This window comes from Prosopis cineraria, unplaced genomic scaffold (genome assembly GCF_029017545.1).
Source record: "Prosopis cineraria cultivar Desert tree isolate PC_DT_omini unplaced genomic scaffold, ASM2901754v1 PC2, whole genome shotgun sequence".
NCBI classification, from domain to species: Eukaryota; Viridiplantae; Streptophyta; class Magnoliopsida; order Fabales; family Fabaceae; genus Prosopis; species Prosopis cineraria.
Genome location: NW_026555333.1, coordinates 22,896,384 through 23,040,562, shown reverse-complemented (window position 1 = coordinate 23,040,562; position 144,179 = coordinate 22,896,384). Strand labels below are relative to the sequence as shown.

Genomic DNA, 144,179 nt, shown 5'->3' with positions numbered 1-144,179 from the left:
CCCCAATCTTAGGTAGATGGTCCACAATTTCTCAACATAATGTTTGTTTATTTTGGAACTAGATTCTAACTCCTTTATAACAAATTAAACTAACAAAGACAATCACAAAATGTTTGAATCTATTATAGAATTTAGATTGGAAAGAGAGAGAAAGAAGAGGGAAATAGTGACACAAAAAAGAAAGATAAAGAGACCAAATCTGAATATATAATTCTCATTGAAAACTAAAGTGTGAAATTAGGTATTATACTGTCTTTTATTTATAAGCATTATTATCATATGAATATATATATATATATATATATCCTAATCTATCCAAATCTTACAAATACAATAATAATATAATTAAATATCGAACCCTATCTAAATTCTATTTAAATTATAAATAATATATAAATCTATTTAAACCTAATTAAAACTTAATTATTTTTTATTTATTATAATTACTTAACAATATTTATTATAACTACATAACAATACTCTTCCCCCAAAAGACCCTTTCCCTTAAGGGTCATGTACATAAAAAATTGAACCAAACTAGATCCACAAAGCATCTTAATTAAATTGCCTCTAAACCAAGTCAGAACAAGAACCAGCAGCGGTGGCAAGGAAGAGGTAGAGAAATGTGTAACAGCCTCTTTTAAAAACATTTTTATTAAATTATTAGCATAAAAAAACTTTTCAAGATAAAACATTGGAATACCAAAGATACAAACAAATGACCTAAGACAATCAAAGCTCAAATTATCTTCGTATAATTGCTTAAATGACATAACAAATTATTCAAAAAAGGTTTTGATATTATATAGGGGCTCAATTCACACTTCTACTATTATTCAATTTAAATCATCAAGATAGAATGAAATTAGATATAAATATTTTTAAAAGCATTAATCAAATTACTTAAAATTTATTCAAATCCAAGTAAATATTAAAATCCTCCTAGATCATGGAAAAATAATAACGGACAAATGACTCATGCCAAGCCATCAAACGAAGCCTACAGGCTTAGTTCTACGACTCCTTCCCTTATGCCCAATCAGTACCCTCACTTGAAAAGTGTAAGAAGTAACCTTTAGGAACTAACATCTCAGTAACATATGCGAATTCTGTAACATCCTAAATTTTAATCTAGGGCTTTGTTACTAAGGATAGAGTTAGTAAATATGCAGATTAATTAATTATGTTTTTGGATTGCTACTAGGTGTTTTAAACCATTAGGTAGCTTTAAGGTCAGGCTAGGACCAAGTTTAGATTGGATCAAGACGAGATGACATGAGAAAAGTGAGAATTTTTTTTTCACTATGTCACATGTTGTTACATGTATATGCTGTACTGAAGCACATGGCTATTTACCAGCCTTAATAAGTCATGAATCAACTTTGAAAATAGAAAGGAAAATTTGGTTTTTGAAGAGCATAGGGGAGAAAAGGTAGAGCTGTGCTAGGGTAAGACATGAGGTGATCTTTGTAATGCCCACCTTGACATTATTAAGACATAGAATATAAACACAAAACACTATTATGATAACCAATATTAATTAAATTTTTTATAATAGGTTATCATAATACAAAGGTTTGAAAGAATAGTTTAAAAGATTGGGATTCCAAGAAAAACCCTTTTTAAAATAATGTTTGAGCAAACAATGATTTAAAACAAGTATAAAAGAGTAATGGAAGCATGGAAACACATTAAAGCACATCCAAAAATGAAAAGGCTAAAATGGGCATTCTCCTAAAATGCCCCATCTGCCACATCGTATGTGTAACATCCTATGTTTTCTAATTTGTAAAATTCAGTATTTTTCAAGGATAATTTGGTCAATTTAGATAAATTATTAATTTAACGAGGTTTGTGGGAGATTAATATAGTTTTTAAATCCTTAGGCAGCCTTAAAAAAGGAGCTAGGTTGATGTTTGAGTGGGCTATGGCATGGAAGGGAGTTTAAATTTTGGTGTAGCTTCTTGTGCCATGTGCTGTGATGGGCATGTCAATGTCCTGCGGTGCACATGCAAAATCTGTACTTATCAGATCATGAATTAAACTCGGGCAATGGAGAGAGAGAAAGAAGGAAAAATGAGAGAGCAATGGAGAGGAGCTCCTGGTCTATTAGGGCACGATCTCTAGGCTACTTTAGAAGCATTTGTAGCTAAAATCATCCCTCTTCTCCCTGTTTTATGTGAAAATCTAGATTGGTGGGGCAATGAAGGCTTTGATTTCAGTTTCCTTGTGTTTAGACCGAACCTATTAGTTTATTTAAGGTCTTAGGGAGTTAAATCAAGCCTCTAACCCTAAGTTTATGAGTTTTATGGTGATTGAGAATTTTTGGTAAGGATTTGAACGAACCTAGATACAAATTGAAGATTTTAAGATAATGTGAGATATTAGTTAGTGATTTTGGTATGTGGGGATGTTTAATAGGATGGTTAGGGTGTTTGAAAATGGTTTATGTTATTAGAAAAGAAATTTAGGTATTTTAGACACTTAGAACCTAGTGAATTCAGAGTTATCCGATGATAATTAATCATTGTCACTTGATTATGTAGATTAAGCATTGCTTGAGCTATATCGTGCGTATAAAATGTGTGAAGCTAACTTTGAGCCATGGTACCCTTTGGTGTGATAAAGGGTTAAGGTAACCATATATTTTATTGTATTTATTAACTATTATAATTGTGTAGAAGTAAATACAAAGTGATGAATTTGTTGTTTAAGAATTTTGTGTATGATTTGATATTGAAAAATGATTTTAGCATGGACATTGATTTGTGAAATGGATATCGAAAAATCATTGATTCCAATAGATATGTATATATATATATATATATATGATATGAAAGTAAATGTTGTGGAAATATAGATAAGCAATGATAAGTGTAAAAAGGCATGATCATAGGGGGTGAGAGTTTACCTGAGATATATAGGAATATGTGTTTGTAGAGATATGCGAGTGAAAAATTCATATGGTTGGGCTAGCACCATAGGACATCTAGTACAGCATTATATGGGACTATTACCATGGAACATTTGGGCAGTCTAACAACTCCCTAGTACTCGTTAAGGTGCAGTTAGGAGTCAACAGTGCTTCTATCACAAGTGTGTGAAGAGGAAAAAACCATAGTCTGTAGGTGGAATGTATTACCTTTAGCTGGGTATTTTTACCACTGAAAGTGTGCTCAGGTCAATAAGTGGTTGATCCAAGAGAGCCCATAGTTTCATGTCGAGGAGCATTTGAGGCTCGATGGTTAGATGATCATGTTAGTGCGAAATTGTGTGGAATTGTTGTGAAAAGATGCACTTATCTCATAAATATGATATACTTGATATTACCATAGTTTTGATACTTTATCATGGTTATTTGTGGTAATAAGCATTTGATGAACTAAATTGGTTATTGAGATGTTTATCTCACGCTATGGTTATATTTTACAAGTGAGGGCTCCGATAAGGGGAAGGAAGGAGCATTTGAAGAGGGAAGAGCATAGTTGTATAGCTCTTCCCTTTCCTCTTGTTAAGTACTATAATGAATATTGTTAATATATAATGCCTACTTAGAAACATGACATTATTTTAGATATCGCTTATATGGATTTGTTATAAGTATGCATATTTTGGCCCAAGGTTAATATGGTGAATTATGTGTGTGTTGGGCTAAGTTACAAGTACAAGTGATGAATTTAAAGTGAATTATGTGCCTAAAATGACCAAGTTGATATGTGTGCTAAATATAATCCGACCCCTTTATGTTATTGTCAAATAAGGGTTTGGTGGTCATTTTAAGTGTGATTGCTTATTTTTATGATATGAATGAATTGTCAAGTTGTGTGTGGTTTATTTAAGGTGGTCAAAGTGTCTTTAAGGCTAATGGCATTTGGTATTGTGAGTTGGACACCTTTGTGTGTGTTTTAAGGTAAAAACAAACTATTTTGAGTTTAGGTGTTCATCTTTTAAACAGATAGTTATTTGACTATGAGACTAGTGCCATTAGCTAGAGGGCTTAAACAGCTTCATGTGGATACTTGAATTGCTCAAATTGGACGTCGAATCGCAAAACGATGCACTCTAAAAGTTTAAAGGGCTATCATGACATCAATCTACTGTCATGACACTAGGTGTGCACCACCACGCATGGTTGTTGTGCCGCGGCACAAATGGCCTTTGAGGGACTCGTCCCTTTGTGCCATCTGCTACAGCAGATAGGCCAAATAATTGCAAAATAGCTGTTTCAGTCTGTCTTAAAGTGATTTGATTTCCATGCTTTCGTATTTGCTCTTAATTGATTTTTGACTATAGTTTGAGCTCAAACACTATTTTAAAAATAATTTTTTTAGGATCCTATTCTTTCAACTTATTATCTTTTAAACCCTTGGGTTGTGATAACTCCTTGGAATTTAACTATTCTTAATTATCACAATGGCTTGTAAGAGTATTGTCTTAGTAATGTTAGGACAGACATTATAGTATTTGTCATCCATTGCAGAAGATGGCACAAAAGGATAAGTTTCCTTGCTATGTAGTATGCCGCGGGGCACATGCCTGGCACTGCACACTCTTACTATCATGACAACACTCTAAGACCAACTTCAGGAGTATGTCATTTCGCCATCGAACATCTGATTCAAGTGATTCAAATGTCCACACATAGCCTTTTAAGCTACTTAACTATTAGCACCGGTTCCACAACCAAATGCTTAACCATTTTAAAGTTAGAAACTTGAACACAAAATTGTCTATTTCCTTCCAAAACACACAATGCTGTCCTAACTCACCAACCTAGTGCCAATAACCTTAAAACTACTTAAACTAACTCAATAGACTATAATGCACCTAATTAACTAATCATAAAACAATAATTGCATTTCAAACATAATTTGGCCATCGAAACCTTAAATTCACAGAATTTAAAGGGCTTGAGCAATAACATACTTAACCATCCCACAATCATCCATATATACACAAACATCACAATAACGTCACTTGCATTACTATCTCGGCTTTTAACATCATTTTCTTGAAAAATACATCATTTCAGGCTAAGATACCCACAATTATAAATTCTCATGCAAGTGAATCCAAAAATCAAAGTGTGATCCTAAGTTGGCATAATTATTATAAAATATTTGTTACAATACCAAACGAGTGGGAAAGAGCTATACAACTTTAGCTTTTCAATTCTTAGTAGTCCCTTCCTTCCTTTTTCCCATATTGAAGCCTTCACTTGTAAAAATATAAATATAGGGGTGAGTCGAAGATTTAGTAACCAAATTATCTAATCTAATCTATTCAAAAGTATACAAGAATATTATATGAGTGTGTGAAGGAGCAAGTAAACAAGTTATCGGATATATTTCAAATGCATGATATCATGCATTCATACAATATATGATCAATATTCTCCACCTTATATTCTCCTTATTTCCTTCGACTAAATTTATGGGCTATCAATACAATAGGACCAAGTCCATGTGACTGGACAAGTCTAAGCTCACCAATCATACGAGGCAATCTTAGCTAAATGCGCCTTCACCATTATGGACTATTGATTCCCTCTTTCCTCAAATATCTAAGGTGTTGTATGCTTAATCTATCTCAAATAGTACTATGATTTCCAAACAAGAATAGGACTATGTACCGAGGCCTCTATAGTGCCAGTATACCATATGAATTTATACAAATATTCCTTAATAACTCTACAGTAAAATCCTACCCTCTTATAATGATCATGCTCATACCATTTTAATCATGCATATATCTCATGGATAATCATACAATGTTTACTTAACAATTCATACTTGTATCTAATTCACAATTTATACAAAAATACATAAAAAAAACTTTAGTTCAATATCACTTCTCACAAGTTTTCCAAGCCAATAAATCACACATAATTCAACTTTTCATAATAAAATACTTAATTATAATTTTGCAAGCCCATAACCATTCAAATATTCAAGCAAAAGAACTAGATTATTCGGTTATCTCAATTCTTTTGTCACAAAAAGGGTTATCATGGCAATTTTTCAATTTCACAAATATCTACTAGTTCAACAACAGACGATCAATATTTAATCTATAAAATTAAACACTGGTCAACAATTATAGCTCTAATTAGACCCATTTTTAGTCTAATTTTTAGGTATCCATTATACCTAAAATTCCACTTTAAACCCATAACACTTTCAATACACTCCATTAATTTTATTTAACTCTTAAACACTTAGAGTAACACAAATTTCTACCTTCATTCCTCCCAATATTGCAAATTTCACTTGGGAATCATCCAAACCCTAACAAAAAATTTCAAATCGGTACAAAATCCTCAAACTTAGGTTTAGAAACTTGATCTAACTTCACAAGACCTTAACTAAATCAATGGGTTTGGTCAAAACCCAAGAAAAAATGAAATCAAGCCCTAAAAAAACCTAAATCTATAGAAAACTTGCATAAAGACAAAGGAGAGCATTATGAAGCTTACCCAAGTATGTGGCTAACTCAAATTACTCCCACAGTAAAGCCCTAGTAGACCTCAAGCCCTCCTTCATCGCCTCTCTTATGTTCTTCTATTTTCTCCCTCCTTCTTAGCTTATGCAACTATTTGATTTATGTAGATTTTTGCACATTTGCCACAACATATGACATGTTCGTCACAACGCATGGCATAGCAGAGCCCATAATGGGTTTTAGGCCTCACCTGATGCCCGATTTGCTCAAACTCCAATCATGCCCTCTCTTAAGGCTATTCAAAGGTCTGTTAATTATATTAGTAATCCAAAAACATCATTACCTCATAATTCACTCAATTTTGCCAATCTACCCTTCTTAACACTTAACTTTCACAGTTTAAATTTGAGGACGTTACAATCTTGGAAGTGGATTTAGACCATGTCACACTTTGGTAAGCTTCTCATCACTCTTCTCTACTCCTATGCCTTGGTTTCAAGAAATATGGAGTGAGAAAGTGTTGACATGAGTGAGAAAAGTTAGGAATTCATGTGTTAAGTGTTGCACATGGTTTTAATAGCTTAATCTAGGTTATCATGGAGGCATCACATTAGATATAGATATTTTTAAAAGCATAATCAAATTACTTAAAAGTTTTTCAAAGCCAAGTAAATATTAAAATCTTTCTAGATCATGGCAAAAAAATATCATCTATTACATTAGATTATTTTTAGAAGTTTCAAAAAAAAATTTTGATTATTTTCAAAAGTTAAGTAGCTCATGAAAATAATCAAAAATCTGCTTTTTTTTTCTGGATCCTAATTATTTTTTAAAAGTTTAAATAAACATCATAAAGACTCAAAAAATAGATTTTTTTTTCAAAAAATAAGTATTTTTTATAAAATAAGTTAGAACAAATGGGCACAATTACGAATAAACAACATGTGCCAATCTATCAAATGAAGTTCATAGGCTCAGTTCTATGGCACCTTCCCTTGTGCCCAATCGGTACCCTCACTTGAAAAATGTAAAGAGGTAACATGTGAGACTAAATGTCTCATTAACATATGGGAATTCTATAACATCCTAAATAAAATATTATAGTTTTCTTATATTAAAGGATAAATTTTTATTTGTATTATTCTTAATGATAGTTCTTAGATATTTTTCTTTCCATTTGATTAATATAAAATGCTGTTTTAATTGATAAAGAATAATATAATTATAATTTCTTTCTTAAATTGTGTTACCATGAACAATGAGAATAGTGTTACTCAACAAAAAAAAATGAGAGCATCATCATATATGTTATAAGTAAAAATTATAATTTTGCTCCTCCTTGAATTGTGTTAAAAATAATAAAAATATTCTTTTCACGTCATGTACTCTGTGTATTGCATTAATTTGACATGAAAATAAATATATTAATAAAATAATAGTTAATTAATGATAGGGAGTTCTTATAAACAAAATTAAAAATTTGGAGATTAATTTTAAATGTTTAAGTCTCAAATTTTAGAAAGGTATACATTTTAGCCTTTAAAATTTGTGAAATAATAAATTTGTCCTTAATTTAATTTTAAAATGAAAAGTAATGGTTAAAAAAAAATCAGTGACTACTTTCTTTTCTTGATCCAAGGCTGTGGAAAAAGTGCATAAAGAAATGGAAATCAAGTCATAAGCCTATAAAGTTTTTATAGTGAAGTTAGCGATTTTTTTGTATGGGTTATTGACTAAAATAAAAAAAATTGACAAATTTTTTCCACCATTTATGTTTATCAGTGCAACTACTAAAAATCAAATAAATGTTAGAATTGGGAAATGATTGTTTAGTTTGGGGAAATGTTACAATTGAATAACAAATAACAAGTGGCTCTTTGTAAAAAAAAAAAATTTATTCAAGTCCAACCAAAAAAAAAGTAACCATTTTAGTTGTGTTATTAACTAAAACATAAAAGAAAATGACAAGTTTCTTTCTTCCATTTTTATTTATGAGTCAAGTGTAACCATTAAAAATCATTCGCAGAATATAATTGAGAAATGACTATTTTATTTGGAAAAATGATTATAACTGAATAGTAAATGATGAGTATTTATTTGCAGATTTTAAATTTAAGGCAAATATGTCATTTCACAAAAAATTTAAACGCTAAACAATTTCCTAAAAACTACACAATTTAATATCACATTTCAAGATACTTATTTTGTTATTTGCATATTTCAATATTTTTTTTGTCATGCTCATGGTTATTTACAATTTCTATAGTCTCGTTGCTATTGGAGTAATATGTAGTTGCTTTAATTTTTGTGTAACCGAACTTCTAAGCCCTACTTTTTTAGGCTTCATGAAATCAAGCTCAAGTGAAATGTTATCTCTAAAAAATAAAATATTTTTAATTTTAAAATTAAATTTAGACTTTAAAATATATGTTTATAATTTAAAATTTAATTTCTATTTTTTATTTTTAAACATTATAATTTATATTTTGAAAAAAGAATATGTAATATTATAATGAATAAACTAATTTTTTTAAATTAAAAATTTTAAAAAATAGAAAAGAAAAAGCTTACGAGCCTAACCTTCAATTCATTAAATTAGTGTCAGACTTAAGAAAACAATTACTTTTAGAATAATCAAGCCTATGGGCAAAAGTCCAATAGGGCAAAACCATATTGGTTGAACTTGCTTGTCGACTCTATGTAAGATTTATTGGTTGTTTTAAAAAAATGAAAATTCATCATTTGTATTACTAATTTTTATTTAATTATAATATTTTTATATTTATTTGAATGTAATATTTTCATTGAAAAAAAATGTGATATTTTTCAATAAAAATTATTTTTAAATTATAATTTTACAATAACATATTAACAAAAAATTTAATTTATGTCGTTTTTAAAATTTTCTTTTATTGTAATATGGGTAATATGTTCTATTAAAAATGAGATATTCATATTTCTAGTATGTCCAATGGTAATAAATTGTAAAATGTTAATATGAAGAATAATCTAATCAATATTTTATTTTAATTCCATATATTTATGCTTTCGTTCTTCTTATTTTCAGGGGTTAGGTTAGAAAAAGATAACTCCAAAATTGTTTGAATATAAATTTCAAGATATTTCTTCAATGATAAAAACAAACAAGGAGGGGAAACAAAATAATAGAAGAAATATGGAGAACACTATTTTGAAAAAGATAACCTCTTAAATGATACTTATAAACCTCAAGGGATTAGTCTCGTAATTATCAACTGTGAAGATACCTTAAAAAAACACAAAAAGGAAAGAATAGGAGAGAAAGGTAAAGAGATATATGACTTGTCTGGTTATGTTTTCTGTTTTCATGTTTTTAAAACAATTTTGTAAAGTAGTTTTTTAGAACAAGTTTTGAAAATACAAAACAGAAAAAAATCTCTTTGATCATTATTTTAAAAAACATATATAAAACAGTGAAATAAAAAGAAAGTTAAAGTATTTAAAACTTAAAGTATCCATGGCAAAAAACTTTAAACAAAAAAGAAAGTCTTCTTGTAGGATATCAAAATGGACATGCTGAAAGATAACAAGAGGAATTTATTTCTAATATAGTAAACCTTCAAAAAAGTGAGAGATAGACTATTATTGAGTTGGAAATTTCAAATCCACCAAAGAGCTTATCAAAAACACATGAGGTAAAGTAAACAAAAAAAAATTTCTCGTGCTTGCTTTTGCGTAACAAATCTGATGAGAAATTGAGAGGTTGAGACTTCCAAAAATGGCAATCAAACAAAAAAAAATTGTCATCAATAAGGATATGATTTTTTTCTGCTTTTTTTTGTAGTATTGCAAGATAAAATATAACCAAAAATTTAAAAAAAAATTCTAGTCTTTAATATTTCAGAAGTTAAACTTTTTTATCTACAAAACAGATGAAACACTTTCAAACTACCTTTTTTTAACCTTTTATTTTCTAAAACCAAAAAAAAAAGTTCTAGAAACAGAAAATCAAATAACCCTATAATTTTCTCATTAAACTGGCAAAGCAAGATAAAACTGGAAAAAGAGAAAAATTCTTAATTTTATACGGATAATAACAACCTTATCATTTCTACAACACATTTATGTATAATAAAAATTAATATTTCAACATATTATTTATATAATTTACATTTTACATTACTAATGGAATAAAAATATAATTGCAAATTATTTTACAATACAACCAAATACAATAAGATTGACAGATGCAAGGATGGGAAATCTAAAAATGTTTGAGGATAAATTTGGAAGTAGTGTTTTCTCACCAAAATATCTCCTTTTTTTTTTGAGAGACAAGTTGAAAAAAAATTCTAACTCAATTTTTTCTTTAGCCACATGGGAAAAAATATAGTTTTCTCCCCACTTTTTTCTCCCCCCAATCTCAAGTAGTTGGTCGACAATATTGTCAACCTAATGTTTGTTTATTTTGGAACTAGATTCTAACTCCCATGCAACAAATTAAACTAACAAAACCAATCACAGAACGTTTGAATCCACCATTGCATAAGGTTTCAAAACCAACACAGCACAAAGGTTACTAAGAAAATGTTAAATGCAAACAAAAAAATCTAATATTACAAAAGGTATAACATCAACCAAGATGCATACAAGCCCTCAGTGGTCTTCCCTTAATTTCGTGGACAGTCACTTTGTATCCTTAAAAGCCCCATCCATGGATTCACAAATACACAACAATGAAGAAACAAAAGAATTAACATAAGGTAGGGAGCACGAAGATAAAAGGACAACGTTATGATCATTTTTGCTTGATAATATATAACATATTAAAACAACATATCTCAAGCTTGTGACGGAAACCAAGTTTTGCTTGATAATATATAACATAAAAATAGATAACGAGTAAAAAGATAAAAGGAATACGTTATGATATTTCAAGATAATTGCCTTTTTAATCAAAAAAAATTAGACATATATAATTCTTTATATACTCCCTATAGATCTCAGGATAATATATTGGTAACTAGTTTATGGATATTTATAAAAAAAGATTAATTGAAAACTCAATCTCTAAAGAAAATTTTATATATTTTTAATTATACTCTAATTTAACACTTTATATAAATATTTTGATAATGACAATTAAAATTTATCATTTTTTAAAAATTCAAAAATAAAGTATAATTAAAAAATAATTATAAAAATTATTCAGTATATTATATTTTGAACAATAAAAGCTTCTCCACGATGTCCTGTTATACTTACCTCTCATCATGAATATGGTTGAATTATTTTCCTTTCACATTTTGATCATTTTGTTTTTATCTTTATTTCTTTATTTCTTTATTCTATTTCATTTCTATCCTTTCCTAAAACCATACAAGCCATTAAGCTATATGCAAAGCATCTAATGCAATTAATATATCGATACATAGTCAATGTGGGAGAGCCAAAAATACAAATGACTTGTGAAAAAAAGCCGATGAATGTTGTTCTAATATTAACAATCCTTCTGCATTGTATCACTCCTCTATGTGTCATATATGATTCATTTTTTGCAGAGTTTCTAGCTAAAAGCATATATTCAATTAGCTTTCCAAAGTGGAGGAATATAATAAAGAGGTACATGGAGGAATATAATGATAATTCATAAAGTAGGAAGAAGAAAACCAAGTGACATATGAATGTAAATTCAAAGAAATCATTACTATGTAATGAAAAAGTACATGGAGAAGAAAACAGAGTAAATGAATAATTTTTTATGGACAACAACTCTTTTGTACCATCTATGTACCAATCTATGTGGTTATGTAACTGATAAGATTTATATGGGAGCTAAAACAATGAGATCTCACCTATGAGATGGAGGTAGGACATGAGTTTTGTTATTGTAGTTATCATTTAGTATATAGGGACCTGTATATAAGCCTATACTTTGTCAGTCCACAAAGTTCAAGATCTTTCAAATTCTTGACTTGCTAAGAGCTTTGATCTTGAAACCATATGAATCTTCTTGACTCACCAAAAGTCGTATCTAACTTTAAAACCCATCGACACTGGGCAAAAAATAATATAATGTTAATGCACAACAACTTATACAATTACACTTTTTCCATCCAAGAACTTAGGTACCTGATTTAGTTCCCGAGGAAGAACAAAAAATGGAATATAACCATTGAACCCATAAAAAAATAAAAGGCATAAATTCACAGCAAGTCATGCAATCAATTTGTAGCCATTCAAGAACTTTGGCAAATGATATAGTTCCAAAGGTAGAACAAAGAAAGAAATGTAACCTTTAATGCAATATCACCAAGTTGAGTCAAGATATAGTTTATCATATCCAGCCATGAAATGCTTCAAGTTTGTTATGAAGAGTGTTCAACAGTAAATTTTCCAAAAGAAACGAATATCCTCATATATGGTCCAGAATAACCCTAACCTAATGATGAATGTTCAAAGTATTCACTTTATTCACAATCTTGAACAATTTACAATACAAACGCGAAGAAATGGTGTGAACTTGTTTCAAAGGTAGCATCATGTCTTGTTATTAAGGGAAGAAAAATCAAGAGACAGATAACGAAATGGCAATTGAAATTTGAAATTTAAAATTTAAACTTGAAAGCCAAAGCAAAAGAAATGCCTAAAACAGAACCAAAAGCCACATGAAGCTTGTAAAGCAATGAGAAGGTTTAGTACAGGGAGCATAAAAAACCAAGTTTAGAGCATTCAAGACATATAATTACCGGATAAATAAAGCAACCTCCCAATCTGCAAAGTGAGCCATGACACTAACATAAGCCATCAATGTTCATTGCTACTGTGTTCCAAGTCTAAAGCTGACTCTGTAAATGGCTCAACTAGAAGAGTTTTAGAGGATACAACCCCACAAAAAATGTTCATAGAGGGGGGGGGGGATCAAACAGGGTCAATCAGTACACCAAACTATGCCAACCACTCATTCAACTTAAACTGTTGCAGAGAAAGCAAAAGGCATTTGACCCACATGGCCATAACAATTAATCAAGATGCTTAGACTAATGAAAGATGGCGCAAATCCCTTTGTCTCCGCTAGTGCAAAAAGGGAGATAACAGTTCGATGATGTTTCAACTTTGCAACAGATCCTAAAATGTTATTAATTTGTACTATAGAGGGACGGGATGCCTATGAAGCAAGGCGTGGAAAGTAGTGACAGACTCTTCAATGTTGCGAGGATTTAAACCATAGAAACGAAAGCTGAAGTTGGTAGCAAGGGCAAAAGGGAGAGAAAACAGGAAGGAAGATGCAGACGATGTTAAAAGCAAAGGAAATTTGCAAAAGACATACCGTGACAACATCTGTGACAATTAAGTGTGGCCGTCGCAGCTTTTGCCTACAGAAGAGTCGCTGTGCAGCATGTGCTTTCGCTGCTGGTAGGGTGAGGTACTTGCGTAATGTGCGTCGCAGATTCAAGAATGGCTTCAGGGAGGGTTCTCTCAGAATTATGGTTTTTGAGGTTTTTATCATGGGGAAAGCACTTGGACAATTGTTACGGGGGAAAACAAAAAAACTACCATGAAATCATGATAACTGTAGAACAGTCATAGGACTTGCTTGGCATTTTTTTTCATTTGTGAAATAATATATTTGCCCTTAATTTTATCTTAAAATGAAAAATAATGGTTAAAAAATCAGTGACAACCTTTTTTTTAATAGAAAGCCAATGGAAAAGCCTTGCAAAGAAATAGAAATCAAATCATGTATAAAATTATAAAATTTTTATAATTAAATTGGTGGCTATTTTGTTTCGGTTATTGATTAAAATAAAAAAAAAAGACAAATTTTTCCTATCATTTATGTTGCAACTACTAAAAATCAAATACTAGTTATAATTGGTAAATGATTATTTTGTTTGGAGAAATGTTTACAAGTGAATAACAAATAAGAAGTGTCTCTGCAAAATTTTTGTTAATCAAGTTCAACCAAAAAAGAAATACTGGTTACAATTGATAATTGTAAAATAGTACTAGAACTTGCTTGACATTTTATTTTTTTTTCAAATTTGTGAAATAATATATTTTCTCTTCATTTAAATTTGAAATGAAAAATATTGGTAAAAAAATCAGTTTCTATTTTCTTTTTTAATAGAAGGCCATGTAAAAATTGTACTCCTTCCATTAAAAAATTAAAGACATTTTTTAAGAAGTTAAATATTAAAAATTAAATGGATGTTTAGTCTTTTAAGGTATAATCATTACCTTTTTTTCAAAAGTGCCCCTATTAATAAATGACTTTATATTTATTATAAGGTGTTTAATATGGGTAAATATAAAAAGATATGGTTAGTTTAAAAGTAGACAACTACTTATTGGGGAATGAAATTTAGTTAAAAATATCTTACATTTTTAAATAGAGGAAGTTTAAAGAAATAGAAATCAAGTCATATATAAAATATAAATTTTTTATAATTAAGTGGGTGGCTATTTTATTTGGATTATTGACTAAAATGAAAAAAAATAACAATTTTTTTCTACCATTTATGTTGCAACTACTAAAAATCAAATACTAGTTACAATTGGCAAATGATCGTTTTGTTTGGAGAAATGTTTACAATTGAATAAGCAAAAAAAAAAAAAATTTAGTCAAGTCCAAATAATGTAACTACTTTAACTGTGCTATTAACTAAAACAAAAGAAAATGACAAATTTCTTTCTTTCATTTTTATTTATGAGTCAAGTGTAATTATTAAAGATCATTTACTAATTATAATTGACAAGTGACTATTTTTTTTGAATAAATGATTATAACAGATAATAAATAAAAAGTATTTCTTTGCAAATTTTATATTGAAAGCAAATATGTCATTTCATAAAAATAACGCAATTTTCTAAAAACTACACAAATTAGTATAACATTTCAAGATTCTTGTTTTGTTATTTGCACATTTCAGAACTTTTTTATCATGCTTCTCATTATTTACAATTTCTATGGCCTCCTTGTTGCTATTAGAGTAATATGTAGTTACTTTAATTTAAATAAGAAGATATTATGATAAGAATTAAGAATGCAGGTCAAACTTTATAAGCCAGTTGTTTAAATTTGTGTTTTTAAGGTCAGTGAAATTTTTGTATATCTGGACTTCTAAACCTACTCTTTTAAGCCTTGAAAAAAGGAGCTCAAATGGCACATTGACACTCATTTTTTTATCCCTAAAAAATAAAATATTTTTATTTTAAAATTATATTTAAATTTTAAAATATATATTTATAATTTAAAATTAAAATTTACATCATTTATTTTTAAATTTTTGAAAATCATAATTTATATTTTAGAAAAAGAATATGTAATATTACAATAAAATAAATTTTTTAAAATAAAAAATAAAAATAAGGCTTATGAGCCTAGATTTAAACTCATTAAATTAATGTTGGATTGAAGAAAATGATTAATATTGGGATAACGTGGAGTCCAATACCACAAGGCCCATTTAGGCTCGATTTATCTTACCTTGCAAATAAAGTTATCAAACTCAGGAGTTTAATAAACTCATGATAAGAATGTAAATTTAAATTGTAAACTCATAAGATTTTACTTTTATTAATAAATAACCATTAAAAGTATACAATTAAATAATTAAAGTATAAAATATGATTATAATTTGATTTCAATATATTTTAAATATAAATAATTGAAATTAAATTTATCTATATTGGTATGTTATTATACTCAACATAAAAATTTTAAAATAAGGCAACTTATTTTTCTTGTTTTCTTTTATTTATTAATATTAATTTTCTTTAAGTTTTGTTTTTCTTTCAACCTTGTCCTACCATTTTTATAAAATGAGTTCTACACATTATATACTTAACTTGTTCAATTCAATTAAAAATTAACAAATTTAGCAAATTTAATCAATTGTATTTATTTTATGTTTATGAGTAAATTGACACATTTTTTTGTGTAAAATACATAAAAATGATAAATATGGAGAGTTAACTAGTGATTTTAACTGAATTTAATCTAATCTAATTTTATGATGAATTAATATGATTTTATAAGCTAAAATATAAAAAAGATAAGCTTAAAAAATTAACTTGAGAGTTTGACAACTGTGTTTGTAAGATTTATTGGTAGTTCAAAATAATATAAAAATTCAAAATTCTATCATTTTTATAACTAATTTTATTTAATTGTAAGAATTTTTTTCATATATTTGAATGTAATATTTTCTTGGAAAAAAAAGAATGTAAGATTTTCCATTAAAAATTATCTTAAAATTATGTTTTTATAATATTTTATTAACAAATTTTAATTTACATAGTTTTTAAAATTTTCTTTTATTTTAATATAGGTAATATGTTCTGTTGCAAATAAGATATTCATATTTTTAGTATGTCCAATGGTAATAAATTGTAAAATTTTAATATGAAGAATAATCTAATCAATATTTTATTTTAATTCCATCTGTTTATGCTTTTGTTCGTGTTATTTCCAGAGGGTAGGGTAGAAAAAGATAACTCTAAAATTGTTTTAATATAAATTCCAACACAGTGCTTCAATGATAAGAGAAAATAAGGAGAAGACAAAATAGTAAGAAAGATATGGAGAGCATTGCTTGGGAAATGATAGCCCTTTAAATGGCATCTAGATTCTTCAAGAAATTAATCTCATGGTTATCGGCTATGAGGATGGTTTGGAAAAAAGAAAAAGAAAATAATAGGAGAGAAAAATAAATAAATATATGACTTGTTTGATTATGTTTTATGTTTTATGATTTTAAAAAAATTTTGTAAAATAATAATTTAGACCAAATTTTGTAAATACAAGATGAAAAAAAAATCTGCTTGAAACATTATTTTGAAACACATATTTAAAATAGTGAAATAAAGAATGAAAGAATTATTTTTTGAAAAAATGATAATAAAATCCTCCTAGTTTATATAAATGATAATCTAGTATCTCAAAATGCCATAATTCCATTGAAGTCTATAGGAATTTCTCTATCAATAAATTTTAAATTGAAAAATTTATTTTACCTTTATGGATAAATTGTGATTTCTTATTTAATTCTTGTAATTTTTTAAATAAAATTTATTATTCCTTAAATAAAAATTGTGATTGAAACTTGCTATTTTAAGAACTTATTTTTCAATAACAAAAATTATAATTGACAAGTGATTTTTTGTTCAACTCTTACTATTCCAAAACAAAGTTCTTATTTCTTAAACAAAAGTTGTGATTGAAATTTTTTTTAAATAACAAAAATTAAACTTGATAAGTTGTGATTTCTTATTCAACTCTTATAATTTATAGAACAAAAGTTGTAATTGAAGCTTATTATTTTCAATAAAAATAAAATAATCTTTTCACTTTAAAATTTATTGATGCAAAAGTCTCTAGAAATCTCAGTAAAATTATAGTATTTTTAAAAATTAGATTGTTATTTATATAATTCGGAAGAATTTTATCATCATGTTCCCTTATTTTTTTTAAGTAAAGCAATATATATCAATAAAGTAGAAAGTCTCAAAAGCTAAAGTATTATTGAGCAACCATGGCAAAAACATTATAAACACAATAGAAAGTCTTCTCATTGGACATCAAAATGGACATGCTAAAAGATTGCAAGCAAAGTAAAAATGTCACTGTAAATGGCAACGAAGTGATTCTTATAAAGTAATCCTTCTAAGAGGAGCTAGCATGCAACCATGCTATGTACAAGGACATAAAATTTTAAAAATAATATAAATAAATAATGAGATTTACTTAATATTCATAAGGAGTTATCTGGTAAACAATATGTGAAAACAATTTAAAGATATTGGTACTTTTGTTTATAATGCTAAAATTGATTTGACTCAGAAACTACTTGGCCAAATTTCAAAGAAAATGGTGGGCACAATTGTAACAGCATAAATGAAAATATTTGATAATACATGAGAACAATCATTCCCTATCTCCTAGAATTGAACAGGCCGCATAAAAACATGAATTAAAGAGGTCTAGGAATTCAGTCAGTTGTTTAAGTAGTTTTTTAATACAAAGTAGATTGTATTTAATTAATATTATGGTCTTTTAATGATTCCTTCCAATTATAGATTTATTGTTGATAAATAGTAAAAACATACAAGACAATACAAAACAACAAAGCCCATCTAATAAGCATGCCTGAAAGTAGCAACATGAAAAATGAGAAGAATGAAATGCAACATAGAGAGTACATGCTAGTGGAATACTTGATTATGGAACAAAATGTGCACAATATATAAAACTTGATAACTTATTAAAACTTGAAAACTCACATGCTTTCAAGATAGACATAAAAGAACAATGATAAAAAATCCCTTCTCAATAAAGGATAACTTTCAAACCTATTTCCAGTAAGAGATGAAAAAATTTTTCAAATCTCGTGAGACAACTGAGAAATTTTAAATATAAGATGGATTTACAAAAATAAACATAGGGAGGGCTGATTGTGATGTTACCAAAAACTTATAGTAATGCAAAAGACACGTGTTGGTGAAGAAAAATAAGAATCAAGGCATGATCAATGCATGAAACTTATCCACAAATGAAATGTAGAGAATTGAAATAATCATACACCTGTTTACCAACAATAAATCTGTAATGGGAAGGAATCATTAGAAAAAGAATCAAAACATAACATAAGAGAAATACCACTTGAGAGAAAAAATAGAAAAGAAGGGAAAATTGTTAGACACCGCACGGGAAAAAGAAAAAGAGAAGAAAGAGGAAGGAACGTTACAGATAATATCATGTAGGGAGATACCACACCCCATTTTTTTTAACTGTAATTGAGATTGTGACTTTATGGGAGAGCAGTTTTGTATTCTAGGATGTGGTCTTTGACAATTTAAAAAAGATAATGGGGTAATCTCTAACAATCTTAAAAGTAAATATTTTAAATTTGAAATTAAATTATGAATTAAGTTAATGGGGAGATGTTTTAAGATGTGACATTTTTATATTTCATATATTTAAAAAACAAGAGTGGACACATGGCATCAATGGACATCTACTTGTGATTCTTGCCATTTTAAAATAGTGATTTTTTAAATTTAAAAATTGAAATTATAAATACATTATTGGAAAGTTGGGATAATTGAGAGATATATTGGGGATATGGTAGTTTTATATTTTATATATTTTAAAAAATACACATGGCATCACCAAACATCTGCTTATAATTCTTATTATTTTAAAAATAATTATTTTTTAATTAAAAATTGAAATTATGAAAAATTAATGGAAAGTTGGAATAATGGAGATATTTGAGAATATGAAAGTTTTATATTTCATAAATTTTAAAAATAGAATGGACGCTTGGCATCACCAAACATTTACTTGTGATTCTAACATTTTTAAATGTAATTACTTTGAAATTTAGAATTTGAAATTATGAATAAGTTAATGAGAAGTTGGAAAGATTGAGAGATATATAAAGATGTGATAGTTTTGTAAATTATATATTTAAAAATAGAGTAGACATGTGGCATCACCATACACCTACTCGCAGTTCTACTTTTATATAGGTATAGATTTCTTTATGCAGTAAACCTCTAAACATGTGAGAAATAGGCCATTATTGTGTTGAAAGTGGTGAAACAAATGAGAGATAGACTAGCATTGAATTGGAAGTTGTAAATCCACCAAAGATCTTATCAAAGACAAATGAGGGAAAAAAATTTTCTTGTGCTTCCTTTTCCATAACAAAAGTAATGAAAAATTGAGACATCTAACATATAGATATCAAACAAAAAAATTGTCATTAATAAAAATATAATTTTTTGCTTTTTATTTAATATTGCTGATAAGGCACATTATTTACACAATTTATGCATTCATTTAAGACCCATTTTACATGTTATATTCTTCATTTTGGTGCATTCATGGACTTAAAAGCAAAAAAAAAAAAAAAAAATCACCCAAGGAGTAGAATTGTGCACTAAGGGTATTTTGGTCCAAAAATGTAATTTTTATGAAAATTTGAATTAATGTTGGATTCAATGTGTTTTATGCCTAGGGGAATGAATATGAAATTAGATTTTTAAAATTTAATTTAGTTTGAGAAATATTAATTAAAAATACAAATTAGAGTTGTTGACTTTATTGATCTAATTAAGGTTTAGTGTATGTGTATACGCATGGTGTTTTCACGTGTGGCAACCCTTGATTTGAATTTTATTATTTTTACTGATATAAATAATTAAGTCAATATGTTAAGATATAAATTATTATGTCACATACATTTATTTGATTAAATTTTGTTTATGATGTAATATGTGACACATGTGCACTTGAACTTACATCAATTGGTCAAGGGAATGCAAGTGGACTTAGGAGATCATATGTGCCATGATGAAAGGCTGAATGGTTGGATAGATCTAATTTTCTTAGTGTAAAGCATGTGATTATTCATATTAACATAGGAATTATCATCCAACCAATTAGAAGATGCTACCTAAGGACATGTGTGTTAAGTATGAAGCTCTTTCAGGCTTTTGAATTTCATTTTAAATTATTTTAGGAGCCACATCTGATTTCCTAACATAAATTTCGTTCACTTCACATAAGGAATCTGACTCAACTCATTCACAATCATCTTCATTTCATATTTTATTTTCTCTCTCTAATTCTTACGGTTCTTCATTTTCTCCTCCTTCTCTCTAGAATTCTCCCATTCCATCTTTGCATCTAGCCATTGGATCCTCACAAAATCATCACCATTCTTCTCCTATCATCATTCTCTACACATTCCTATCATTTCATCTTCTATCAGAAGCCTTAACCTTTACTTGAAATCATGGAGCGTTTTGATCAAAGCAAGAACTTGAGGTAGAGCTTGAAGGGTAAGGTTTCCTTGGTGTCTAGATGAGGATGAAGACTTGATAAACCATTTTGATTTTCAATTTGTGTAACATTTTCCTTTATCTTAGTCTTTCTCCATTTACCTAATATTGTAAGACTATAATCTTAAATTATGATATTATTGGCTTGCAACCATGATCTTAAATTCATCTATTAGTATGGAGATTCATTTATTGATGGATTGGTTTAGATATGTGGTTTGTGTATTTTGGCTATTGATGAGAACTGCAAAATCTCGTACTTTTATTGATGTTTATGTAACATCCTAAGTTTTTTCATTAGTAATTATCAGTGTTTTCAAAGGGTAATTTTGTCAATTTAGATTAATTATTATTTAGTGAGATTTATGGAAACTAATATGGTTTTTGAATCCTTGGACAGTCTTAAAAGAGAGCTAGGTCAAGGTTCAAGCGGGCCATGGCACGAAAGGAATTTTAAAATTTCATAGGGCTTTCTGTGCCATGCATTGTGGTGGCCATGACGACATGCTGCAGCACACATGCAAAATCTGCACTTATCAAACGCAAAAAACATAACAAAAATAGAAGAGAAAAAGAGAGATACTAAAAGAGAGATGAAGAAAAGCTTTTGGTTTGCTAGGGCACGATCCCTAGGCTACTTTGAGGGCATTTGGACCTTGAATCACCATTGGGTAAGTTGTCACTACTACAAAAATCTAAATATAAGACGCCATAAAAAATGATGGTTAAATAAAAACATGTCATATGTGAGAGAGGCGAGTAATGGTCAGAATATAAATGATGGATGTTTAAACACTCGTCCTTTATTGTCAAACTTTAAAAAACCTTTCAATTTCTTAATCTAAAAAAATAAATAAGAAAAAACATTTTAAATGAAGGGTTTTTTAAACACCCGTCATTTAAAGTCTGACAATAAAGGACGGGTGTTTAAACACCCGTCATTTATTATAACCTAACATTTCATTTTTCAAAAGAAAAAAAAAATAAGCTTTGGGTCTTATCTGAAAAATTATTAAAAATAAGCCTTGGGTTTTATTATAACCTACTCTATTTAAAATACCTGTCATTTAAAGTGTAGGTAGACACCTCTATTATTATTTGAAAAATTAGAAACTTTGGGTCTTCACCCCCTTCTCTCTCTATTAAAATGGCCTCTACTTTCACCCCCATCTGCCCTGCCGTTATCTAAGCTTATGCCAGCTCCAGCCATTGTAGGCTCGACCAAGATCACTGGAAAGGTTCATCCTCCAGCTAGTGGACTCCGATCTTCAGCTAGTCTTTTGAGCTAGACTACATTTATTCCAACAACAATAAAAATGCAGATCTCCAGGAAAGATTTGAGCCCGCTGCCTATTCAAAATCGAAACTTGGGAAACCACGATTCACTAGTTGCTTCATAGAAGACAAGGTGAGGTAGCTCTGATTGATGACCATGGAGACCTTTCACGACACCATGTATCGCTCGACGATTGCTTCTCAACTCGCCTCTGACTTCAAGACTCCCTCCGATCCGTAAACTCTTTAGCTTTGGCATTCTAATGTTGCATATCCTAGTAGCTAAATTTTCCTTCCTTTTTTTATTTTTATTTTGTGTGTCAAATTTTAGTCTATGATGGCATTGTTGATGATGAATGATAAATAATTTGGATGATTATGTAATATGTATATAAAACACAGTTAGTAAGTGATCTGATCTCCTTCTTGTTTTTTTCAAAATTCAAACGGAATGACAATGGATTTGATCGCAGAACCATTAATGATTTATTATACTTTAAATGACGGGTGAATAAGTTACCCGTCATTTATTGTGGCTTTAAATAACGGATAACTTATTTACCCATTATTTATATTCTCATTTGGTTTGAGCTTTTGTAAAAGTTTTATTTCAAATGAAGGTTTTATAACCATCATTTATTGGGGGACTTTAAATGTCAGCCACATAAATGACACATATTAACTGTCATTTATAGACTAAAATGACCATCATTTATTCCTTTTTTTGTAGTAGTGTGTACATTCCCTCTTCTCCCTCTTTTATGCAAAAATTACAATATTTGGGGTAATGAGAGCTTTGATTTCAGTTCCCCTGGGTTTAAACTGAACCCATTGGTTTATTTAAGACCTTGAGGAGTTAAATCAAGCTTCTAACCTTAAGTTTATGAGTTTTGTGGTGATTGAGAATTTTTGGTAAGGGTTTAGACAAACCCTAAGTATAATTTGATAATTTTAAGATAATATGGGACATTAATTAGTGAAGTTAGTGCGTTGAAATATTTAATAGGATGGTTAGAGTGTGTGGGAATGGTTGGTATTGTTAGAAAATAAATTTAAGTATTTTAAGCACCTAGAACCTAGTAAATTCAGAGTTACCCGGAGTGATAATTGACGATTGTCACTTATTGGTGTAGATTAAGCATTGCTCGAGCCATATCGTACATATAGAACATGTGGAGCTAATGTTGAGCTACAGTAATCCTTTTTGTGTAACAAAGGAGTTAAAGTAATCATATAGTTTATTGTGTTTATTAACTATTATAACTGTATAGAAGTAATTGCAAATGATAAAGTGTGGTTTTGAAGAGTTTTGTGCATAATATGACAAAATGATTTTAACATGAAAAATTTGATTTGTAAAGGTTATCAATTTTAGTTGATATACATACTATGTATATAAGATTGTGATATGGGAATATGACAAAAAGTGATAGAATTTGTGAAAGAGCATGATCATAAAGGGTGGGAGTTCACCCGAGATATGTGGAAATATGAGTGTATGGAGATATGTGAGTGAAAAATTTATATGGTCGGGCTGACACCATGGGATATCCAATGCAGCATTATATGGGATTGTTACGATAGGACATTCGGACAATCTGGCAACTCCTTAATACTCGTTAAGGTGTGGCTAGGAGTCAATGACGCCTTTATCACAAGTGTGTAAAGAGGAAAAAATCATAGTTTGTAGGCAGGTTAAATTACCTTTGGTTGGGTATTTCTACCAATGAAAAATTGTGCTCAGGTCAATAAATGGTTGAACTAGGAGAGCCTATGGTTTTATGTCGGGGAGCATTGGAGATTCAATGGTTAGATGATCATGCCAGTGTAAAACTATGTGTTTTGTTGAGAAGAGATACATTTATCTCATAATTATGGTATGCTTGTTATTTCTATGGTTTTGATACTTTTTCATGGTTATTTGTGGTAATAAACATTTGATGAACTATATTGATTATTAAAATGTTTATCTCACCCTGTGGTTATAGTTTACAGGTGAAGGCTCCTGTAGGGGCAAGGGGAAGGAAGGAGCGTCTGAAGATTGAAGAGCATTGTAGTATAGCTCTTCCCTTTCTCCTTTTTAATTTTGTAATGAATATTATCACTAAATATTGCCAACTTAGGAACATGACATTATTTGAATATTACTTGTGTGAATCTTGTGATAAGTATGTAAATCTTAGACCAAGATTGTTGTTATGGATTAAGTGTGTGCTTGGCCAATTTACATTTACAAGTGATATATATATATATATATATATATTTCAAGTGTTTTGAGTATCAAAATAACCAATTGATTGATGTGTTAAATTTTATCCACCCCGTTGTGTTATTGTCCAATGGGGGTTTGGTGGTCATTTTGAGTGTGAGTACTCAATTGTGTGTTATGATTGAACTATTGCGTGGTGTATGATTCATTTGTGGTGGTCAAGTTGTCTCTAAGGCTAATGGCATTGTGTATTGTGAATTGGACACCATAATATGTGTTTTGTTATGAAAACAAACCATTTTGAGTTCGGTTGTTCATCTTTTAAATGGATAATTATTTGAGTCTAAGACCAGTGCCATTAGCTAGAGAGCTCAAGGAGTTTTGTGTGGACACTTGACTGCTTAAATTGGATATCAGATGGTGAAACAATGCTCTCTGAAAATTTGAAGAAAAGTCATGACAGCAATCTACTGTCATAATAGTAGGTGCATGTCACGGCGCATGATTGTTGTGCCATAGCGTAAGAGGCCTGCGAGGGATTCATTCCTCTATGCCATCCACTATGGCGGGCATGGCTTGCGCCATGGCGAATGGACCAGATAAAGGCAAAATGACTTGTTTTAGTCTGTTTTGAAGTGAATTGATTTCCATGCTTTCATATTTGCTCTTAATTAATTTTTAACCATGATTTGAGCTCAAACAATATTTTAAAAAGGGTTTTCTTGGGATCCCAATATTTTAACTAATTTTTTTACAAACCCTTGAGTTGTGTTAGCTTTGGTAAGGGGTTTTATTAAATCCTAATTATCACAATGATGTGTGAGTGTTGTCCTGGTAATGTCAAGGCAGAGATTACAATTTGTACCTTCCATATGCCTTATCATAATCTTGGGAGGTGTGTGCTAGGTTTACTTGTGGTCAACCATAATCTTAAGGGTTACATGGGCTTTTGACCAAATCATTTAGCCATTCTAATTACTAAGCACCTAACCAATACTTAACACTAACTTAAGTAATTGAATCAAGCATTAAAGTCTTAGGCTTAAGGATATTAATTAAGGAGATAGAGTTGCTAGAGATAGTCTTCCTAGTAGCTATTGAATTTAATAAGAAAGGGAAGGAGAATTACAGCACAGTTACTTGTACATTGGTCATGATTTAAATCCCAGTCTAATTCTAGGTACCTACTTCAATAAAAAGTTCATCACACACTTTATGTTAGGTTTCAAGTTTAATTTATTATTTAATTAGTTAACAACTCCAATCATTTACTTAATTTATTCATCTAGTTTACTTGCCTAACAAGCTTAGATCACCTTCTTGTGAGAAGACCTTGGATTAGCCTAAAGATTACATTTAGGTTAGTTCTACAATTAGTTTGAGGGGTAAGTGGCAAGTCCCATCAATTGCATAATAAAAGGTAACAAAGCACTAAAAAATATATATTGTAGTTTCTTTCATTTTTCAAAACTTTAAGTATTTTATCTACAGAATAAATGACAAAAAAAATATACTTTCAAAGTGTTCGGAAAACAAATAATAAGGAAATCCTATAATTTTCTCATTAAGCTGGCAAAGCAAGATAAAACTAGGAGAAAGGAAAAATTCAATTTCATACTGATAATAACAACCTTACTACTTGTAAAAAATATTTATATATAATAAAAATCAATGTTTTAACATATTATTTATATAATTTACAATATATATTACTAAAGGAATGAAAATATAATTGCAAATTATTTTATCTCGTTTTAAATTTTATTTCTAGAATTATTAAAAATACAATAATATAAATTTTAAACTACAACAGAGTACAACAAAATTGATAGGTGAAAGTGTGGGAAGTATAAGAATGTTTAAGCATAATTTTGGAAGTAGCACTTTCCCTCCAAGATCTCCCTATTTTGTCAGAGAAAAGTTCAAAAAAAAAAAAACAAACAAACAAACAAACGTGGACTTCAAAATTAGTTTGGAAGTAGATGGTTAACAATATTGCACCAGTTTGGATAAGCTCAGATAATCAATTATATCAACCCAAACCATGATTTTGACAAAAAATATCCAAACACTCCTTTTTTGAAAAATCAATTTTGATCCAAAAACTCTGTTTAGACATAAGTTAATTTGACTTGCTTTCAATTTTTAATTCTAGTTGTTGAACCTTTATTATTTGGTTAGAAATGTGAAATTATCAAATATATCCCCTAGCGGGGAACTAAACTAAACTTATCTTGCGTCACTTAAAAAACCTTCCTTGCATAGAACATAGAGGCGCCGCATCTTTTGCCCCTATTATATAAGTATATATAAATATATATAATATTATTTGTTAAATAAAATTTAAGATATTTAATAATATTATACATAAATTTATCAATATTTATATTATAAAAGAAAATGCTTCTTATAAAGGGTTTATGTATTCTACTTCAACAGATGGGAAATAAATAATAATAGTAAAGTAGATTCTTAGACTAAAAATTAATAATATTATATTAAGTAAACATATTTTAATAAATTTAATGTTATATACCTGAAATTAATATTTAAATTTTAAAAAAACAATACCTTTTGTGGTAATTTATATATTTAAAATTAATTTTAACTAAATCATCCAAACATCTTTAATTATGTAAAAATTAATTTTAAAAAAATAATATCCAAACATTATCACGTTATAACATAATCAAATTATAATAAAAATCAATCATGTTAATTAATTTTTTTATAATTAATTATACCCAACTAAAATTTAAACAGGCCCATTGTCAATTTAATGTTTGCTTACTTTGGAACTAGGTTCTAACTCTCGTGCAACAAATTAAATGAACAAAAACAATCAAAGAATGTCTGAATCCACCATATGGTTTCAAAAACATAACTGTTTCTGATCAAGCACAATAGACTGAAACTAAAATAGACTTAACTAATTTTATCAAATTTTCGGTGAATAATACCTATATGGCAATTGAAGTACTGTTGAGGCTTGATGCAAAACTGGTCTTTTTTTTTCCCCATGTGCTTTGGTATTGCATTAAATTGGTAGCAGTAATTCCTCTAACTTCTGGCAGGACAAAAATTTAACTTCATAGTAGTATAACTTAAAACATGAATTACAACCTTTTGCTAAATATTCATGCACCGAGCAACACCATTAATCTTTGCAGGCAGTAACATATAGTAACATCATTTGTTTAATAGGCATTCTCTAAGATTTATGGTTCAAAAATGATTAAATGAACTGAACTATAAGCTCTCTTGGATCAAAAGGAAAACCCACATTATTCAAGTTGATTTTATAGTCAATATCTATTATACTTTAGTACTCAAATAGTTTATTGCTATTGGAAAGGATTATAATCGAATGAAATAAAGAAATAAAGACAAATAAACTAAATTACACTCCCCAATTTGGTAAGTATGATAAAATCCAATATTACATACAACAAAGGTAAGAATCACCACACCCTCCACAAATTTTATAAATAATAGCTCCAAATCTCATAAACTAAATTACTCCTCTCCTCATGAACATGATTGACTCATTTTCTCTTCACATTTTGATTATTTTATTTTTATTTTTATTTTTATTTCTTTATTCTATTTCATTCCTATCCTTTCCCGCAATCAGACAAGCCCTTAAACTGTAAGCAAAGCATTGCATTAATACATTGATACATAGTCAATGTGGGAGAGCCAAAAATACGGATGAAATGTGAAAAGAAGCTGATGAATGTTGTTCTAATATTAACAATCCTTCTGCATTGTATCACTCATCAACATGCCATGTATGATTCATTTACAGAGTTTACCAATTAAAAGCATATGTTCAATTAGCATTCCAAAGTGGAAAACTGCTAAGAGAAGTTGTATGGAGTAATATGATGACAATTCGTAGAGTAGCAAGAGGAAAACAAAGTGATATGTGAAAGTAACTTCAAAGAAATCGGTTCCTATGTAATTAAAAGGTACTTTGGAGAAGGAAAAAGTAAATCAATAATTCTTTATGGACAACAACTTTTTTGTCCCATCTGTCTACCAATCTGTGTGCTTTTGTAACTAAAAGGATTCATATGGGAACTAAAACAATGAGATCTCACCTTCGAGATAGAGGTAGCGGATGAGTTTTGTTATTGTAGTTATCATTTAGTATACACGGATATATGGGAACTAAAACAATGCACAACAACAACATGCAATCACATTTTTGCCATCCAAGAACTTAGATACCTGATTTAGTTCCCGAGGAAGCACAAAACATGGAATCTAACCATTAAACTGATAAAAAAAATAAGTTATAAATTCACAGCAAGTCATGCAATAAATTTTTAACCATTCAAGAACTTTGAACAAAGAAAGGAATATAACCTTTAGTGCAATATCACCAAGTTGACTCAAGATATAGTTTGCCGTCTTATCCAACCATAGAATGCTTCAAGTTTGTCATGAACTTTATTCAGCAGGAAATTTTCCAAAAGAAATGAATGTCCTCATATATGGTCCACAATAACCCTTGTCTAATGATGAATGTTGAAGCATTCAATTTATTTACAATCTTGAACAATTTACAATACACACAACTTTTTTGAAGCATGGTAGGACTGTCATGACACTAACATGAGCCATCAATGTTCATTGCCACCGTGTTCCAACTCTAGAGTTGACTCTAAAAACAACTTAGCTGGAGGAGTTTTATGGGATATATTGATACAAAGCTCACAAAAAAATGTGCATAGAGAAAAGAAATTATCAAACATGGTCAACCAGTGCACCAAATCAGGCCGACCACTCATTCAAATTAAACAAACACCCTAAAAGAAAATAACAATGACAAGAAAAGGGGGAGGAATGCAGTCAAATTTTCTACTAATTAAATATTACCCTGAAAAGCAAAAAAGAGATATACTTCAGATTTTCTTGAAAATATCAAATAAAATGCCGTTTTATAATAGGTGAAAAATTTGAGAGAAATTATAAGTAATGAGAGCAATACGTTCTGAAGGCATTGTGCATAACAATCTAACAAATAGGAAGACAATTACTTTCCTCCAAGAAGACTCATACTAGAAAAAGGCATGTAAAATTTTGGAGACTATCAACATGATAACTTGCACAAAAACACAAACCCATGCCCAATATAATAGCACCTATCTTCTGAAATCTCACATTGTGCACCATATTGATAAACAGAATGACTTAAAGCATTCACATGAAATAGCTCAAAGTTCTAGATGCATCAACTACAGCCCACAAGAATTGAGGATGAAGCTCAAGCAAACAGGTGTCAAAGAAGTTACACCTCTATGATTTAGTGGTATACCTATTCTATCTGACAAGAAAATTATATTACCCCTAATTTAGATGAGTAACATGAGAAAAACTAGTGAAGAGAAGAAAAATACCCAGCAGGCAGCTACTAACTAGAAAACCACAACTAGTAAGCAAATTCAGGCTATTTTCATAAATGACTAAAGAGAAGGCAATGAAAAATATGTGTTTTTTTTTTTTGCCAATAGCCTTACGTTTGCATTCAAGTAAACTTGGATATATTAATATCGTGATGAAAACTGAAAAGGATGCAGTCTTAGGGAGATCGATGTAGTTGCTTTCAAATCTCAACTTTGACTCCCTAAAAATGAATGTTAAAATCTGGGGGGAATATCAAGCAAAGACAACATAATAAAATTGTTCCTTAATGATGATCCACAAGCTTTCTCATAACAAGCTCGTCCACAGTTTTCTGTTGAAAAAATAAATAATATGGCCAATGAAAATAACTATTGTTTAGACTTCAATTTAAATATTAGACTTAAATCATCAACATTTACAGGAAGAAAAATGAAAACTTCCTAGAAGTTACAATTCAACAATTCTGAACCTCCTTGTAGCCCATAGATAATCATTTGCCAAATGCTGCTTTTATGTACTCCACAAAGTTTACTTAAGAGAAACAAATTTGTTAAATATTACAACAAATATCACCACAAAAGTGACTGCCAATAAAAAAAAATCTAGAGCAATGTATCTAACCCTAACCTCCAGTGAACATTTCATGCAAAAGATCTTTCACCTCATCATTCTCACCCTTTTCCAAAAGAGGTCTAATTATCATATCAAAGGTTACAAAATCAAGTGGGGCACTCATTCTCTTTCATTTTATAAAGCAATGCCTTTGCCTCATCAAACAATCCCTTTCTACAGAGTCCATGGATCATTTCATTATATGCTTGGACATCCAAAGGATGGCCATTGACTAAAAGATATTGAAAAATCTACCACGCTTTATTTAATCTACTACCTTTACACAAACCATTGAGAAGTATGGTATAAGTGCATGAATCAAGCTGAATTCTTTGGTCAACCATTCACTTAAATAATGCAACTGCCTAATTGAGATGATGACTTTTGCACAATCCATTTAACAAGATATTATAAAATATTATATCTAGGGTATGACCACTAGTGTGCATTTCATTAATAATATTCTGCACAAATGACATTTTCCTTGATTTGCACAAACCGTCAACAAGAGAGCTATAGGTGACAATATCAGGAAACAAATTTTTGCGCTTCATTTCTTTAAAGAGATCAAAGGCATCATCTACCGTCTTGATTTTACAAAATCCATTAATTAAAATACTATAACAAATAATATTAGGAGCCAAGCCACTCTTGACCATCTTATTGAACAATTCACTTAACTCACTAACATTATTAATCAAACAGTACCAATTCATTAAAGAGTTGTAAGTGACTTCATCAGGTTTCACACCACTCTTCATCATCATGCCAACAATAGCTTTAGCTTTGGTGACACGCCCTTCCTTACAAAATGCACCGACCAGTATATTAAAACTATGAATGTTAGGGTTGATGCCTTCAAGTATCATTTGATTAAACAATTTTATAGCTTTTAGCCACTTATCCATAGAACAAAAACCATGTACTAGAGAGTTGTAGGTCACAATATCAGGAGACATTTCCTTGCAAAAACCATCAATAATTTTATTCTACATAACCAAATCAGGCTTAACCTATCCCCTAGCCATCTTTTGGAGCAATTTAACTGGACATCTTGTTTTCCCTATTTTGCAAAGCCCATTGACGAGTATGCCATAACTAACTACGTCTAACTGAAACCCTTTTGCTACAAGATCATCATGAAAATCTAAGGCCTTCACAACATCATTATTGATGCAAAGGCCCTTCATCAGTGTATTCAAAGTAATCGTATCTGGTTGACAGCCCACCTTAAGAATCTTGCCTAGGGCAGAGAAAGTTAAAGTCATTTGACCCACATGATAGAAACAATTAATCAAGATGTTCAGTGCAACCAAACATGGCATGAATCCCTTGGATTCAGCTTGTGCGAAAAGGGAGATAGCAGTAGGAAAATATTTTATCCGTGTAATAGATCCTAAAATCTTACTAATTTGGATTGTAGAGGGACGAGGATGCCTATGAAGCAAGGCGTGGAAAGTAGTGACAGACTTTTCAATGTTGCGAGGATTTGAGCCATAGGAATGAAACCTGAAGTTGATAGAAAGGGCAAAAGGAAGGGAAAGCAAGAAGAAAGATGCAGACGATGTCGAAAGCAAAGGAAATTTGCAGAAGACATACTGTGACAACATCGGTGAGAATTAAGTGTGGCCATCGCAGCTTTCACCTATAAAAGAGTCACTGTGTGGCACGTGCTTTCGCTGCTGATCAGAAGAGGATATACAAAGCAATCTGCAAAAAGACCACACAAATTGGTAGGATGAGGTACTTGTGTAATGTGCCTTGCAAATTCAAGAATGGCTTCAGGGAGTGTTCTCTGTGAGAATTATGGTTTTTGAGGTTTTTACTATGGGGGAAGCACTTGGACAATTGTTACGGGACAAAAACAAAATAAAACTACCATGAAATCGTGACAATTTATAGCCCTAGGACTTGATAGGCATTTTTTTAAAATTTGTGAAATAATATATTGGCCCTTAATTTTATCTTAAAATGGAAAATAATGGTTAAAAAAAAATCAATGACTGCCTTTTTTTTTAATATAAGGCCAATAGAAAAGCTGTATAAAGAAATAGAAATAAAATCATGTAGAAAACTGCAACGTTTTCATATAATTAAATCACTGGCTATTTTGTTTGTGTTATTAAATAAAACAAAAAAATGATAAATTTTTCTTCCATTTGTGTTTATCAGTGCAACTACTAAAAATCAAATACTAATTACAATTGGAAAATGATTATTTTGCTTTGGGGAAATGTTTACAACTGAATAACAAATAACAAATGCCTTTATGCAAAAAAAAAAAAAAATTAGTCAAGTCCCAAAAAACAAAAAGAGTAACTACTTTAGTTATGCTATTAACTAAAACAGAAAAGAAAATGATAATTTTCTTTCTTTCTTTTTTATTTATAAGTCAAGTGTGTCTGTTAAAAATCATTTACTAATTATAATTGAGAAATGACTACTTTATTTAGGGAAATGATTATAATTTAATAGTAAATGACAAGTATTTCTTTGCAAATTTTAAATTGAAGGCAAATGTGTCATTTCACAAAAAATTTAAATGCTAGACAACTTCCTAAAAACTACACAATTTAGTATCACATTTCAAGATACTTGTTTTGTTATTTGCATATTTCAGATTTTTTTTTTGTCATGATCCTAATTATTTACAATTTCTATGGCCTCCTTGTTGATATTGAAGTAATATATAATTTCTTTAATTTAAACAAAAAGATTGTATGATTAGAGTTAAAAATACGAGTTAAATTTGATGAGCTAATCATTTAAACTTGCTTTTTAAGGTTTGTGTTTGAAAAATTGAGAAATTTTTGCCCAATCAAACTTCTAAGCTCCGCCCCTTTGGGCCTCGCAAAAACAAGCTTGAGTGGCACATTGAATCTCATTTTTATTTTATCCCTGAAAAATAAAATATTTTTAATTTTAAAATTAAATTTAGACTTTTGAATATATGTTTATAATTTAAAATTAAAATTTATATTATTTATTTTAAACCTTTAATGTTATAATTTATATTTTAAAAATATATAATATCATAATGTAAGAATTAATTTTGAAAATAAAAAATAAAAAATAAAAAAGGCTTACTAGCCTTATTCTAAACTCATTAAATTAGTGTCGGATTTAAGAAAACAATCGATTTTGGGATAACTTCATATATGGGTGGGAGTCTGATAGGGCAAAGCCCATATAGGCACAACTTAACTGTTTTCCAACTTTATGCAAGATTTATTGGTTGTTCAAAAAAAAAAAATACAAAAATTCAAAATTCTATCATTTTCATTACTAATTTTTTATTATAACATTTTTACACATATTTGAATGTAATATTTTCTTGGAAAAGAAGAATGTAATATTTTCCAATAAAAATTATTTTAAAATTATATTTTTATAATATTATATTAACAAAAATTTTAATTTATGTAGTTTAAAATTTTCCTTTTTATTTTAATGTAGGTAATATGTTTTGGTTAAAAATAAGATATTCATATTTTTAGTATGTTCAATGGTAATAAATTGTAAAATGTAAATTTGAAGAATAATGTCATCAATATTTTATTTTAATTCCATATATTTATGCTTTTACTCCTCTTACTTTCAGGGGGTAGGGTAGAAAAAGGGAACTCCAAAATTGTTTTAATATAAATCTCAAAACATTGTTTCAATGATAAAAGACATTAGGGAGAAGAAAAAATAATAGGAGAAATATGGAGAGCATTCTTTAGGAGAGAATAACCCCTTAAATGATGCTAAAATTTCTTAAAGATTTAGTCTCATAGCTGTCAGCTGTGAAAATACTTTGGAAAATGAAAAAAAAATATATGAGAGAAAAATAAGGAGATATATGGCTTGTTTGATTATATTTTCTGTTTTCATGTTTTCAAAACAATTTTGTAAAGTAATTTTTTAGAACAAGTTTTGGAAATGTGTAATGAGAGAAAAAAAAAAGTTATCTGTTTGAATCATTATTTTAAAAACATATCTAAAATAGTGAAATAAAGGATGAAAGAACCATTAGTTTTTGAAGCAAATCAAAGCAATAAATAAAAAACTTAAAAGCTAAAGTATTATTGAGCAACCATGGCCGAAAAACTATAAACACAAAAGAAAGTCTTTTTATAGGACGTCAAAATGAACATGCTAAAAGATAGCAAGCAAAGCAAAAATGTTAATGTCAACAGCATTGAAGTGATTCTTTCAGAGTAATCCTTTCAAGAGGAATTTTTTTATGATGTAGTAAACTTTCAAACAAGTGAGAGAGAGATCATTATTAAGTTAGAAGTTGTGAATCTACCAAAGAACCAATGAGGTAGAAAGAGTTTCTTGTGCTTGCTTTTGCATAACAAAACTGATGAGAAATTGAGACTTCCAACAAATATCAATCAAACAAGAAAATTGCCATTGATAAAAATATATTTGTTTCTTTTTTTATTATTGCAAAATAAAAAGTAGCAAGACTACAAAAATTCTAGTTTCTTTAATTTTCAGAACTTTAACTTTTTTATCAACAGAATAGATGACAAAAAAGCACTCTCAAATAACTTTCTTTTATTTTCGAAAAAACACACTGTAACCCTATAATTTTCTCATTAAGCTGGCAAAGCAAGATAAAACTAGGAGAAGGAAAAAATTCTTAATTTCATATGAATAATAACAACCTTATTATTTAAAAAAATATTTATATATATAATAAAAATTAGGATTTCAATATATTATTTAGTATATAATTTACATTATATTTTACTAATGGAATAAAAATATAATTTCAAATTATTTTATCTCATTTTAAATTTTATTTCTCAAATTATTAGAAATACAATAATCAAAATTTTAAACTACAACCAAAAACAGTAAAATTGATAGAAAATATTTGAGGATAAATTCAGAACTAGTGTTTTTTGTTCAAAATCTCCCTATTTTTTGAAAAAAAAAATTGGAGAAAAAACATGTTCACTCCAACTTTCCCGCTCTCCCATTTTTTCCCTTTAGCCTCATGGAGAAAAATGCAGTTTTCTCTCCACTTTTCTCTTCCCCGCAATCTCAAGTAGATAGTCAACAATATTGTCAACTTAATGTTTGTTCATTTTGGAACTATATTCTAACTCCCATGTAACAAATTAAACTAATAAAAACAATCATAGAATGTTTGAATCCACCATTGCATATGGGTTCAAAACCAACAAAGTACAAAGGTTACCAAGAAAATGTCAAATGCAAACAAACAACATCTATTGTTATAGAAGGTATAACATCAACCAAGCTGCATATAAGCCCTTAGTGGTCTTCCTTTTATTTCTTGGACAATCACTTTGTATCCTTAAAATATGCATCTATGGATGCACAAAATACACGACAATGTAGAAACAAAAGAATTAACCTAAAAGTCAGTTGTTGGGTATAACCGTCAGTATCCTCATCCATTGGATTAGGAATTAGTGTAACATAATTGTTTCTGATCAAGCACAATAGAATGAAACAAAATTAGAGTCAAATTTTGGGTAATTAATATCTATATGACAATTGAAGTACTGTTGAGTCTTGATGCAAAACTTTTTTTTTTTGGTTATGTGCTTTGGTGCATGTTGTATGAAACTGGTAGCAATAATTCCTCTTAACTTCTGGCAGGACTAAAATTTAACTGCATAGTAGTGTAACTTAAAACATGAACAAGACCATTTAAACAGATATCCTTTAAAAATCTTTACAGGCACTAACATACAGCAACATCTTTGCTTTAATAGGCGATCTCTAGGATTTATGGTTCTAAAATGACTAAGTGAACAAAAGGAGGACTATATCAGTTTAAATAAACTAAACTATAAGCTCACTTCGGTCAAAAGGAAAACCCACAGTATTCAAGTCGATTTGTAGTCAATGCCTATCATACTTCAGCACTCAAATAATTTAGGACCTATTTGGTTGTTGGAAAGGATTATAATATAATAGAATGAAATAAAGAAATAAAGACAAATAAACCAAATTACACATCCTAATGAATAAAGAAATAAAGACAAATGAACCAAATTACACATCCTAATATGTTAATTATGATAGAACCTAATAATATCATTATCATTATATATATAAAAGTTGGGTTAAATGCTATGAGAAAATACCACATATCTAATTTTAGGTTTGCTGTAATTATATGCTTCGGGATGCCTTTCCTACTATTTTGTGCTTCGGAGTCAAATTTGGGATTAGATTTCAAATGGTTTATTATTATTATTATATATATATATAATATATAATATATTATTCAGGTTTGGAGTTAGATGAAGGATGAATTATTAATTTTTAGATGTATAAAATTTTTTTTACCAATTTAAAATTTAAATTTGATAATATTTTAATTTAAATTAATCTATTTAAAGTTTCCATCCACCCTAAATATACCAAAAGTCATTATTTTATATTTTTTCATACAAGTCTAAAATTATATTTCATTAAAAGTCATTTGCCATGTGTGTGGTGGTTATTTTCTGAAAATAACTATCTATTTCAATTCAAATTAATATATATATATATATATAGAAAAAAGAATCAGATTTTAAATGGTTTTATCTATCCCAATAATTTCCTAAAATTAAGCTTCAAATATGCATATTATTTTCAAAATCTTCCTTAAAATCTATTTGACATTTATTTTTCTTTAGCTAGATTTATCTGTTTCGATTGCAAATATGTTAAAAAGAAATAGCATTAAAAAAATATTGAAGATAAACATCTTATGCATTCAGTTAAATTATTCCTGTTAAATAAAATTCTTTAATTTAAAAATTTTGTTTAGAAAAATTAATATCTATTTTATAATAAATTATAAATGTATTAGTTAGAATTAAAGATTTTGGGTCTGTTTATTTGAAATTCAAATAAACATTTTTATATATTTAATATTAAACATTTTAATCAAAAATTAAGGTGGACAAAAAATAAAGCTAATGAATTTTAAGAATGGTATATTAGCTCTAGAAATGTTTTCTTTACGTTATTTTTTGGTATAATTTCCATTTTTAGTTCTTTGAATTTTTTTCTCTATTTTTTTTACTGTAGAAAATTATTTTAATATTAAATATTTTTATAGAAAATTAAGGAGTGAAAAAAAAAAGTAAGATGACCAAATTTTAAAAACGACTTCTTAGCTCTTGATATGTTTTTCTTCTATTATTTTTTTGGTAATAATATATTTTTTTGAAGTATATAATCTAAACAAAAATATATTTTCAATCATATTATTCTATCATTATATAATTAGATAATAGATAATGAAAAATCTACTTATTTAAAAAGGAAACTATTATAAAATATATTTAAATTTATATTTAAATTTAAATTATATTGAGATTATAAATTGATGGATTAAATTTCAATTTTAATTTATATACATTAATATTAATGATTATCCTTGTTTCTGTTGTTTGTTAGTTATTTTGTTTGGATTTTAATTTAATTTGAATTTTATTTGATTGAAAGTTCAAATTCAAAATTCTTTCTAACACTAGCCTAGATACTAATTATAAATAGAATCAATTAGATACATATTCATTCATCAATTCTAGTTTTTGTTGCTGTATTTCATTTATTTTAAGGCTACTGTATATTTAAATGCCTTATCATTATTTTTTGTCTCTTCAATAATTTATATAAGAATTAATTATTTCTTATTTTGTTAGTTTGGGTTATTCATTTCGTTGATGTTTGTTTCATTTTATTGCAAGAATAATTTATATATTCATATAAGGTGTGACTAGCATATTATGATTTGAGTAATTCATCTTTGAATTATGAACCTCATCAAACAATCCAACTTGTAAAATTTTTTTAACTATTTGTATAGAATTCATCATCACGCCTACTCATCTTTCAGAATGCTCACATCTTTTCATTGGTAGGCCTCTTCATTTTTTTCAATTTCTTTGATATGTCTAATTCCATTCCATGGTGATAATCAGGCAGAGCAACTGATAAGCAACTATGGTATTGTTTGCCTTTTCTACTTTTTGCTATTGAATTTCACTTTCAGGGAGATGAATTTATAATTTTTTTTATTTACATCATTGTATTTAACTTTAATAAATTATTCACTTTTTATTTCTAAATAGAAAAATAATATTTTTTTCATTAAATTATATGGTTTTAAAATATAATAATATGAAAATATATTTTTAATCAATATTTTTATTACAAATTTTTTGTAGAAGAAATTAATTTTAATATAATTTGTTTCTTCAATTTTTTATAAAGGAAATTATATGAAATATAATATATTTTGACATGAGGATATTGTAATCATTATAATATTTTTTTATTTTCTTTTCAATTTCTCTTCTTTTCATTTTCTTTTATCTCTCTTTCCTCTCAACTTTTTTTTTTTCTCATTCAAACAAAGGGTAAATTTTATCTACCCATCATATTGGTGTACAAAATGAATGATAAATTACAGTAAGTTGATAAGGGTATAACGTGAATTAGGAAATTAATGAAAAATAACAAATAAAAAAGAAAAGACTATAAGAAATTATGATATATTTTATTTAGATATATTTTTAAAATTTTTTTTTGATCCATGATTCTATGCTTTGAGTGCCCTTTTTTTAATTATGTGCTTTGGAAGTTAGGTTTGTAGGTAAGTTTTGAACTTTCTTTAATTATTTATTTATGTAAACTAAAGAAGTATGGTTAGTGATATAATTTGAATATGTAACATTCAAATTCGCTCACTTGAATATTATTATAAGCTCCTAATCAAACATCACGCGTGCTGTCAACTTATTTTTATATCATTGTGAAATATTGTGATTTAAATTTTAAGTGTTTAAATTTGGATGAAGTTTGATAAGATCCTATATATTTAATTATTTTTCTAAATATAATCAAATTTTAATATTTATGTGTTCTATTTCCAAATTTAAAATTGATAGCTTATTAACTCCAAAACCATAAAATCAAAAAAAATATTTAGAATAATTTTTAATGAATGATATAATCTTCAAACCAATTTAAAACTGATTAATTTTTTTATTTTGTGAGCCCTACCTAATTATTCAAAAAATTTTATTTAGCACATATGGATTGAGATATCTAATTTTTTTTCAAAAAAAGTAGCATAAAATTCAATTAGTCAAAAGAAAGGAGCATGAATTTCCATATATTACTAATTATACTTTTCTATTTTAAAAAAAAAGACATTTCTTTATTCACTATATAAAATTTGAAAAATAACATAATAAATTATCTATGACATTAATGGTATAAATTGTTATACATTCTTATTACGTGTATTTTATATGTTTTTGTTTATTGGTGTCCTTCTATTAGAGGCAATCTTATTCGAGGTATGGTGGTCAAATACCATTGAGCAATTCTATTTGAACTCTAATTTATTTTATGATGTCAAATTATTTTTATATAATTATGAAATATTGTGATTTGAATTTGAATTGTTTTGATTTGGATGAATTTCTGTAAAATAAAATATTTCATAATTAAAAGGAAGCATATTGATTATTGTGAAAAGATCAATGGAGGAGTTTGAGAGAAAATGATAAAGATGATGTAAGATTGGGCTTTGAAAATTTAAATTTACATGAAATTAAAATATTAATTGAGTTTGTACATAAGTTACTTCAATTAGGAATTTGGTTTGAATTTGCTACTCAAATTATAGAAATCTTGATTAATTGGTTGTTTCTAATATAGTAATTCAATTGAGATAAAAAGTGATATAACAATTCAATAAATATCAATATACTATTGACTATTTAAATATCTAAACCATGCAATTAATTAGTGGGTGGCGATTTTGAAATTTTATTCCAATGTCTAAGGAATAAAATAATAAAAAAGAAATTATGTTATTATTCAAGGAAAAGTATTTAAGTTTAAATTCTATAAATGTCTGATAATTAAATTAGATTGGCATATAAATTCAAAATTTTCTCCAATATAGGCTATCACTTCATTTCATGAGTATGGCTTTTATTAACTCTATCATTCACGAGTTTATTGTGCAGATAGGTTTATCATAATTATATTTCAATTCTATCATGTATTTATATTGCTAGTGTTTATTTAGTCTTTCATTTGTTCACATCAAGTCTACCTCAATGTTTCTTCTTCTATTGATTTTTATTTTGCAAAGAAAAAAGAAAGATTCATTATCAAATAATAATCATAATTGTGTAATATTTTGAACTCCCACTAGGAGTAGTGCCTACATTTAGTGCACAACCATAACTCAAATAGGATTGCCTTCAATAAAAGAATATCTATAAACAATCAAAAAATATTTAATAACATTTAATATATTTATCATACCCATTATGTAGTGGTTTATTTGAGACATTAATAATTCAATGAAGAAAAGTTATTGGTGAGTATTTTGCTATTCTTACTAATTAAATGTTGAATATATCCTAAATTATGATCAGTTAGTTTCAAACCATATTTAAAAGTTGTTTTTAATAATATCGAATAATTATTGGAAGACTCTTGCTTCCAATGTGATCCTACTCATGTTGATTCATGAATAATAGGTAATTGTATAAAAAATAATTAAATGAAAAAAAATTGTTAGCAAGAGTTCTGTTATTCTTATCAAATAAAAAATTATTTTTCTGCTTAAATGTTGAATATAAATGAAATTACAACCAATTAATTTCAAATCATATTAAAAATTTATTTATTTGAAAATAGATTTCTATCAAAATATTGTAATACTAATATTCAAATTGATAAAAAAAATAACTCCAATCATTTTAAACACAAGACAAATATGAATAAAAATAGTTTTTATCAAAAATTTTAAAACTTATTGTAATTTAAGAATAATATAAATAATAAAAAATTAAAAGATAAGCATTTACTATATATTAGGGGTGTAATATCAACCTAATAACTAACAAGTTTAGTCTTATCTAGGAGATTGGATCAAACTAGACATTAGGTTGAGCTCAAACCTGGTCTTACCCAACCCATGATATGTATGTAGGTATATGTGTGTATTATTTTAAATTTTTATCAATATTAATTGAATTATAAGATTATTTTTCTTAATGAACTATACTTATTATAAATTATTTTGTTATTATCATCAAAATAATTAAAAAATCAATATATTATTTTAATTCAACATTTAAACTGTTTTTTAAAAATATATATAATTATGGGGTCTCTATAATTTTAAAAACATTATTTTTCAAGACAAAAATATTTTAGATGGAGATAATTTAGTGTATAAATTTTATTTGTGATTTTTAAATTTATTTGATAATTCTTCCAAAAGAACACCAAGCATAGACTTTATATTAGGTTGGATTGATCCCAATCTTGACGCATAAGGATTAGACACCAAGTTGATAGCTAACCTAATCTTGCCAATAAAGGACCTAAAAATTTTAGAATATGGGGGTAGTATACATATATACATACATGCTTAAAACACACACCCATTCAAGAAAATGACAAATAAATCCCTTGAAATTAGGTAAATGACAAAACAGTACCACAAAATGGAGCAATTACATTTTTGGTCCTCTATAAAAATTATAGACAATGTAGTTGTTAAAACCTAAACCAAAAGTGTTAATGAAAAAGGTAAACTTGTTAATAAAATAATAACATATTTTTATTGCACGATTAGATTGAAGTTATGACAAACTATATTGTTAATGCTTAAACTAAAGTTATTAATTACTAAATTGAAGTTGTTAATATAGGATAAGGATCTCCTGGTACACAAGTTTTATATTGAAGCTATTGACAGATGCTTAAAGAATATTTTAAAGTTAAGCAACCCTTTAGCTAGCAATCTTCCCTTAAGAGGAAAAGTTGTTATGTTTGCTGAGACTTTAAGCAAATCTTTCCTGTTATTCTAGGTAGGTGGTGAGAGACATTTTTTTCCCATCATTAAATCTTGTATACTGGGATAATTGTCAACTTTTTACACTAGCAATAAACATTAGACTTCTAGCAACAAATACTAGGGTATCTATTAGTTCTCTTTAGGATTTTGCTTTTTGAATAATCAATTGTGATGAAACTGCTACTGAGGTTAATAAAGGATCTGTGAATATTAAAATTCCAACTAAATTTGTTACTAAATGATTCAGATAACCTAATAAAGTCCATTGTTATTTTGAATTTCTCAGACTTCCTTAAAAATATTTATAGTTCTTCATATTTTAGAGATATGGCTATATTATATTCCTACATTGGTTGTGGTTGAAAGAGTAAACAAGTATATATTGTCCCCACTCCTGGTAAAGAATGTATACTTAAGCTTAGATAGTGTATTAAAAGATAATGGGAAACATTTATTTATTTGAAGACATGTACTCTATAGATTTTCTAAATTTAATTTCAAGTTAGCCCCCTGAATTATGAATAAGACTAAAAGTGGGTAATTCTAATTATTTTAATGTAGAATATGATAAATCTATGCAATCATGCAATGGTAAACATGTTATATATATACTAATTAGAAAATATATTATTGAGGCTTGAGAAATGTCTAGATCAAATGTAGGGATGAAAGTATATATATCATGTATTGCTATATGTCCATCTAAATTTAGGTTGCCATGTATTATGATAAAGAGTCAATCTCCTATTACGTTGGCCTTTGCTATGATAATTAATAAGAGCGAGGGACAAAACTAATGTCATGTTGTTTCTTACTTTCTTTGTCATGTTCTTATCCATGTCCATAATTATATGTTTTTTGTTCTTATGTTTGAAGGAAGGAGGTTTTAAAAACATTGATTCTTGATGAGGATGGTTGCTTCACACATAGATCTTATAATGTACTTTATATGGAAGTCTTTGATAATATAATTTAAATAATTATGAATTTTTTCCAATCTACTTCCTATCACATCCATTTACACTATATACATTTAGTTTTTACCATTTGCTTTACTCTATATGCATATATGATATTAATGACAATAATTACACAACTCTATTGCATATATGATGATACAGAAATGCGTCTATTACATGTTATTATTCTTTCAAGAAAGATCTTTTTCACAAAATTAACACTTATTTATAAAAATTATAGTATAAAAAAACCATGCATCATATGGGTACTTTACTAGTTACATATTATCTCAGTACCAAATTACAAGACATTTTTAGATAAAATTTTACATACCAATAAAATTCATAAATACACTTTATTACCTTATTTTTTTCAAAACAAAATGTAAATTTTTAAAAATGTCCTTCATTTAATACTCCATTGATAAGAGAATATTGAAGAGAGAAAATATATGAAAGGTAATATTAGAAAAGCATCATTAATGAAACTTTATTTTAATCAAATATTTTTATATTTTGGAATGTTAAATTTTTTTTAAAAATGTCTTATATTTAGGATAGAGGGGTATAATAAATGTAGGAATTATCACACCTTTCACAAAATTTTATAAACTATTGCTTCAAATCTTATGAACTCAGTTATCCTCTCTTCTCAAGAATAGTGTTGACTTATTTCTCTTTTATATATTGATCATTTTATTTTTATCTTTATTTTTTTATTTCCATTTTATTTCTATCCTTGCCCGCAACCATACGAGGCCTTAAACTACATGCAAAGCATCTAATGCAATTAATATATTGATACATAGTTAACATGGGAGAGCCAAAAATAATATGGCATGTGAAAAGAAGCCGCCGAATGTTGTTCAAATATTAGCAATCCTTCTACCTCTTTTTTGCCTCAAATGGTTATTGTATTCTACCTCTTTTTTAATATATTTGTTATAGTAATTTTAAAATTATTTATAGTAGATAGAAATAAAATATTATAAGGCATGATGATAAGGTGGGTATGGGACCCACAACGAAAAAATGAATGATGAATTTGGAACCAATACTTAAAAAATATTTATTTTCAGATTATAATATAAGACATTTTTTAAAAATCTTAGTTGATCTCAAATGTAGGGTAGGTATGAATAATTTTTTTAAATTATATAAATAAGTGTGCTTTAAAATTTGTAAGAATTTTATGTACTTATCTTCTTATCATTTTATCTATATTAAAAATTTAATCTTCTATTGATTTTTTACAATTGAATTCATTACAATCTTCTCTCCTCTCTATTCCTTTATATAACAACTAAAAGTTGATGCATGAGCATAAAATCTAGTTGAATAACAAAATAACAAGTGCATCTATGCAAAAAAAAAAAAAACGGGTCAAGTCCAAAAAAGTAGTAACTACTTTAGTTAGTTTATTAACTACAGAGGCAAAGAAAATGATAAGTTTCTATCTTCCGTTTTTATTTGAATCAAGTTTAACTATAAGCAATCTTTTTACCAGTTACAACAGAGAAATGACCATTTTGTTTGGGAAAATAATTTTTTATAATAGAAAAATTTAAGTGAATTAGGTTCAGGCTCACTAAGAGCATTGCATGCCTTCAGGTTCATAAAGTGCTTATAGAAGTATTTATAGATTGTTTACCACAAAGTTTTCACATTGACCGTGATATTTCATCCCATAACCTTTTGATTATAGGTCAAATCTTTACCAACTAGATCAATATTTATTAATTTTGAAAAAATAATTACAGCTAAATGGCAAGTGCTTTTTTTCCTGCAAATTTTAAATTGAAAGCAAATATGTAATTTTACAAAAAATTAAAATTCTAAACAACTTCCTAAAATCTACACAATAATTATCACATTTCAAGATATTTTTTTGTTATTTCCATATTTCAAGATTGTTTTTTGTCTTTCTCCCTATTATTTACCAATTTCTAAGGCCTCCTTGCTTCTGTCACTTTTTGTCTAGAGTAATATGTAGTTGCTTTAATTTAAATGAGTAGATCATATGACCAGAGATGATAATACGAGTCAAACTTGACAAGCCATCCATTTAATCTTTTTTTAAAGTCCCAAGTTTAAAAAATTTAAAAATTTTTGTGTAACCAAACATTTAAACCCGATCTTTCTGTGTAAAAAAGAGCTCGAGTGACACGTTTATGCCTTGTTCATTTTACCCTAAAAAATTTTTTAATTTTAAAATTAAATTTAGACTTTAGAATATATATTTATAATTTAAATTTAAAATTTATATTACTTATTTTAATTTTTTAAAAAATTATATTTTTATTTTAGAAAAATAAATATAATGTTATAATGTAAAATTATTTTTTAAAAAATTTAAAAAATAAAAAAAGGCCTAAAAACCTAGTGCTAAATCTATTAAATTAAGGTAGGACTTACGAAAATGGTCAATTTTAAAATAAACAAGTTTACGGGAGTAAGCCCAATAGGACAGGTCCGTATAAGCCCAACCTACTTATTTCCTAACTTTATATTAGACTTATTGGCTGTTCCAAAAATTTGAAAATTCAAAATTCTATCATTTTTATTACTAAGTTTTATTTAATTATAATATTTTTACAATATTTGAACGCGATATTTTCCATTAAAATTTGTTTAATAAAACATACCTCACACTATGAACAATGGAAAAAAATTATTTATATTATAATTTTATAATATTATATTAACATAATTTTTAAATTTTGTAGTTTTAAAATTTTTATTTTACTTTAATATAGGTAATATGTTCCTTTAATTCCATATATTTATGCTTCCGCTTAGGGTTATGGAGAAAAAAATAACTCCAAAATTGTTTTAATATAAATTCCAGCATAGTGCTTCAATGGTAAGAGAAGGAGAAGAAAAAATAATAGGAGAGAAAAATAAAGAAATAATCCCTACATTAAAAATATAAAGTATTTTTTTAAAAGTTAAATGTTTAAAAATATAAAAAGTGCCCTTAATGAATAAATTATTTTATAATAAAATACCTTATTAAATATGGATAAATATGAAAATATAGCATTAATTTGAAAAGAAAAAAACTACTTTATTAGGAATGAGATTCAGTTAAAAATACCTTATATTTTTTAACAGAGAAAGTACATAGGTTTTTTATTCTCATTTGTGTTTTCTACTTTTTTTTATAACAATACTGTAAAGTAATTTTTTTACAAAAATTTGAAAATAAAAAAGAAAAAAATCTGTTTCAATTATTGTTTTGAAAAAAAATTTTAAATTGTAAAAAAATGATAAAAAATTTTATTTATAAAAATAATTTTTATGAATGAAAACATGATTTTTTTTCCTTTTCTTTAATATTTCCAAAAATAAAATAAGTTTCTTTATTTTTCTGAATTTTAACTTTTTATTTGCAGAACAAATGACACAAAACACATTTTCAAATAATTGTTTTTTGTTTTCCAAAAAAAAATAATCGTTTCGAAAGTAAGTAATCAAATAACCCCCTAATTTTCTATCATTATGCTGGCTAAGCAAGATAAAAATGTAAGAAAGAAAAAAATTCTTAATTTCATACCGATAATAATATCCTTATTATTTGGAAAAAATATTTACTATAATAAATTAATTTTTAACATATTATTGATACAATTCCTATTATATATTACTAATGGAATAAAAATATAATTTAAAATTATTTTATCTCATTTTAAATTTCATTTCTAGAATTATTAGAAATACAATAATATAAAAATTTTAAACTACAACCAAATATGATAAAATTGATAGATGCATGAGGATGGGAAATAGAAAAATATTTGACAATAAATTTGGAGGCAGTGTTTTCTCTCCAAAATCTCCATATTTTTAAGAAAAATTTATGACAAAAAGATGTGGACTCCATTATTCTCTCTCCCTTTTTTTTTCGTTTAATCACGTGAGAGAAAATGCACTTTTCTCCCACTTTTCTCTTCTTCCAATCTAAATAGATGGTCGACAATATTGTCCACATAATGTTTGTTTATTTTGGAACTAGATTCTAACTCCTGTGCAACAAATTAATCTAACTAAAACAATCACAGAATGTTTGAATTGTTATAGAATTTAGATTGGAAAGAGAGAGAAACAAAAGGGAAATAGAGAAAAAAACAAAGAGATAAAGATAGCAAATATGAATATATAATTCTCATTGAAAATTAAAGTCTGCAATTAGGTATTCAAGTGCCTTTTCTTTATAAGAATTATTATCATATGAATATGCGTATATATAATATATATATCCAAATCTATTCAAAACTGACTAATACCAATAATAATATAATTAAATATCAATTCCTACCCAAACCCTATTTAAATCATAAATTATATATAAATCTATTTAAGTAATATAATTCTATTTAAACCCTAACTAAATCTTAATTATTTTTTATTTATTATAGTTACATAACATACCCCTCTCCAAAAAGACACTTGCCCTTAAGGGTCAAGTACATAAAAAATTGTACCAAACTTGATCCCCAAAGCATCTTAATTAAGTTAGCACCAGCAGCAAGGAAGAGACGGAGATATGTGTAACACCCTCTTTTAAAAATATTTTTCTTAAATCATTGGCATCTTCAATTAGACTCTTTTTTTTTAAAAAAATATAAGTATAGAACTTGGTCTAGCAAAGATTGAGTTTTGTACTGAAATATAATAAAAAATTACTTGGTTTGATATGAACTGGGTTCTAAATTGTAGTATGTAAGAAAATATTTTTAAAAGTGTAGTATTTAGATAAATAATTTTTTTTTAGTATAGAAGTCAATTTACCTAATTATGATTGAATAGTAAATGCAAAGTATTTCTTTGCAGATTTTAAATTCAAGGCAAATATGTCATTTCACAAAAAAATTTAAATGCTAAACAATTTTCAAAAAAAACTGCACAATTTTAGTATCACATTTGAAGGTACTTATTTTGTTATTTGCGCATTTCATGATTATTTTTGTCATGCTCATGATTATTTACAATTTCTATGGCCCCCTTTTAGCTATTAGAGTATTATGTAGTTGCTTTAATTTTTGTGTAACCAAACTTCTAAGCCTTGCTTTTTTAGGCTTTATGAAAACAAACTCAAGCGGCACGTTAAAACATGTTTTTGGTTTATCTCTGAAAAATAAAATATTTTAATTTTAAAATTAAATTTAGAATTTAAAATATATATTTATAATTTAAAATTATAAATTATAAACATGATGGGCTAGCCATTAAAACTATTTTTTAATGTCCATGTTTGAAAAATTGAGATGAGAAATTTTTGTATAACTGAACTTCTAAGCTCTGCTTTTTTAGGCTTTATGAAAAAACCTCGAGCGATGCGTTGAAACAAGTTTTTGGTGTCTTTAAAAAATAAAATATTTTAATTTTAAAATTAAATTTAAACTCAAAAATACATGTTTATAATTTTAAAATTAAATTTTTATTTTTTTTTTTAAAAATTATGATTTATTTTTAGAAAAGAATATGTAAATTATAATAAAAATTAATTTTTTAAAAATAAATATTTTTAAAAAAAATAAAAAAGGCTTACAAGACTAGCCTTAAACTCATTAAATTAGTGTGTACTTAATAAAAAAATTAATTTTAGAATAATCAAGCCTATGTGCAAAAGTCCAATAAGACAAGGCCATTATAAGTCCAACTTACTTGTCGACATTTGTAAGATTTATTGGTTGCTCGAAAAAATATAAAAATTCATCATTTTATTACTAATTTTTACTTAATTATAATATTTTTACATTTATTTGAATGTAATATTTTCATTGCCAAAAGTAAAAAGAATGTGATATTTTTAAATTATAATTTTATAATCATATATTAACAAAAAATTTAACTTATGTAGTTTTATTGTAATATAGGTAATATGTTCTGTTAAAAAATGAGAGATTCATATTTTTAGCATGTCCAATGATAATAAATTGTAAAATGTTAATATGAAGAATAATCTAAACAATATTTTATTTTAGTTCCATATATTATGTTTTTGCTCCTCTTATTTTTAGGGGGAAGGGTAGAAAAAGAAAATAACTTCAAAATTGTTTTAATATAAATTTCAACATATTGCTTCAATGACAAGAGCAAAACAAGGAGGGGAAACAAAATATGGAGAACATCGCTTCAAAAAAAAAAAAAAAAAACAAAACAAACGAAATAACCCTTAAATGACATTCACAAACCTCAAGGGATTAGTCTAATACTTATCAACTGTAAAGATACCTTAAAAAACACAAAAAAGAAAAGAAAAAAAAAGAATATGAGAGAAAAGTAAGGAGATAGATGACTTGTTTGATTATGTTTTCTATTTTCAAATTTGTAAAACAACTTTGTAAAGTAATTTTTTAAAAAAGTATGAGAGAAAAGTAAGGAGATAGATGACTTGTTTGATTATGTTTTCTATTTTCAATTTGTAAAACAACTTTGTAAAGTAATTTTTTAAAAAAGTTTTGAAAATATAAAATGAAAAAAAAATCTATTTGATCGTTCTTTTGAAAAACATACATAAAACAGTGAAATAAAGGATGAAAGAATTTTTTTTAAAGTAAAGCAATATATATATATATATAGTAGTCTAATTATAATAAATAAAAGACATAAAAGCTAAAGTATCCATGACATAAAAGAAATATATATATATATATATATAGGTTCTAACTCCCATGCAATGTTTAAAGACCCAAACTGACTCGGATGGTCGGACCAGTTGGACCATCGCTCATTGAAGAAAGCGGGCTGGGTCAACCAATTAACCCGTATTAGCTATTGATTCGGGTTGGATCGTCTGGAATCAAATAGGTTTTATAAACTCAGAAAAGAACCAAAACCCGGAGTGGGTTTGTATGGGTCAATAGTGGGTCAAAAAGAGGGATAAGATTGGTATTTTAAAAGTTAAAAAAACCCTTATCGAGTTCTCACACGGACCACCCAGATCCATTCCAGTCATTAACGCTCGCAAGTTGCAGCTTAGACTTAGAAAGAAATCAGCATCTCAGTCTCAGTTAATCTCGACATCTCACTTCTCTTCTCTGTTCTCTCTTTGTCTTGCATAGTGGGTTCTAGTTAGTCATTGCCCCCTCAAATCTCAGCGGTCTAGGTTCCATTTCTATGGGTCATTGCCATTCAACCAGTCATCCATCTAGGTTCTTTCTTCATCTTCTTCACCATTCAGCCATCTTGAAGTCTTGTGTCTCACCTTCCAAGCCATTTGGGTTTTGCTTTCGGCTTCTTAGTTGATCTTGCCCAGGCATGTAGCTATCAGAGACATCGAGATAGTCAAACAGTGTTAAGCTTAACATCCTTCATCCTTCATCTTCTTCATCGATCGCTGATCGCTCTCTCTCTCTCTCTCTTTCAATCCTGATGAGATTTTCTATCTCCCTCATCTATCTCTTTACCCAATCTAATATAATGCCCATGGTTCTGAATAGCAAATTAACAATGAATGAATACTGATAGATGAACTTTTTTCATTGTCTGAGCTATTTATTGCAAGACAAAGGATTGCTGAATGGATGAAAAGGAATTTGTTTTTTATTGTCTAAGAGTTGTTTATGACAAATAGAGGTTTTATTTTTTTCTAGTGATTATGCCTAAATTCTGATCCATTTGAGAGTCTTCCACTGTGCTGTCTGCTCTGTAATTTATTCATGGACATGGTTATAATTATATTCATATTATCCTGATCCATTTGAGACTCGAGAGTTGTTTATTGACAAAATAGGAAGGCTATATTCATATTTTCTGTCTACTTTTGATTTGTTAATTTACTTGTTTAGGTGTAGAAAATGTCATCATCTAAACATGTATCTATTGTTGCATCTACTCAATCTATTAGAGCTAAATCAGATCCTACATGAGAGCATTGCACTCAAATATAAATAAAAAAAAGTAAGGTGGCAAACCTCGCTTAAAATGCTTGTATTGTGCAAAAAAATTTGCTAGTGGGGGAATTAATAGAATGAAATAGCACCTTGCTAGGAAAAGAGGAGATGCCATTAGTTGTAAAAATGTGCCTCATGATGTTCACTTTCAATTAGAGGAAAATTTGAAAGAGATTGAGGGAAAGAGAACCAAAAAAAAAAAGATAAACCAACAGAAACAGAGGATAGTCTATTTGGGAGGAATGATTCAAATATAGAAGAAATGACTCCTCAAGAAAGGGTGATTGAAGCAAATATTTCAAGTTCTTCTCAATCAAGAAAAAGGAAGGCATCTGAATCTGTAGAGAAGTTCTTTGCCCTAAGGACAACCCCGAGTGCACAACCAGGAATAAGAAGTGTATTTGCAGGTAAAGAAGCTTTGCATAAAGCTGATTTAGCTATTGGTAGGTGGTCATATGATTGTTATATTCCAATAAATGCTGTGAATTCCATTTACTACCAACCTATAGTAGATGCTATTGCTGCTATTGGTCCTAATTATAAAGCCCCAAATTACCATGCCATGAGAAGTAAAAATATTACAAGACATAAAGAAGGAAGTTTAGTTACTCGTTGATGAATGCAGAAGTTTTTGGGTTGAAACTGGTTGTACTATAATGGCGAATGGTTTGCAAGATTAAAGAAATAGGCAGTTAATTAATTTTCTTATTTATTGTCCTAGAGAAATTGTTTTTATCAAATCTGTTGATACCTCAGATATAGTTAAGGATGCTCAAAATCTTTGCAATTTATTCATAGACATGGTTGCATTTGCTAGGGCAAATAATGTTGTTCATCTAGTAATTGATAATGCAGCTAATTATAAAGCTGCTGGGAGATTATTAAATGATAAGCTTCCTTCTATTTTCTAGTCTTCTTATGCTGCCCATTGCTTAAATTTGATTTTTACAGACATAAGTAAGATGGAGATTGTTATTAGTTTAGCAGCACATGCATCTATGTTTCAAAATTCATATATAACCATGCATTTTTATTAGCTTGGTTGAGGAAAAGAGAGGGTTGGGTAGAAATCATTCACCTAAGGGCCACATGATTTGCCATTACTTTCATTACTTTAAAGAGTATCTATAAGCACAAGTATGATATACAAGCCTTGATAACTAGTAAGGCATTTATAAACTCTAGATACTCTAAGGATCGAATGGCTAAGGATGTGATAATGATTGTGTTGGACAATAAATTTTGGAGTGATTGTAAAATTGTTGTTGAAATTGTAAAACTACTCATCCGATTGTTGATAATTGTTGATTTTGATGATAGCCCATCACTTGGGTATGTATATGATGGTATGTAGAGGGCAAGGAAAGCTATGAAGAATACTTTTTTGAAGAAAAAATATTTGTACAAGCCTTACACAAGGATTATTAAGAGAAGGTAGGATTCTCAGCTCTGACAAATTCTTCATATAGCTACTTATGTCTTCAATCTTGCTTTTTTTATGATAAAGAAAACTTTTCTCAAAAGCTAGAGGTTATGTAAGAATATCTTACTGTTATAAATAAAAAAGTCCCTTCTAATAAGACCAAGTTCTTGTAAGAAGGCACACAATATTAGAAAAAGAGTGGTAGCTTTAGTCATCCATTGGCTATTGAATCTATAAAATCAATGCGACCTGGTAAAGTAAATATTTATATATTTATCTTTCATATTTATTATCTCGTAACTTTATTTGTAAAATCTCTTTTAATAACTTTATCTTTAATACAGCAGATGAATGATGGCAATATTTTAGGAGTAGTTGTTTGAATGTTAAAAACTTAGCTATTAAATTGTTAAGTCAAATTGCATCTTTATCAGGTTATAAAAGGAATTGAAGTATCTTTGAAAGAATACATTCCAAGAAAAGGAATAGATTGAAGCATCAATGGTTGAATGATCTTGCATATGTTCATTACAATTTTGGCTTAAAGAATAAGTATATTATTTAAAGCTTTATGTTAATTTGCATTCATAAAGATTGGATAAATGAGTTCATATAGTTTGCTATTGTCATGTGTATCTTAGAGTTGCTAACAAGAGAAAAGCAATTGATCCTATTGATTTTGAAAGTATTGATAAAATTGAGTATTGGGTAATAGAAGAAGATGATCCTTCTTTACTTCATGCTGATGAGATAGAAGGAGATCTCCTTTATGATGAGTAAACACTACCAAAAACTATTATTTTGCAGCAAGAAGAGGAAGGTTTGAATTTTTGAATCTTTTGAGCTTTATTACATGCTATCACTTTTATTATATTGCTCTCAATAATGCTTTAATCTAGTTTGATCACTTTGTTGCATTTGTTTATAAAGATGATCAACAAAGAGTGAATGTAATAGAGCGTGAAGGGATTGATTTAAGATCATTTGGTCAGTAAGATGATGATAGTTACAACACAGATGCTGATACTTTTGAGCCTAATCATGCTTGAATTAATCAAGTGGATTAATAAAGATATGCCAATATCTTTGACAAGTGATGAAATTTTTAGTTATCTTATAATGTTAAGCTTGTGGATTGTAGATTGTTGTACTTATGAATTTGTTGCATTATGTTAATGATTTGACTAGAACATATTATAGTGTTTTTGTTGTGTTAATGACTTGGGTGTTTTGAAAGACTTGTGTGGTGGTGTATTTTTGCTAGCTTGTTATATTAAAGACTTGAGTGGTGCTTTAAATATGTGTGTGTGTGTGTGTGTGTTATTTTTTATTTAATTATTAGGTTACCGGTCCTACCGGTTGAACTCTGAGACCTATGACTTGTTGACATTTTTGGTTCGCTGTTTGATTTGGGTTTTAAAACATTGCTCCTATGCAATAAATTAAACTACCAAAACCAATCACAGAACGTTTGAATCCACCATTGCATGAGGTTTCAAAACTAACACAGCACAAAGGTTACTAAGAAAATGTTAAATGCAAACTAAAAACATCTACTGTTACAGAAGGTATAACATCAACCAAGATGCATACAAGCCCTCAGTGGTCTTCCGTTAATTTTGTGGACAATCACTTTGTATCCTTAAAAGCCCCATCCATGGATTCATAAATACACAACAATTTAGAAACAAAAGAATTAACATAAGGTAGCAAGTATGAAGATAAAAGGACAACATTATGATCATTTTTGCTTGATCATATATAACATATTAAAACAACATATCTCAAGCTTGTGACGGAAACCAATTTTTGCTTGATAATATATAACATAAAAATAGATAACAAGTACAAAGATAAAAGGACTACGTTATGATATTTCAAGATAATTTTCTTTTTAATAAATAAAAAATTAGACATATATAATTCTTTATATACTCCCTATAGATCTCAGGATAATATATTGGTAACTAGTTTATGGATATTTAAAAAAATTAATTGAAAACTCAATCTCTTAAGAAAATTTTATATATTTCTAATTATACTCTAATTTAACACTTTATATAAATGTTTTGATAATGACAATTAAAACTTATCATTTTTAAAAAATTCATAAATAAAGTATAATTAAAAAATAATTATAAAAATTATTCAATATCTTATATTTTGAATGATAAAAGCTTCTACAAGATGTCCTGTTATACTTACCTCTCATCATGAATATGGTTGAATTATTTCCCTTTCACATTTTGATCATTTTGTTTTTATCTTTATTTCTTTATTCTGTTTCATTCCTATCCTTTCTTGCAACCACACAAGCCAGTAAGCTACATGCAAAGCATCTAATGCAATTAATATATTGATAAACAGTCAACGTGGGAGAGTCAAAAATACAGATGACATGTGAAAAGAAGCTAATATATGAATGCTATTCTAATATTAACAATCCTTCTACATTGTATCACTCATCAATGTGTCATGTATGATTCATTTTCTACATAGAGTTTCTAGCTAAAAGCATATATTCGATTAGCCTTCCAAAGTGGAGGAATATAATGAAAAGGTACATGGATGAATATAATGACAATTCATAAAGTAGGAAGAACAAAACAAAGTGATATATGAAAGTAAATTCAAAGAAATCAGTTACTATGTAATGAAAAAGTACATGGAGAAGGAAAACAGAGTAAATGAATAATTCTTTATGGGCAACAACTCTTTGGTACCATCTATCTACTAAACTGTGTGGTTATGTAACTGATAAGATTCATATCGGAGCTAAAACAATGAGATCTCACCTATGAGATGAAGGTAGGACATGAGTTTTGTTATTGTAGTTATCATTTAATATACACAGACCTGTATATAAGCCCTATACTTTGTCAGTCCATAAAGTTCAAGATCTCTCAAATTCTTGACTTGCTAAGAGCTTTGATCTTGAAACCATATGAACCTTCTTGACTCACCAATAGCCGTATCTAACTTTAAAACCCATCGACACTGGCAAAAAATAATATAATGTTAATGCATAACAACTCATGCAATCACAGTTTTGCCATCCAAGAACTTAGGTACTTGATTTAGTTCCCAAGGAAGAACAAAAAATGGAATATAACCATTGAACTCATGAAAAAATAAAAAGTATAAATTCACAGCAATCAATTTATAGCCATTTAAGAACTCTAGCAAATGATATAGTTCCAAAGGTAGAATAAAGAAAGGAATGTAGCCTTTAATGTAATATCACCAGGTTGAGTCAAGATATAGTTTATCACATCCAGCCATAGAATGCTTCAAGTTTGTTATGAACAGTGTTCAGCAGTAAATTTTCAAAAGAAACGAATATCCTCATATATGGTCCAGAATAACCCTAACTTAATGATGAATGTTCAAAGTATTTACTTTATTCACAATCTCAAACAATTTACAATACAAACGTGAAGAAATGGTGTAAACTTGTTTCAAAGCCAGCATCATGTCTGTAACCCTCGTTATTGAGGGAAGAAAAATCAAGAGACAGATAACGAAATGGAAATTGAAATTTGAAATTTAAAATTTGAACTTGAAAGCCAAAACAAAAGAAATGCCCAAAACAGAACCAAAACTCACGTGAAGCCTGTAAAGCAATGAGAAGGTTTAGTATAGGGAGCATAAAAAACCATGTTCAGAGCACTCAAGACATATAATCATCGGATAAATAAAGCAAACTCCCAAGCTGTAAAGCAAGCCATGACACTAACATAAGCGATCAATGTTCATTACTACTGTGTTCCAAGCCTAAACTTAACTTTGTAAATGGCTCAGATGGAGGAGTTTTAGGGGATACAAGCCACAAAAAATGTGTATAGAGGGGGAAAAAATCAAACAGGGTCAATCAATACACCAAACTAGGCCAACCACTCATTTAAATTAAACAACACCTTGAAAGAAAATAACAACGAAAAGAAAAAGGGACAAAAGAAACAGGGCCAAATTTTCTACTAATTAAAAACACCTTGAAAAGCAAAAAGAAAAAAAGAAAAAAGAAAGAGACAAGAAGACCAATATACTTTAGATTTTCTTGAAAATATCAAATAAAGTGCTATTTCATACATGGGCAAAAAATTTAAGAGAGAAATTATGAGTCATGAGAGCATTATGTCCTCAAAGCGTTGAGCATAACAATCTCACATACAAAGACAATTACTTCACTCCAAGAAGACTCCTACAAGAAAAAGAAATGTAGAATTTTGGAGACCATCAGCATGATAGCTTGCACAAAAACACAAACCCATGTCCAATATAATAGCACCGTTCTTCTAAAATCTCACATTATGCACCATATTGATAAATAGAATGACTTAAAGCATTCACATGGAATAGCTCAAAGTTCTAGATACATCAACTATAGCGCATAAGAATTGAGGATGAAACTCAAGCAAACAAATGTCCAAGAAGTTACACCTATATGATTTAGTGGTATACCTGTTCTATCTGACAAGAAAACTATATTACCCCTAATTTAGATGAGTACACATGAGAAAAAACTAGTGAAGAGAAGAAAAATACCCAGCAGGCAACTACTAACTACAAGACCATAAATGGTAAGCAAATTTAGACTATGTCTGTAAATGATTAAAGAGAAGACAATGAAAAACATGATTTTGTCCACAAGGGTGGAAGCTTCCATAACTTGGCTAAACAATTTAAAGGCATATTACAGAAGCACATAAAATTAAATAGATTAAAGTCTTGTCATTACTTACTTATGATAGCAAAATAAGCTAATGGATACACTAAAGGTTTGTTGTCAAGTTCTTTAAGTATTTCAACAATGCTCATACTCCCGTGTTCCTAGGAAGTTCAGTCATTCTTCATCTAATTTAGAAAAATGTCATTGTCATATTTCTAAAAGAATAATAATTTCAGATGACAACATTTAAAGAAACATCACCTTAGCTATAGTTAACATTAATAAAAAAACAAAGGCATGAGTGACAACAATTGAGATACACTAAAAAGTTGTTAAATCAAATTAGTAATTAATAGTAAAGGAAGAAGGAAAAAAGTCATGTAAAGCCAAAGAAAAACTGACGACTAGAAGCCACAAACAATCAAAATTATATATATATATATATATATATCAAACATAAGATTTAAACAAAACATGGGCAATTGAAGTCAACCATTATATAGGCCACAAAATTTACAACAAATTTGTTAAATATTACAATAAATTTCATCATGAATATGAATATCAACTATCAACAATTAAATAGCTGTGGAGAAAACTTGCTAACCTTCTTTTATTGCTATAGGAGACCTTTAGTGAGCATTTTATCCAGAAGATCCTTTGCTTTATCAATCTCACCCTTTCCTAAAAGGTGGTCTAATAATTGCATCAAAGGTTATAAAATTAGGCGGGCATTCATTCTCTTTTATGTTATAAAGTAAGGCCTTTGCCTCATTAAACAAACCTGCTTTACAAAGTCCACTGATCATTGTAGCATATGCTTGGACATCCAAAGGATGGCTATTAACCAAAAGATATTGAAAAATCTACTATGCTTCCTTTAATCTACTACCCTTGCACAAACCATCAAGAAGTATGGTATACGTGCATGTATCAGAATGAATTCTTTAGTCAACCATTTTCTTAAATAACGTAATTACTTAATTGAGATGATGACTTTTGCACAATCCATCTAACAAGATATTACAAAATATTATATCTAGAACATGACTATTAGCTTGCATTTCATAAATAATATTCTGCACAAATAACATTTTCCCTGATTTGCACAAACTGTCAACAAGAGAGTTATAGGTGACAATATTGGGAAACAAATTATTGCGCTTCATTTCTTTAAAGAGATTAAAGGCATAATTTACCTTCTTGATTTTACAAAATACATTAATAAAAATATTATAACTAATAATATAAGGAACGAAGCCACTCTTGACCACCCTATTGAACAATTCACTTGACTACCAACATTATGAATCAAATAGTACCCATCCATTAAAGAGCCGTAAGTAACTTCATCAAGTTTCGCACCCTTCTTTATCATCATGCCAACAATAGCTTTAGCTTTGGTGAGGCATCTTCCCTTACAAAATGCCCCAACCAATATATTAAAAGTATGAATATTAGGGTTGATGCCTTTAAGTTTCATTTGCTTAAACAACTTTGCAACCTTTAGCCAGTTATCTATGGAACAAAAACCATGTATTAGACAACAGTTGTAGGTCACAGCATTTAGAGACATTCCCAAATTAATCATTTCATGAAATAAATCACGAGCTTCTGTTATGAACCTTTCCTTGCAAAAACCACAATAATTGTATTACACATAACTAAATTAAGCTTAACTTGCCCTTTTGCCATCTTTTAGAGTAATTTGATCGCGCACCTTGTTTTCCTTGTTTTGCATAGCTTGTTGATGAGTGTACCATAACTAACTCTGTCTAACTGAAACCCTTTTTCTATAAGATCATCATGAAAATCTAAGGCCTTCCCAACGTCATTATTAATGCAAAGGCCCTTCAAGAGTGTATTCAAAGTAATCGTATCAGGCTGACACCCTACCTTAAGAATCTTCCCTAGGGCAAAGAAAGATAAAGTCATTCGACCTACATGACAGTAACAATTAATCAAGATGGTTAGTATAATCAAACATGGCATGAATCCCTTATATTCGGCTTGTGCGAAAAGGGAGATAGCAGTAGGAAAATGTTTCATCCATGTAATAGATCTTAAAATCTTATTAATTTGGACTATAGAGGGACGGGGATTCCTATGAAGAAAAGCATGGAAAGAAGCGACAAACTCTTCAGTGTTGCGAGGATTTGAGCTATAGGAACCAAAGCTGAAGTTAGTAGCAAGGGCAAAAGGGAGGGAATGCAGGAATGAAAATGTAGACGATGTCAAAAGCAAAGGAAATTTACAGAAGGCATACCATGAAGCAGGTCTGCACAACATCTATGAGAATTAGGTGTTATCATTATAGCTTTCACCGATAGAAGAGTTGTTGTACGGCATGTGCTTTCGCTATTGATCGGAAGAGTATATACAAGACAACTCGCAAAAAGACCACACAAATTGGTAAGATGAGGTACTTGCATAATGTGCCTCGCAAATTCAAGAATGGCTTCGGGAGGGTTTTCTGTGAGAAGTATCGTTTTTTTAGGTTTTTACCGTGGGGGAAGTGCTTTGACAATTGGTACGGGAGCAAAACCAAAAAAATACCATGAAATCATGATAATTGTAGTATAGTCCATCCTTGGACTTGCTTGGCATTTTATTTTATTGTTTAATTTGTGAAATAATATATTTACCCTTAATTTTATCTTAAAATGAAAAATAATGCTTTCACAAAAAAGTGAAAAATAATGGTTAAAATATTTAGTAATTACCTTTTTTTAATACAAGTCCAATAGAAAAGCCATGCAAAGAAATAAAAATCAAATTATGTATAAAAATATAAAGTTTTTATAATTAGGTTGGTGACTATTTTGTTTGTGTTATTAAATAAAACAAAAGAAAATGACAAATTTTCGCTACCATTTATGTTTATCAATGCAACTACTAAAAATCAAATACTAATTACAATTGAAAATGATTTTTTTGCTTTGGGAAAATGTTTACAATTGAATAAAAAATAACAAAGAGAGAATGACAAAAAAATTTCAAAATGACCAATTAATTCATGTTAAGTCTCAAGTACCAAACTCTAGAAATTTACAATTCAGTCTCTCAATTTTGCAACTTCATTGTAATGAATTTGTAACTTGTTTTTCAAATTTTAACATAGTTAAAGAATAAAAAAAATTATTTTCTATGCTAAAATTTCAAATACAAGTTATAAATTCATTATAACAAAATTATAAAATTGAGAGATTGAGTTGAAAATTCTTAAAATTTAACACTTGAAATCCAACCTGAATTAATTGATCCTTTTAAGACTTTTCTATCATTCTCCCAATAACAAATGCCTTTGTGCAAAAAAAATTTTTGTCAAGTCCAATAAAAAAAAAGTAACTACTTTAGTTATTCTATTAACTAAAATAGAAAAAAATGACAAGTTTCTTTCTTTTATTTTTGTTTATGAGTCAAGTATGTAAATGCCCCAAGAGGGGGGTAAATTAGGCTAATTAAAAATAATAAAAGTTTGTAGTAACAATCAAAGTAATGAAGGAACGAAATCACCAATTATAAAGAGGTAAAAAAGCAGAGGTTGACACGAGTGATTTATCTTGATTCGACTCCTACCACTTGAGTCAAGAACCTCTTGAGATTTTTAACCATACTACCAAGATTAATCTAGGCTCTTGATTGTCTCAGGACATCAACAGACTTCACAATAAGTTTGAAACTATCACCCTTACAAAGGTAATAATAAATTCCCTTAAACTCCCTGAGCTTAAGTTCCTTTGTTTTGAAGATGAAAAATAAGGGTAAATAGAGTAAGTTCAAGAATGAACTACTCTTGCTTTAAACTTTCTCTAAGAGTAGATATATAATTAATAAAGCTCTCAAATAATAAATGACACACAAAAAGTGGGCAAACTTTAATGCTTAAGTAACCACAGAATTTTTCTCGTTAGCTCATGTTGTTTTTCTTTCTTTTTTTTTTAGATTTCATAAATGAGTCTCTTTATAATTGAGAATCATAAATGATCTATTATACTCATAAATTTTTTCATTGAAGGTTGATTGTAATCTGTTTCCTTCTTTCCTTTGTGTTTTCCTTCTTCTCTAGTGGATGAGGCAATGCAACAGTACTTTACTACAGAGAGTTCCTCTTTTGCACAGTAACAACTACTAACATTTAATGCTTTTGTCAAAAGTGGATAAAGCTTATACATTATAGTATAACAATAAACAAACACAGTGAATTAAGGAAAGGTAAGTAAAATGAATCACTTCAAGGAAACAACTGTGTTTAAATATCATTTAGGAAGGATTTAGTGACAGCACAATTAGTTACAAATGAAAAGATAGATTGAGAGAGGAGTTTCAGTGAGATTAAAAAAAATGTCATGAAAAATAGAGCATGAAAAAGCAATATAGTACCGATGTTATAGAGTCCCAACACTGGTGCTAATGTAATGAAAGAGGTTTGATAGACAAGCTTAGCACCAGTGTTACTCAAATAGCATTGGTGTTGTTGATCATCTTAAAAGGCAAAAATTTTTAACAATATTGATTGAATAAAGGATATTTTTGAAAAAGATAACTTAGCACCAGTGTTAAAATAAAATAACATCGAAGCTACATGTTCAAATAGAAGTCCTCATAATAGAATAGAAGAGGCAGTACCGGTGCTTTACAATTAGTACCGGTCTTACATATAATGCTCTCAATTTAGTATAGGTGCTATTAAAAAACACAAGTGTTGTCTTAACTTAAACAAGACAGATATTATATAAACAGTACGAGTGCAAAGAATAATGTTCAAAGGATAGAGAATCAATTGCACAGGTTTAAAGGGATAACATCAGTGTTAGAACAAGTAGGATTGATGTTATATGGAGCATGAACAAAGAGAAAAGTAGAAACAATTCAAGTACTACTAGTGCTAAGGCTTCAGTACTAGTGCTAAGGACACTTAGAAACAATTTTAGAACAAGATTACGTTAAGCACATAGAAAATAGTTAAGTCAAATACTTAACTAATAAAGAGATAATAGGACATAAGAACTTCTGTTACACGAATAAGTTGACACTTAGTTTAGATTAGTGTTAAGCCAATCAACTTTGGTTAAAATTAAATAACCTATAGCACACAAAACTTCTCTTTATTTTTGCAATCATCAAAACTAGAGTTCAACAAAGTATGTCTATTAAAAATCATTTTATATTTATAATTGAGAAATGACTACTTTTTTTGCGAAAATGTTTATAATTTAATAGTAAATAACAAGTATTTCTTTGCAAATTTTAAATTGAAGGCAAATGTGTCATTTCACAAAAAATTTAAATGCTAGACAACTTCCTAAAAACTACACAATTTATTGTCACATTTCAAGATGTTCTATTATTTGTGTATTTCAAGATTATTTTGTCATGATCCTAATTATTTACAATTTCTATGGCTTCCTTGTCGCTATTGGAGTAATGTATAGTTACTTTAATTTAAACAAGACTGTATGATTAGAGTCAAGAATGTGAATCAAACTTGATGAGCTAGCCATTTAAAGTCATTTTTTTAAGGTTCGTGTATGAAAAATCAAGAAATTTTTGTCCAATCAAACTTCTAAGCTCTACCTTTTTAGGCCTTGCAAAAACAAGTTTGAGTGGCACATTGAAACTCGTTTTTGTTTTATCACTATAAAATAAAATATTTTTAATTTTAAAATTAAATTTAGACTTTTGAATGTATGTTTATAATTTAAAATTAAAATTTATATTATTTATTTTTAATTTTTTGACATTGTAATTTATATTTAAAAAATGCGTAATATTATAATGTAAGAATTAATTAGTGTCAGACTTAAAAAAAAAAACAATCAATTTTGAGATAACCTCACATATGGGCAAGAGTCCAATAGGGCAAGGCCCATATAGGCTCAACTTATCTATTTCCCAACTCTATGGATGATTTATTGGTTGTTCAAAAAATATGAAAATTCAAAATTCCATCATTTTTATTACTAATTTTTATTTAATTATAATATTTTTACATATATTTGAATGTAATATTTTCCAATAAAAATTATTTTTATAATATTATATTAACATAAAATTTTAACTTATGGAGAAATAGAGAGAGCATTGTTTAGGAGAAAATAACCCCTTAAATGTGAAAGGAAGCCGCTGAATGTTGTTCTAATATTAGGAATCCTTCTACCAATTTTTTGCGTTGACTGTATTCTTCCTCTTTTTTAATATATTTTTATACTAAATTTTAAAATTATTATATAATAGATAGAAATAAAAAGATTATAAGGCATAATGATATGGTGGGTATGGGACCCACAATGAAAAAAAGAATGATTAATTTGGAACAAATACTACAAAATATTTTTTAAACCATAATATAAAACCTTTTTTAAAAAGTCTTAGTTGATTTAAAATGGAGGGTATTGAATAAGTTTTATAATTATATAGATAAGTTTGCTTTAAAAATTGTAAGAAATTTTATTACTTATCTTTGCATTTATCTATATTAAAAATTGTAGTCTTCTACTCATTTTTATAATTGAACTCGTTAAAATCTTCTCTCCTCTCTATTCCTTTATATAACAACTAAAAGTTGATGGATGGGCGTAAAATCTAGTTGAATAACAAAATAACAAGTGCCTCTATGTAAAAATTTTTTTAGTCAATTCCAACAAAAAAGTAGTAACTACTTTAGTTAGGTTATTAACTACAATAGAAAAGAAGATGATAAGTTTTTGTCTTTCATTTTTATTTGAATCAAGTGTAACTATTAAAAATCATTTACTAGTTGCAACTGAGAAATGATTATTTTCTTAGGACAAATAATTTTTATAACAAAAAGTTTAGGTAAGTTAGGTTCAGGGGCTCACTAAGGGCACTGTGTAATATCCTGAGTTTTCAACTTAATAAATTTGAGTGTTTAAGAAGGACATATGAGTCAAAAATAGTGATTTAGGAATTAATAATGTTTTGGGACTCTAACAAGATTTTTGGACCTTTGGATAGCTTTGGAAATAAGGTAAGATGCTGTATGGATCAATCGAGCTCAAGAGGGTGGCCAAAATAGCATATGGTATTTGTTGTGCCATGTGCCGTGGTGCATGCATCATGCACCATGGCACACAACCAGTTCTTGAAAAAAATCAAAAGCGAGCTACGTCTGATTTCTGAGGAAGAAAAGAAGAGAAACAATGGAGACGATAGAGGGAGAGCTCGTGGGTCTTAGGGTTAGATCTTGGGAGCTATTTGGAGGCATTTTAAGCAAGATTCATCTTTGGGTAAGCTTTCTCTCCCTTTTTCTCTTCTCATTTTGGCAAAATTTTTAAGTTTTGGGCAAACTAGGATTAATTTCATGTTTTCCTTGGGTTTTGATCAAACCTATTGGCTTAGTTAAGGTCTTAGGGAGTTAAATCAAGCTTTTAAATCTAGAATTATGGGTTTTATAGTGATTTAAAATTTTTAGTTAGGGTTTGGATGAACTCTAAGTAAAATTTAGGAGTTTTGAAACAATGTGGATAAAGGATTGGTGTTATTAGTATGTTTGCATATTAAATAGAATTAATAAAATGTATTGGAAGTGTTGAAGGTGCTAAAATAGAATTTGGTTATAGTAGGTACCCAAAATTGAATAATTTAGGGGTTTAATTAGAGTGACAATTGACAATTATCACTTAATTGTGTAGATTATATATATTGCTCAAGTGTTGTTACATGAGTAGACCTTATGGAGTAAATATTAGACTATGGTAACCTTGTTTGTGACAAAAGGGTTGAGGTAACTAAATAATTCACTCTATTTAATTAAGTGCCTAACCATTTATGAGTAAATATATAACCTTGCATATTTGTGTTTTAAAAGTGTTGCATATTGCTAAGTATTTTCATTGTGCATGAGAAATGATTGTTAAAATGATGAATTTATGAAAGTTTCCTTATATGAGTAATTTATAGGTTGGGTGTAAATATGGAATTTATAAGAAGAGTGAGTATGATCATGATAGAAGGTAGGAGTTCACTCGTAGGAAGAAGTCATAGAAGACTATATGGCATTTATTTTCTTAATGCCTAATAAGGTGCGGTGTTGGAAATTATCTCCTTTGTGCCCAGGTGGGATATAGTGTTGGAGATTTACACTCCTTAGCATTAGTATGATACAGTGTTGGAGTAAAGACATCCTGATTGTGTGTGATAGGGAAAAACCATGGTCTAAAAGTGGGCAGAATGCCTTTAGTAGGGTGATTCTATCATTGAAGGTGCGCTCAAGGCTAATATGTGTGATGTCTGGTCTAATAAAGCCTTTAGTTTCAATTGGGGTGATATAGAGGCTTGAATGGTAGAATGATCATACTAGAGTATGGAAGTGACAAACATTTATGGAAATACTTTTATTTGGAGGTGTAATGTATCTTTGCATATATAAGCATTACTTGTTTATAATTGTACATATTAATTGATAGTTGTGAATTATTCTATTATTGAGATGTTTATCTCATTCTGTGGTTATATTTTGTTAGTGAGGGCTTCATTAAGAGCAATGAAAAGGAAGGGACTATTAAGGATTGAAAAGCTTTAGTTTGTATAGCTTTTACCCTTTTTATTTTGGTATTGTAACAAATAACTTATACAACTCATGCCAACTTAGGATCATGTATTGTTTTGAGGTCACTTGCATGAGAATTGTTGTGTAAAAGTAGGTATCTTAACCTAGAGTGTTGTATCTGTGATGAAATAGTTGTGAGAGGTTGAGATGCCAGTATAAGTAATGTTTTTTTGTTGGAATGGCCATGGAAATGCTTAAATGTAATATGTCATTGACCCTTAAATGCATTGTAAAATTAGGGTTTTAGTGGCCAATTTATGAATGGACTGTTATTGTTATGATATGATTGTTTTATTAGATTGTATACAGTCTATTTGAGTTAGTTCAAGTGGTTTCAAGGCAAATAGTACTAATTGTGGATTTTGGATATTCTTGTATGTGTTTTGAATTGAACATGGACCAAATTGTGTCTGGATGTTCAACTTTTAAATAGTTAAGTATTTGGTTATGAGACTGGTGCCAATAGTTAGAGTGCTCGAAGAGCTACATGTGGATATTTGAATAACTTAAATTAAATGTCAAATGGCAAAATAGTACACTCCAAAAGTTAGCCAAAAGAGCTATCATAACAGTAAAATTGTGATGACAACAAGAGTGTGGCGTGGCACACCTACCTTACACCATGGTGTACTATATAAAGAGGGACATAGTCCCTTTATGCTATCCGCTGGATGGGGCATTTTTTTAAAAAAATTCCAGAATTCCCATTTATTGCTAAGTATGGCAATTGATTTCTATGTTTTTACTATCTTGTTTAACTTGTTTTAAATCATGGTTTGAGCTCAGACATTCTTTCAAAAGGGGTTTTCAATAGAGGAGATTAATCAAACTCATCTTGTGCTTATTCCTAATAATGATTACCTTGAGACTTTGAAAGACTTAGACCAATATCCCTTTGTAATGTTAACTACAAGATTATCTCTAAAGTAATTGTGAATAGGTTAAAACCCGTCATGAACAAAGTAGTGGGGCCTTATTAATGCAATTTTATCCCAGGATTCCAAAGTAGTGATAATATAATTGTTTCCCAAGAAGTGATTCATTCAATGAAAAATATGTGAAAGAAGAGAGGGTGTATAGTGATAAAAGTTAATTTAAAGAAAGCATATGACAGGGTGGAATAGTCTTTTGTTAAAGACACATTATGAAACTTAGGTATTAAAGGTGAGTTGTGTCGAGTTATTCTCTCATGTATATATAGTCTCCTTACTTTTGGATATTGTGGAATGAAGAAGCTATTGAATCGTTCAAATCCTCTTGTGTTTTGTGGTAAGGTAATCCTATGTCACCTTACTTGTTTACCTTATGAATGGAAAGGTTAAATCACCTAATGATTGATGCTGTTGGTGAGGGGAGATCGTAACCAATTAGATTAAACAAAGGAAGACTGAAGCTCTCACATCTTTTCTTTAGTAATGACCTAATATTATTTTCAGAAGCTTCTTCATATTAGATTGAGGTAATTAGTGAATGCATGGATACTTTTTGTCTACATTCAGGTCAGAAAATGAACAAATATAAAACTAAGATGTGTTGCTCAAGAAATGTTCATTTCAATCATGCCCTTGAATTAAGCAAGAAACTTCAAGTAGGGTGCACAGGAGACTTAGGGAAATATCTAAGAATTCCATTGATTCACAACAAGGCTTCTTAAAGTTTATTTTCTTGATTCTTGACAAAGTAAGGAATAGAATGTTAGGCTAGAAGAAAAATTTCCTTAATTTAGCTGGTAGATCTATGCTTGTTAATTTGTGATCACTATTTTACCAAGCTATTATATGTATACTATGTTGTTGCCTAAGAAACTCTTGGGGGAATTGGAGAAGTCTTGTTAAAGATTCCTGTAGGGTTCTAGTAAAGATAAATAGAACCTACATCTTTTGTCTTAGGATGTGGTGATGAAGGATAAGAAAAATGAGGGATTGGGACTTAAATATCTAGAGAAATAGAACAAAGCCTTTATTTTCAAGTTATGTTGGAAAATGCTGAACAATGAAGATTCTTTATGGATTAAAGTTTTGAAATCAAAATACAAGTATGGAATTGGTGTGGTGCCAACTATTAGTAGGAAAAAAAAAATCATCCTTGACTAGGAAGAGCATTGTGAAATCTTAGGATAAATTTTTAGAAGGAGTTGGAAGACGAGTTTGAAATGGACATAGTACAAATTTTTGGTTCGACAACTAGGCTTCTTGTGGAGCCCCATTAGCAAAGTGTGTACTAATATCTCCTTTAATGTTAACAAGAATGTTATGGACTTCATTGACCCTAGGGGTTATTGGGATATTTTAATGAAGAGATGGCTGTTGATCGCTCTCGCAAGTGTACAAAATCATAGTAATAAATTATCTAGAGTATTTCAAGTGTCAAACCCACAGGAAAGTTACACTTTTACTAATTTAAATAATTAATAGTTCAAGAAAATAGATAAAATGGATAATTTTAATGAAAATATAAATAATAAAAATAAATTAAGAAAATGATGATGGTGAAAACGTAATCACTTGAAGCGTTGGGGATTAAGATTCACCGTATAGGTTGCTAGTTTTTACCTTTTGAGTTGACTCTAATCAATTACAATGACAACTATTCTTAAAGTGTCCAAATGTTCTCTCAAATTATTAGTCCCTTTTTAATTAATATTGAATTTGTTTTTAGGATACTTAAGCAAATAATTAAACAGTGAAGCAATAGTTCAAGTCATCATAAATTTTTAAAACTATCTCTAGCCTAGTTATTTATATTTATTTCTTTAGCTTTAAGTTCTCTCTTCACCTTCCAGTCCATTAAAATTACACATAGATTTGTTTAAATGGTGGCTAGTCATTAAATCAATATAAAGAACAAAAGAAATAAATATAATTGGCAAAAGCAAAAATATTCATAAATATAAATATAAAGAGTCAAAATAAAGAAAAAAAACTTGCTTCCCAGTTGAGCTACATCTCTATCATAACTGGGTAATTTAGAAATATATAATAAAATCAAATAACACTATTTTAAAATTCTCAATCATAAAAAATGATTACAGAGAAAATTAAGGAGTAGAAAAGAAATAATTGTGATTTGTAAAACTCCTCAACGATCTTACTTTTAGCCTTCAAAATGCTTCTATGAGCTCCAAATATCTTAGAGAGAATTCTTGATGTACTCAAATAAGTGATTGGATGCCTCCCCTTTTAATGAAGGAGACTATTTATAATTACATTGAAAGCTTCTTCTCTTATTTCTTCTTGATGTGTGACTTTAATGTTTGGGTGTAATTCAATCACGTGCAATATATCTCCTTGAATCTTTTACCTCTCTTTCCACACACATACATGTGAGATTTGCTTCCTTGAATGTGCGTGAGATTTTACAACCACTGTTCCTTCTCTCTCTCTCCCCACACACACACACACACACACACATATCTTTTCAATCTTCCCTTTAATTTGTTTTATTATTTTTTTCCTGCAAAATATAAAAAGAAAAATATGAATATATTTTGTATTAAAATTCCTTTTTATCTTATAATTAAACGATGAGAGGAAAATATATAAATATCAATTGAATAGATATGAAATCTTGATAAATATAATCAAATCTAAACCAAAATTTATGCCTATTTAATTATAAAATATACACTTATCTCATTATCCCACACTTAGCTTGTTGCTTGTCCTTAAGCAAATACTTCTGCATTTAGTCTCATTCCTTCTATAAGCGTATCAAATGTAGGACCTTTGCTCAAAACACTATTAAAACTTAACTGTATAAGCAACCTACTGAGCTTCAATGTGAGAGAGAAAGCCAATAATTTTGCCAGTACCAGCACAAGGATTGAATTTAGTTTTGATTGAGTACTTACTTGTAAAATGAATTTGTCTATACCCTTGGACCTTGCTTGTTTCTTTTTTTTTTTTGAGTTAGTGTAATGGGGTCACCATTCTTTGCTATTCATGAATTACTTTTCTTCCTCAGATAATTCTTAGGTTCTTTTGACGTGAACCCTCATATTGGTGATATAAGGGCTCGGTTACTCAAACTTTAGGGAACTTTGTTAGCACACTGTTGACATTTACTAAGTTGTTTGATGCGAAGGTTGACATTGGTGATGAAGGTCCTCAATTACTAGGCTTAGTTGGCATCAATGAAGTGGATACTCGGCAACTTTATGTTTTTTTTCATTTTTTATAAGACCATTCTCCTTTTTAACTACTTTGCAAAGTGTTAACTTTTCAAGCATAGACAAGAATAAATATGACAGATATTTCGTGCATTAAGTATATTTTTGATAAACTCCCATGGGATATTAGTAGCCTTAAATTCTTTCTCAAATACATAGTTGCCCTCAATAGTTATACAACTAAATAAAATAGTGCAAAGAAAAAGCAAAAATTCCAACAAATTTCAAAATTTTTGGGAATAAGACCAATTACGGCATGTAAATTACTAAAGAAATTGCAACAGCATAAAAAATTAAAACTTATCATGATATACCCTCCCTTACACTTAAATTCCACATTGTCTTCAATGTTTGTAGAAAAGAAAATAGATAAAGGAACTAAAACTCCCTTGATTTAATTTGCTTTGATGTGATTTTAATAACCTTTAAGACCTTTTCAGTATTATGATCCTACAATTCATCTTATAAAGGGTCTTAGTGATCAAATAAAATTTTATGAGAATAATAGATGGTAAAAATAATAAAAAAATTAAAATAACAAAGAAAAGGAAATAAAAACAAAATTAGTTTGACTCCCAACAAGCGCTACATTTAGTGTCTATAGCTAGACATTGTTGCAAAATCAAGAGATGCCTTCTGAGTATGGTATGAATCCTTGTTCTTCTGAATTCAAAGATGCCTTCCTATCCTAATTAACATTCATTCTCCCCTTAGAGAGTGTTTTTGCTAATGAATAAGGGACTTTCTAATTTGGCTCCAATATATGATTACAAAAACTTTTGCAAGGACTAGTAGGCAGATCATTAGGATGCCTTTGTAGCTCCCTTCCTTCTTCATTACTAATTTCCTCCTCTTTTTTTTCTAAAGAATATAAGGGAGGGTCCTTTGGATGTTTAAAGAATCTAAGGGAGGGTCCTTTAAATGTTTCTTCTCTTCCTATGTCACTGGTATACTGCATAAAGATTTCTCAAAAATAAGGAGGTTAGTAGATTTAGTAAATTTAAATATCTCTTTGTCCTCACCTACTTTGAATATTAATTTTCCCTTAGGCACATTAATTAAGGCACCCTCAATGGCTAAAGATGGTATTCCTAATATAAATGAGACATTCCAATGATCGTTAATGTCTAAAATAATAAAATTTGCAAGAATATAAAATTTACCAACTTTTACTATGACACCTTCAATTACACTATGTGGATATCTGAGTGATCTATCTACGAGTTGAAGAGTCACATTGATCGACTTGATATTTATTATACTAGGTTTACTGCATAAAGAATAAGGTATTAAGTTAACACTCGCACCCAAATACATAAACAATTTTCAATAATATTAAATCTAATATCACAAAGAATAGTAAAACTCCCTGGATCTTTCAATTTGGGTGGTAGCTTTTTTTTGTATAATCGCACTACACTCTTCTATAAGTGTAACTATGCCATATTCTTCTAACCTTTTCTTGTTTGAAACCAACTCCTTAATGTATTTGGCATAAGCAGGCATTTTTTCCAATGCCTTTATAAAGGGAATATTAATTTGCATTTTCTTGAACATCTTAATGAATTTTTGGAAGCCTAAATTTGGATCTTTTTTCTGAAGGCACTTAGGGTATGGAACAGGGGGCATATAAGGTTTGACTTTAGAGGGAAAATGGCCACTTTAAGTTGCACTATTAACCTTAGGTGCCTCGATTACCTCATCATCTTTATCATTTTTTATTCTCTTATTGTTTTAGATATCTGTTTAGCCCCACTATTAACCTCTTGAAGTTCTTTATCATTCTGTAAGGTGACTGCCATGACTTGCTTTTGTGGATTGACTTCAGTATTGCTTGGAAGTTTATTTTGACTCTTTCCAGTAATTAAGCTAGCTAAATTACTTAGTTTAGTCTCCATATTCCTTAAAGAATTACCTATTTAAGATTCCATATTCTTCACAAAAGCTTGAGTTGAAGCAACTACTTCTTTAAGTTAGTCAATCTCTTGATTAATGCTCTTCATGCTATTCACTTGGTAAGTTTTCATTTGAGCCAAAGATTCCTCTAACTTTATTGTATGATCCTCAATTGTGTTTCTTTGTTGTTGGAAGCCTGGCTGTGCTTGTGACCCTTGAGCAGAAGAATTCGTCCAAGAGAAATTTGGATGATTTCCCCATCTAGGGTTATATGTGTTGGAGTATAGGTTATTCCTAGGGTTAACTCAATCAGTACTAGCTACCATATAATTAACCTCATCTACATAGTCACCATTATAACCTGTATGAAGAGAACTATTAGTAGAAGAAGAATAGGAATTAACAGAACTAAAATTTTTCAATAGTAAATTTAAACTCTTTGTTAAATCCCGTAGTTCATGCAAGACAGTTGATGTAAAAACTTCATTAGCCATTGCACTCCTTCCTCGAACTACCTTCTGCCTTGAATTTGATGCTAGCATTTTATAAATCTCCTCCCTTTCTTCAGCAGTCATATTACTTGGATCACCGTGAGTTGCATTATTAACTTTTTATTGATATTTAGAATTGAGCCCATTATAAAAAAAATCCATCAAAAGTATATGTGAAAATTGGTAATGGGGACATTGGCTTATGAGAAGATCATAACATTCCCAAGACTCATGGAGCAATTCACCATTTTGTTGTATGAAGAAGTGAGTTCCCAGGCCTTATGGAACAATTCACCATTTTGTTGTATGAAGAAGTAAATCTTGTCCTTTAATTTTGAAGTCTTCTGAGGAGAATAATATTTCAATATAAATTGCTCATACATCTCTGTATAAGAGCTTATGAAAGCTTCTAGTAAGCATAAAAGCCATTGACAAGCTTTTTCCTTTAAACAGTAAGGGAAACAATGCAACTTTAAATCATCATTTGATAGATTTATTAGTGGTAATGTATCAATAATCACATAAAATTCCCATAAAAAATCCAAGCAGTTCAATGCCTATTGAAATTAGATAGCACATTTAAGTGAATATTTTTAAATTCATAATTATGTGCTCTAGCACTCAGTTGGATGCATAACGGATCATATGTGATAAATAGGTGTTGAATATCTCTAAATGTAATGGATGGCTCTAGAATAGTTTTGTCATCAATCATTCTTCTTCTTTGAGATTTATTTTTCTTGCATAATTGTTCAATTTCTAAATTAATAGGAATCAAATTTAAGTTACCAAATCTTCTCAGTTGCATAAAAAATAAAAAAACACAAGGAAAAAATTAAAATGAAATAAAACTTTAATAGTTAGTAAACTCGTGACTTCCTCGGCAATGCCACAAAAAACTTGATTGCTTTTACAAGTATATGAGATCATAGTAATAAATTACCTAGAGTATTTCAGGTGTCGAACCTATAGAGAAGTTACATTTTGACTAATTTAAATAATTAATAGTTCAAGAAAAATAGATAAAATGGATAATTTTGATGAAAATATAAATAATAAAAATAAATTAAGAAAATAATGATGATGAAAACACAATCACTTGAAGCATTGGAGATTAGGATTCACCATATAGGTTGCTAGTTTCTACCTTTTTAGTTGACTCTAATCAACTATAATGACAACTGTTCCTAAAGTGTTTTAATATTCTATCAAATTATTAGTCTCTCTTTAATTAGCGTTGAATTTGTTCCTACAATACCCAAGCAACTAATTAAATCATGAAATTATAGTTCAAGTCACCACAAATTTTTAGAACTATCCCTAGCCTATTGATTTATGTTTATTTCTCTAGATATAGGTCCTCTCTTTATGTCCAAGTCCATCAGGATTACCTATAGATTTGATTAAATGGTGGCCAGTTATTAAATCAATATAAAAAACAAGTGAAATTAATATAATTGGAAAAAACAAAAATATTCATAAATATAAATGCAAAGAGTCAAAATAAAGAAAATAGAAAACTAACAGTTGGGCTACATCTCTACCCCAATTGGGTAATTTTAATCATGAAAAATGATCATAGAGGAAATTAAGAAGTATAAAAGAAATGATTATGATTTGTAAAACTCCTCAATGATTTCACTTTTAGCCTTCAGAATGCTTCTATGAGCTCCAAAGATCTCAAAGAGAATTTTTGAAGTACTCAGATAAGTAATTGGATGCCTCCTCTCTTAATAGAGGAAAGTATTTATAGTTAAAGTAGAGGCTCCTTCTCTTATTCCTTCTTGATGTGAGACTTTAATATATATGTGTATGTGTGTAAATAAATCATATGCAATATATCTCCTTGAATCTTTTGCCTCTCTTTCCACATACATACACATGAGATTTTCTTCCTTGAATATGCATGAGATTTTGTAGCCACTGTTCCTTCTCTCCACACACACACACACACACATTTATATATTTATCTTTTCATTCTTTCCTTTAATTTGTTTTATTCTTTTTTCCTACAAAATATAAAAAAAGTTATGAATAGATTTTGTATTAAGATTTCTTTTTATCTTATAATTAAGTGATGAGGAAAAAATATATAAATATCAATTAAATATATATAAAATTTTAATAAATATAATCAAATCCAAACCAAAATCTATACCTATTTAATTATATAATATGCACTTATCATTTGCCTAGCCATGTTGTTTCTCAAATTGCTCACACTCCAATTTCGAGAAATGAGAGAGGAGAGGATAGTTTTATTTAGAGATCATCAAATGATGGCTCCTTTAACATTCATTCTACATATGATTTCCTTTTTGTAGGTGATGAGCGAAGTGATGATATCATCCGGAGCAAAATATAGCAATGGAAAGGAAAAAAAATTAAAGTATTTTTATGGCTTTTTACAAATCAAAGAGTCCACATAGTAGAACTATGAGCACAATAAGGCCTAATCAACTCAAACATATGCTTGCTTGGCTATAATAAAGTGGAGGATGAAATACACGTGTTTTGGGACTGTCCGTATATTGAAAGAGGTTGGAAAGAGTTGGTTAGATCAGATAGGTGGCAACACTTCAAAGGCTTGAGTAGAGTAGACTAGATCCCTTGGAAGTTTAGGAAATATGCTAGAAAGAGTTTTACAAAAATAGGTACCCTAGGATATACTTTAGATATGTTTGTTGGGATATATGGTGTGATAAGTGTCAAAAGGCTTTTAATAGTGAGAATATAAGGAGACTAGGAACAAGCCTTGCGGTCTTACACAAAACGATATATGAGTTACAGCTAGCTAGGCAATCTTATACTTTTGAGAAACAAGCGAGATTTAGCAATGACCGTTAGTAAAAACCTAATGTCAAGTACGTGAGACTAGATTTGTATGGCTCAGTGGCAAATGGAATGGGGAAATGTAATGGTGTCATTCGTGATTGTAATGCAGATTGGGTTAGTGGCTTTAATGTTTGTGTAGGCAATTACCTAGTTGTTGTGAAAAGATGCTTGGCATTACCTATAGCCTTCAATTATGTTGGGATATAGGGTTAAGGAAGATTAAAGTATTCACTGATTGTGTAGAGGTGCTAAATCTCATACATAAGCATAACCTAGAATTTCACCCATATGTGGATGTCATCACACAGGCTCAGTCCCTCCTTTATAGAGATTGGGATGTTTCTTCAAATCTTATGTTTAGGAAGGCTAATTATTACACTCCTTTTTTTGGCTAAGTTTGTTCTAGATAGAGTAGGTAAGTTTCAATCTTTTGATCAACTCTTACCTTTTTTTTGGAAGGTGGTGGATGATGATTAGGGGCCTCTTAAGTGAGTGATTTTGTCTCTCTTTTCCTCTTTGTAATTCCTAAAAAAATTTAAACTATTTATTTTCTAAACCCTTATGTTATGATAACCTTATAGGAGGAATTTAATTAATTGTGGTTATCACGACGGTGTTGTTAAAGTGCAACTTTGACAAGTTTCAAAATCATCATATAATAATCCAGAAATTGCAATAGAAAAGAAAAAGGGAGGTTTGTGATGATTTTGAAATCTTTTATACTAGATAATCTAGTATCCTTATGCATGAAAATAATTAATTCGGTCGTTGTGGTCGGACTCTATTATGGATTTCTAACCACATTCTCCATAGGGGCCTCTTATCTCTTCCTTCTCCGAGCTCAGGTTATGGAAGAAGGAACCGAGAAGAAAGTATCAGCAAGAACTGGTTTTAAAAAGAGTACAGGTATTACTGGCATAATATCTACAATTGGATTCAAAAAAGCATAGGCTTCAGGTAATTTCGTGAAGAAAAAACTACTTGAATAAAGAGCAGAATTAATACAAATACAGACCAAACTAAAGATATTAAGCATAACAAACATTTTGTTCTTTAAGATAATTGTATTTTTTTTTTTGTGAATTAAATTAATAAAAATTAAGTTAATATTATTATTAATATATTCTATTATTAGATATTAGAATTCTATTCTGAATTTTCTAATACTAATAAATGCCAAAGTAGACATTACAATTTGATATGAGTTTCATGTGTTCTGAGACTGGCATACTATGATTAATGTGTTTGATTATGTTGTATATTGTGTTTATGTGTAGAAGTTGGCATATAAATTCATTACACTTACCTTCACCCTTGTATAGTGTCTAACTAGTCACTCACTCTTTATATAGTTACTTTTGTCTTTATGAGGGGAGAGAGGATGGCAAGAAGACGATCTGTAAGAACTACTAGAGATAATCTAGCCAATATGGATGTTGTGTCGGAAATCAATGAGTTGCCATCCGAGAACCATGTTCCTATTGGTCAAAATTTAGAGCAATTAAGGAATGAGCTGTAGGACAATAAGGCTCTACTATTTGAGATGAGAGAATTGATTAGGGAAATTTGCAACATCGTCAAGCGACAAGGTACACCAAGAAATGAAAGGGCAAGAGGTGATAGTAGGACTATTGAAATGAAGAAGAAATGTATGAAGGAAAGGAGAAAGCATGTGAAAAGAGATAATAATGCAACAAATGAAGGAAATTTGGAGAAGGCGTACCATGACGCAACTCTACAAAAGGACATCTTTGGTTAGATTCAAAAATTCATTAACTGAGAGCCAAGAATAAAGAGCTCTTCCAACTTGAGACACACCAAACTTTTTCTTTGAATAGGTACTTCTATATGAAAATTTTGAATTAACTTTATATGATTTTTTTAATTTTTATATATTTCCTTTTATTTTAATGAAATTGGTTCTTATTTAAACAAATATGAAAATTCAGAATTCTATCTTTGTATGATTTTTTTAATTTTTTATATATTTCCTTTTATTTTAATGAAATTGATTCTTATTTAAACAAATATAAAAATTTAGAATGCTGTTTTTATTTATTAATTATATATAATATTTATTTGTGTGCCTCCTCGCAAAGCTAGCAATTAGGGTTAGTCTGACTCTAAAATATTAGCCCATGAATGATCAAGGCCTAAACATGCAGCTTTATTAAACCCAATTACATGTTAGGGCTCAATTTCACAAATCCTAACCGTGACCTTAGGTTGAAGGTAGACCCTTATTTTTTTATTTAAAACCTAAAAAAACACATTTATAATCTCAAAAAAAGTTATTATATATGAAATAAACTTGAGGAAAATAAATTTAAGTAAATTCACATTGCAACAATCAACAAATATGTAAAATTTAAACATTTAAATCTAATATTAAATAACAACATCAAAATTCTATCATAATCAACAAAATCTGCAAGATTATCATCATCATTATCATTATTATCAACATTGATATAATTGATCCTTCATTTTGTAAAACCTCCTTCGTGGCTAAAATATTAAACTTTTAGTTGGCCTTTTATTTTTTTAAACTGAATTTTTAAAAAAATAATAAGCTTTAAAAGGGCCCACGTTTTATTTTTAGGCCCCATTAAGGTCAAGTCTGTTAAGTTTGAATCATCATTTCTTATTCTAAAATAGCAATTGAGCCTTTACTATTTTTACACTTAAAAGGGCCGGCTTGATGGATTCAGCTTACTTGTCGGCTTACTCCTCTCATTCGTCTTTGAGAGTATTTGTGTGCTCCATTATGTTTACATTATTACTAAATATATTCATGGAGATTAAAAAAATAATATCCTTTATGCCAATAAATTTCAAGGTGAATACAAATATCATAGATCACAAAAATAAAAGTGGAACTTTGCCTAAATTACAGTTGAAGCCTTGAATCCATTTCCTAGATGCATACGTATTAACTCCACCAAATGAACCAGATCCATCTTGTAAAGATCCATCTGTTTCCAATCTGGTACAACGTAATCAAATTAAGATGCAATATTGTTTTTAAGGTGCATGATGCTTAATATATTTGATACTTCTGATTAAAGTATATTTTTGTTCTTAAAAGTTTATTTTGAAGCATGAATCACTTTAAATTTAATTAGGCGATGCAATATTATCTATGAAGTGTAAAATTAGAGTAGCATTGTCCTTCTGTCAAATTTTTGTGAATTTAAAAGTTACAGGATAAGAAAAATCAAAATGATTAAATGACAAATTTGTCTTAAAAAATTTTGTTCAGGCGCAATTAATATCCTTGAAAAATAATTAAAAAGATATCATCCTTGAAAAATAATAAAAAAGAGATCATCATATTACCATTGCTGATAGCATTGACGATAAATAATTAAAAATATTATTTTTTTTATACATCGGAAAATATTTTTCCTTATAGTAATAGTTTAATTGTAAATTTAATTATTGAGAAGTTGTAAATTTTGGGGAAGATTTATATAAGTTATACACTGTTTTAGTTTATGATTCAATTAATGTAAAAACATATTTACTTATAACTTTTGATTACATTAGTTGAATTGTAAATTCATGAAGGACAATTTACAAAGTTTTCGATGACTTATAAATTATCTAATGTAAATGCGATATTTATCTTATAAATATCAAATATAATAGTTGCTATTTGTTAGAATATTTAATTTTAAATTTTACCCATTTGCTAACATTTAGGGCCCATGTGTTTAATATTATAAAAAAAGTTATGTTTAGATAGTTTAAAAGTTTTATAAAAAAGATTATTTTGTAGAGATTTTATAAAAAAATAAATATTATTTTATGTTTGATTATAATAATAAAAAGTGATTAATTATTAGTTAATTATTTTTAAATTTTTATCAATTTTATTTTATTTTTGTTTTACAAAATATTTTTTTTTAATTATTTTAAATTTTATGATATTTTCACATAATATCCCAAATTTTAATGGGTAAATCAGTAAATAACAAATAATTATGTTTATATAGTTTCTAGGGTATTAATGGGTTAATTAGACTTTTGGACAATTCACGATTTGGGCTAGGTGTGGTTTTGGTCTAACTGAGCTCAAATGGAGGCCATTTGGGTAGAGAGGCATGTTGTGCCATCTGTCATGATGTAAGCACAATGTGTGATGGCGGATGTGCAAAATTTTAATTAAATTAAATGTCTTTATGTCCAAATAGAAGGGAGGAGAAGCGGAAACCGAAAGGGGCATCCAAGTTATTGGACATAATGACTTATGACATTATGTTTAATTTAAGTTTTGAAGATGACAAATATAGAAAAGTTACTTATGCCTAATTATTTTCACACACACACACACATAAAATAGTAATAATGATAATGATAATAATGATAATAATAAAAAACTATGACTATGAAACAAGAGCTTTAAAGTATTTTTACTTTTATTGTTTCATATTATATGATATTTGAAAAAATAATTTATATGCATAAAGGTTATTTTATATTATTATATTTCTTCTTATCTTAAACTAACTTTATATTCAAAGGCATTCAAAATATTATATTTTTATATTGGATATAAAGCTTTTCATATGCATAGTATCATAATCTTCATACCTATTCTTATATGTATATTGATACTTGGACTAATCATTTTGTTCATGATATAATCTTTAAGGTTATCCAAAGTAAAGATGAGAGTGAACATGAAGAAAAAGAAATTGAATTTATCATTAGCATGCATGCCACACTCAAGATGAGAAAATATAAAGAAAAGAATGATCCAAGAAGAGTTTAAGAAGAATGAAAACACTCATACAATCTTAGATGCACTTTAAAAGCTTTAGACTTGATAGATATAATATCATTAGGCTAGAAGTCTTTATGTCAAATTCATTGATTTAGATATGCAATATTATTTCAAGCTATTTTAAATCAAAACATATATATTAGCTCTTATACTATAAAAAATACATTTAGAAGCGCTTATTTTTGACTTAAGGGAGCGCTTTTAAAGCGCTTCTGTTGCTAGCGCTCCCATATAGGAGCACTTTATTTGAAACACTCGTATGAACATCTTGTAAAGAACACTTTTAGGAAGGTCTATGTGGGTACTTTTTGAAGAAGTGCTCCTATGGGCCTATGTACAAGAGCACTTTTTATTAGTCTATGTATAGGAGTGCTTCTTCAAAAAGCACTCCCATATTAAGACTTATGAGAGCGCTTTTACATAGAAGCGCTCTTGTAGGTCTATGTACAGGAGCACTTTTTGTCGGTCTATGTACAGGAGGGCTTCTTCAAAAAGCACTCTTGTACAAAGACCTATGAGAGTGCTTTTAGGTAGAAGCGCTCTAGTAGCCTCAATTTTTTTTAAAAAAAAGACTTTCTTTCAATGCTACATGCTGCATAAATTTATGTAGAATATTCTAAAATGTCGCCATAACATTTAAAATAAATAAACAATATTTTATAAGTTTGGTAGCTATAATCTCAATCAATTGCTAACCATAAAATTAGTGCAAATATTTTTAATCTAATCTAATCTTATCTAAAAATTACATTATAAGAATAAAAATATTATCTAAAATGAAAAAAATTGTCTTCTACAATAATGTTGACCTGCAAAAAATATACAAAAAAAAATAATATAATTCTATAAAGAACACAAATCTGTAGAAGAATAAATGAAAACACTTACTAGTTGGCTGAAACAACCTTGATTCACCATATAATGTTATAAATATGAAAGATTTTGTCCCCTAACACTAGAGAAAACAAAACCATTTTGCAACATATAGAACAATAAGATTTGATGCTTATATACTAAGAACTAGAGAATAAAGTTACTCACAAAGTAAGACGTATAAAAACCCTGAACAATATTATAGAGACAGAACTCAAAAAGTACCACTAGAAAATAAAAAATTATTTGATCTCCATTAATTTGCTTCATTCCTGGTTAAGAGAGACATTTGCATTTAATGAAGATTATGTTTTGAAATATTAGAATTATTTAAGGGCGTTTTATAATTACATGTGTAAGTTAACATTCGCTTCTTCAAAAACAATGACCTAGCTCCAATACGCATTTACTCACATGGATTTTCCCCTCATGATTTCCATGCTAATCTAGTTTAAAGTTTAGCTTAATTTTCATGCAAATCTCAGTTTTATCCTTTTTCTAACCTTTTTATATCAATGACAAATTCACCTATCAATATCAAGAATTTGACTGAAAGAAAAGTTAGTCATAACCTATGTGAGAATGATAATGGCAATGAACGGTCTTACATCTTGGAAATATGAAGAACTACACAGATTGAATGTCAAATGCCTTAATACCAGATTAGCAGCATTACTCAAAATAAAACAAATAATTGGTCGTCATTGATCAACTTGAGTCTTGATAAGAATCAGGATTTAGATTTGTTCATAATGGACTGGAATGTGAAAGCAACAGGGGAATGACTCAGATTAAGTTTTCCATTTGATCAAAGTTTGCAATGAAAGTAATTGTTTAGATTTAGACAGAGGAGATTCAAAGTAATGAAGGCATACCAACTGATTCAGAGGAGCCAAGCTTTAAAGACACCAAAGCTTCTAAATTTCTCACAGAACAATTTAGTTTAGATTAATGATAACTATATATTGTTGGCTAAGAGCAACATGTTGAAATTATAGAATAAGGCTACAAACTTATTTATAAGTGCAAAATTAAACTCAACAGGAACTAATGAGAAAAGCAATAGGACAGTGATTTAGACGATCCTAATTCATTACCGGTAAAGATTAAAAATAAAAATTACATCATATTCAGAGAATCTCAATTTTAAAAAAATCAAAATAGAAAAAAAAGATGAGATATTAAACAAGAATACCTACAATTGCAACTTTGTAAGCTCATCCACAAATTCACGAGGAAATAGATCTGACCTTGTTGATGATAACTGTCCAAGTTTGATGAAAATTCATAGAAAACCATGTTCAAGGGGCTTTTAATAGATAATAATTAAAAATCAACATACAGCATTGAAACTTCTTAAAAAACCTACTTGCTTTTCATTTGTGATAGTAGCTAACAGCAACTGTAATACTTGCCCCGAACATTATCTAAAAATCACATAATTCAAATATACTAGGTGTGATTAAGGAGTTGATCCTAAAACCAACTTAGAAAATAAATTATTTAAATCACTAAACAAATACACCATTGCAAAATAAACATTTAAAACCGTTTAAAAAAATTATAGGTTTTACCTATAGCATACAAAAGCAAGCTAGGTGAAAGTAGGGTAAAAAGATGCTGTCATGACAACATTAAATTGCTACCATGATAGCCCTCCCAAGCTAACTTCTGAGAGGTGTCATTATGTCGTTTGACCTCCAATCAAAGTGATTTCAAATCTTATTACTAGTAGTGTACCAAATTTCAAAAATATCTAACGGTCGGATTAGAATTTAGACACTATAAGATTGGACAAAATTGCTGTTGTGATAGCACTTCTGGACTAATTTTTAGAGTGCACAATTTCATTATTTGACCTCCGATCAGAGCAATTCCAAAGCTCACATGTCAAATTCAAAGATTATTACAAATGTATCAGATTTTAAAAAGATCTAAAGGTTGAATCAAAATATATGCATGTCCCAACCTCAGCAAGGGTTGCTGTCATGGTAAGCATTATATTGCTGTCATGACAGCATCTTTGGACAAAATACCAGAACACGCCGTTTTTCTATTCAACTTTCGATCAAGGTAATTCCAAAGCTCACATAAAGATTATAAAAATTTTTACTTGTACCTAAATTTCATGAAAATCTAACAATCGGATTGAAATTTGGACACGTGGATGCAAAAGTACAGCTTTTTGGTAAAAACTATTTTCAAAATTGTCCAAATCTCATTCTAATAGTCACAAACTTGTGGGAATACTTCAGACATGTCAAATAGGACTAGGAGTACTTGATAGAACATTTAAATAATAGGAAAACCTCTTATCTCAAAATTTGAACACCTAAGTGTCATTTCCCAAAATGGACCTTAAGATCCCAAAATTTACAAATCACACAAGAGTGGCCAAACACTATTCCAAACACCATATATACATATGAATACACATGCTAAATATTTTTACTTGGCTCAAAGATCTTTATGGAGCCCACACACCTACTCTCTCTATCCAAGGTGTATGTTTGGCTATAGCACATTATTTGCAATGCAACCACTTTGCATTTACTTGTAGAATCACTTATATGCCAAAATAAAGATTTTCTTGTAGTGAAAACTTGGTTTACTAAATAAATCCATCAAAATCACACACCATAACCAAGTTTTCTAGTTATAAGTCTACAAGCAGATAAAAACTCATGCAAAGCCATACAATCCACACGTTCACACACACATATATAATCACATTCTATTAGCACCCTAATCCTAAATACATTACAATAGATTTTTTCAAAAGAAAGGGGTTACAATTCTTTACAATCCATAAACAATCCCTAGCTCTGCTCCTTTCCCTGTCCACCACTGAATCCTTCACCTGGACCTAAAAATGTTGAAAAGAAAGGGGTGAGATAACTATAGTCTCAGTAATAGAGAAATCTATATTTATTATTACAAAGTAAGCTATAGCCAAATAAATGAATAATAGATTAAACATAACATATAATTTAACAATTTCAAATGCATGAATGCATGACATAAGCCTGTATAACCTTTCCTAACTAACAGAATGCCCCTTGGTACTCTTTAGCTCATAAGTAAACATTATATCTGCTTATAGCTCTACAGGCATAAAACATAATCTAAGGCATGATCGAATCCACCTAACTGCATATGTTCCTTCAAAGTAAATCCTAAGCAGTCGAAGCTAACTCTTTCCCAGAGCTAGCTTGACTTACTCTCCATGTGAGGGCTACCTTGGCCTAGGCACTCAACCTCACACTTCACATGTTGGATTCCTTTCCCTACTGAGAGGAGTCAAACACTCAATCCACTAACCACTTTAGTACATTAAGCCCACAATAGGAAAGGCAACACTAAATATTAATAGTGTGCCATAAAATATCATAAGTCTACACCTCCTTATTAGTGAATGCTCATTGAGATCATGCGTTTCACTCTTATCTACCTTTCTCGAGTATTGACCATTTCAACACTTTAAGGTAGTGTAACAAATATCACTCCACTTTTAAGTGGTTCCTTAGCCTATTTAAGGTACTAAGCTTAATTACACTTCCTTAAGTGCAACTTTCATTCTTTATAATTACAATGCATGCCAACAACCTCATTTCTATAAAAATATTATTGTTAAACAAATAGAAAACATATATACACTATTATCCAAGTAGTACCCCATAAGGCTTTATAAAACACAATTAATTGGATTTAATCATTTAAAACATGTAATGCATGATAGTTAGTAATATTTATTCAAATAATAAAAAATATAAATTTCCCTATTACTTCAACCCTTTTATACCAAAAGGATTTTCCTTGTATAAAATGAAAATTGGCTCGTTCTTCCATTTAAGTTCCACTAATAATTTCCTATAATATGTAAGTGATCCATATCACTTTTTATAAAACAATAGCATTAATGAAGACTATAATTCATATCACACAACTTATGTTAATGAGCCATAATCTATCTTAATGGTCCATATATTAAACCAACCATTTACATAGTATCACTTAAATATCAAAACTATTTGTTAGCCACCACTAGGCCAATTTCCAATTTATATAATTTTTAATCAATTAAAAAACTAAAAAACTTCACTTAGTGTCACCAACTTTCACAGTTAGCCCTTATAATGAAAACCAAAGCTTAATTTAAATCTTATTGAATTCAAATAGTACAATTATAACTAAATCAATAGGCTTAAACCATTGAAGAGTGAAATCCAATCTCTCAGGGTTTTATTTTTTTCCCTAAAACTCTCTTTTTCATCTAATTGTCCCCTCAAAATATTAGAGCACCATATAGAAACTAAAAACAACCTCCATAAGACCCAAGGAAATTAAAGCTTACAAAAACAAAGTCATTGGGATCAAAATCAAGAATTTTTCTCTTCTAAAAACTCAAGAAAACTAAGAGGGAAGAAAGAGGATTGAAGTAGAAAGTTTACCTATCATGTAGGCGAGCTCACAATGGTCACAAAGCCTCTTAGATTCGAGCCTAACTCCCTCTCTTTCTTCTCTCTTCTTCCTCTCACTTTCTCATTTTCTTGCTCTTTGTTTCTTTGCCTTCTTTGTTATATTTTTATGTGAAATTGCTTTTAAAAAACTGATCCAAACACTTTGGGAAAAATTACAAGGAAAGGCCTAACATTTTTTTATTATGGCACAAAAGCCCGAGTCAACTTTAGTAATTTTTATCATAGTTAAAAATAAAATAAAACTAAACTTTTACTTAGAAAAATTTTAACTTTGGACCTCTATCAAATTATTCTTAATTTTAATTCAATTATAAATATTTTATTTTAAATTAAATTTAGGTCTTAAAATTTTTAGGATGTTATAGTAACAAGTCCTCAAGTTTTGAGAAAAGATCTTCCTAACAAGAGAGTATCAAGAGGTGCAATAAAATGCTAAAAATATGACCATATTTTAGAGTCCATTGGAAAAGAATGAGAATAAAAAACTTAAAGCATAAAAGACTTGTTTAATCATCACTACTCTCTCATTCATTATTTAATTCCACTTGTTTAGACTCACTGTTTACTATTATTTCGGCTTGTCAACTAGTGGAAACAATTAAACCATCAAAGGCTTTCTTATCAACAAGATAAGACACCATCCAGATATGAAAACTAGTTACCTCCAAGCACCCAAACATTTATAGGTTTGATGTTTGTTCACAAAAAGAGGTGCCCTGCATCTCAGTACACTAATTATTTTCAAGTAAAGGGGGAAAATCCTACTTGATTCTAGTCATTTTCGTAACAAAGAAATAAACTCAACTATGGTGGTCAGTTTTTGCCTAAATAAGTGAAATCAGTCTTTATAAGGAAACATGTAAAAGGGAATGAGTCATTACACAATGTTATCTTCATATTCTAAATTTCTAATGACATCAACACACAAACCCATAATTTCTTGACAAAGTTCATATTCTAAAATAGATTGGAGAATCCTATTAATTCATGAAGCATACAAGTTTATTTTATTTATTTTTGAACAGTACAAAGGAAAGTTCTAATAGATTTCAATTCACATAAGTAAACCCTTAGATCTTATCATATCTTCCATATCAAACTAAAAGGTGCTTTTCTTATGCATGTATTTTCCCTCATCTTCAATATTTAATAATAAATGTTATAAAACTCTCAAGCTTTGTTTCCTGGGTAGATAATTTTTATGAACTTGGGAATTACATACAAACAAGGGAAAATAATAAGTAAGAGATAAATGATTGACCAACATGACTACCTATAATTGGGGAACCACTATAAACTCTTAACATGATTCTCAAGCTATAAGTTTGGCCTATTTCACCACAAACTCTCTCTTTTCAATAGCATACTCACTTTACTAAAACAGAGGAAACTCAAAATGCAAATAAATAAATAATATTAAAGTCATAGCTCATTGATAATTATAGGAATGGAAGAAATATTTTATATAGAGCCAGACATAGTCTACTTTTTAGAAACTGCATCTACTTCGTGAAACTAAATATACATTTGAAAAGAGATGAATTGTTTAATGTCATTTTAAAGAGTTTTGAAGCTATTTTGTCTTTAATGTGACCATTGCTTCCTACTTAAAAAAACAGTACTTGGTAATATTTTTTTCCTTATGTATATAAACTTTTACTAGTACAAAATATGAAATTTATAGAGTACTTTTTTATATTAGTTGGAAGGTAAACTGTGTAAAAAGTTAAGGCAATGACATTTTTGTAATTATGGTGAAGTATTCTACAATTTTTACATCAGGTAGAACTCATCCTGTGTAGAAAATACATTTTCTACATCAGGTAGCATTAACCCAATATAAAATATACATTTTCTACAGTGGGTGACCCTTATAAAATTCAAAAAAATTAACCATGATCAGTTAACCCAATATTTTTGAGTAATGAGTTAATGAGGCTGGTAGCCAGAGGGGCTTAACTTGGTATAATTATGGTAATTTCAGCCCCAAAAGTAGGTTTAGATTGATGGCAGGCCATCCGATCAAGGAAAGAGGAAGAAAAACTAAAGATTTATTCTTTGTGCCATATACCGCGGTGTGTGATCAGTCTGCCACAGCACACAGAGATAAATTTGAAAGTAATGGGCTCCTCTGTGTCATGCATCGTAGCGGAGGGCATTGTGCATTACAGTGCATGGGCAAAATTTTTGATAAATTAGTTTGCATCTGTGTGAGAAAACATAAGAGAGAAGAGGAAGAAAACAAAGAGATCGTTGGAGCTCTACTAGGGCACGCATATTGGCTTCTATTGTTAATGTTTTGAAACTCCTAAACACTCAAGGTAGGTAATCTAAGCCTTCTTCTTCATTTCTCTCCCTCATTTATAATGATTTATGGTAAGATTTAAGTTAGAAGGTTGAAATTCGGTCCATAGGGGTATCGATCCAATTTCATTAGTTGAAAAGAGTATAATGGGAGTTTTTTAAGGTATTAAAATACCATATTGATGATTTTAGCAATGGTTGGTCCATAGGAGTATTTAATATCCAAAAATTGACATAAATATAGTAGTTGGGAGATGTTTTTGTGCAATAAATGATGGTTTGAAGTGTTATCAATCATAATGTACATTAATGAAACATAAAGAGCCCATTAGGTATGGATGGGTAGTAATTTGTGGGTTGATTAAGTATAGTGTGTGGAGATTTAGGTTGGTAGAACATAAAAAATGAGATAATAATGGCATTGATTGCTTATAATTGTATGCGAATTATTTGGCATTGTTTAAGCTTGGAATAAGCTTGGAAGTTGATATTATGAGGGGAAAACCTAATTTTTATAGTTGAATGTTAATTGTGTTTGTGAAATGTGATTTATGATTTTAATTTATGATGCATATTGGCAATGTTTTTGACTTGTGAAATGGTTTTGGAAAGAAAAATCTCGATTATGCCACCTTTTATGATTTGTGAACTTGATTTTAGTTTGTTATGGTGGGTGGATAATTGTGATGAGAAATGTGTTGAGTTTGTGGAGCATTTAAGCTTATGTAAGTTTATGTGCTATGAATTGATTGTTTAAAATACATATTATATGAGAAATGTGTATAGCATGATTATTGGCAGGAGTTTATCTAGAGAGAAGAGTAGATTGGTTTAAATCCACATAGTACTAGTAATGACCGTTGGAATTGGAAACTTGCCTTAGCACTAACCGTGAAAATCAGGAGGTAGTCTTTGTCCCATAGTTAATTTGGGACTGTTCTACTTATTTTTCGAGGGACTTGAACCCAACTAGTCTCTACTAATTCATGAAGAGGCTAGATTAGAGGTATGACACCCCATGGTTATTAATATTAGGGGAAATTGGATTACATAAGTAAATGAGTTCACCTTAGCCTAGTAGTTCCTTACAGTGTAAGGTTGGGTTAGTCCATGAAGGATATAGCCATGTGTTTCATGTCAAAGGTAATAGGAGGATATAAGATTGGCATATAATCATGCTTATAAGTCTGGCCATATGGTTGTTAGTTCTATGGTCCAGCAAGTGTTAAGAGCCTATGGTTGTTATTTTTATGACCCCATGTTGTACTTTGTGAAATATCATGATAAAGTGTTTTGTGGTAAGCCTGGTCATATGGTTGTTAGTTTTGTGGTCCGGCATGTGTTAAGGGCGCATAGTTGTTATTTTTATGACCCCGTGTTATGCTTTGTTAAATATCATGATAAAGTATGTTGTGATAAGCTCGGTCACATGATTGTTAGTTTTGTGAATTGTGGCTGAGTGTTTATTCATGATATTTGTGCTTATTTGCCTATTTACATCTACTTATAATTGATATGCAACTATATGGGTTAGGTGAGACTTGGTTACTGAGTAATTGTAATCACCCCTCAATTCTCAATATTTTTAGGACCTAGCTTATCAAATTCAAGTTATGAAAAACACATGGAGGCCTAGGATTATAGAGTAATCCTCTTTATGCCTTTTTTTATTGTTTCATGTGTATTTGTTAATGTAATTGCCAACTAAGAGTATTTGACATTATTTTTGCACTAGCATTATTTTGTGTATAACTTGTGCATTTTGTGCCTAAGTTAGTGAGTTTTGATTGTAAACATATGGATAGGGCCAAAATACTTATACAAATAGGAACACATGTTATTGAATGAATTGGAATGAAACTGACAAAATTGCACAACTTTTTCTCCCTTTTGTGTTTTGTGAAAATTGGGGTTGAGTAGTGACTTTATTATAAGTGTTTTTTTATTATGTGTGGTGCATTACACGAGTCTGTTAGAGTCTATTGAGTATGGTCAGATGATCGGTGTGAGCTATTGGCACGTGTGGTGGAGTTGAGACACCTTATTTGTGAAATTTTGAGAAAAAATGATTAAAATGGGTTTTGGTGTCCAATTTTTTATAGAAAATGAGTTTGAGTAGGAAATCTATGCCATTAGCTAGAGTTAGGAGAAAGCTCTGTGTAGACACTGCAAATACCTCAATCAGACGTCGAACGGAGATTTAGGTTGCGTCGGAAGTTTACTCCTTGTGCTGTCAAATGACAACACTAATGCTATCAAATTCATGTTATGCGCCATAGCACATGACATCTTACAGTATGGCATATGGCATAAAGAAGACAAGCTGAGATGCATATATTGTAAGCCGCTACGCACATGTCATTTTCTGCACAAAAATCTATTTTGAGTCTTAAAACTCATTGTTTTAGGTCCGAATTGATTCTTAAACTTCTGCATTACTTTCAAAACTTTGATTTAAGCTTATTAAATAATTTTTGTGATTCAAAACATTGAATTTGGAATTCCTTTCAAAAAAAGGATTTGAGAAATTTTCTTTTTAAAATTTTTCAATTTGATAATCATTTGAGGGTTAAACCCTAGATTGTCATGATTTAGAGTTATATGTGATTTAATAAGGGAGACCTTACAACCTTCGCCTAGTGTAGAAAATTTTTTAAAATTACCCACCTATTTTGCTCCCACATAAACTTGTATTCTCTCTTTCCCCTTCATTTTCCTTTTGCTCTACTTCAACCCCCCTCCCTTGCTTATTTCCTCCTTCATTTTCTTCTTGCTCCCTTGCATCATTCTCCACCACCGATGACCCCCTCCCCTTCCCCTTCCCTCTTGGCGCTCCCCCTCCTAGGGTTATGCAAAGATCGATCTAGACTAGGTTTGTGCCTAACCCAAGGTCTTATCTAAAATATTTTTGAGCTAGACATTTTAGTCTGTGGTCTAGTCCAACCCGTAATAACCCAAGACCAGACTTGGTCCACCGAACTAAAAAACCAATTTACCTGACTAGGTGTTTTTTCCTTAAAAAAAGGAGTAAAGAAGAAAAGCTACAAAAGATCTTAACCAAAAAACATATCTAAAAAGATTAAAGAGAATCAGTAGCCAAATTTAAAAAATCTCCTAAGAAACTTCCATAATGGATCTTTCCATGAGAGAAGGAAACTAATAAATAAATACAATTTCCTTACCTATAATTTCATTCTTTAACAAAATTTCATCTTAAAAAAATATAATTCCAGGCTAGAAATGAAACAAACACAAATCATGCCTTTATAATCCCATATCTACTCTTTCAGATGTAGAACTTGTACAAAGACAAAAAAACATCGAAAGAGACAGTTTTTAATAAAAAATTTGAAGCCAAAAAGCCAACAGCAAGAAGCAAGTAGATTTAGATTTCAATGTTGAGAACAATCACGAATAAGTTATAGGCTTTAATGGCAAGCGCCCAGGGAAGGAAAAGCAATATATAAGATGAGATTGTTTCATGAAAATGAAGCAAAGCCACGAAGATGGAGAATGTTGAGGGAGAAGCTAAACAAAGATGAGGGTGAGAGAGAACAAAGCTATAGGCATAAAGTAGAGGAGGCCAAAGGGAATGGTGAAGGTAGAGAGAGAAGATTGAGGAAGGGGAGGATGAATTGATAAAGGTAGAGACAAAATTGAATATTTGAAGAGGAAAGTGAAAATGTCAACGAATAGGAGAAGGGAATATCGAGGCATAAAGAGTAAAGATTTATTTCATTATATATATATTTTTTAAAAATAAATATAAGTACTTAGATCGGGTTAGACTATATGGTCTGAACCATCAGTCCTGACCTCAGTTTGACCCGATGGTTTAGTTTAACTTGATTGGTTTTGTCCTTTTTTTAGGTTGCTTTATTTAGGATCAAGTCAGACCGAGTCTTATCAGGTTGGATCGAGCAATAGGTTTTAGATTTTTATGCACAGCCCTACCCCCTTCCCCTCGCCCTTACTGACCTAGCCCCCTTCTTGCCCCCTTCCTCGACCTAGCTCCTGTCCCCCTCCCCCCTCCTTGACCTAGCCCCCTTCCCTCTCAAAGATCCCCCTCCCCATCCCCCTCAGCCCCTGTCCTCCTCCCCTTCCTCAATGCCTCACCAGTGCCTTTGCCCATCTATCTACCGCCAGTCCTTCTTCCCTCCTCACTCAGTGCCTCTCCTCCTTTGCTGTTGCTACCACCATCTAAGTATGTCTCTTATTTTTTTTTGAATACAAATTTTTATTTGATTGTATTTTTTTGTTAATTCTTCTAATTTGTTAGGCTAATACTATTTGGGAGTGTTAGTGGCTACCTATAATGCTTAAACTTAATTTTTAATGATATTGCTTATTGCTGGGAGTACTGTTAATGGCTTCATAAGGCCTTAGATTGTTGCATGTGATCATTTATTTAGTTTAAAATTGTCAATTTTCTCTTGTAAAATTTTCTAAAAGTCTTGGGAGGTCCAATTTTTAGAGGAGACTCTGTCAAAATTTTTTTTTAAAATTCATTCTTTCCTCTAAATTATTAAATTTAGTTTTTAATAATATTAATTATTGATGGGAGTGCTGTTAATGGCTTTATAAGGCCTCAGGTTATTGTATGTGATCATTTATTTGGTTTAAAATTATCAATTTTCTCTTGTAAATTTTTTAAAAGTCTTAGGAGGTTTAATTTTTAGGGGAGACTCTGCTGAAATTTTTTCAAATCTTAAGTTAATTAGGAATTTATATTTTTAAAATAATTTGAAGGCAATAACATTTGTTTTATTCTTTAGGAGGTGACACATAGATCATAGTTAGATGAATGCTAGACAAACGAGTGATGAGTATGATAATGAGGTGAAAGAATTTTTAGAATTTGCTAAGAAAAACATTATTGACAGTAGTGAAAGATTCTATTATCCTTGTGTTAATTGCTTGAATGAAAGGAGACTAGGTGATGCCGAAATAAGAGAGTACTTGGTTTGTGATGGGATTTACAATAATTATACGGTATGGATTTGGCATGGTAAGTGATTGAAAAATTATAGTAACACATCTCAATATGTGAAAGTTGATAATCTTGATGAGAAAGTGGATATTAATAAAGATCGATTAAAGGACATGATCTGTGATATTAGGGAAGAGGCTTTTGAACAAGCACATGTGTATGATAACTTGTGCATTAACACGAAGAAGCCTCTATACCTAAGGTGCACTAATTTTAGTTTGTTATCTGGAGTGTTAAAATTAGTTACCATAAAGGCAAGAGTTGGGTGGAGTGAGCAAAGTTTCATATGGTTACTAGAGTTACTTCAAATAATGTTTTCAAAAGGAAATGCACTACCAAATCATTATTATAATGCTAAGAAGATCTTGTGTCCAATAGGTATGAAGTATAAAAAAATACATGCATACCTTAATGATTGTGTGTTGTACAAAGGAGCTTGAAAGGGAGGAGAAGTGTCCGAAATATGAGGCACCATGATACAAAGAGATAGGGGCTCCTACAAAGGTCTTATGGTATCTTTCAATTTTCCCAAGGTTCAAGTTTTTGTTTGTAAATACTAATGATGCGAAGAACTTGATGTGGCATATAAATGAGAGGATATTTGATGAAAACTACCACATCCAGTCGATTCTCCTCAATGAAAAAAAATTAATCAATTATTTCCTAAATTTGGCAATGAGCCAAGAAACTTGAGGCTTAGACTTTCTACTGATAGAATGAGTCCTTATAGTAGTCTTAGTAGTATACATAGTTCATGGCCTATTTTTTTGGTGATTTACAACCTATCACCTAGGTTGTGCATGAAATGGAAGTACATGATACTATCTATGTTGATTTTAGGACCAAAATAACCTGAAAATGATATTGATATTTACGTAAGACCTCTGATTGAAAATTTGAAAGTGTTATAGGAGGTAATGTGGATGTGTTTGATGCGAATCGAAAGGAGAATTTTAAATTACGTGCTATGATCTTTTGTATATAAATTATTTTCCTGCATATAAGAATTTGTCTGGTTATAGTGTGAAAGGTCATAAAGCTTGTCCAATTTGTGAAGAAAGCACAAACTACCATCAACTTCAACATGGAAGGAAGACAGTCTACCTTGCCCATTGGAGGTTTCTTAGACGAGATCACCTATATCGTAAATTGAAGAAGGCTTTTCATAATCACCAAGAGCATAATGATGCTCTGGATGCTTTGACTAGGAATTAAGCGTATGAACAGGTGAAAAACATCAATATTGTTTTCAATAAGACTAAAAAGAATATTGGTGCAAAAAGCATATAGAAAAAAGGTCTATCTTTTTTGACCTCCCATATTAGTGTAATCTTGAAGTGAGGCATTGTATTGGTGTTATGCATATAGAGAAAAATGGGTATGATAGTATTATTAGAATGCTTCTGAACATACTAGGTAAGACCAATGATAGCATGAATGCAAGATTAGATTTGAAAGAAATGGGAATACAGGAAGACTTACACCCGAGACTAGAAGGTAAACGAACTTATTGTCTCCCAGCCTCTTATACATTATGCAAATCTGAGAAAACAATCTTTTGTGAGTGTTTACATGGAATCAAAGTTCCTTCAGGGTATTCTTCAAATATTATGAAGCTTGCATCTGTGAAAGAGTTGAAACTAGTAGGCTTAAAATCTCATGATTGCCATGTCTTGATGCAACAGCTCTTACCTTTGGCTATTCGAGGCATATTGAAAGAAGATTTAAGATTATGATAACTAGACTTTGTTTCTTTTTCAATGCTATATGCAGTAAAGTTATTGATCCTAGTAAACTTAAAGAGTTAGAACAAGAAGCTTGTACTATCTTTTGCCAACTTGAGATGCACTTCTTCCTACATTTTTTAACATTATGGTTCACTTAATAGTACGTCTAGTAAGGGAGGTAAAATTGTGTGGTCTTGTTTATTTATGATGGATATACCCAGTTGAGAGATACATGAAAATACTGAAAGGGTATGTCAATAATCCATATCGACCCGAAGCATCAATAGTTGAGAAATATGTTGCTAAGAAGCTATGGAGTTTTGTTCTGATTACTTATTAAGTACAAAATTATTGGACTTCCTAAATCTCATTATGAGAAAAGGCCATATGGTCAAGGCACATGTGAAGTATCAGTGAAGAGTATGAATCATGATGAATTATAAGTAGTACATTTATATATCTTAAATAATATTGATGAAGTTAAAGATTGCATATCTTCTCATAAAGAACTTCTAAAGGCAGAAAATTATTGAATAAGAATGACTGAACAAAAGTTGTTAAAAGAGCACAATAGAACTTTTATAGATTGGTTCAAGCAAAAAATTTTGAATGAAAGTAGTATTTTTGATACAGTTATATGGTTGGCTGGAGGTCATAACTTTGATGTTATATGTTGAAGTGCCTATAATATTAATGGGTATTCCTTTTATACAAAGTCCTTGGATGAGAAGAGTACGGTGAAAAATAGTAGAGTTATGATAGTGGCTGAAGCTGTTCACTTCTCTAGTTCAAAAGATAAGAAACTTAAACTAGCATTTAGGACTTATTTTGGGATTATTGAAGAGATTTGGGAAGTTAATTACACAAAATTTAGAGTTCTTATTTTCAAATGCAAGTAGATTAACATCAACAGTGTTCGTGATGATAAGTTAGGATTTACAATAGTTGATCTTAAAAAACTAACTTATAGAGATGAGCTATGTATTATGGCAGACCAAGCTAAACAAGTTTTCTATGTCATGGATCTAGCAAATAAAAATTGGCAAATAGCACTTGAAGGAAAAAGGGTGATTGATAGTAATGACAATCATGAATCAAATTTTGATATTTCTAATCAAGATCCAAGGCATACCCCTACCTTCTCATTAAGGCTACCAATTTAGGATGTGGTAGATGAATTAGATGACAAACATGCTACAAGAAGTAATCACCATGAAGGGATATGGGAGAATATCCCTATATGAATTTAGTTTTGAAATTAAAGTATGTTTTATTAGTTTAATTAAATTTATATTATGGGATTATTTTTCCTAATTATCTTATCATTGATTACTTTTTTAATTAATTTCATTTATTTGAATTAATAAGAATATGGAGAATCAGGGTGATAACACTCAAAGCCAGCCCACTATAAGCCAGTCAATTGGTAATGTTGCTCCTAGTAAGGAGTTGAGTTAGGGCACCCCTAGTAAGGAGCTCAGTCAAAGCTAGTCTGTAAGGAGGGATAGATGTGGCATACGATTGAGAGATCTGACTTTAAGTAAGAGTGATGGGCATAGGTCATGAATTCAATTTGATTAGAGATGGAATCTGATAGGGCCACATAAAGCTAAGTTTGTTAGTTTTCTTGGCCTCCTATCATGTACCAAGCCTCTTGTTGTGTTTGAGGACTGGCCTAGTATGCCAGAATGTGTAAAGAACAGATTTAGGAAAGTATTTAGTTAAATAATAAAAAATTAAAATTTTTATGGTTATATATTATTGGGCAATTACTAATTATTATCTTATATCTTTATTATAGCTTACATATAATGTTCCATCTAATTAAGATTGTCGACACAAGTTGATTTCTTACTGTGGAATATGTTGGAGAAATTTTAAGACTGATCTTACTAGGAGATATATCTTTGTTGAGGTGCCAAAGGGCAGGCTCGTCCCAATCTTCTCGATACATATCAGTTCCTTGATGAAGATAATTAGGAAGAATTTATCAGGATTCAGACTTCTAAAAAAGCTTTGGTTTGTTGATTTTTAATTGATTTAAGTTTTAATTATATTTACTTCAACTATAAAATCTAAAATTCAATTTATTAACAAAAAAATGAGCTAAATGACAAGAAATTATTCAGCAAAATCAAAGCCCCACACCCTATCTCATGGACGTTATGCTAGAGCTAATGATATATTGATGACAAAGAAATAGAAGAGAGAAGAAGAAGCTAAGTTTGATCCTTATATACTCCTTTCTCCACCATTACTTATCTCCCGAGAGGAGAAATGGAGACATGGACATCAATACAAAAAAAGAGGCTATATAAGTAAGACAGCACGTGAGATTGTTGAAAGGATTGTAAGTACAATTATTATTCCTTGTCCCTTTACATTTCTATAAAATTGTATACATTATTAATTAATATTGTTATTTTTTTGTTATAGGATGCTTTAAGGAGCAACAAGCCTAAGGAAGATTCATTCCAGAGGGTAGAAATGATATCTTAGCAGTTGCTACAAGCAAACCAGAGCATCCGAGTTGTGTGAGGGGCGATGTCGATGGACATGGTGTAGGCATTAAAGACTACTTTGGAGCACCTGCATGTCCCAATTCAAGAGGTGTAGTGACTAGAAAAGAGCTTGATACAGTGATATCCACTGTGAGCCAGTAGATTAAGGATGAGTATGAAGCTTCATTTATAGCCTAACTTCTATAAATGAAAGAGCAAATAAAGGAGGAGATAATGAGCATGATGAGCTTATGACAGGAGACAACTGTTGAACCAATTCATACATCTCCTGGATTTCATAGTATAAAAGTAAGTAATGTTCTTGAGCATGTGTCAAAGGGTCCTTCTGGTCAACAGGAGACAACTGCTGAAGCAATTCATACATCTTATAGATTTTACAGTACAAAAGGGAATAATGTTCTTGAGCATATGTCAGAAGGTCCTTCTGGTGACAACATTAGTGAACTGTGTGAGATATTTTTAAAAGATCCTAATAGATGCTTGGTTGTTATTGGCAGCATCTATAGCTTGGGGTCAACCATCCACCACAAGAAAATTCAAGATGATCAAGTGAGAGTGGTGGTTACAGATCTAAAAGTGCCAGACGCGTTGGTTCTATTCCTTACTAATGAGGTGAATACTGTGGTTGAAACTATTGGCAATTTTATCCTATGGCCCAAGAGACTTGTGAATATGGTTTAAGTTGTGGTACAAAATCTTATGAATTTTTATTATGTAGCAGCTTTCCTAATATATGATTTTTATTAGCTATTTCTTGCCTTTTTATTATGTAGAAGCTTTCCTCACCGAATCTCTCAAAACTTCCAAAACCTTCATTGACTCCACATCAATGAATGATCTTAATGGTCTATAATTCATCATTTAACTTCAAGAATTTAGAAATGGATTTAAAGGTTGTGGGTGAAAAAGACATGATAGTGACAATCGAATGGGAAGATTTGGTTTGATTTTTGTCGAATAGTCAGCTTACCAACCACAAATTAAACAATTTATGTTGTAAGTATGCTTTTCTTAAATATTATCGCATTTTGTAGGTAAACTAATATAATTGCATTATTGTAGGTAAACTTAATCATCAAGTTTAGTAATAAACTAATATAATTGTATTGTTATAGGTACCTTCATCATTTATGCATTACATCGGGCAAAGGTGATAAGTTTGGATTCCTTTGCCCTCATCACATGATAGAGAAAGGTAATACTCTAGAGTTAAGGACCACGTACCTCTAATAGAGAATATGTGAAGTCAAGAAGGATGTTTTTATTGCTTCATATGTGCACTCGTAAGGATTAATTTATAATTAATAGTTTTTTCTAACATGGATTTACTTTAACTTGTATCATATTTAGCAAGAAACATTGGCAGTTATTTGTTCTTTCAATAAAGAGCAATACTATTATCTTTTTATGCTCCCTCCATTACAAACTTAGGAAAGAAATGAAGAAGATGATAGACTCGTAAGAATACTTCTGTTAAACTATTTAATTTAATTTTTTCTAAATATATTATTTACTAACTTGGTGATCTTGATCATAGGGTAATGAAAACATATCAAAATATAGTCTTACAAAAGTATGGACATGAGCTCAAGGATCCCATGTGGATCGAGCCAAAGGTAATGCTATACTTTATTAATATGTTCAATTACTAAGATTTCTTACTAATTTCTTTTGATTTGTTCTTATACAGAGTCATAAATAATTGGTGAAGATGAACTTGTGTGGTCTATATATCATAAGACACATGCTCAACATCATCATGTTGGGTAGGACCGAATTTACAAAAGAAGTAAGTATATTTTTAAAAGTTTTATTTTATTATGTTATTTAAGATTGATTAATAAGCCTATTTTGTGAATCATATTTTAGATGTTTTACAATTTAGATGCATTTCCTGAAGCTGAAATTGAAGACATCCGTATACATTAGGAAACTTATTTTGGCAAGAATTTGTGAGGTTTATAAAATGTTGCATATAATTTATTCAGTTTGTTAGTTTTAGACAAATTTTAATTTTGATAGTTGACATAATTTAGACAATTGATAGTTTTTTAATAGTTAAATAGTTTTGTATAGTTGATAAATATTTGATAGACAATTGTAAATAAATTGAGCTGTCTAATTTGGCTTTGGTAATTTCTATGCACAGGAATGGGTAAAATCGATACAATAAATATGGTATATAAAAAAATTAAATAACTTTTACATCAGTTATTACCTCAACTGCTGTAGAATATAATATTTTGTTGTATTAGCTATGGTAATAAATGATGTAAAATAATGAATTTTTACATTGGCTGGAAGGAAGCCCAACCAATGTAAAAAGTTTTAGGTAAACTTTTTTTAATTTTTTATGAGAATGATGACACTATGACTCACAAAGAGGTGCCTTAACGGTGGAGAATCGATACAGTGGTGATGGCTTGTAGTGGAGGAGGTGCTAGTAGCACCGTAGCAACTCAAATATGCACAGATCAAGTTGCAACGAAGCAAGTCTAAAGCAACACAGATTGATCTAAAGTGACAGAAGAAGGCAGAAGCTTTGAAGCAACACAAATGGATCTAAAGTGACCTAGGCTAGCGGATGACGCACAGCAATGACGGTGAAAAGTAAAGATTAAAGGTGTGCAAAGAGAGAGAGAGAGAAGAAAACTAAAGTTTGAAGTGATGTTCAATTTAGTGAAATGGCTGATTTGAAAATATAAAAAAGAAAAAACCATTCGGTGCGTTTCTTAAGGAAGAGCTCCCTTATAGGAGTCCTAATGTAGCGCTCCATCAACAAGTACTCTAATATCTTTTACAATTTTTCAATTAAGTGTAATAAAGTACTATCACAAAAATGCTCCGATAAATGTTACTTGTATTTTTTAAAATTTTTTAAAAGTAATGATATCAAAGAACTTTTAAAAAAGCTCTCCAATAGATCAAATGCACAAGAGCACTTTCTAAAAAAGCACTCCTATAAGTTTCTTTTTTCAAAAAAATCAGTCTTTTAATTTATCATATCGCTCCCATATGTTTCCTATTCCAGAGTGCTTTTAAGTAAAAGCACTTTGATATATTTTTCCTCTATTTTTTGGAGCACTTTTTTATATAAGCACTCCAAAATAGGCACTCTTATAGAGGTTTTTTGTAGTAGTAGACAAAATGAGATATATTTTTCTACAATCATATTTTTCATTTTTAATCATATATATCTCATAAGATTTGCAATATTTTAATTACTAACTTCATAAAGTTTTTAAAATTGTTCTATTTACTCAAAAAGAAGTTATGTTGTAAAGATTATGAACAGTTGAAGTCTAAGTTTTGAAATGAGAATTATGCAAAAAATTAGATTTGACCTTTGGTTATGTTTTTAGTCATATCTCTCACTACACAAATCATTTTAATATAAAATATATATCACTAGAAAATAGACTCCAACATCCTTTTAATGATATTTTATTTATTAAAATGAAGTTTTATTGAAAAAGATATGAATTTTAAAAGTTAAGTATTGAGATATTGATTCTGCACAGTATTAAGAGTTGACCTTCGATAACGCTTTTGATCATATCTCAAAATGTACATTGAATTTAAATATAAAAATTTTTTTATTGAAAATTAGAATTCAAGAAATTTCTAAAAATATGTAACTTGTAAGATTTGGAGTTATATCGAGTGAGTTATAGCCCTATAAAATTTTATACAGTGAAGTCTTCCAATACACACATGAATGAAACTGGTACACACACATGAAACATCCTTAGAACATTTTAGTGTCCAATTCAAGCATGAATCCTCATTGGATCCATGCATGAATCAGCCTCCAAAAGTCTTGTTTTCACTCAATAGCTTTTGTGATCTAATTCAAGCCTGAATCACTTTTTATCCACGCATGAAATGACCTCTAGAGCTTTATTTTTCACTGAGTAACTTATATAATCCAATTCAAGCTTGAAAGCATATTGTATCCACACTTGAATTGTCACATATATGAAGCTTGGAGCTTATACTTGCCATTTCACACTTGAGATAGGAACATTCAAGCTTGATTTGTCATTCTGAATATATTAGAGTTTCTGCCAGCCATTTCAAGCTTGAGAGTAATGAGCATTCAAGCTTGATTTGTCACTTGAGCATGACATTTCAAACTTAAGTCAAAAATAATCCATGCATGATTTTTCACTTAGGCATAGTACATGACACTTTAATCTTGAGTCAGAAATGATCCATGCTTGATTTATCGCCTATGCATGTGAAATGTCTATTTTGCACGTGAAAAGAGTTTTGTTCCACACTTGAAATGTCACCAACAACTATAATCACTGTATAATGGCTATAAACTTCTATCTTATGTCTCCAACACCTATTTCACATCATGATCTATAAATATAACACTCCAAACTTATCTTAACAAGGGATTATGATCAAAAATCATTGAGTTATGAGATTTTCATTTTTTATACTCTTATTATACAAAAATAATTATTCTTCAGCTAATATCATTTACATCTTCATCATTTGAGTGTTAGAGCTTTATTGTACTCAACATTGCTCTTAGAGAGTTTCAACTGAGTGATTTATATACTTAAAATCCTTGTAAAGGTAAGGAAGAATTTTTCTTCTAATTAAGAGAGGTTGTTCTCTTGGGAAAAGAAACTCACTAGTAAAGTGAGTTGCCATAAAGGCTCACAAGTGTCCAAACTAAACTTGTGATTATATTGTGATGGCAAGCACTAACTTAAGCTTTTGTTATAGTGGAGAATCTCAAGTAGTTGCTTAAAAACTAGATGAAGGCTCAAGTGTGGAGTTGAACTAGGATAAATCACAATTTGCACTATCTCTTTTCTTAACTCTTTATATTTTTAGCATCCTTAGTTTATACTATATTTTAGAGTACAAAATTAAATTTGACATATCTATATGCTCTTACTTAAACTTGCATTTAGAAATTGATTTTACAATACTGAGTTTGTGAAAATTACTTTAAGATTCTTGCAACCAAAGTTTAAAACTTGAATTTACTCAAACTTTGCCTTACACGCAATTTTTTTAAAAAAGTTTTAAGAGAATTGAAAATTTCATAAACACCTAATTCATTCACTCTTGGGTGTGTTGCCGTATCCAATAGAAGTGACATTTTAAGGTTGCTACTTGCTAGGGCTTGCTTGGGAAGTTCCTCTAAGGTGTTTTAAGCTAGTTTAACATTTGTGTAAGCTTCATAACCACTCCTTCTCTCCTCTATGCCAATTTTTTTTTTTATGTTTGGGTGTTAGGAGATGATGATTTCATCTATTAGGTTGCTAAACCCAAACCTATTGGGTTTTTTTGGGATTAATGGGAGTTAATCTAAGTTTTTATACCTAGGTTTAATGATTTTATGATGTTTTGGGATTAGGCTCTAAGGTTTTGACGAATTCCCTAGGTTAAATTAGGAATTTAAGAGCAATGTGAGGCATAATCTAGTGTTATTTGAGTTTATGAAAGTTGAAAAATGTTAATGGAACATTGTCAGAGCATTAGATTAATTAACGATAAAGGTTTAAGGCTATAGGTAGCTAGATTGGGCTAGATAATGATTATGATAGAACCCTTAATTAATTATTAGTATTTAATTGTGTAGATTATAGTTTTTTGGAGCCTTTTTAACCTTGTGGAGACTTTAAAATCCTTGGTGTTCCACAAGTGACCCTTTTTAGTAAAAAAGACAGAGGTAATTGGATAACCTACTCTATTTTTTAGCTTGTTGATTCATAAATGAGTTTTATGAAATTTACACCACACACACACGCGCGCGCGCATCTATTTATACATGTAGGTGTGTGAGTTGATTTTAGAAAATATATGAAGTGGAAAACTAGTTTTTGGAAACTTTAGTTTAATTCTATTATGCCTGCATATGATTAAAATCAAAGCCATGATCTTATTCTGGGATATATGCAGATATGAATATGATTGTTGAAATGTGAATATGGAATATAATTGTGATTCATAATTGTATGCATGTGAGGGTGGGAGGTTCACCCTAAGTATGGAGTAGTATAAAAATCATATGGCATTCACTAACATTGTGAGCCGCTATAGTGTTTAGTCTTATCTGTTTAGAAGTCCTAGCTTATTACATGTGGTGGTAGTTAAGCATACAACACTCTAAGTAATAAATAAGGGAATCTGTAGTCTGGAAGTGGAATGTAACCTTGGGTAGGTTGCCTTCCCTATTTGATGTGCTCAGGTTTGTCTAATCATATAGACTTGACATGTGAACATGGTAGCAGTTTACAAAACTATTAGGACATGTGAAATTTCAAAAAGTCTACCAACATTAGTAGTGGTTCAAGTAACAGTTTCACAACTACTATGGCATTTGAAAATTTAAATTTTTTATAGCATCATTTATATATGTGTGCATGCGTGCTTGGATATGAGCTTTAATGGTATTTTACAACATTGTTCCCGCTTTACATACTTGTTTATGTTTCAGCTAGCTAATAGATACCATAGTTTATTTAGTTACTATGACTTTGTCTTACTTCATGTTACATTTTACAGGTGACAGCACTAATAAGGGTAAAGAAGGAAGCGAGCAGGGCAAAGAGTAGATTGGAGGTTTACTTTTGTAATGCCTTATACTATTGATTTTAGAATGTGCAAATGTATGTGTATATGTGTGTGTGCCAATTAGGACACATGATTATTTTGTGCATTTGCGTGGATTACTTATATGATTATGTTGTAATTTTTCCCAGAATAATGGTGATTTAATGTTATATATGATGGTGTAGTTGGCCAAATTATTAGTACAAGTATATATTTTTGACATATTAAACTTGATGTGATCATTTGTTAAATGATTTATTTGGCCAAGGGATCAGTTTGGTAAAAGTCCCCTTTTGTATTTAATATTAAGGTTTGAGTAGTTGAATATTGCTTGATATGTGCTATTATGTTTGTAATAGCTCTATTAGGCGTATATCAACCTATTAGACTTAATTCAGGCCTTAGAAAAGGCTATTGGCATTTAATTTGGATTTTGTGCATTTGGATGCCAAAAGTGATGTGAAATGATCATTTCACATCCAGGTGTCCAAGTTTCAAATGGGTGATCCTTTTAAGGTGCTATCATTAGCTAGATCTATGAATAAGCTTCGTGTAGTATTTAAACCACTTTAATTGGACTTTGTATGGCAAGATGGTGCATGCTAGACATTAGACTTTTAAAATTGTCATAACTGCATCATGCACCATGGTGTATGACCTAAAGAGGGGTTTTCCTCTCTGTATTATTCAGCAGGGTGGATGATACTCGCATTATGATAGACAATCTAGAATTTTGGAAAAAATTGTTGTTTTGCCGTAATTCTAGTTTATTGCTTTTACACTAGTCCTTCTACTTTTGACTTGTATTTAACTCTAATTTTAATCGAATGCTAAGTTCAACCATTGCTTTAAAAGTTTTTCTTGGGATCCTAATTCTTTTAAAATGTTTTTCATCTATAGTTTCCATAATTGAGTTGGATTTGTGGACTTATTTTGGTAATGTCATGGTGGATATTGTAAATCTCGCACTTTCAAAACATTCTCTTACATTTACCGTGTTAGATTATTTTCAAAAGCTATGCAAAGTAGCTTCTTAAAATAATAAATATTTTTTATTCTGATTGTTTTCAAAAGTTTAAACAAATATAACTAAAATACACAAAATACTTTAAAAAAAAAAGAATATAAGTGATCTTTTATAAAATAAGTTGAAACAAATGGGTCTTTAAATTTATGAAAGTTTAACGAGAAGACAATATTATTCTAATTTCAATATTTAAGTGACTCCATTGCATCACTTTATTTCGAATTTAGTTATAACCATTGCTCTTATAAAAATACTTCAAGAACAAAAATATATTTTGATTCTAATAATTATTTAGACAGTGAAATACTCTAATTTTTCCTAAAAAAATAAATATAGTGATGATTCAGATACTTGGGAATGGTTGGCATGATGCTTTGTTATCCTTTGAGGGTAGTTCAAGATTCAAATATAGTTAATAACTTGTCAAAGTGTGAAATTGGTTAGAAGTGGCCCTAGGTGTCCAAAGTCTTCACATGATATCAAATTGAGTTAAAACCAAAGCCATTAATTACTTTATGAAAAGTGCTTTTGAGAGCATTTGAGTTACTTTAATCAAACATTAGAGCAGAAAGTTGTGCATGCTAGAAGTTTGCTCTAATTTGTTGTTATAACAACTTCTTGCTATCATGAACGTATCATACCCCATGACACATTTTGCCTTGGCCACAACATATGCCATAAAGAAGGCATGCCATGGTGCACAGCATGTTGGCTACAACAAATCATCTTCGTACCACATATTGTGGTTGATGTGCACTTAGTCACAGTAGATGTGCTTGTTTGGATGCTTTTACCCCTCTAATCCTATTTTGACTTGTTTCCAACTATGCTTCCCAAATATAAATTACTATAATTTTGAAGTATCTAAACACTCTTTTACATTGATTTGGATATTATTTGATTTTAGGATCCCATATTTACAATGGCTTTATGCTTATTATATTACTTGAAAAATTTTCAACCATATAGTAGACATCTAAGCATGATTTAATTTGTTTTCCTTTTCTTCTATGTTTGACTTATTTTAATTACGGTTAAACCTTTTCTAGTTTAGTAAAACTTTATTACGATTAGTTGCATTTTAATTACCATAATAATATAGTTAATTATGGTTAAATATAGATTAATAAGGAGAGTATTACACATTTTGCAGGGTAATTTAACTGGTATTTTTTATTCAATTTAACACTACTATTACACAAGTATAAAAACCAACTATCCCCTATCAAAAGGATTACAGATCTCGTTATGCACGATTGAATTGTTTCTTTCATATTTTCAAGCTGATTATTGTAATCTATAATCCTAGAATCATTAACAACCCATCTTTAGGGTGTTGGAATCTTTTATTATTTGAATGGACTTGATCCTTTTGTTCTTTGCAAGACTTTGACATCGACCTTGCAATTTAAAACGAAAAAAAAAAAAGGAAAGCATCACACCACAAAAAAACACTTGCACGCTACTATATTTATTTGTTATAAATTATTGGTGTACATTTAAAGCTAAATTCAACCTTTTAGTTTCGGTTTTTTATGTACTAACGTTTATATATAAGCTTTTGACTTATAGTAGGGAGAAAAAAAACCAAAATAATATTGAAAAAGACTTAGATTTGAATTTTTTTTCAAAAGTCCATCTCAGAAGTCACGAAATATCGAGGCTTTGTTAGGTTTTCACTTTCACATTTTAAAAAATCTTTTTAAAATGGAAGAATATTGAGATGTTGTTTGGATTTGAACAATTTTTCAAAAGTCCATCTTAGAAATCCATTTTAAAATATTCCAAATGTGCTTTTTGTTGAAGTAAAAATTAAGAGAATTTTTTAAATTGGCTTTAGAACAAAAATATTTAAAAATAAATTTCATTATAATAATTAAATTTTATCAAATTAACTTTTATTAAATTTTTTTTTTGATAAATAGACTATTTGCAAATAGAAAACCAAACCGTAGTTCAATATGGGACGTTTTCTTTTCTTTTTCTACAATCCCACAATAAATTAAAGGTGCTTTAGTAAATTCGGCCAACCTTATATAACTAAATAAAACTAATAACCCACCTTTTTCTAAATTAAGAGAATGGCCTTTTCCTAATTTTCCTTTGATATAAAAGACAAAATTACCCCAATGCCTTCGATAAAAAAAAAACCCCACTACCCTGATTCCTTTTTTCAAACTGAAGATCTGGACATTTGGCCTACACTTGCTTTCACTCGCCTTACCCCACACAAAAGACGACGATGCGCTCTCGGTCAGACGCAGAAGAACCTGACAGCAACCATCGGAAAAGCTTGCACACAGACAATAAATTGACTTATAGTTTTGGAAAAGAAGACCACATGAACGTGAGAAGAGGCAAACCGAAGCTCTACATATTCATCTACTAACAAAGCCAAACGCGAGGCAGGCAGACTCGCTGCTACAAATTCAAGGTCAAAAATTATGAATGCGAGGTGAGGAAGTCCAGAACTGCATCTTCTACACAAAGCCACGTTAGAGCTACAGATTGAGGGTAGGTTGTCGGTCATACTCTGTTACTGAAGGTAGAGTTCAAGTGAGGCTTTCAAGTCTTTTGTCAATGCCGCCAAAGAGGAAGAATCGTCCCACTTCACTAGGTTTTTTCTCTATGTCACTGATATATTTTATCAAATCAAACCGATCTAAGAAGCTAACTAGCCAGTTATTATGAGGTCTTTCTTGGGTCTCTATTGATAAATCTGCTTACCGGTCCTTGGTAAAAGAGAAAGATGTTAATAATAAAAAGGTGACCTATCCTCTCCCTCCCGATCCCTGGTAAAAAAGGAAAAAAAAAGATTATAGTCACTGATATGTGGAATATGATATGGTGATCAATCGCGTGCAAGTATATTCATTATGCTCAGGGTCATAGAAAGAAATAGAGTTCGGAAATTTTGAGGGGATAATGTATGGTTCTAAAGCAATTAGTGTCAAGGGAGCTCTGTATTAGATGTGGTATAAGATGGATGAAGAAAATTATGATAGTTATGATCTTGCATTGATAGTTTTGTTTGATATGGAAATGACAGTGTTTACAGTAATACCAGTACTTGTTTCAAGATTTAATAACAATTATGAACTCTCTCTGTTTGATAACAAAGATGAGGAAGAACAAAGAGGAAAAGTAACTTTTTTTGGCAAGAGAAAAAGTGACTTTTATTAATATAAAAGATTTAAGCACAATACTTGAACTTTACCAGGGATTTTACTTGGTTTTAAAGTATGTCATCAAAACATGCAGTCTCTACATAATGGCTTTAGATTTCTAGGATTTCTACAAAAATAGGAAGCTTTGAAGTGTGTCCCGAAACTTACAGATTCTTAGAGATATTGATTGAAAATGTGATGAAACTCATTATTAATATTAATTAAATTTATCATGCAACGTTGTCCTCCTTGTGAAGTTTAGCTGAATAAAAAATTAGACTGTTATGCTGATTAGTTGCAAAATTGTTGGGCTCATTTTATGTACTTTCACCTACCAATATGGATTAGATCGAACCAAATTCCCTTTCTTTCAGTAATCTCATTTCCTAATTATCTAATCTGTCTACAGGAGACACAGATGTATGGTGATAGAAAATATTGGCAAAACATGAGTTCAATAAACAATTCAATAATAAAAGCTATGCTTATCCTGTAACTTAATTCAAATTGAGCTACTGGCATTTTTCCTCTAAGTTAAACCAGCCTACTTGTTTAACACCACTTGTGAGTTAGGCTAGGAATTTCTAGATCGATTTAACTATTAGGCAAACCTATCTCAGTGCTTCAATCCATAATGTTTGGATTGGGATAGCATATTTGAATAGCTATAGGCTTAATATTATTAATATTATTGTGGGTGGCTTCTGTTGCTCCTTATTATTTCGTTGCATGGTTGGGATAGTTATTTTCCTATTTAATTGAATTATGTTAAACCATTTGTTAAATAAGCTTGCATAAGAGTTAGTAAGTTTCCTTTTTATTTTTCTCATTTTAAAGATAATTGTGTTAAGATTAAAAGAGTAGATAGAGCTTATCTTTCTTTAGTTATAATTTATAAAATACATCTTCCCTATGACATCCTTTTTCTTCTTTCAGTTTTGTTCTTTTTCATCTAATCAAATAATCCTCCTTACTATAATTCTGTTTAAGAAATATATATATATATATATGTATATATCAATGATATACCATTAGAACATCAATGATATATGTACCTATATCAAAGACATACCATTGTGAAGTGTATTTTTTTCATTGCTTTTATATTTGATTCATCAATGCTAGTACTTAAATATATTAACACTTTTCTAAAATATCAGGGGCAACAACTTCAAGGGCTGTTCATAGAAAAGATAAAGAGGCAATAGAGAATATAAGTCAAGACTAAAGAAGCACAAGAGAATATATAGTCTATAAGGAACTCTAGAATCCTCACCAGAGAATTTTACATAGTAGCAAGATTGAAGTTGTTGAAATAATAAACTAAAAACTAAATGAGGAGTAGCTTGAAACATTCAAAGAAGGATGTCTAGGACACCTATTAGACATAAAAATGTGTACTTTTCTAGGGCAATTAGTGCATTGGTTAGTTCGAAGCCAATGCCCTGGCGAAAGGGATGACAAGTTATACTTTTTGATTAAAGGAGTTTGCAATTGTTACTGGCCTAAATTGTAATCCTTTACCTACTATGGACTTTAGTGAAAAACCCATCCTAGCCTTTATAAATAAATTCTTTCAAGTCAAGAACACGTTGCCTAAAAGAAAGGATGTTTTCTCTATCTTTAGAGGCAACATCCTAAATAATGATGCTGATTTTGTCAAGTTAGCAAAACTTAATTGTTTGGAGAACATGCTCTTGTCAAGGCAAGATCATAATGCCATTGATCACAAGTTTTACAAGTTGCTTGAAGATAATAACTTGTTTGAAAAATATCTATGGGGAAGGGTGTGTTACAACATGACTGTGGAATCCTTCAATGATGTAATTAATAAATTTAATGTCAATTATTAGATTGGAGGATTCCCATATGCCATTGTTGCTTAAGCGTGTGAAATGATACCGGCATTGAAAAAGCATAAATATGCTGAAAAAATAGGAGACACACTCCCAAGGATATTGAACTAGACAACGAATGATTATTATGAGTAGTCACAACTTGAAAAGAATGTGATTAATGTAAAGAATGTAAGTATGTTCATAATTTTATATTTACCTTATATTTAAGTATGTTCAATGCAAAGAATGCAGAGAATGTGATCATGTTTACTTTTTGTAAATCATTTAATATTTAATAGTTTTTGTAACTATATGTCAATCATATACAGATGGGTGCAATTGATATGCATTATTGGAAAATAAAAAATGTAAGGTTCACTGTCTTGTATAACAGTGCTATATAACGGTATATCAGTGGTATATACTTATATATCATTGATATATGATTTTTATATCTAATATATATTGAAAAATTGCTAGCTATTACTTGCATCTGACATTAATTAGAAGCTGTAACTCATCATGTATCATTTTATTTTGGATCTTACATTTGGAAATACAAGAGTTGGTCATCACAAATCAAGAATGGCAAAAGGATTATATGCACATTTTTGCAAGAGAGAAGAGCATGACTCAAGCTGCAGTAGGAACATCTACTGTGTCACCTCTAAGTGTTGAAGATACTGACAATGATGACCTAGAAGCAAGCATGCGAGGCTCACTTTCTAGATCAAAAAGTGAGAGAATATACAAAAAGCTTGAGATAATTGAGAAGCGATAGCTAAAGATTGAAGAAAGACAAATTGAGATCACAAAAAGTCAAATAGAAATGCGATCAGTGATAGAAAAAATGTTTGACATCCTTGTCAAACAATAAGAAAATAGTGGGGATAAAGATAAGAGTGTTAATAATGTTGATGATATCTTCCACTCTATCAGTGCTTAGGTTGTCGAGAGTAGGGATAATCTTCGTGAAAAAGAGGAAAACAATCAAGTGAGTTAAGATTTACTTTGTTTCCTATAATTTGATGTTATAATTCCATCTATATTAAACTGTTACTTGTTTTAATTTTTTCATATTGCTTTTGACTTGATTAGGGACCAATGTCAGTGATGCCTTCAAATATTGGCAGGGTCAATAAATAAGAAGGTTGCCACCTGAATGAATCAACAAATACCAATCAACAATTGGAGGAAAAGAAGCAAGTACAAATTATACTTCATATGGGAAACTAAATCAAATTATCATTTGTTGATGATGTGATTCATATTCATTGTTAAAGATTATATAGAAAAAGTATATCTTATTAATGTATATCAGTGCTGTACTGTTGGATATCAATGATATATTTAGTCATATTTTGATTGTTATAGTTCATGGGACTGAATATGAATGACATACATTACAATAAAGGACAAGTGCTATATTGTTTCAGTATACTTTTATAGCATACATTTGCTATTGACTCTTTGTTTGTTTTTCTAGGCTGATAAAATGGTTGAACCTCCAAAGGACCAACAAAAAAAGGTACGAATCAAGAAAATTGCTAATAGGATAAAAGTTGAAAGGCCCAAGACGTCAAGAAAGACACCTGCTGTACTTCAGTCTCCTTTCACCGCAAATTACAGATCAACAGATGAGGGTAAAGCTCAAAAAAAGGGCAAAAAAGAGGATGATCAATATGACGGTCCTAGTTATGAGTTACTAACTCAACCAACTATAGAAAAGTTAAAGCACTAATAAAGTTGATGCACCTTTAGCCTTTTGTATTTTGGTTAATTTTAGTCTTTTGTTCCCTTTAGTAGATGATCAATATGAATTGCGCTCTTAATCACTGACATATTTCTGTTTATTATTGATATATATCTAGTTGAATTGACCAAAGAAAATAGACTTTTAATTTCAAGGTGATAAAATATGAATATTTTATGGTTACTTCTATATTGATCATTCTTTTGTTTCCTCCATTGGGTGTTTTAAGTTGCATATTGCATACGTGCTACCATGTTCGCATGTACTACCATGTGCCTTTAAAGGCTTTTATACACAATTCTAAAAATTGCTTTTATTCTTATAAACAGGAACTAAAGTACTTCCCTTTAATTCTTATAATTTTTTAAACTATCTCCAAAGACGGTTTACAAAAGATTAAAAGAAAAAATATTATGGCTATATGTGTACAACAAAAAAATCACTGTTCATTAGCAATGTACTATAACGCAAAACATATGAATAACCAAAAACAAATTCAAATTCATTAAGTTTCACTTATGGAAAGACTGAAATAAATCTGAAATGTCCAAAAAAAATTTAAATTTGACTAGGAGATCCAACTATGGTCTTTTGCTTCTTTGGGATGCTAAATCCAATAGGTATATAGTTCTTGTAAGTAGCTCTGTTATGTCCAAATTGCCCGCAATGACTACATCTAATAGTTCTCTTAAACTCACCAATTGATGGAATTCATGTCTTCTAAGGCCTACCGATACCTCTTCTTGTCTCTGGTGGCATCAGATTTTTTTCAAGCACTTCATTAGGAATTTCCCAATCACAAGATTGCCTAACAAATGAATTGTTGCCTCATATGTGCAACCATATGAATACTTTGTGTAGTATCTAGAAACAAAAGTATATGCACAAAGTCGTTGCTTTCTAATTACTGCACAAGCATGAGAGCAAGGAATTTCTTCAAAATCCCACTTCCTACAACTACAGTGTCTAGTCTCTAAGTAAACAATAAAACTAGATTTGCCATGAACTACAGTGAATTCATTTACATCATTTGGTTGAACCTACAATAAAAATGCAATACAATATGACAATGATAATTTTCATTGTCATTATATCAATGATATACAACAGTATATCGATTAAGATAGGTTCAGTTGTTACCTCCATGTGTCTACCAAGCTCTATTTGCTCAGACAGCTATTTTTTAGCCTATGGTGTTAGATGAGAAGATATAGAATTAGCATGCATGTTTTGTGTATAAGACCAATCCTAGAGCTTGTTCCAAATAAACTCATTCAATGGTATAATCGGTAGGTCCCTTGCATCATCTAAAGTAGAGTTTATATTTTCTGATATATTAGAAGTCATAATATCATACCGTTTCCTCATAGAATAACAACGTGACCACTTTTCATAACCCATATCTAGAAGGTAATCATGAATGCCAGGTGCCACTTGATCCAATTTCTTCATTTCACATTCAAAATCAAAAAACTTATATACCCTAACACAATGATTGAAGATACCAGCAACTGAAGGGTGTTTGAACTTTATTCTTATATTACCTAACAAATGTTGTACACAAATACAATAGGTAGCATCAGAAAATACATTACACACAGCCTTTAGGATACTACTTTTCCTATATGAAACAAAGACTAGGTCTTGACGATAGTATAATGCACTCTTCAACTTATACAAAAACCATTCCCAAGAAGCATCAATCTATGAGTCAACAACTGCAAATGCTAATGGAAAGATTGAATTATTTCCATTCATAGGACATGCAATTAGAAGAGTCCCTGCATATTTGTTCCTTAAAAATGTTCTGTCAATGGATATAATTGGTCGACAATGGCTCCATCCCTCACAATAGAAGCAGCAAATGATACAAAGAAATACTTAACGACCATTACTGCTATCTTCAATATCAGTAACAGTACCTGTGTCATATTATTAATAATCAGACAACAAAGTAGGATACAAAACATAATTGCTATCTAAATAACACAATATATCTAATTCAATTACTGCCTAAATATATCATTAGTAAACGAATGTATATTAATGATAAATACATACCAGGATTTGTGTGACTCAAAGCATAGCACAAGGAAGGTAATTGTGCATAAGAGTCCTCCGACAACCTTGAATTGCTTCCAAAACAAGTTTCTTTGCTCATCATGACTTGTAATAACTAACACCAACTCCAAATTTCTTATGCATGTACTTAATTATTGATTTTAGGTCATTACATTCTCTATCAATGACTTTTTGCTTCACACATTCACTAATGATAAGGCTTGTTGCTTGCCTATAGTCACCACACACAACGTCAACAGCGTAAGTATGATCCTTTACATATCGTCTAATGACCCAAACCTGAGTAGAAGAAATTGTTGAGGCCTGTACGTATCACTTACAACCATCAACACTACAAGCAACAACAAGCCTTTAACCATTTGATTTCAGAGTTTTATATTCAAAATTCCTCTTCATAGCTAACAATTGCAGAACTTTTTGGACTTCTAATTTGCTAAAGAATGCATCTCCCTCTTTAATATCATCCATTTGCAAAAGTTCATCAGGTCCGCTACAATTCTTGTTGTTGGTAAATGTAGAAGAACATGAAGTTAAGGAACTATCTCCTTCATGGTAAGGTTCAAACACTTCTTGTATGGAAAAAGGTCCATTGGAAATAGAGACAATTAACGGGAAGTTAAAGAAATTAGAATTTCTCAGCGAATTAAAATGCCATATCAAATCATTGTCATTCTTCACCTCTAAAATACTATATGTTGAAGTTCTAATATAAAAGAGACCATCAATTTGACCTCATGACTTGCATTCAATAGCAATTTCTTATACACAATTTCCATGACATCAAGATAGGAAGTTGTATCTTCCACAAGCACCTCTAAGTATGAACCATCAACGTAATGGTTGTTCAAATCCCATTTTTCATCATAAGAAATTATCAAATTAAGCATCTCCATATCTACAAGATGACATAGTGTTGGTATGTTAACATTGATATTACTTATCAATGAGATACTATAGTATATCAATGATATACTAACGTTAATCAGAAACACAAAAACGCCATACTCCTTCACCTAACTCAGATCAAACTAGGTTAAAAAAAATTACAGACAGCTTAGTTGATCATAGAAAATCAAATACCCAAAATAAAAAATAAAAAATCATGAACAGTGAGAGAATAATATGTTTTGTGTTCGAAATTCAAGCAAATTGCATGATCAATGACAACAAAAAATAGATTAGGAACAGATGATTTACTGATTCAATAGATATATTACCTGAATATATGAAGATGATGGAAATTTAATTATGAATGATTCTCTTCAACCTTCAGATAAATGAATACAAGACAATTTCTATTCGATAATGCAATTTCCTGTTCAATGTGATGATAATATCTGAGAAAAACAAAAGAGGTAAACAGAGAGAGGCAAGCATTGTACGATAAGAAACGTTCTGTGAACTCCGGTGAAGATGGTGAAAATAACCATATGGATGGAGAAATAAAATCAAGGAAAATCATATCAAAATAACATCACTTATATCCTATTTTAATAAAAAAGACCAAACAGAAGTGAGGACAAATGAGTAAAAACACGTTTAATTTATTTTTGAATGGGCCATATTCTAAAATATTCAAAAACTTCTTCCATAATTTATGAAAGTTGTATTTTTTGAGGACATTGAGCAAATTTTTCCTAAATTAAACCTATCTGGCTATCTCCATCTTATTCTGAAAATTATTATCCCATACAAATTATAAAAAAAATAAAAATTTATTCTATTTTTATACTATATATATTAAAAATAGAAATAATTATTTATTTTATATTACCTTATATATAGTAAAAATATGAATAACTCACTTTTTCCCAAAATTTCTTACCCAGATTTGAAATAAAAATTGTTGAATTTTAGATTTTTTTTTTTTTAGTGATAAAAACAAGGGAAAATCACAATGAGATCTCATAGAAAGATTCTAATTATTAAGAAGTCCCATGAAATGTAAAAATAATTATAAAGCCCCATGGGCTTTGAAAGTAAACAAATTTTGACATGCATTTACTAAAATATGCTTATTAAAAAAAAAATGTTCGGCTGCCATTAATTCCATCTTTCTCAACCATACCAAAATTTAATACAAATAAAAAGTTTTCAGATCCTAGTAGTAGACAAACTTCTGCTTCTTCTTTCAAAAGCAAAGTTTTGAAATCCAAATCTTTTCAGTGTGGAAGCAGGAGCTTCTTCGACAATTTCTTCTAGGGAATCTCCACTCTGTTATTGAATTACTCTCTACGGTGTGCTACAGACAGTCATCCTAATGTAGTGGAGGCCATAGTGAACCAGCCAAAGCGCTTGCAGCACTCAACAGTTCTCTACCTCAACCATACCATCGCCAATTAAGCTGAGACCTTGGCTTCTAGTTCTAAACAATTTTGGTATTGTTGAGGAAGAAGAAGGATGAAGAGGAAGACGGAATCAATGGTAATGAAGCTTTTTCTTAAAAAAAACATTAAATAAGGAGTATTTTAATAAATGCATATCAAAGTTTAATTACCATAAAGGTTCATAGGATTTTATAATTATTTTTATATTTCATGGGACTTCTTAATAATTAGAATCTTTATATAGAACCTCAAAGTGACTTTCCCTAGAAAAAAATAATTATTTTATTATACAAATTGACACCTTAGGTCTAAAAAGGATAATACTTCATTAGGCTAGTAGGCCATGGTTTCGTTTGTATCAGAAAAGAAGAAGAAGAGTACTTCATGTTTATTTGAATTCAAAAACTAGAATTAAAAAAATAATTTAAAAATTAAATTAATAAAAAAAATATTGATGTGGTAATATGAAATTTCAATATAACTAAAGACTAGATTAAAAACAATTTTACATTTAAAGAATAATATTTTAGGAAAACACATTTTTAAGATTAAATAACTTATTTTATTCCTTAATTTCCTACCTAAAAAAACATTTTCAGTTATATGATTATATGATTGTTATACTGACAAAAGACACAACAAAAAAGTAGCATACATGAAGAGACCCTTAATAGTAAACAAAAATTATATAAGTTTGAGAATATGTGATGCGTATCTATGGGAAACTCTACTCATTTTAATTTTTAAGTATACGTGCAACATCAAACGAAAGTATGGAATGAAAGTATGAGCAAACGCATATATATTCAAGAATTCAATTCAATTTACTTGTTTACAATTGAAAAGGAAAAATATTCATGGGCATATCCTCGTCAGAAATACATTATTTATATTAACAGTGTCATTGAACAAGTAGATTTATTCGTAATTTTTTGTCATTTCTGTAAATTTTTTTGTGTGTAAGTCAAAGTTAACTTTTTAATGATAGGGTGTCCAATGTATCATTTTAAATATTATAAGAACAAATTATATAACACATAAATTTAGAATACAAGATGTTTTTTGAACGAATAGTTTAAAAATAAAAATATATTTTAACCAAGAAAATATGCACTAGAAGTATTGTTTCACTCCTTGTTTACGCAATAACATACCAATTTAAATTTTAAAAGTTAATAAAGTTAATAGAAATTAGAAAGAATGTTTGGAAGTGATTAAATTAATTAAGAGACGATTATTGGCTTCAATTAGGATATAATTCCAAGTTAATTAAGATTTTTTTAGAATATATATATATATATATATATTAATAAAGTTTAGTGGGATTAATATATGTAAAAATTATATTGCCATTAAGGAGATAATATTCATTTGGTGGATATCATGGAAATTATGTTTAAGCAAAATTGCACATGTAATTTAGACTTTTATATTAGACTAAAATATAATTTTAACTCTGTGCTAGATAATTATAGAAAAGAATTAGAATATTTTCCATAATAAATATCTATATATTTAAAAACAAAAGATATGTAGTAGGGGAATAAAAGAGAATTATAAAACATATAAATATAACAAAAAGAAAAAAAGAACGTATTTAGGGAGAATTGATTGTGGGACCCACATGTACTATAAATAGGAATTTTTGCACATCCTAACATTTATTATATTTTACATTATAGCCATTTTATTATATTTATCAATGACATATTATTGTATATCAATGATAAATCTCTTATAGATTTTTAAATTTTTAATAATAAATCTCTTATATATCAATGATAAACCTTTTATATATCAATATAAATTAGCCACATTCTTAAATTTTTAAAAATTTGGTCCATATTTGGTATGTTAAAGAATTTTTTCAACCAGCGGACCAATTTATCCTTAAAATATAATACCCCTTCAAGTCATATTTTATCTCCCTCAGCACCGAAGAGTGAACTCGCCCGAAATTAATGGTGGGTATAGAAAAATTTAAGAACTTCTAAGCTCGATTTAATTCTCATAATCTCTCCTAATTACAAAATTCCCTTCACAAAAATTATTCTACAGCATGAGAGATTTCTAACAAAATAATCATTTAGGGCAGCAAAGCAAGTTTAAAAAGTAGAGCTTAGAACAAGTATGGAGTTTCATTAATTGAGAACTGTAGGATTATTGAAGTAAATGGGTAATTAAGTTTAATCAACTTAATTTGTTAAATAAGGTTGGATTTTTTTATATGAGTGTGCTAAGATTGAACCTTAAATATAAAAAGAAGGATTTTGATTTTTGGAATTAATTATTACTTGAAAGTAGGATAATTAGTTATGGAGATAGCTTAGAAATACTTACTAAAATTTGATTGTATGGTTGAATCACAAGCTTGGAAGATTTTTCTATTTATAGAAGGATTAATGTGAATTTTTGAGGAAATTTCTATGTGAGTAATCAGGATATTATTTGGATAAAAACTTATTTCAATTATAAACTTTAGGCAATAAGAATCTTGTATTTAAAGTTTCATGATTACTATATTTAATTTGAATTACTTTTGAATACTTGAAAATTTTACTCTCGAAAGAAACTTCTGGCTTAACTATGAAAATTAAAATTTTGTTGGTTTCATAATAGTTTTTAAATGTGACTTGGGAATGAATAAAAGATTAAGACATATTTGGAATTTTAAAAATTCATTTAATTTCAAGATGAGTGTATAGGGTGCCTTAAGTGGGAAATTTGGAGATTTTGATGAATTGGTATAACTGAATAGTAATTTGGGACTCTAATGAATTAGTTAGAGTTGAGATAAATTGAAACTAGATTGATAAATGGAATTGACAATTGGGATGAATTGTGGAAATTTGAGATTTAGAGTTAATTTAATATGCTTGTAGCTTTGTTTTAATTAATTGTAATGCGAACTATGTAGATATGCAATTCAGAGGTAAAATCGAATTATTCTTGCTTATATTAAGATATCTACTCTTTAATTAATATGTATATGTATCTAGGATTGTTGTTATGTCTATTGAGGGCTTACTGACTGCTTTTATTCTAGAAATATATTTAAAACTATCTAGCATACTTGTTGATCTCTAAAATTAATTATATAATACTTTAATCCTTTTCAAGCATGCCAGTTCTTATGAAATGATAGATATTGAGAGATAGCCTATTTGAGATAAATATAAATATTTTCAAGCATGCTTGGGTGTATTGAATTTTTATAAAAGTGAAAGTTTAAAGTTTTCAAACATGATTGATTTTGAATGGTTTTGGCTAATTCTGAATGTGATGCAAAGAGAAAATAAGATCGATGGTGGTTGACATGATAACAATATGTGTAATATTATCATATTACTCCACACACTTAACCATATTAATCACAATCTATCATGGTAATGAGGAAATAACTCATCTCAAGTAATCGACGATGGAAGATCCTTTAATTGTAGTTATAAAAATGACACACCGTAGTAGAAAGGAAAAGAATAAATTCAAAGGCCTACTTTGGTTATTAGCATTGTACTTGCTAAATTAATTCATAAATCGTATGAATATAAAAGTCCTTACCATGGTAGAATAGTTTAAAAATAGACAATAGTGCTCTAGTATACTAAATAAATTTGAAACCCATATTTAATAATATAAAACCATTTTAATCAATGGGATCATAATTTAAGTATGACTAAAATTATTCCAAATCTAGAAATCAAGTTAATATTTGAGTTCACAAAAATTTGGAAGCATGAGATACCAATTGCATATAGAAATCTTTGAAAATGATTTAAAAATTAGAATTTTTAATAAAAGGAGTTATTTGTCAAGGCCAAATCATGATGCGCATGGCCAACAACTTTCTGCATCATGCTTTGTGATGTATGAGCTATTTACAATGGCGCATTGCATAGTTTTAGATAGCACTTTGATGTCAAAATGCATATTGAGGGTTAAACTTTTGGTGCGCCCCAATCTTCTTCCATTGTCTAATTGATGAAATTCAGGTATCCTTAGGAAGCTCATTCAATCAACGAGCTAATGGCACATGTTTTTTTTTCCTTAATAAGTTCATATCACAAAGTTAGACGCCCGTAACCATAACAACCATATTTTCACACTTTTAACCCTCTAGGGTGTCCAAAACCCAACTAAATTGCCAAAAGCCTAACAATACCTCTAGACCACACTCGAGGGACTTAGGACAATCTGTACAATGCATCACAAAAAAATTCATAATGGAACTTAATTTCAACCTTCAACCCCACATCTCATTAAAATCATAAGGTGGAGGTTTCAATACCATTTTCTAAAATAACAAATCATATTCAACAAAACAATTATATCTACACTCGTACTAGTGTATTAGGCCCTTTCAACATAATCTCTAATATACAGTTCATAAATTAAGACCCAACATACAACCCAAAATCTAACTTAACAGGTATGGTGCATATATGATAGAAATGATGTCCTAGTTGGCAATATCATATAAATTATATATATATATATATATATATTAATAAAATAAATAAGAGGCATACATTAGGATATTCATCAATGACTAGGTTGGTCCAAGCTCTCCAATCATGAGAGATGACCTAGCTAAGGTCCTACACTCATTCTTAGACCATGAATTCTTCCATCTTGAACACAAGGTGTCACAAAACCTTATTACCAACTTCACCAGTTATGGTTTAAGGATAAGCCATATTACTACCTTCATTAGGTGGGGTGAGGGTAAAGTAATAACCAAACACCAAGGCCTAGTGGTGTTAGTGTGATCCACATAGATACAAATTAACATTCTCCACTAAGGCAAACTCTTACAATTAACATGAGCATGCCAACACATCACATGATAATTAACACATAGCATATCACAATATCATCATGCTGATAATCATCAAATGTATCAATTTCACAATTACATTAATATATAAAGTCCTACTTGCATATTTTCTATAATGAAGACAATATATAAATTCAGAGTGTTATATATATATATATATATATACAGAAAACATAGTTTCAAGTTCACAAAACACCTATAACTAATTTAACTAGCAATAGCACGAAATGTATTTCTCTTAGTTACCCCAAACATTTTAGAGGTTAAACCAAACTTTCTTCTCGAGCTATATTCGAGTTCAAATGGCATATTATATGGTTAATCTATAGTTAACGATATTAACCACCATTAAAACCATCATTACACTTCTAAGTCTCTAATTTCACAACTTTTAGTGCCAAAAAATCCAATCTCTTGGATTTTCTCACAACTAATGGGTACATTATCTCTATTAACACCATTTAACTCCTAATAATTTAAATCTTAACTTTATAGCCTTATGCATGCATCTCAAAATCAACAACTTATATCATTTACATCAAGTTAAATTACCGTTAATCCACCCAAAATCTCTAAAAATTTATTTCTTCCCAAAATTCAACATTCCCATGCTTCAAATGACTTATTTAGGCCCTAATAATCCTCACCAACTCATCCATCCATTTGCATATCTTATATCTGAGCATTTTGAACTTAGGTTTTGTTCAAATCATTCAAGATTGGTTCTAATCCTCAAACAATTGACACTCATTAGTCTAGAAACAAAAATAAACTTTCAACAACTTCATTTCATCAATTAATTTAGGCCATAACCTCCTAGAGATAAAAAAATACCAAGATTCAACCGAAATAAAGGGAGAAACTAGAATCCCTATCCTCAAAATGGATCTAGAATGGAGAGGAAAGGATTTAGAACTTACCTCTAGTGATTCTAAGCTCCAAAACTATTCAAATAGCCAAAAAAAACTCTTGTCCTAGCAGAGCTCCCTCTTCTCCTTTCTAACTCTTCCCTTTTTCCCCTTTGTTACTGTATTTTTAGTTCTTATATAGCAAAACTGATGTTTCAACTATGAATGCAGGTTGTGCATGTTATAATCATGTCTGCTCATGGTTGAAGTCACTAATCCAGATTTTCTCACTCTATTCATAGCCGTGGATTGTCATCTCCATTAAAGGGCTCAATCATGGACAGTTGCAAACAAAGAGCATACACACTCCTCTTTCATGGATGCTTGTTTTTGTATGGTAATCATCTATTAGGTTATAACCGCGGATGGTCATAGAAAGAAACCTAATTTCTCCCTCAAATTAATTCACTCTTAAGCCCTAAATTTTGCTCCACAATACTTGTAATTAATTCCTTCTTTCTTTAATACTTCTAATTAAAATTTTAGGATGTTACAGTATTTGGGAGATTGAGACTAGATATTCTCATTGCCATATGGTTCGCCTCCATTGTGAGCATAGTGTTTGGTCTTTCTTGTAGTTCCCTATTACCCTGTTTCAAGTTATGAGATGATGGGCACCTCCTTTTAAAGATAAGAATCCTAAATGTAGCTTTAGTTGGGTGTATTCACAATTTAGGCTCCAACTAATGGTAATAATTAGGTGTAAAGGGTATGACATAGGGGTGTGGTTGGAATAATGATCACTTGATTTTTTTTCTTTGATGTAAATTAATTTGATTATGGAGGATTGACATTCCCTTTTTGAGAAAGGATTTGCAAAAACATTGTGAAAAGTATATGTGTATAGGTTGTGAACTTGTTTTAAATTGACATGCTGATAATATAGGTTAGAATATCCATTCGTTATTAAGACGTTAGAGCACATTTTATTACTTCTCAATATTTTAGGTGAACAGTTCGTTAGCACTACAGGGAAGAAGTTGGAAAAGTGAGTTTAGGCTCCTTTGGCTAGACACATGTTATTGTTTTATCATTATGTTGCCGTGACTTAGGACCATGTTTTGAATAACTGAATTATTTTAAAAAATTGTTGGTTTGATATTTCTTTTGGATTGTGTTGTTTGATAAAGGATTGCGGAACTTGGTTTTGAAATGGATTTAGTTGTTTTAGATTGGGCTTGTGGTGAAATTGTTATTAGGCCTTTAAATGCTTTTAGCCCAATGATGTTGTTTTTGGGATCCTGGTTTTCATTATTTGACTAGTTTATTAAAATTTTGCAAAAAAAAAAAAAAAAAAGGTTATAAAACTGGGTGTTACATTGTCTTATTGTCGACCCATTAGGTCTAGTTCATACAATTCCATATCCTATACTTAAATGTTAAAAAATTTGGGGCCTCCCCCAACAAAGAATGTGGTTGAACATAGTGGCCGTACAAGTATCTAGTCAAGGAGAAAAAATAAAGACAAAGCAATATTTATAAATTCAAAATCATGATTTTGTTAAAAATATTCAAACATCCTTATGCCTGTCTTTTTTTTTAAGTAATTTTGTATTTTTAAATAAGAGAGCTATTTTTCTAATTTTTTTTCAATATTGACAAACTAAAACATATTTTAAAAAAAATTATGAATGTCCTGTATAAGAAATTTATTTATAATTAAATCCCATGAATTTGTGTTAATTAATTTTCATGCAAAGTGACACAAATACCTTTAGACTCTCACCTCTTTGAGTGGCATTGATCAACTACTAGTAGTCATTGATCAGTGTTCGGCATGACGGTTGATCGATCACCAGCTGATGTTGATAGTCAAAAAATAAATTTTTTTGAAAAAATATTTTTATTAAATTATTCATATTTTAATATTTATAAGTCAAACATAATGTATTTACAAGTAAATCTTCAAAATTCACAACTCAAGCTTTTTTACATTTATAACTTGACCTCTTATAATATTAATAGGTTGTTATTTATAAGTCAACTTAGCCTATTTACAATTTAAATTTCACAGATTTACAAGATAAAGACCTTCATTTAAAAGTTTAACTTGTAAATTTATGAATTTTAATTTGAAAATATTAAAGTATTAATATTGTAAATCAACACTGGCTAGTTAATATATAATTTTTAACTTGTAAACATTAAAGTATTATTGTTTTAATAATAATATTTTTTTAAAAAAATTATTTTTGACCAATCAATGCCAGCAAGTGACCGGTCAACAACGGCCGACTGCCAATCAATTACTGCTTGTAGTTGGTCAACGCTAGTTAGAAGGGTAAGAATTTAAGAATATTTGTGTTATTTTACATGGTAATTAAATTAATTACAACAAAATTTGATGGCACTTGATTTTATTTTTGAAAATTTATAGAATTTATTCATAAATAAGTTTTTTTATACATGACCTGTTTGTAATTTTTTCTATTTTTAATATCAGCCTCATCATCATTTTCCCTTCCATAAATAACCCTTCCAAGGTACTAACGGGCAGACAAATCAATGTCATATATATTGGATTAAGACACGAGTTCAGCATCTTCAACGACCCATCTTGGCCTTGATTTGTTATACAATTGTATGTATAAGTGAGGGGACCAGCTGCTCCACTTTGTTTGATTAGTGTTGTCATGATCCAATCATTTCATTCACCGAACCTTTCTCGTGAGCTTCCCACAGATCTCATTCACATGACACAAGTGGATTCATAATTCAAGTACTGCAAATTTCTTCTCATCTCGCCTTTGTCACTTTTGGTCAAGATGTTGAAAGCTCAACCGGTTCTTGAACCAATCAAATCATTAATTTAAAAATTAATAATTATAATTATAATTGAATCATAATTAAATTAATTATAAATAAAATATTTCATTAAACAGATCAATATGCTGATTTAATAATTTATTGATTAAACCACATGGATTAACTCTAAATTTTTATACTATAATTTTGGTACTTCATATATCTTTTAAAAGAAGCACAAGCACGACGTGAATTTTTTGAAACTCAGTGGGGCCCTGTGCCTTGTAGGAGATTTGAAAAACTACACTTTATCCATGTTTTTTAAAAATTTAATGCAATTATTTATAATGAAATTTACATTAATATATTGGTATATTAACTAAATTTTTTCGTAATATAGGGTAAAAAAGTCGTATTATTTATTTTTTGGATATAACTCAAGGACCAAATATAAAGACAAAATCTAGTTTGTCTCTCTGTACTTTCTTTATGGTTTCCCTCCTGGTGTAGTTTTATTAATAAATCGAAATATATTAATACACACACACACTTTATAAGTTGAAATTGTTAATAGAGCGACTCATTAAATTTCATGTAAAATAGGGAGGTATTTGCATGGTTGGTTTCAATTGATATGCACGAAATTGACTAGCAGACTACCGAACAGTATTGCAAAGCAAAACATCTATAAGAAATGCATTTATAACAAACATTATATGTAACAAAATATATACACACATTATAAAATCTTTAAGAAAATGCATTTGTAATAAACTATAAACACTATTATGACTATTTTAAATTCTACATAACACCACATAGAGAATCACATACCCTTTCGATTTTATTTATAAAGTAGAGAAAGAATATTTTATTATCTTATTTATAGGACACCTCAATGATTATTTTGTCTATAATTAAATGTTGGAATGTTATCAAATGTTAAGATATTTTATGTTTTAAAAATGTACGTTTAATAGAATAAAGTTGAAAACTTGTTAAATTTTCAAACAGAGTTAATTATATTATTAAATATTAAAGTATTTTATATTTAAAATATTTATCCGAAGACCTCACATTTAATTATAATTTTGAAATTGAAAAGATTGGTTTACAATTAATGAGTGAAAAGATCACAAGTATAAATTTGCAAACTCATGTGAACAAACGGGTCATTTCAGCTTTAAAAATAGTTGCACGAGACCCTCGAGCTTGCAGAGAATTATCAAAATCGATTGGGCCAGCAACAAAGAAAATAAAAAAAAAATATCCATTAAGAATTGCGGAAAAAAATTTATATTTATTGTCAAGACTCGAATGATACTTGTTGATTTATATTAATATTTTTTTAATAAGTATCCATTCAAATTTAATAACACATTTTAAAGTAACAACATTCTATTTGAATTTTTTTCATTTAAATTTTGATAATAATTAATTATTAACTATATATTTCTTTCAGCAGTACTTAATTACTATTTTTTTAAGAAAATATCTTTTCTTCAGGAAGCCTTACATTCAATTCACCCAGAAAACACGGGCTATCTTTTATAATGGTGAATGATATGAATTAATTGATTGATTGATTTGGATGAAATCGTAGACTACGAAATAGTACTATGAGACAAAAGAATTAGAGGCCCCATGTATATCATTGATGCTAATCAACTTGCTAGCTCTTCACCAGCGCAGAAGTTGCTTTCCACTTTCCTCATATAATATAAAACAAAAGAAAGTTGAAAATGCCAACTCCAAATCTTCCCTATAAAATATCACCACTTAGCAAATCACAGACTCACAAGAAAGCTTTTGCTTGGAAACCGCAATATGGCAATCAAACTCTTGAAGGCCTTTATGGTATTGATAGCAGCAACAATTATGATGATTGGCTTATTGGGTGGGAAAGCTGAGAGTGTTGTGCTATGCAACACAGACTCCACGAAGCTCAACTTGTGCCGTGCTGCAGTCACCGGAAGCAACCCGCCACCGCCAACACAGGCATGCTGCGCGGTGGTCCGACATGTGAACATGCCGTGCCTCTGCAAATACAAGTCCGTGCTGCCTTCACTTGGGATTGATCCAAAGAATGCTTTGGCCTTGCCCGCTAAGTGTGGCCTTAGGTCGCCTCAGTGCCCAGGTACTCATGATCTCTTATCCTTATTCAATTTCAATATATATATTGGGATTATTGAGAATATCAATGAACAACCCTTGAATTAATTTAATACTATCTAACAATAATTTTGGGGAAATTGGATACTCATTAAAACAATAATTTCACTTATTAATTTGTTAATGTTTATTTGTTAGAAATTTTTATTAGATATTAAATACTTTTAGAGTCCTTCATTAATATTCTCCCATCATTCAAACTCTTAGTATGTGTTTGGCTGAAAGTTTTTGGAAGGGGGGAGGGGAGGTGAGGGGAGATGCTCCCTCCCTCTACTTGGTTAAGAAATTTTGGAGGGGAGGGGAGCTAAAATAACGCCTCCCTCCCCTCATATTACTCCCTTTCAAATTGTGGTTTTTTTGGAGGCGAGCTAATTTCTTTAACTATTTTACCTTATTTAATTTTTAATATTTTAAGTGTACTTATAATAAAAAAAACTCTCCTTCATATCAGATTGTACTTCACTCACAGACCTGAACTGGCCACATTATATTTTTTTTTTAAAAAGTTACATTTCATCATATTTCATTATATATTTAGTTATTTATTTTTTATGAAAAATGTTATCATTATAATTATTAATTTAATTTTTTTTTTTTCACATATTGACATGATGAGAGTGAATTTTAAAAAAAATTATGCAATTAAATTGAGGTGTAAAATTATTTTCTAGGAGAAAAAATTAAAAAAAAATAAACTAATGTATAGGGATATAATAGTAAATTAGTTATTACCTCACCTCTCTTCCCCTCCTAAACCAATAAATAATCATTAATAGAGTTGAATGTGATGAAGTGGAACAGAGTGGACATTCCATTGTTTAGGAGTTTCATTAAAGAATAAATAATTTTATTTAATTATTATTTAAGAATAATTATAAATTAATATATTTGAATAAGATATAATTATACTTTTTAATTTAAGGTCAAGGGGAGTGAAAGAGTGAGAGGGAGTGAGAAAGATAAAAGTAATTTTATAAAAATATTTATTTATATCATATCATTTCATACTTGACCCTCCAAATTGGGAGGTCAAGAAAAATGAGTTTATGATGGCAAGGGATGACTTCAAAAGCCTCCCCAAGCCATTGCATCCTCTTTTAAAATTTTCTTCCAAACAATGAATAAGATTTCTAATTATCCCATTCTATTCCATTTTATCTTAAAAAGAAAAAAAAAACTCCCAAATAAAACCAAACAAGATAATATAAAAACCCTCCCCTTCCCTCCCTTCCCCTCACCTCACCTCCATCACCTCCCATGGCTCCCCTTCTCTAATGAGTTTAATTTTAAAAAAAATTGAGAAATTAAGTTAAAAAAATTTTAATTAATTTTCCTTGCTCTTCTATTTTACATATTTTCTTATTAAAGTTTTATAACCTTTCTTATTCATTTTTTAAATTGAATCATTAGAAACTCCACTCCCCCCTCAACAAAATAGAGGTTAAGGTACAATTCCAAAAAAATGGTTAAGGCTAACAATATATAGAAATGCACACTCTCTCTGATTCTATTTATAAAATATTTCTAAATAAATTATATGAATTAAAAAATATAGTTAAAATTAGTTAAGAGTCTTGATTTCTTTACAAAATTTTATTAGATTTCTAAATTATCCTTAATTAAAATTATTAACTTTGCTTTTAAATCTTAAAGTCAAACTTGCCACTCAAAATGAGCCAATTAGATGTGTGGACATTTTTGAAAATAACTCATTAATGCTTTATTAATTTTTATAATTAAACTGTCTTATATTAAAAAATGGACAAACTTCTAAAGGTATATTATATTAAGGACAGGAAATAGTGTATGACAAATTTGCTTCTCTAGAAGCGAACCAAAATATTTCATTTTACGCTATAGATTTGAAATTGGTATATCTTTCTATTAGAAAGAGAGACATGCACTGGTATGGGTATCACTGCTCACAGAAAGAAGCAAAGTAGTGGATGACGAAGAAGTTGCATATTCGCTTTCTCAATTATATTCTTCTTGATATGTCCAATATCAGGTGGTAGTTCTAAAATCACACTAATCATTTAACTCAATTATAGAAATATTGATTTAAACTTATTGATCCAACCAGACCAAGTCGGTTAATAAAATTAATAATGTAATGTAATTTGTGATAAAATTAATACAATTTAGTATTATTAGTATTATGTATTAGTAGAAAGCATTAGTTTTACCAATTATTGACATGTTTTTATTGAAGCGATTTTTGGGAAACGTTTTGAACTGGAGAGGTTTAGGTTACTTGTTTAATTTATTTTTAAATTAGTTGGTCTGATTTAGTTTTTGATTTTTTGAAGATAATGATATATGAGAATAAGAATGTTAGATTAAAATATTAAATTATTTGGTTAAAAAAATGGATTAAGGCCCTGTTTGTTTAATCTTTTTATCAAAAAATCAATTATTTTTAGAAAGAAATCTATTTTGTGAAATTTTATGATTTTTGTTTAAATTTTTGAAAATAAAAAAATCTAGAAAGAAAAAAAGAAGTATTTTGAAAGGTTACTTTGAATACTTTTCAAGAATAATATGATGTGTTGTACAGATAGATGAATATATTATAAAATTTTAAAAGAATAAATAATAAAATTATTTTTATAAATAGAGATCCACGAACTAAAATATTAAAGATCTAAAAATAACTAAATAATAATTATATTTTATTATTGTAACCATGCATATAATAATATATTATTTTTATAATTTTAAACTATCTAAAAATCACTTATTTTTAAAGTTACACAAACCAGGCCCTAATACTCATCGAAAGGGGAAAAAGATTAAACGTAACTTTGGTGGTGGTTTGTGACTCCATCCGCTTCAATGTTGCAGGGAAGTGAAGCCATAATTATATTGTTGAAGGTTGAAGATCACGTTCATTACGAACGTCTTTTTATGATCTCTTGTGCTTTATTCTCAGCACACTGGAAAGCTATTAGGACGAAAGAATCAGCTATTAATCAATTAAATAAAAATTTATCTTAAAACAACTTCCCTCTCACATAGGTTATATGATGTAGTTACGTTCAAGCTCGTGTTGTGTAAGGTTCAGAGTTATATGATGTAATTCATCTAGATATGTCCACACGACGAACAGATTTTGTCGTGTGATTTGTGTTCGAATCAAATAAGGAATAAATTGGTCATTGTTACAAATATATGGGGTGCGCGCGGGTCTATATATATATATATATATATATAATAAGGGGCGGAACCAGGATTGAAAGTGAGGGAGGGCCAATTTAAATAAAGGTTGTTATATATGTCCACAATTTATTGTTTAATTTTTTTAATATTTAGGAATAAAAATTTTATTAAAATACCCTTACAACATAATAAAACTAACATATAAAGCATCAATAATCAATCTAATAGGAAAGCTCATATATATGACATAACTATTAAATTTCACTCTTTTTTTACTGATAAAAATTTAACATTCCTCTTGCATCAATAATACTCCTTCGTTCATTTAAAAATATAAATTAATTTTAAGTGAATTATTGTCCCTAGTAAGTTAGTTAATTGTTCTTAGGTTTCTTACTTAAAAGCAAAAATTTTAGTGGTTTATTTATTAAAGATATTTTTGAAAAAAAAATCATCAATTACACATTATAAAACTTAAAATACCTTATATTTTTAAATATCTAATTTTTTTAAAAAAATTATTTTTAAATGGAGAGAATACTATACAATAAGAAAGTATGACTATATATTTGAGAGGAGGAGAGAATAATTTTTTTTTTTTTTAAGAAAACAATGGGAAGGCTACCCATCCCCACACACAATACACACATGCATAATACATATGAAGGGGTAGTAGGACTCCCCTCACAATGCACCTAGGTCCGCCGCTATATATATACGTGTGTGTGTGTGAGGTTAAATATTAAATTTATCCTTCAACTATTTTTAAGAAGCATTTAATATTAAGGTGGTGCAAAGAAATTCATGAAGTGAAAAAAACATAACAATGAACACCGGCTATCCATTTGTCCACGAACTAATGACTCTCTCTCACCTTTTCTTTTAGGGAGAAAGACAGTTACGTTTCAAAAAGTTAAATTAATGACATTTCGATTCTCGATAATATTTTTAAAAAAATGGTCATGAATATTAATTCAAATAGTTATAAATAAAAGTTTTTATTACAATTTAAGAGTTATGTTTAATACTTAAATATTTATTTATAATTAAAACTCCTAAATTTGTAATTATTTGAATTGATATTTTCAACATGTTTTTTGTAACCCTTCTCTATATCCACTAGATATAGGAAATGATTAACTTAATTACCACTCATGAAACTAAAATCATAATCAATCAATATATTTCAAAAGCTTGGGTCCAAGACTTCCTTTTGCAAAATCATCAAAATCAAAATACATCTTAGAAATACACAGCGGAAACAAATTATATGTATTCATATCAATCCCTGCATGCTTTTAAAAACTACAAATTCAAGTTAGATTATGGCCAATGTACCACAGCAAGTAACACATGCGCCGTGGCATGTGGCACAGAGCCACACGCCTAGACTTTCTTTGTGTCATGCACCGTGGCATGATACGTAATATGCCATGGCACACAAACCAATTTCTATAGCTATCATTTGACAGCTCAAATGATGAACTTCTGGTATGTGCCATTTTCACATACAACATTCGGTCAGAATAATTTAAGTGCCCATACGAAACTTAACTCATAAACTAACTAATGAGATAGGTTTGGACATGATCTAACAATTTGATCAAATTTGAACACCCGAGGTGCAAAAAGTTACTTTTTTCTAAAAAATTTACTCACCCAAGTGCTTAAATCAATCCTATTATCTTATTAGACCATAATAGACCTTGAACTAAGTTCAAAAGGACCTATTACATGTAATTGATCACATTTCATTACATATACTGATATATCAAAATTTGGCTTTTAAATGACCAATTTCCACATTTCAATCATTAATCACCACTTAACATAAACTAGCTCGTTAAGCCATTTTCATTACCAATTTACCACGAATCACTTTATATTCACCACTAGTACATTTACAACACGTTCATAACTAAATCTTAGCCCCCAATTACTCATTTCACCACGTTTCTACACATAGGCTAAAATTTACCAAAATTCATAACATTTAAAGCTTTAAGCATTCAAAATATGTGTGCAACCCTATGAAAATTTATATATACATTATCCACATTAAATCTTAGTTTATTACACAAACTCAGAGTTTTCACAGCCATGGCACCCTATGTTGGTCTTGACTCTTTTTCCTTGCCTGACTCACTGCTCTATCTTATAAAAATGTAACCAAGGGGTGAGATAAAAATCTCAGTAATAGAATAACTCTATACTATTGACTATCACATGCAACCATAAGCAAGTATAGCATATTATACAATTAAAAATAGCATATAATATACATTTCACTTCAAATCTTATCAATATAACACATTTTACTACTTTCACTGCTTTTCACCACTTTTCTAACATATAGCATGATTAGTATTAACCAAACTTTCAAATCACCCCGACTTGAAACCATAGGCTCGCCTTAGGTTAATATATACTCTCATTGGCTTTAAGCAAATTTTCAATGGTAGAATCACTTAACTAAAGGTGTCTTATCACACTCCTAGACTATGGTTTCTCCCAATACACACAATGGGTTGTCGTTGACTCCAACTCCACATCATATTGATACTAAGAAGTTTAAATCTCCAACACCACACCTTAATAGGTACTAAGGGGATAATCTCCAATGCCACACTTAAAAAGGCACTAAAGAGGTACAATTCTCCAACACTACATCCCGTCAGGCACTAAGGAGAATAATGCCATATGATCTTTCTCTACATCTCCACACTACGAGTAAACTCTCACTCCTATGATCATGCTTTTTGAACCAATCATAGATTTCTAATTACCACCATACACATATATACATATACACATATATACAACATAAAATTTCATATTTCCACCCATCTATTTGATTAGAAACTATTTTCATGTAACATTCACACAATGATATAAGACATGCTTAGCTTAAAATAATTTCATATACTAGATAGCATACTTATACATAGTTATAATAAATAGTTAAATTGAGAAAGTTATTTAGTTACCTCAACCCTTCTGTTACAAGAAAGGTTACCTGTGGTACTTTCTCAATCGCTACTTGTCTCTAGGAAGTTCTCTTTTCTCACTTTAGTCACGAGATGTGCCAATCTACACAAAATTGGCATAATTAATCAATTGGCTCAATTGAGTAAAAGCACATAATTACTATTAATAGCTATACTTAGCTATTCAATCCTTTTCATTTAGCCAATCTGAGCTCATTACCATACAATTACCACTTTATATCACTTTAAATGATTCCGTTCTGCTTAAACATGATTTCCACCCTTATTTTCATTGAATTAGGGCTAAAATTAAGCTTATGGGTTCAAAGCTCTATCATTAAGCTCTAAACTAGTCGTAAAACTCTAGTTTAACTCCAAAGAACCTTTTTATTATTATAGGGTAAGAAACTAACACCTTAAATTTTCCTAACTCAATTTCTCTATAACTCATACTAAGAGAATTTATGGTAGAATAGAAGGTAAGGGTTATACAAAGCTTACCCAATAAGTTACTAATTAGAAATGTCTTTTAATGCTCTGGAAATGCTTGCCTAGCCGACCCTTCACTCTTCTCCACCCCCTTTACGTTTTTCTTCTTTTTCCTTTCTGCCCACTTCGACTGATCCACAACTCTTAAGGTCATTTTCTGGTCCATAGGTAACGGCACAGGTAGGCTTGTGCTGTAACGCGCGACATAATGAGGAAAATCCTTTTCGCGTGCACACGCTTCATCCCAAAACACGATTCTTCCACTCATATCTATTCATTTAACATCCAAAAAGCACAAATCATCAATCAACCATCCAAACTTTTAATCACATATTAATTACCACTTTACCCCTAATTAATAACTAATCACAAGATTAGAAAATTAAGATGTTACATTTTTTAAAAATAAAATTGTCAAAGACCTAACTATCATTAATTTAATATTCTGAGAACAACTATCAAAACCCTTTCCTTTGTCTCCTCTTGCTTTGATTTCTTTAAAAGGTCATTTCTCTTAAAGGATACACACAAGTGCAAAAAAAAAGAGTTTAACAACCCACTCTTAAAATTGTGTTACAAGCAAATGATGCAAAAAGTAAATTTAATGGCATTTTTGTAATTAAAGGTATGACTATTGGACTTTCAACAGTGTGCTAAAAAACATCTACTATTGTTTATTGATTCAATAGCAATTACATAGGGACCCACTATTAAAAGTATTTAATAAATTATTATCAATTAAAATATTATGACTTTTTCAGTGGACCTTTGAGACCCATTGTTAAAAGTATATTTTTAAAGGATTATTAATTAAAAATCATGAATGAAAATGTTGTTGAAAGCTATTAGTGAATTTAAAAAAAAAAATCAAAATTGTTTATTATCAATAGTGGATTTGGTGGCACCCGCTATTGATAGTTGAAATGACATCAATTAGAGGAATTAACTAATGTTGTACATCTTTTTAAACTTAAAAACCTAAAAACATGTGTTGTCATTGTCTTCTTCACGCCAAGAGCACTCATAGTGCTATCTTCATCTTTTTCACCGAGAGCACTCATAACCACTGTCTTTGTCTTCTTTACTGTCACATCTCCATTCTTTGCTTTATCTATTTGTGAGTAGCCATCTATCGCTATTGAAGTCATGCATATGTAGCCTCACATCTACTTTGTTTGCACTGGTCTAGTTGCCACTGCTTGTGCTATCATATATCTATTTGGACCCATTGTCAATCAGTATCCTTAGAGATGCCTTAAAAAAGGTCCTCATCAATACTCATTGCAGCAATGTCATCCACCGTTTACCTCCCTCTACCTTTGTTGGCAAGTTACCTTTTGCTCATTTTCTCCCTGCTTGCAATTGTCAGCACTATTCTCAATCATTTTCTTTAGTTTTAAATTGGAATGCCTCAACTTAATAATTATGTTAACTCCTTGGTATTTCATTGTTCTACTTATGTATGTTTGTTCAAATAATACTGCTTAAAATGCTTGCATATGCCAAGGCCTATTAATTGATTTGTTGCTTTTGAAGGTTCTTTTGATTGGATTCTAATTATTGTCTATTATTCATTTATTAGGGTTAATAGATGTTGTTGCTTTTTGAAATTTATTGCATTGTTTGTGGCTTTATTTTCATGGTAAATTGAGTTTGGGAAGCCCCAATTTTAAGGGAGACTTTGCCATATTTTTCAAAATCATAGGGATATCAAAATTTTAGGGGAGATTACTAAAATTTTAACTTAGTTGGTCATCCCTTATTTCTCTCCTCTTCTTTTCTATTGCTTCAAATTTTAGAAGCATTAGTATGGTTTTTTTGGAATAGTTTCCAAAATTAAGGGTATTTATGCTACAATTAATCCAAGAACTCTATTTTCTTATGGTGGTGAAACATGGATTGTAGTTGAATAAATGCTAGATGAATGAGTGACTTGTAAGATAATAAGATGAAAGAATTTTTGGAATTTGCAAAAAACCAATGTCGAGGACAACAGTAGGAGGTTCTATTTTCCTTGTGTGAATTGTTTAAGAGAGGAGACTATGTGTAGTAGAAATACAAGAGCACTTGATTTGTGATGGATTTTGTAAGAATTATATGATATGGATATGGCATGGTGAATGATTGGTATAGGCAACTACATCTCAATGGAAAAAGTTGAAAATATTAATGAAGTAGGTATGGATGAAGATTAGTTAGATGACATGATCCATGATGTTAGGGAAGTGACATTTGAGTGAGCACATATGTATGATAACTTGTGCATTAACATAGAAAAGCTTCTATACTTGAGGTGTGTAACATCTTCAATTTCAAATTTTGAATTTTTAAGTATTGAAAAGGGTAAATTTATAAATTTGGATGATTAATAAGTTCATTATGTTGTCAAACTACTAATAAGCTTCTTAGATCTTTGGGCAACTTTAAAAGTAAGCTAGGATAGAGCTCAGGCCAATCACGCCCAAGTGAAGCCTAAAAAATTAGTTTAGGCTTTACTATGCCATCCATCGTCGCAAATGTGCTAAAATTCAAATCATGCACACATAAGGTAATTAGAGAGAGAAGAAGAGAATGTGAAGGGTAATGGTAGAGGATATGAGGTTTACTAGGGCTTCACCTTATGGGCATTTTAAAGGAAATTTGAGCTAACCATGCACTTAGGAAAGCCTCTTATCTACTCTCCTTCCTCTCTATACAAAATTTATATAAGTTTGGGTATAGTTAGGTGCTAATTTCGTCCTCCCTTAAGTTTTGACTGAACCTACGAGCATAGATAGAGCATTAGGGAGTTAAATTAGGTTTTTAAACCTTTTTTTTAAGGATTTTATAGTTATTTAGAGTTTGGAGTTAGGGTTTGGATGAACTCTAAGTGAAAATATGAAGATTGAGAGCTATGTGGGTAGAAATTTGATGTTATATGAGTATTTGGGTGCTAAATAGAGTTAATAAAATATGTTGGAAGTGTAGAATTTGTTAAAGAGGAAATTTGGGTATTGTGAATACCTAAATTTAGACAAAAAGGAGTTTTAATTAGAGTTATAAATTGATTATTAATGCTTAATCTTGTAAATTAAATATTGATCGAGTTTTGTTGAGCTAGCGAACTCTTGAGGAGAAGCTAATTTGCTATAGTAACACTTTTTGTGATAAAATGATTTAGGTAACAGAATAATCTAGTCGTCTTACTTGTGTGTTTGGATAGTTATGAGTTTTGCAAAAGTATATACATATATTTATAATCTATTGTGAAAATTAGTAAAGTAGTGTACATGTTTGGTGTTTTAGAAAGCTATGTGAAGTGGTATTAAGCTATAGTATTATTTTAATTTTTAAAACCTATTTATACTGATTGGTTGATAAATGTTAAATTGGATGAGATTGAAATGCTAGAAATTATTGTATATTCATCCCTAATGAGTTTAATATAGATGACTAGTATTGTATAAGCATGATTATTATGAGGGGGTGAGAGTTCACCCTAGTATAGTAGGGGTATGTTATATAAAATTCATATAGTACACTGGCACCATGGAGGTCCTGGTGCTCTATCTTTACTATTTGAAAGTCCCAATATTATCTTGATGATAGATTGGAATTACAACACCTTGGATATTCAAGAAATGGGAAATCTGTGGTTTGAGAATAAGTGAAGGTGTCTTTAGCTAAAGCTACCTCTTATAATTGGTGAGCTTGGGTCAATTCAATCACATACACTTGGTCTTATTATATTATTAGGCCATAGATTTAGTTCGAGGAAATAAAGATGATATAAAGTGGAGAGTGTTAATCATACATTGTATGAATGAGATGTGATAATCATGTGTACTATATGCATCCAATAAATGTTTTATATTGCCACTTCACACACTGATATGCTATTCTAGTATCGTAGTGGATTTATTAAATTTTTTGATTACTAAGATGTTGTCTCACCCTTATGGTTATATTTTTAAAGGTGAAAGCTCTAATACAGGCAAAGGGAAGGAGGACTCTACTAGGAATTAAAGATCTTGTAATAGTATAGATCTATATTCTTTTGGTATTTTGTGTAACAAATACATATATGTGTGTATATATATATATTTATGCCAACTTTGGGACATATATGATTATGTAGTAATTTGTATGATGTGATGGTATTATTTTTGTTGTATTTTGACCTAAGATGTTGTAATTGTATGAAAATTATTGTGAGGTTGAATACTAGTTCAAGTGCTGTTAATGTGGTAATTAAATGTGTATGAATGGCTATGGTATGTTTATTTTGATTTATGCCTATGTCTCTTTGATTTATGTGGAAATGGGGTTGTTATGGCTAGAATGAGCTTGAGATATATGTACTATATTTTCCTATTCAATTAGATGTATTATAATCTATTGGAGTTGGTTCAAGTAGTCTCAAATTTATTGGCACTTGATTGGTGGTTTGGACACCCTTGGGCATGTTTTGAAAGGAAAAAGTGTCATTTTTTACCTAGGTATCTAACTTTTAAATGGTGAAGAATTTTGTTGTAAAACTTGTTCCAATAGCTAGATGGCTCAAAAAACTAAGTGTCGACACTTGAATCACTTGAATCAAATATCAAATAACTGAACAATGTACTCTAAAAGTTGGTCTCGGATTGTTGTCACAACAACAAGTTGTTGTCATGATAATAGGGGTGCACCACGGTGCAAAGCTTGTGCATTGTGGCTTATCAAATGGTGAAAGGACTTCCCCTTTTATGCCATCCGCCATTGCGGATGAAACATGCATTGTAACTGATAGGGCATTTTGGACTATGTCCAATTTGTCTTCTTTCAATAATTATACCTATTGATTTATACTTTTATGCTTTCATTACTTCTCATGGATGTTTTAAACTATTGTTTGAGCTTAAACATATTTTCTAAAAGGATTTCTTAGGATTTCAAACTTTTAATCTATTGATCTTTTGATTTCTAAATCCTTAACTATTATGGTAATCTAATATAAAGATTTACTTAATCCTGATTATCATCATATTAGCTGTGTGATGCCTTCTGGTAATGTTAAGAAAAACATTACAAGTTGCATTAATTTTAGTCTGTTGTTTGCAGTGTTAAAATTAGTTTCCTTGAAGACAAGAGTTAGGTGAAGTGACAAGAATTTTACATGGTTGCTAAAGTTACTCCAACTAATGTTTTTGAAAGGCAATGTACTACCAAGTCGTTACTATGATGCCAAGAAGATCTTGTGCCTAATAGGTATGAAGTATAAAAAGATACAAGCATACCCTAATGAAGTGTGTTTTTTCTTGAATATGATGAATTTATCAAGTTTAGTAAACTAACATGATTGCATTTTTGCATGTACCTCTATCATTTGTGCCTCACATTGGGCAATGTTAATAAGTTTGGATTCTTTTGCCTATATTACATGATAGAGAAAAGGAATACTCCAGAAATAAGGGCCAAGTACATCCAAAGGAGAATATGTGAAGTTAAGAAGGAAGTTTTCATAGCTCTATATGTGTAATCATAATGACCAATTTGCAATTAGTCATTTTTTGCTAAATGTGTTCGAACTTATACCCTATTTTACCAAGACTATTGATAACTGGTTATTCTTTCATTGAAAAATAACACAGTTCTCTTCTTATACTCCCTCCATTACAAACCAAATAAGGATATAAAGAAGATAATAGACTCATAAGCGTTCTTGTATAAAAACTATTCAATTCATTTTTATAAATGTAATTGTTGCTAATCTCATGATCTTAATCATAGGGTAATGAAAACATACTAAACAATGGTCCTAAAAAAGCATGCACATGAACTCAAGGATCTTACATGAATCGAGCTAAAGGTAAGTGAACCTAACACTTTGTTAACTTATTCAATTATTAGAATTTATTACCGATTGCTTATATAGACTCATAGGAAAATTGAAGTGTAGTTTTTATAGCATATATGTGACAAGGCACATGTTTAGCACCATCATAGTGGAAATGACTGAATTTACTAATAAGATAAATATATTTTAAAAATTATAAATTTATTGTTATTTGAAGCAGTTAGTTAATGTTTTAATTGCAATTCTATATTTTAGATGTTTGACATATCAAATCCATTCTCTGAGGAAGAGTTTGATGACATCATTGCACGTTAGGCAGATCTTTTGTGGATGCTATGTGAGGTTTAGGTAGTTTTTTAAGAAATTTTATAGAACATTTAAGTTTCATGTAATTTCTATTGAATTTTACATTTTTAATGTATTGGTACTGGCTAGCTGGGTTTAGATTATATAGAACATTTGTAGCATTTGTAGGAATGAGGAATAACTAGAAACAAATGTAACATTTAAAAAAAACAAGGCTTTCAACATAGATTGCACATGACAACCGATTTTGAAAGTCATTTAAAAAAAATTAAAAAATTGGCAGCTTTCAATAGTGGATTTGGAATCATTGTTAAAAGTTTTTACAATAGTAGCTGTTTAATTATTATTGAAAGTCATTGACTTTTAACATTCATTGTAACAACAATGGCTCTTTAATTACCGTTAAAATTGTTTGTTACCAACTGGTAAAAGCCTATCTTGTAATAGTAGCAGTAACATTGGTAGGTAACTTCACCATAACTAATCCTTGGCTACATATAAAACTGATAATTTGAGTCAAACTTAATGAGTTAGCCTAAATAAACTTGAAAAAAATTTAAATCTAAGCATGATAAAATAAAACTTTTTTATTGTTCGGACCTGCATGAATATACTTGAAAAAATTCGGGCTAAGTTTGCTCAGGTTTGGGTTTGGCCCTAAAAGCTTGATTAAGCTTGAAGAAGTTTGGGCCAAACTAATTAGGTTTAGGCTTAACCTGAATACCCAAATAAAATATTTAAATTTTTTAAAATATGTAAAATATTAACTAATTATTTAATTTTTAGGTCATTTTATACTAAGATATCATATATTTAAGTCAATATTATAGATTTTTTAAAAAACTTTAAAAATATTTATATTGTCATATTTATATTATTTTTAATCTATAAAGATATTTCAAAATAATATTTAAAATTTATTTTAATATTAATTTTTAAATTTTAATATCCATATATTTTTTTAAAAAAAATGTTTGAGTATTCTACATGTTTAAGTATTCCAAAAAATATAGTTTATATTTTTTATAGAGTAAAAATAATTAATTTTAAAGTAAAAATTTTAATTGAAATTAATTTAGAAAATGGAAAAATAATAATTTGGATATTTAGGTTAGCTCATGTAACACTTTAAAATTTTTCCCAACATAATTAAATTAACCATGGTAAAAAAATGTCTGTTATGGTAAATACAAGTCAACTAATCATATATATATATATATATATATATTTAAAATAATTCTCTAACATAAAACATTATCATGGTAGGAAAAGATAAAATATAGCTTTATAAAATATTTTAATTTTTAAAATAACTATCATAGTAGAAAAGATTAAAGTAGATAAATAAATATTATCATAGTAAGTAGAATTTAAATTTTTTAAATTGTCATTTTTAAAATTTGAGATCCCAAGCAAATAAAAAAAATAAGTATAAAAGGCCTAAAAGATCCCTTTAAAATTGAAAATATAATAAACCCAATAGAATAAAAAAATAAAATAGTTATACATTTTAAGATCTTAAAATCACCTATCAATTTTGCCAAATAACACAGTAATTTTCAATACTGCTAATATGCATATCCTGTCATAGTTGAGCTATAGTCATCTAACACTTTTTGTAACAATAAATTCAATATAAAAGAATTTAATAATTGATTTAGATTTGCACAGTTCAACACCTCAAATAAATTTTAACGTCCTACATGCTATTAAATCAAAAATCACATTTTTTTTTCAATCTTATACTCGTAAAAAGTGCAAACCATAAATCCACAACTAAAATAGATAGCTTAATTAATTTTCAAAACAAGCTAATTATATAACTCAATAATCATGCCATTTCAAAACCATCCAAAATAAACCAGACATCAAGGTTATAGTTATCCAAAGTGTATCAAAAGCAGAAATAGTTTGAGAAGCATGATTACATCATTACATTCATATAATTATCAATAGACAAAAAACCTTAGTATTGGTAATATAACACATTAAAAATCATAAATCAAAATACTTAAAAGAGATAATGGACTTATGCCACTAAGTCTCAGGAACTCCTCCACGTACCACTCTTGGCTCTTTTTCTAAAAATTATTTACCATATAATGAGATTCAAAATTTTTAGTAACTAATATCAATTTATAATAGTGTACGCAATCAGTTAAATGTGTGTTTGCTAAGTAAGGAAATAACAATCATGTAATTTTAACAAAAAATATACAAGATATTGTAATGTATGGCAAACAACTACCCTTATCTCCCTCTATTAATCTCAAAAGGCGTACCACGTGGCACAAAAATATAACAACAATAATAAATCTCTCAACACCTCTCACAAGAATCAAATAATTACATATCACCATTTTATAATTAAAGAACATTACAATCTTTATAGTTTTTTTCATTTTCAACAATATTATAACATGACATCTCAATTGTAAAAAATACTTCAAAATATATTTTCATAATTTTTTCGTAAATATAACAAAATAATTTCTCAATAAATTCACAATTTTCTCAATAATCACACAATTAATATAAAATAATACTAATTACAAATTAAAGCATGATTATCTCATAATTTTTTTAATAAGTTATTCCTTACAATTTCTCTTTCATCACAACTTTCACCAACAATACAATTTACATATAATATATTATTTACCAATATTATTGCAACTAATACAATAAGTCTAATCATATAATTAGAGAGTACAACATAATTTTTAATCCCATTATTGATACAAGTCTAGAGTTAGTAGCTTCAAATAATATTTTTAACTCTTTTTTTAATTATCAATAAACATTAATATACTAAAATGAACTTTTAAATTAATTTTTATTATCAAAATTTTCCTTTTTCTACCCAAAAATTTGCATATAAAAATACTCAAAAATTGTAAATTTAGTTTTGAGTCTAGAATTATCATTTTACAGCCATAATAATCTATTTCTCTTATCAAATAATTATTTAAATATCAATAAATTAACATATATTTCATATATAATAAAAATCTACCTATAGAAATTTAAAGTTTAACTCATAATCTTTAAATTCAAATCCCATCAATAAATTAAAATTTAAAATATTTATTATACTATTAACAATCTTAACAATCATATTTTTTTATTATAAATTCATCTATCTTTTAAATTCTAAATTTTTTATCGTTACTAAATCAGAAACTAAGAGAATGGATGATTAATTATTTTTTTAAAAAATTCTTATATAATTTTATAAAGCTTAATCATACCTTTAATATTTTATTAGAAAGCCTTACTTTTACAAATAAGCTCCCCTGTCGCCGGCGATTTACACTCTCGCTCTCTCTCTCTGCTCGCCCACGGAAGGAAATGAAAAGGGAAGGGCAAATGAGAAGGAAATTGGCACGCGTTGTTTTAAAAAGGGTGTGGGTCTCACGCTCATTATTATCATTATTTTCATTCTATGTACACCTACACACGCAACACGGATATAAATCCGTTAGCCACCAGCCTTTTTTTTTTTTTTTTTCTTTTTTAATATTTCTTCTCTCCTTTTTTAATAATAGCAATTATTATTATTATTATTACTATTATTATTGTATTTTCTAAGAATTTTAACACACAATTTTATCATAAATTAAATTTAATAATTATCTCTTAATTAATTTACTTGTAAACATTTGCCAAAATTTCTATTCACTAAAATTGATTATTAATATTTAAATTAGGACGTTACTGTTTGAATAAAAATGAAACCTAAAGAGGGTTGGGCCAAGCTTGTTATTTGATTTTTTTTTTATAAATTCAAGCTTATCTAAACCAGCTTGAATAAATTTGATTTGAATTGACTTTGATCTCATCTAAATTATCAGCTATATATAACAATTGTAAATCACATTTCTTATATATTTTTATCCTCTTTACTTGCTCTTTTTATTGATAAATTGTGATTGGTTGAGATTAATTAGAATATATTTTATGTTACTGATCACTTCATGTTTTGTGAAAATTAATGGATTAAATCTTAAAAATTATGATTAAAATTTTTATTTAATATTTTTGCAGATGTGGCTGTTGAATATTATTTTATTTTGCACATACTTTTGGAGCTAATTAAAGATTATTGATAAAGATTTGTTGGGCTTGAAGTGTGTTCAATTTTATCATGACAAATTGTATTTTTCTCTTGGGTAAAGTTATGTAAATTGATTAGGATTATTAACAGTAATTTTATCATTTTTTTTAAATTATTAGATTTTTGGCATGGGGTGCACAAGATAGCCGCACATTTTGAAATTTGAAAGGGGCGAGAAGAACGAAAAAGGGTAAGGGGGGCCACAGCTTTTTGATAAAGAACAGAAGTGGGGGCCACAACTTTTTGAAAAAGAAGGGAGAGAGAGATCTAGGGGAGTGGCGGAACATTTCGACAAGGAGGAACAGAAGTGCGAGTGTATTGGATATGACAGCGCGGATTTGAATTTTTTTCACACTTTTAAATACATCTTCAATATCCAATCTTAACCATTTACTTAATTATTAATTTAATTTAATGATACGAAATTATTAATTACAATATGAAAACAAATATATTATTTATTTAATGATTATTACTGATAAATATTGTGATCTTATTTTCAAAAACATTTAAATAATAATAATAAATAATTTATTTATTTAATGTCATAATTAACAATTTCACACTATTAAATCAAAACAATAGTTAAATAAATGGTTGAGATTGTGTGTGAAGAGTTGTGTTGAG

General features: G+C 29.3%; 3 protein-coding genes across 3 annotated transcripts; 1 reads left to right on the top strand and 2 right to left on the bottom strand.

Moving 5' to 3' along the window:
- Nucleotides 1–30,888: 30,888 nt before the first annotated feature.
- Nucleotides 30,889–32,391, bottom strand: LOC129302648 (pentatricopeptide repeat-containing protein At1g62680, mitochondrial-like). The gene is made up of 3 exons (XM_054941557.1): nucleotides 31,885–32,391; nucleotides 31,281–31,770; nucleotides 30,889–31,013 (listed from the first exon to the last, which is right to left on the bottom strand). The coding sequence occupies exons 1-3, from the start codon at nucleotides 32,389–32,391 to the stop codon at nucleotides 30,889–30,891; spliced, it is 1,122 nt and encodes a 373-aa protein (XP_054797532.1).
- Nucleotides 32,392–57,056: 24,665 nt separating this feature from the next.
- On the bottom strand, nucleotides 57,057–107,380 carry LOC129302647 (pentatricopeptide repeat-containing protein At1g62680, mitochondrial-like). The gene is made up of 5 exons (XM_054941556.1): nucleotides 107,121–107,380; nucleotides 59,690–59,871; nucleotides 59,314–59,533; nucleotides 58,885–59,218; nucleotides 57,057–57,125 (listed from the first exon to the last, which is right to left on the bottom strand). The coding sequence occupies exons 1-5, from the start codon at nucleotides 107,378–107,380 to the stop codon at nucleotides 57,057–57,059; spliced, it is 1,065 nt and encodes a 354-aa protein (XP_054797531.1).
- Nucleotides 107,381–126,295: 18,915 nt separating this feature from the next.
- On the top strand, nucleotides 126,296–129,849 carry LOC129298506 (putative lipid-transfer protein DIR1). Its single transcript, XM_054936925.1, has 2 exons — nucleotides 126,296–126,644; nucleotides 129,524–129,849. Exons 1-2 carry the CDS (start codon nucleotides 126,335–126,337, stop codon nucleotides 129,529–129,531), a joined length of 318 nt encoding a protein of 105 aa, XP_054792900.1. The 5' UTR covers nucleotides 126,296–126,334; the 3' UTR covers nucleotides 129,532–129,849.
- The last annotated feature ends 14,330 nt before the right edge of the window (nucleotides 129,850–144,179 follow it).

Excerpts from the sequence above, each read along its gene's own strand:
- LOC129298506 (XM_054936925.1), top strand. The coding sequence starts at position 126,335 with ATGGCAATCAAACTCTTGAAGGCCTTTATGGTATTGATAGCAGCAACA.
- LOC129302647 (XM_054941556.1), bottom strand. The coding sequence starts at position 107,380 with ATGACCGACAACCTACCCTCAATCTGTAGCTCTAACGTGGCTTTGTGT. Across the intron at positions 59,872-107,120 it reads TTTCCGATGGTTGCTGTCAG|ACCTGCTTCATGGTATGCCT; the intron begins GTTCTTCTGCGT and ends GATGTTGTGCAG. Across the intron at positions 59,534-59,689 it reads TTTTCTTCATAGGAATCCCC|GTCGAATGACTTTATCTTTC; the intron begins GTCCCTCTATAG and ends ACTGTCATGTAG.
- LOC129302648 (XM_054941557.1), bottom strand. The coding sequence starts at position 32,391 with ATGTTGTCACAGTATGTCTTCTGCAAATTTCCTTTGCTTTCGACATCG. Across the intron at positions 31,771-31,884 it reads AAGGGTTTCAGTTAGACGTA|AATAAAATTATTGATGGTTT; the intron begins GTTAGTTATGGC and ends TTGGTTATGTAG. Across the intron at positions 31,014-31,280 it reads CTATAGCTCTCTTGTTGACG|TCAATGGCCATCCTTTGGAT; the intron begins GTTTGTGCAAAT and ends AATATCTTTTAG.